Source organism: Castanea sativa, chromosome 8, assembly GCF_040712315.1.
Source record: "Castanea sativa cultivar Marrone di Chiusa Pesio chromosome 8, ASM4071231v1".
Classification (NCBI taxonomy): Eukaryota; Viridiplantae; Streptophyta; class Magnoliopsida; order Fagales; family Fagaceae; genus Castanea; species Castanea sativa.
The window spans coordinates 52,102,314-52,246,492 of record NC_134020.1 but is presented as its reverse complement, the minus strand read 5'-3'; the positions used below and the strand labels follow the sequence as shown (position 1 = coordinate 52,246,492).

The 144,179-nt window shown below is 33.8% G+C and overlaps 9 protein-coding genes and 1 pseudogene across 17 annotated transcripts; 5 read left to right on the top strand and 5 right to left on the bottom strand.

Moving 5' to 3' along the window:
* Nucleotides 1-3,511: 3,511 nt before the first annotated feature.
* Nucleotides 3,512-10,189, top strand: LOC142607878 (uncharacterized). The gene is made up of 5 exons (XM_075779537.1): nt 3,512-3,753; nt 5,580-5,894; nt 7,637-7,841; nt 9,447-9,675; nt 9,775-10,189. Exons 1-5 carry the CDS (start codon nt 3,655-3,657, stop codon nt 10,037-10,039), a joined length of 1,113 nt encoding a protein of 370 aa, XP_075635652.1. The 5' UTR covers nt 3,512-3,654; the 3' UTR covers nt 10,040-10,189.
* Nucleotides 10,190-12,298: 2,109 nt separating this feature from the next.
* LOC142607904 (nuclear transcription factor Y subunit A-1-like) lies at nt 12,299-19,054 on the bottom strand. Of its 2 annotated transcripts, XM_075779564.1 has the most exons (6): nt 18,795-19,054; nt 16,814-17,109; nt 16,551-16,666; nt 16,280-16,351; nt 13,620-13,784; nt 12,299-13,037 (listed from the first exon to the last, which is right to left on the bottom strand). In XM_075779564.1, exons 2-6 carry the CDS (start codon nt 17,058-17,060, stop codon nt 12,627-12,629), a joined length of 1,011 nt encoding a protein of 336 aa, XP_075635679.1. In that variant the 5' UTR covers nt 17,061-17,109; nt 18,795-19,054; the 3' UTR covers nt 12,299-12,626. The 2 variants fall into 2 exon arrangements, with proteins under 2 accessions (XP_075635679.1, XP_075635680.1); XM_075779565.1 differs by lacking the exons at nt 16,814-17,109; nt 18,795-19,054 and having other exon boundaries at nt 16,280-16,415; nt 16,551-16,659.
* Nucleotides 19,055-42,211: 23,157 nt separating this feature from the next.
* On the bottom strand, nt 42,212-47,708 carry LOC142607730 (uncharacterized). 2 transcript variants are annotated; one of them, XM_075779335.1, is made up of 2 exons: nt 47,487-47,708; nt 42,212-43,173 (listed from the first exon to the last, which is right to left on the bottom strand). In XM_075779335.1, exons 1-2 carry the CDS (start codon nt 47,498-47,500, stop codon nt 42,408-42,410), a joined length of 780 nt encoding a protein of 259 aa, XP_075635450.1. In that variant the 5' UTR covers nt 47,501-47,708; the 3' UTR covers nt 42,212-42,407. The 2 variants fall into 2 exon arrangements, with proteins under 2 accessions (XP_075635450.1, XP_075635448.1); XM_075779333.1 differs by having other exon boundaries at nt 42,212-43,176; nt 47,487-47,636.
* Nucleotides 47,709-50,898: 3,190 nt separating this feature from the next.
* On the top strand, nt 50,899-54,925 carry LOC142605681 (chaperonin-like RbcX protein 2, chloroplastic). Its single transcript, XM_075777111.1, has 5 exons — nt 50,899-51,668; nt 53,278-53,369; nt 53,981-54,038; nt 54,358-54,423; nt 54,540-54,925. Exons 1-5 carry the CDS (start codon nt 51,330-51,332, stop codon nt 54,660-54,662), a joined length of 678 nt encoding a protein of 225 aa, XP_075633226.1. The 5' UTR covers nt 50,899-51,329; the 3' UTR covers nt 54,663-54,925.
* Nucleotides 54,926-55,958: 1,033 nt separating this feature from the next.
* On the bottom strand, nt 55,959-66,243 carry LOC142607480 (uncharacterized). 5 transcript variants are annotated; one of them, XM_075778991.1, is made up of 10 exons: nt 65,767-66,243; nt 63,481-64,197; nt 62,193-62,288; nt 62,027-62,110; nt 59,916-60,150; nt 59,667-59,827; nt 57,737-58,015; nt 57,465-57,648; nt 56,896-56,999; nt 55,959-56,777 (listed from the first exon to the last, which is right to left on the bottom strand). In XM_075778991.1, exons 1-8 carry the CDS (start codon nt 66,136-66,138, stop codon nt 57,592-57,594), a joined length of 2,001 nt encoding a protein of 666 aa, XP_075635106.1. In that variant the 5' UTR covers nt 66,139-66,243; the 3' UTR covers nt 55,959-56,777; nt 56,896-56,999; nt 57,465-57,591. The 5 variants fall into 5 exon arrangements, with proteins under 5 accessions (XP_075635106.1, XP_075635107.1, XP_075635108.1 ...); XM_075778992.1 differs by having other exon boundaries at nt 55,959-56,645; XM_075778993.1 differs by having other exon boundaries at nt 56,937-56,999.
* A 5,143-nt stretch (nt 66,244-71,386) lies between these two features.
* Nucleotides 71,387-75,540, top strand: LOC142607664 (zinc finger CCCH domain-containing protein 56). Of its 2 annotated transcripts, none has more exons than XM_075779232.1 (2): nt 71,387-71,717; nt 72,726-75,540. In XM_075779232.1, exon 2 carries the CDS (start codon nt 72,750-72,752, stop codon nt 74,916-74,918), a length of 2,169 nt encoding a protein of 722 aa, XP_075635347.1. In that variant the 5' UTR covers nt 71,387-71,717; nt 72,726-72,749; the 3' UTR covers nt 74,919-75,540. The 2 variants fall into 2 exon arrangements, with proteins under 2 accessions (XP_075635347.1, XP_075635348.1); XM_075779233.1 differs by having other exon boundaries at nt 71,417-71,717; nt 72,710-75,540.
* A 12,762-nt stretch (nt 75,541-88,302) lies between these two features.
* On the top strand, nt 88,303-90,983 carry LOC142606938 (receptor-like protein 46). Its single transcript, XM_075778315.1, has one exon. It carries the CDS (start codon nt 88,342-88,344, stop codon nt 90,727-90,729), a length of 2,388 nt encoding a protein of 795 aa, XP_075634430.1. The 5' UTR covers nt 88,303-88,341; the 3' UTR covers nt 90,730-90,983.
* An 846-nt stretch (nt 90,984-91,829) lies between these two features.
* On the top strand, nt 91,830-97,194 carry LOC142605700 (uncharacterized; annotated as a pseudogene).
* A 1,707-nt stretch (nt 97,195-98,901) lies between these two features.
* LOC142607026 (pentatricopeptide repeat-containing protein At4g19191, mitochondrial-like) lies at nt 98,902-102,065 on the bottom strand. Its single transcript, XM_075778432.1, has 2 exons — nt 99,622-102,065; nt 98,902-99,488 (listed from the first exon to the last, which is right to left on the bottom strand). Exons 1-2 carry the CDS (start codon nt 102,052-102,054, stop codon nt 99,333-99,335), a joined length of 2,589 nt encoding a protein of 862 aa, XP_075634547.1. The 5' UTR covers nt 102,055-102,065; the 3' UTR covers nt 98,902-99,332.
* Nucleotides 102,066-115,581: 13,516 nt separating this feature from the next.
* Nucleotides 115,582-122,137, bottom strand: LOC142605697 (protein DETOXIFICATION 42). 2 transcript variants are annotated; one of them, XM_075777133.1, is made up of 14 exons: nt 121,934-122,137; nt 121,346-121,499; nt 120,598-120,719; nt 119,829-120,038; nt 119,481-119,671; nt 119,156-119,291; nt 118,938-119,034; nt 118,710-118,810; nt 117,636-117,799; nt 116,996-117,067; nt 116,763-116,879; nt 116,582-116,677; nt 116,260-116,381; nt 115,582-115,945 (listed from the first exon to the last, which is right to left on the bottom strand). In XM_075777133.1, the coding sequence occupies exons 2-14, from the start codon at nt 121,420-121,422 to the stop codon at nt 115,903-115,905; spliced, it is 1,548 nt and encodes a 515-aa protein (XP_075633248.1). In that variant the 5' UTR covers nt 121,423-121,499; nt 121,934-122,137; the 3' UTR covers nt 115,582-115,902. The 2 variants fall into 2 exon arrangements, with proteins under 2 accessions (XP_075633248.1, XP_075633249.1); XM_075777134.1 differs by lacking the exon at nt 121,934-122,137 and adding an exon at nt 121,626-121,758.
* Nucleotides 122,138-144,179: the final 22,042 nt, after the last annotated feature.

Here is a 144,179-nt window from a genome sequence, read left to right as displayed (position 1 = left end):
ATAGCAAGCCCACTCTAGGGGGAAAAAGCCCAACATCAATCCTAAACAAAACTAACCCAAACAGGTTCTCAAACAAATTTTAGTTAAATTTTTATTAACTAAATATGGCCCAACCCAAATGGATTCTCAAAAAAAAAAAAAAAAAAACAACCAAAACCCAAATTACCAATATGCATCCACTGATTGATCAAAATCATTAAATGGTATAGCAAATTAGCAAAACTGAAATCAGAACTGAACTCCTAACCTAAATGAAAAAAACCTCATCAACAATCAAGCTTTAAGCACATCAGCGGCGCCTTTACCTGGACCACCTCAAACTCGAGCAACAGCGACGGCGAGATCGGAGATCTAATCAAAGATTGCTTGGCTTGCCTCATTGCCTCGACCCTTGTCCCTCAAGTCCTCGCCTCGACGTGCTACCACGACACCACCCCTCAGGCCTCAAGGTATTTCAGTTCTTTACTTCTCTCTCTTTTACTCTATCAGTCTATCCCATCTAAATCTCACATCTTTGACTTTGCTAATTGCTATATTTAGATCTGAGAGTGACTTAGTGAGAGCGGAGCTCTCTCTTTCTTTCTCTTTGAACTGAAATGAGATTCTCTTTATCTCTATGTCTAAATGTCTAATTGCCTTTACTTTATAACTTTATTTGGGTAGAATATGTGGGTCATGGGGCTATAGGGTGGGATATTTGAATTGGGGAAGTGGACAGGTAGAGGCAGTAAAGGTTGAAGGCATGCAGATGCAGTATAAAAGACAAAAAATTAAATTATGTTAGGCACTAGGCAGTGGATTGAGCCGTAGATAATGCACATAGGGTGTGTGCTAGACTGCTAGTAATCAGTAAAAAAAAATAATGAAGCAACTAAACAATAATGATTAATAATTTAATTAGCTAATACATTATAAAAGACAAACAAATTAAATTATGTTAAACAGTAAGTTGAGCTGTGGATAATATACAGTAAATGATGTAATTTATCATTCTTAAAGAATACCTCTTAGAAAAATTCATGGAGTGCCCCCTGCCTACAAACTCAAGTGAAAAAGAGGTCATTTAGTTTAAACCTTCTCTGTCCTTTGGCTATGATGGAGCATTGATAAAAATCAGCTTATAAATTAAAAAAAAAAAAATGATAAATTTGGATCAATGAATAATTTCGTTCACATCAATGATCAATGTACTATTTTAGTCAAAGTTGATAGCACCGGAAAAACTTCAGAAAAGGCATTCTGAGAATGATGCAGAAAGCAGAAATTGTACTGTGACCCATCAAGACAAAGAGTAAAACGACAAGAAGAGAAATTTTACCTTGCTCTCAATCATGGACTATAAAGCCATAACATTTTAGTCGGCATTTCCTTAATGTTCATTCGTCACTCACCTCAACTGTTCCTTTCAACATATTTATGTTTTAGATTGTTAAAAATTAGAATGCCAACAACATAAGAAGGTACATTTTGCAACTTTAGTGGTTGGCATTGATGTATTCAGTATTTAGCAAGGAAAAAAACACACAATGAATGATTGAACCACCAAACCGATGAAATAGTTTAGCTTTATCATATCATAAATGGGATACAAGTGACTCCTTTTCACTATTAATTGCTTGAAGCTACAGTGTCCTTATCCCCAAGTCTAAATATGTCGACTTAACATATTTAAGAAAAAAAAATTGTAAAATAATATCATTTTATGATAATTGTTTAAATTATCACTATTTTGATATTATTTACGATTATTTTTTAATCGAATTTCCAAGGCACAATTTAAATGTTAAAATCATGTTTACAAATGAAGACACAATTTCTCTTAAAAACCTAGCATTTGAAGTAAAATCGTGTTTTGAAAGTACTATTCAAAGTGTTGAAATTGTGTTATTCGCATTACCCTAGTTCCTTAATCCAAATAGTCATAGGAGAAGTTCAACTAACTAACCTAAGTACATAGCTAAAGTCTTCAAACAAGAGTTTCATTCTCCTTACTCATACCATCTAAATTAAAGCATGAAGCACGAGAGAGTGGCCTACTTGTAGAGGTTTGAAAAAACGATTTTAAGGTGGGTGAGGGGGCGGGGGGATGTCCTACAAATAACCTCAAAACAATACTAATGTAAATAATTATTATTAGGAGAATATTATTTGCCAAATTACCCAATATAATTGAGTAACAGTGAGTATAATTGGATTAATCAAAATTCATGTTTATAATAGTTGCTAACTTATGCAATACATGACTAAGTTTAACGAAATATATATATACCACACACATGATACATGTTTAATTAATGAATATTAGTAAATAAAAAGTAAAACAAGAAATTTTGTAATGAAAGAATTTCATAATTTAATTACAATTTATTTAGAAAAATCGAACTTAAGTTAATCAACATTTGTTTAGTTTTTGATTAGAAAAGACGGTTAATTGTATTTAGCTTATACTAATATAGTTAAGAATTATTATACCTCCAAAATTCAAAAAAGAAAAAAGAAAAAAAGAACGATGAAGTGGAAACATATGGACTTTTGAAAGGTTAATTGTAACTCTTAAACCAAATTAAAAAATTATATTAGAATGGCGATGTTACAAAATATGGGCTTTTAAAGACTTATTGGACAATATTAAAATAAATTTACAAAAATTCAAAAGTTTCTATATATATATATATATATATATATATGTATGTATGTACATACATATATTTGCAAGAGATATTATTATTGAATGTTTTTAAAAAGGACCAAAATAGAGAATAAAGGACGAAATCTATAAACAAACTCTAATGCCCACCTTAAAAAAAATACTAATACTCAAAATATCTTAGACACTTTAAGTTATCATTGATCTCGAGGTTAAATTTCTCTTATTTCATTTATAAATTATTTGTATTAACCCTCTAAGAAGCCAAATGAAATGTTATAAGTTCATACTTTATCATTTGTCTCAAGCTGAAATCTTATTGATTATTACATTACATGTAAATTCATTATTATGACCCTTTAAAAAGCCAAAAGAAAATAAAGAAAATTTTATAATTTAGTGAATGTTGTACATGGCTAAATAAAAAAAGAAAAAAGAAAATTATGTTCCAAATTCTACAATTTAGGAAAGATTTCAAATCAAATCATGTAATTTTATAAATTGCAAATTAAATTAAATCTAAAACTAACCCTTTCAATGGGTATCAAAGAAAGTGAGAGAAGATGGTTTGAATCAATTTTTTTTTATAAAAATTTTAATGTTACCATAATGTTTAATTTGTAATATACTAAACTATAAAAATTTTATTTGAAATCCAATAACTATAAGTTATAAATTTTATAATACACCAAATATTTTTATTTTTTGATAATATATAATACAACAATATTACCCAAAACAAGAAACCTGTCTGTCTGTCATGAAATGTTAGGGCCCAACAACGTTATAAACTGACGTGTCAAGTGTTGATTGGTCCAAAAAGAAACTGTATTTAGTAAATAAGAGTTTTACCAGCATTAGACTTCATAAATGTTCTGTTCTCTAAAATCTAATTTTCAATATAGTACCTAAATTGTTCATAACACAAACACATACACAGAAAAAAAACACAGAGACACACACATACACAGAGACAGAGACAGAGAGAGAGAGAGAGAGAGTGAGATATGAAGAAATCTGGAGGTGCAGAGAAGAAAAGGGTCCGAAGATCTTCAGCTGCCATCCAAAACGGTTCCAGAGATCCCAACTCCGATACCCCACCTAGGGTTTTCCTTCTTTCTCTCTTGTCTCTGATCTAGGGTTTCATTCATGTATAATTTGTATGTGTTTATACTGTGTGTATGTGAAACAAGCAAAATGTGTAAATGGGTGTTTTTTATTTTTGTTTTTTGATAACTGCAAATGGGTGTTTTTTGTTTTTGCTTTTTGGTTAGTGTAAATGGGTGTTTTTTTTTAATTTATTGTGGCATATATTGTGAATGTAAGTGTTTTTGACACTTGGATTTTGTTTGTGCATACATTTATGTATGAGCAGACATTCGTGGATGTTAAAGTTCGTGTGTGTGTGTGTGTGTAAATGCGGTTTGGAATTGTCAATTGGTGTGCTTTACATGTAAAGGAGTTAAATTGTGTCTAAGGTTTGGTTTGGTGGCCGAGAAAGTAGAAATAGGATAGCAATTTAAGTGAATAGTCTTAAATATGAGAACTTGAGAATGAAAAACCCATATAAGGTGCCTAATACGATCGTTGGTCTCAAATGACGAAATAATGGGGTATGAGTAGGTAGTAATGGGGACCAGAATTTTAGTGTCTGTTGTTGAGTGTAAAAGCCAACCCATGTTTCCACTCTATTTTCATTCTGAAGATGTATCGCGTTCAGATCGCGGAATCACACCAACGATATGGAAGTTCTTGGATGGAGTGAAATAAGAGTAGTAGTAGTAGTAGTAGTAGTACCAAAGGCTCCGTGTGATTTGATAATAAAAAATGGAAAATTGGTATGGAGGTTCTGTGAAGTTAGAAATTCATATGGACGTGAAGGGGTTCATTAGGAAACTTGTTTAGATCCAATTTGTTCTTGGTATAGAGAACTGAAAGTACATAACTGATTTTTGAATTGAAGTGAATTGTAATGCGCATTATATTGTGCTGGAGTAAGAGTGAGAATGCTTAGGGTGCTGGGAAGCCTTATATTAATTGGTTTTCATATGTGGTTGTATTTTGTTTATCTTGTCCTAGGGTTCCCCCTCTCTATCTCTGATCTGGGGTTTCATTCACACACACACACACTCACACACACACACATGTATATGATGTGAATGAAAATGTTTGAGACTTGAGAGGATTTTGACACTTGAATGTTATTGTGCAATGATACATATGTGAATAGACATTCATGGATGTTTACGTTTATGTGTATGTGTACGAGTGGAAATCAGGGGTTGGAATTGTCAATTGGTGTGTACATTAAGTTTAAAGGTGTTAATTTGTCTCTAATGTTTGGTTTGGTGGCTGAAAAGGTAGGAATAGGGTAGGAATTGAATTGACCGGTTAAAAGATGATAACTTGAGATTGAAAAACCCATTGAACTGCCTAATACAATTGTCATTTTGAAACAATGAGATAATGGCAACTGAGTATGATGTAATGTGGCCAGAAATTTAGTGTTTATTGTTGTTGTTAGGTTCGTTAGCAGCCAAACAGCATAAATGATTACCCAATAGGAGAGAACTGTGAGTAAGTAATTGATTTCCAAATTTGTGAGAATGACTCAATGACCACATGTATTATAGTGTGATGGACTAAGAGTGAGGTTGCTTAGGGTGCAGGGATGCCTTGTGTTAATGGTTTTAATTTATGTTCATTTATCTGGTTTGTGAGGGGCTTTTGAAAGTGCATTCTCTGTTTATTGTTCTATTATGTTGTTGCAGTGTTTTTTATCTTGTAGGCTTGATGCTAGTTTCTATCCGGTGTATTTTGGTACCTATTTTTTCAGGAAGGATGTGCATTGCTGAGTATATCTGACTTCTGATAATAATATATAGGTTTGCATGTCATTTCATTTTTTCTGAGAGTATATTTTTCTTTTCAGAAACAAGCTGCTCAGAAGGATGTGTATCAGCTGTTTGCCGAGAAGGTTAGAGACCATAAGGATTTGGTGTCTAGATGGGCTGTTTTACAGGAGACTCGTGTTGAGTACTTTAGAGGGAAAGATTTTGTTAGCTTTTTGAGAAATCATCCAGAGGTCAAAGATATTCTAGAATCAGATAAGAATCTAGAAGCTGATGATATTGCTAATGCTTTGTTAAGAAAGAATCTTTTAGCCCGTTGTGATCGTGTGGTGAAAACTGTTCGTCCTGGGAAGAAAAAATTGTCTACATGGCCAGCACATTTAGAGATTTTCTCGGTATGTTATTTTGATTTACATGTAAGATTTAAATATTTTGATATGTATCTCTTTTTTCTTTTTTAGGGTGGGGGGGGGTGGGGTGGGGTGGGGGGGGGGGTGTTAATAAAATAGCTTCAATAAAATGTGATAGGAGCTACTTCTGAATAATTACAATCACAAATTCAAATGATATAAAATATAAAAAGACAAAATAGTCATCCATTCATAGATCTTGAAAAGACATAATTGCCCAAAGATTCTCAAGTCTCAACACCATCAAAAGTCCTAATCTTGAAATTGTCCACATTGTACATGGTAATGATATTCCAAATCTTTATACAATGAATAGATCATTGCTTTACAACTAGCCTATTGACTTAAGACAAATGGGGGAATTTGTCTGTGTGTGCTTGTGGTGTAGGTTTAAGAGGATTTGTGGATTTATGGTTTAGAGTTGTAGAAGAAAGGGTCAGGGCTTACAATTGTCCAGGGTTTAATGAGTTTTGATGGCAATTTGATAGAGAAAGTATGTGAAGTTTTTAGGTCTTTGATGGGTATGAGGAGGGGCTTGATTTGGGATTGTAAGGAAGAAGGAAAAGAGAGAAATATATGGTGTTAAGGTGCTGTATGAACAGTAGCACCAGGAAGAGGAGAGAGAACCGTAAGACCAATGCCTAGAGCCTTGTAGGTAAAGGAAGGACTTGATTTGGGATTATCGTAAGGAAGAAGAAAAGAGAGAAATCTATGGTGTTTAGGAACTGTATGAACAGTAAAACAAGAAAGAGAAGAGAAAGAGAACAATAAGACCAGCGCCAAGAGCCTTTAGCTCAACTAACAGTTCTTGGTGTTTCCAACAGAGAAATCCAGGTTTCAAATCCCCCCACCCCTGACCATTGAACATCGAAAAAGAAGAGAAAAATAAGACCAACATGCCTCAATACTGAAAAACACTCGATATATTATTAATCAGCTCAATCTCTTCTTTGAGTAAATTGAGCATATGCGTGTGTATATATATATATATATGTATATGGACTCTTTTTTGTACTTTATTAGGACTTCTAGTTTAAATAGTATACTAAAAACCTAATGATAGACTAACTTGGACTCAAAGAAAGTAAAACCTAAGAAATTTGGGAATTAGGATCTCCTAGAATATTCTAGATTAAACTAAACTACCAAAAATATCCTCATGTAGCAAGAATGGTAGTACAGTTTTTCCCTTGAATACAACTTGGCCATAACTTGTAAATAAAACCCAAATTAAAAAATATTTTAACCCTACTATGAATACACTACTACTATCAACATAGTTGGTTGATTCCTTAGAGCTCAGGCCTATTTTGTGCATCAAGTCTTAGTGGTTCTAATAGAATTTCTTTGAGACCATGTAAGGTGACTAGTTGAGTGTTCAGAATACAAGGCCTCTAGAATGTTGGTTGTGTCTATTTTTTTTATGTAAGGACTCTTTCTTCTGTTGTAATTTCTTATCTATTTAATCATCTTGCTTCGCATAGAGATGAAATGTTACACTTGTTGAAAGAAAAAGATTGGTAATTTGATGATAAGTTTGGGGAGAAAATGGGAGGATTACTTGAGCAGACCATCCAGAGTCTTGAATGCATACCTTTTGAATGATATCACCATCATTTTAAAGAGCATTTCATTATGGACTTTACCTTATCTAGGAAGTTAGAACTTAGAACATTTTCTGATTTTTTCTGTAAGTGAAGTTATCAATATTGGACTCTATTTTGCAGGATCATCAAGTATTTTCTGAAGTTGATGCCTTTTTTGCATGGACATTTGTAAAAAGGAGGCCCCTTTGGCAGACTCTTCTCTCATTTTTCTGGCCTGTGTTGACACTAGCAATTTGCTTGTTTCCTGTGTATCCCCATCGGTGCAAGATACTAATACTCTACTCTTGCGCAGGCGTTTTAGCACTTATCCTGTCACTACTTTTGGGTAAGTTCTTTTGCATTTATTTATATTATATTGTTCTCCATGTATTGCAGGTCATTTGTAGAAAGTTGTTACAGTGTTAGGTGCTAGTTTGAAGTAAACCATTATCCTTTTTTATATTTTTGGTGATAGGTAGCCATTACCAGTTTACTTTGCACCAATTTGTCATTATAACTGCTACAAATTGATGATTATGCATGTCTGTCATATTAGGCCACCAGCATACATTTGCAATTTAATTTGTTTTAGGAGGTAGTGTATTATACGTAATAATTATGTTAAATGTGGCCCTACATCAGTGCCATTGTTATGTTGGTAGTGTAACCTGTTGTTCTCCCTGCAAAATACGAAATTTTGAATACCTTGTGGTAGTTTTGGTTTTTATTTTCTTGTTAAATTTTGTTTGGTCATTGGCCCCACTTTCACTGTTGATTCAATTGCAAGAAGTATTTTTACACTTTTTTTTGATTAAAAATGAAAAGCAAAGGTGCAAGTAAGTAATATTTTGTAGCATTAATGCTTTAGTGGACAACTATTGTCAATACTTGGATTTCTTATTTGGCTGTCAAACCTTAAAGGCCAACCATTTAGCCAAGTCCAGTGAGATGCATTGACTTCAATTATTACACTAAATTGGGCATGCCTCCTTAGTGCTCACTCTGAATAATCTTCCTTCTTGACCAATATTTGTGTTTGCTGTATAAATAAAAGTACCACTTTTTGATGGCTTAGTATGAGTTACTGTTTCATCTGAAATAGTTACTTATTTGATAGAGGTCACTTTTAGCGCAAGGTGCTGCTCTAAAAGAAAGTTTTGACAGCATTATTTTGGATTTTTTTTGGTTCTCTAATTTTGTAATTTGAGACCAATTGATTAAGAGAGCCGTTTCTGAAGAAACGATGGTACATATTGTAGGGAGGCATTTAGCATCGATAGATTTGTGGGTCTGTTGGTGGTGGTTCTCTTTGAAATGCTTTGAATTGTGATTGGGAATTGCTGTACAGTGTAGATTTTGGGTTCCAATTCGTATAATTATCCTTTTCGTTGGTATTGATGCCACCCATTACTCCTATCTGGATTTGTGGATATCTTTTGACTTTGGCCCTCACCTTTTGGTTTTTCAATGGTTTATTTAAGAGGTTAATATGTACTTTCTTATCATTGATGAATTTTATTGTTGCCCCGCAGTGCAGTCACCTAAGTACAGATTTTATGACTATATATATATATATATGTATATATGCATCCCCTCTTGCAGCATGTTCTTTTTCCAGAAGTCATTAAATTTTTATCAATTCGTCTGATGTCTTAGGAAACCATTTCTCTATATGGTGTCATGAAATCTAAGAAAGCATTTTTGAAGTATTTATCATATCAGTATGCTGCGTATAAGAGGAAGATTGCAACTATTTGTGTCATCGTACTCTAAAGCTTCATGTTTTGTGGTTTATGTTTATCTTGTTCACTTGACTCTAAGGTTGGATAAAACCATTTATACACTTTTCTGTTTTCTTTACTTGATGTAAAATTATCATTCTGACAGTTTTCATCCATTTATTTATTTTTTTTCTACTGGGATTTTATTGTGATTTCTTTTTAACTTGCAGTGAGAGCTACTGTCTTTGGTGCTCTTTACATCGTTCTTGGAAAACGTGTTTGGTTTTTCCCTAACATCCTTGCTGAGGAAGCAACATTGCGAGAATTATTCCGTTTCTGGCCCAAGAAAGATGAGGAGGAGCGACCCAAGTGGACGACAAGGCTTTTCTATGCAGTAGTAGCTGTTCTGGTCATATTGCTACTGAGGCACCATGCTCCTGATGAGGCTGCTAGAGCAAGGTTAGTTCTTTATATATGAAAGTTTCTCTTAAAGGAACACTACTTTTCTGCCTTTCTTCTGTGAATGGACCTGAAGTGTCAATTTAATCAATTTTGCAGGTATCAAAAGCGGGTATCAAACATAATTGATGATGTTCTCGAGTGGTCTCCTAGATTGGCTCTGTCTGGGATGATGGAGAAGCAGCCAACTGTGATTAACGCCACAGAGCAAGATGACAGTTTTTCAGATGCTGGCAAAACGAGTCCAGAGGAAGGGGTTCCACCCAGCAGCAAAGTTGAAGAAACCGACACAGAACAGTATGAGGCAGACGTTATTGAAAATGTAGAAGATGCTGAACAACATAAACATGATGATCACATATGATATATAGACTATATGCTTTTTTTTCTTCCCTTTTGGTTTTTTGTTTTATGATTTTGAGTGTAAAACCTTGTATCAAACGGTTACAATAATGTAGTTGGTTTCAAATATGAGCCTTTTAATAGTGTTTATAGATACTGATTATACTTTTAATTTAGGTTGCTTTATATATCAGTACGCTATTATGTTCTTGCTTTATGCTCAGCGGACCCACTGAATTACTTTTTTGATGTGTAGAAGCCCTCCCATTTGCATTGGGAAACTCATTTTGTAGATTTAACTGTAAACAGTAGGAAATTCTAATACATTTGACAACTTTCTTTAGAGGACGAGAGAACAGGTTTAACAGTTTCCGGACTGCATCAGGATTATGGATTTTTGTTACGAACTTGAGAGTTGAGAGTGGAATCTCCAATTCTATGAATTCAGTGATTTAAATATACTCTGCTTAGGGAGATGAATTTAACCATTCTATTGACTGTTATGGCTGCTTTGAGACAGGATATATATGTTTCCAGATACCAATATGATTAAGATGGCTGCTTTGAGACAGGATACGTATATTTCCATAGACCAATATGATTAAAGACAAAACATTTGACTATTATGATGGCTTTGAGGCAGGATACGTATATTTCCAGAGACCAATATGATTAAGACAAAACTTAAGTACAATTCTTTAGGTTTAATTCCTTCAATTCATTTGATTAGATTTAACGATTTGATCGATGATGAATCACATGGTTGAACTTTATTATCCTTAGAGCATTCCCATTAAGGATGCTAAAAGTGGTATATGCTATTTTACCATCAAAACACAAAAAAACCACTCCATCAAAGATTTCAAATGGAAATTTTTTTGATACACACTACAGTGAACTTGTATCAATACAAGCTCATTGTAGAATAAATCTTAAATGAAAAATTATATTTTATTCCCGGTCACTTTTTCCTTTATTTTTTATTTCTCTTCTTTCTTCTCTTTCCTCTTCTCTCTTTCCCCGTAGCTTTTGTTTCTCTCAATTTCATAGTTTGAGCTCCTCCCCTCCAAGATTTATTGGTCAAAACTTCAAAGCCCAATCGTCACTGGACAATAAATGCTCTTCACATGGAGGTAGAGCTTGACGGCAGGGTGATTTGATTTTGTGGGTCTGGGTTCATAGATCTCTAACCGGCGTGGGCATCGACGTTGAGGGTAGATCGGTGTGGGTCATCAACTAAGAGTTCGGCGTGGGTCTCTATCGGTGATTGTTTTTCTTTTTCCTTTTCCGATTGTTGGTGGTGATGAGGTTGTGGGTTTGTAATTTGGTTGTGATTTTGAAGGGTTGTTTTTCTTTTTCTTTTTCCGGTTGTTGGTGGTGAATGGTGATGAGGTTGTGGGTTTGGGTTTGCGATTTGGTTATGATTTTGGTGGTTAGTGGTCATGGTTGTGGGTGGTAGTGACAGTTGTTGTAGCTGTGGTGGCGCTAGCGGGTGGTTTTATTTTTTATTTTTGTTTTCGATGGTGGTGGCTAGCAGCGGCTAGCTGTGGGTGTGGGTTTGCAAAGAAAGTGGTGGGTTTTCAGAGAAAAGGAGAGACAGAGAGAAAGAAACAGAATAAAAATAATAATATTTAAATGAAGTGGTAAAAAAAATAAAATTTTTGACGTATGATGTATTATAAAGTGAGATGTTAAAAGCTAAAAAGTAGTGTTTTGAGGTAGTATATGCTAAAAATTTTACTTCCCTTGATGGGAATGCTCTTAGAGAAGATAACACCTAATTTGATGTATTATTAATGCAACAGCATTATTGAATTCAATTAGAGAACCTAACACAGAATTGTGTACTAAGTTTAGCCCATATAATTAATATTTACCAAATTTGAGCTTTCACAACTTTGAGCTTTCACGCTATCAGTTCATCGGGTCTCTTATTGCTGTGAATCTGACTTGAGGATTCACTACCATAACACAAATTATTACTAGAATGCCAACAACCAAAGTTGTGGATCATTGAAGAATTTCACACAACAGATGTCAAACCCAGATCACCTTCCAATATGATTATATCACTTTTGTGACACATGCAAAGCTTTCCTATACACATTGCATGCATGCATATATGTGCATGCCAGAATGGCTACCAATTTGGCCCATGAGGGTCTTGAACCGCCTACGAGTCAAATGAAAAATCAAAGTTCCAACTCTTCATGTTGAACAATAAACCACAAATCAAATCCTATAAGCAACATAAAAACACAGACAACACAAAGGTCAAGACTACTATCAAACAAGTTGGTTTCTGCATTAACCGAGAGTTAAAGGCAAACTTTGAGTTATCTAATCTTTATCTGTACAAAGAGCAAAAATGGGAAGAAGGAAGGATTGAAGCATCTGGAGATTTTTCTTAGGAAGTCATATCGGCCCATTAACAATCTCCTCCACTATTCATCCATGCCACATGCATAATATAAAAGCCAAGAATGATTTGCCGCCTGACATATAAATTGCCAAGAATGTTTGTCATCAGATAAACAAGGAATACATCCTATTCAAACTGGGTTGGGTCCAATCCACCATCTTGGCACCCAAATCCCCAGAGCACAGGTTTACTGGATGGCAAGACGCCTCTGTGAAGCCTGGTTAGAGGAGATACTTCCCCACTGCTGGCCTGGACGGTCTCCTTCCTCACCTCTTTCGCTAGCATGTAGATATGATGAGGCCTGCAAGCTGTTATGATTCTGGTAGTGAACACTACCATTTACATAATTGTGAGCTTCAGGTGCGTTATGCCTTCCTTCTGGTTGCCCATGGGAGGAATTCCATGTTCCAGCAGAGTCAGTGAGCAAGGGTTCAGAACCAGATGAACTTGCAGACTGTGACGAGAGAGCTGGACCAGAACCTGTGCCCTTTTCTTTGGCTTCATTTGCAGCTTCAGCAGCAGTCTTCTTTGCAAAACGTCCTCCAGTACCCCTTTCCCTTCTCATAGCATGCTGATGCCTAGATTCGTGAAGATATGGCTGCAGAAGATGGGAAATAAACAAGATAACATAGAGATAAGCTCAAATTGCACACACACCTATACACTTAATGCCTAACCATGGAAGCTCATTGCATATATACTAAATAAGTAATTCACAAGACAATCACAACAGTACTTCAAAAAACCTTACACAACAATCCTAGCAGTTTAAGCTGAAAAGATCTCAATAAAGGATTATCACATCACACTGAAAATACCAATTTACATCATTAGGGACAACCAAAATATGCATCTTACATAAGAAAGGCAAAAGTTTAATATCTACACTTCCCCATTATCCCTCACAACAAAATCGGTGTCCCATGTGGAAAGTTAAAAGCTCCAATTATACAAGGATAATTTTGTGAGCACATTTGAAAAACTTGAGTTGCCAAAGAAAATGTTTCTCCTTGCAATGCATTTTCCCTTCTAAATAGAGAAAGTTATTGGAGGCGAAGTAATATCAAGTTATCAACTACAGAAGCAATAATAACCTCAACAAATCATATCAAGCTGCATTTATTAAGACAAATTCAGCACCAAAATTGAAAAACTAAGATAAGGCAATTATTCATCGTACCTTTCTAACTTTTATCAACTTCTTTTCAAGCTCGGCTTTAGCACGTGCCTGTCTCCGCCTCAGAATACCTTGGTACTGTTTAGCATTCACATAAACAGGCTCTTGTGCCATCTCGAGGGGCAAAGGCATTCTGGCATGAGGCATTCCGAGAAAAGGAGGATAACCCTGACCATTACAAAGATATGTTAGACCACTTCATGTTCAAGTAAATTGGTCAAGAGAAAAGATGCATATCATAGATAACAAGTCATGTTATCTACAGAGTACAAATTAATGTTACTATCATTATCAAGCTTATCATTGTTGTTGTCATTGTTGTTTGGTTGTAGCATAAGGGTAATGGCTAAACTGTCCTTGAATAACAGAAAGATTAAATCTACAAACATACTAAACTTCAGAAAACAAAAAAATTTAAGCAGATATATTCTCTTTGCTGCCAAGTCAAGCAAGATGACAGAATAACAAGTGAAAAAGTAAAAAGCCATCCATGAAGGGCGTTCTTGAGCTTCATTCTTCTTCTTTTTTTGGCTTAACTTCATGCATTTTAAGTACTTCAACTGGGGACATTCTTAAATGATGAACTTTATGCAGGCTGAGCACCTCAAAAAACCTATGGAAGAAGTTTCCTCTAACAAGGATGTTACAGGTCCCAAGATTCTTTCCCAACTAACCCAAACCATAAGGAGCAACAACACGAACATGCCACCTTTCCCTACCCAACCCAGTTTTTGGAAATAATATTTATGATAATGTTGATTCTGCATAACAGTTGAGTGCAAAAAAAAAAAATTAAAAAAAAAATAAATGAAGAGATTCCACACACTACTAAATATTTAAATCACATGAATATGAAAAAGGGGAAGGTCTTCGATCTCTTAGGGTCACAGTGGTGAATAAGAAGGTCATCTCCCAACCAAATGTAAGTTATTCCTCTCCCAAACAAATTTATAAAGGAAAAAAGAAGAAGGCAATGAAAGGAAAAGACAAGATACTTAGTATTGGTCAAAAAAGAATTTATCAGAACAAAGTGTTGGCAACTCCAGTAGCCCAGATGATTATTATTTATTAACAGATATGAGTCCTCTAAAAGATGTACCGAATTGAACTGGAAGGCCAAATATTTTATACCAGTGACTGATCTTAAAGTTTTAGATAAGCAAAATTCCAAATAAATGGGTAGCAGTTCAAATGATTTTACATTAACGTTTTGTAGTTTAAAAAGCATGTTGCATTGTTCATTGAAGTTCTCACAAGAGAATATAGTTGTAGACTTGTAGTTAAGTAACCGAGTGCATGATCCCCCCTTGCTCTCTCAAAATTTAATTCTGAAATAAGAGAAGGCAGTAAAATCATGGGGGCATGTTATGAGACCACTCATAATTAGCTAACCTGAGCGCTGCTTAGTGACTCATTATTTGCTTAGTTCGTTTCCCAACAAGAGTTAGAGGTTGCTAAGAACATCATCCATCCTCCATATCCATTGACTGGGAATCTTACCATACCAACAAGACCATATTGCTTCATAACTGAGTATCAAGGTCTATATTCTTATCTCTGAGTAACACCTATAACGATATTCCATAAAAACATTCAACCATGCCTTATGGTTCCTTTCTGCATATGATAAAACATGGTGTATATTGATTCTAATCCAAGATGTAATCAATCCCTCTAAAGTTCCACAAACCCATTAACTGAGAAAGATCCTACCCAGGCCCCAGTTCATGTCCTCCAAACAGCCAAAACACCATCTTACCATTTCACAACAATATATGTAATTGAATAATTGACCCAAAGCTTAAAACTGAAAATTAGCCAACAGAAAACGTATAAGAAAACAAAAAACCAAGGAACATGTTCCTCAAATGTTGCCGAAATAGAATATATATATATATATATATATATATATATATATATATATATATATATATATATATAGGACAGGGTTCATCTCTAAACCAATTTGGAAGAATCTACTCCAACCCACTATTCATGTGTATTGAACAAGTCACATGATTCATTAAAAAAGTCATCATGTGACAAAAACTACACACGGATGATCTTTTCAACTGCCTCATAGTGGGTTGGAGAAAGATTACCTCCAAACCGGTTTGTAGGTAATAATATTTGATTGGGTGTGTGTTTTGACAAATCTATTGTTGGATTACATTTTCTCTTTATACACTTTATGCTTGCAAAATTTTAAGAAAATCAGAAATCAATAACTATCTCCTATAAAATGTTTAAATTTCAAGAGTTCTGTATTTTAAAATCATACACAAAACATGATGGATCAACTAGTAAGTAGAGCCTTTGATTAATATGAAATTTGGTGTGCATGTTAAGAGGAATGAGAATGTGTAATCCTAGTCTAGTAAAAAGTTATTGATTGGCGTAACATTAACAAACAGTTACGCGGTGTAACTTGATATTGTCTCTCATATATCCTTAGTAAGAAAACTAAAGTACAAAATTTCATAAGTTGATACATTGGATGCAACATGTCATAATTGGAATCAACTTCCTAAGAATGTTGTAACCAGGTCACACAACATATACACCTCAGGAGCATTGTTTAATTATTTAGAGTGAAAAAGGGGAAAGACAATCAAGAAGACACTATTAGTCAATCATAAATGACAAAAATAAATGGATCTTACATAAGGCTGATGCCCATAAGCTGCTATCATTCCCCCATAATATTGATCCTGATATGGATTTGATGCGCATGCCTGCAAAAGAATTGCAACAAAGCTAGGAATCCCTTCTGCTCCAAAAGCATGTAAGTACGAGCTTCTAATTTTATACATTAAGCAGAATCTTCAGTCCAACAGTCTTGATCAATTATCATGATTGGACTTTGATGGGGCAAGATTCCTTTTTCGTTTTGGGGGGAGGGGGGAGGATGGTTCTAAAAGAAAACACACTTACAATTGAGTGACCAACAAGTTCAAGCTGGGGAGGTTGTGTGAGGCATTCATCACGCCTAGAAGGAGCATTGGATGCAACATGCTGCACATTCTGTTGTTCTTGTCCATTATTTCCAGCTGAATTAGAAATAAAGTCCTTTTTAGTACCACAAAAATTGCTAAATCTCATAGAAAGAAAGCTCACAGATCAATCAGAACCTCATAGCAAACAGTCTATTTGTAACACTCTTTTGTTAAAATTCTTAGCACAACCATTTTAAGCACCTGAACGTGAAGAAGCAGTATTCTGTGATTCTTTGGTGCCATCGTCATCTTCCCCATTCAGTCTACCGTTTGAATATGATTGACCATCGTTCGACTCTGAACCACCATTTGGGCATTCAAATGAAGACGAATTGGATATATTTCCCCTTGTCATAGCATGATACCAAGGTTCAGGATAGACACTTGTTGGTGGAATGGCATGTGAATCAGGTTCTAGTCGATTTCCATTTTCAGACTTTGACTGCATACCTTCCAAATTCCTTCAAAAAGTACAGGTCTCTGTATTCCTTCTATAACTGTAGAAAGAAAATAACCTGAAGTCAGCAAAATACAGCTCAAGAGTTTTCACATAAACAAGCATAAAGCAGATATACTGGTAACAGGACCTCAATTACTCTAAAATCATGGTCACCCAACTAACTGAAGAAATTAATCATAGATGAAAGTGACATAGATTGCAGCCACAATGTAATGGATAAATGAGACGAACTGGGGGGGAGCTCATTGAGCATGCAAGCAGTCGCAAGCTCACCAAACTCCCCAGCCTTTCAGATTTTTTTTATTGGCACAAGGTGGAGAACCCACACGCTATTTATGCACAGTGCACTCACTAAACATCCTATTCAAAACTCACAAGACTAAATTGGGAAATCCCCAGTATCCTTCCTGGTTTCAACCTCTAAGAAGAAGACTAACTCCTGCAACTCTCAAGACTTGAAACCCAAGTTAGATCTTCATACAACCATTGAGAAGAGGAGCTCCTCTTTCTCAAGGTTTCAATGCCAATCAGAAACTTGCACAATCATTGTGCAGATGGAAACCATTTGACTCAATAAGAAAACCAAATCCTAACCTTTTACTAAGCTGAGACCTAGCAAATCGCAAGTGGATCAGCTTAGTTACAGATGTAATTTGGATGGAAAGAGGAAAGGATGTTGCATAATGTGAGAGAAAACTTGACCAAATTAAGGCTAAAGGTATGCAAGCTGATAACTTACCCAAATTGACCAAATAGCAAAACGACTCACAATCAAAAGAATACATGGGAAACCATGATATATACTACACATAAAGCAAACACCTCTAATATCATACCATCAAGGCCCATCATTCACCAGAATTATCAGTATCTAGTTGTATCAAGCTCAATTAAGTAGATGTTTTTTTCTGGACACCAAACGAATAATTTAAAACAAAAAACTCATGATCTCGATTTCCAATCCATGAATTTCAAAAAACCAAGCCAAGCAGAACAAATAAACTTCACATACAAAGCTCATCTTGAAATCTATTTTCATGCTATCAAATTCAGATTCTTCAAGTCCAACCAAGTAATCCAGAAACCTGATGCATTGATTCCCAGCTATTTCCCAAGTAATTATTGTTATTTTTTCCTTAACTTCTTACACAATTTAACTAATTTAACCACTAAAGCAATTCAAAATCTTACTTACACATTAATTTACCATATTCTCAACAACCAAACAGAACATAACCCAAAACTCCCAACTCCCAATGAAATCAATTTCCACACTATCAAAGTCAAGATTCGTCAACTCCCCATGACAAAAAACTCAAATTTCACCCCCAACTAAAACAAATTTATCAAATTAATCATTTCAAGTCCACAATCACCCTTCTACACCTAGAATTCCCCCAATTCAACACACTTTCACAGCAACCAAACAGAACCCACAACCCCCCCCCTCCCCCCACCCCCCAATTCCCACATGCAAACAACCCAATCACCTAATCCATTCCCAAATCCCCCAAAACCCAAACCAAATCCAACAAAACAACACAGAATTCCCACCCAACACCCAATTTTTCAAAAAACCCAGAACAAAAAACCAAAAAAAAAAAAAAAAAAAAATTCAAACAAACAAACATACCCATAATCCAAAAACACAACCCCACATCAAAAAAATTCACAAAGTCACAATCTTTAACCAAATTAAGTGTAGAGAATCTGAGAACTTACTTTACTCTGTGCAAAAACCAACAGAGAGAGAGAGATAGAGAAGAGAAGCTAACCAAAAACAAAAAACAAAAAACAAAAAAAACCCTAAATTTTTGGTCCTCCTTTGAGAATCTAATAGAATCCAAAAGGGTCAATCTAATTTCTATGCACTTCTTTTTCTCTCTCTCTCTCACACTGTGTGAGAAAGAATTAGAACAGCACTATACTAGATTAAGGAGCTTCTTGTATTGTTTTTTAGAGAGAGAAAGAGAGAGAGACACAGAGAGACAGAGAGACAGAGTAAAAGGTTTTTTGTTTGCGTCACAACCATGCGTCACCAAAAGTGTGGGACCTACTTCGGTTAAACCTGTTTATACGTTCGACACGTGGAGGTTTGGTGACCGGGATCTCGGCTTGTCCGGTTGTTAGGGGGTTTTTTTTGTTTTTTTTTTCCTGTTTGTGATTGGGAATTCGGGAGGTGTGTGTTGGAAATTAGGGGGAAACGGTGATAGCAGGTTCCCGGTTGAAAACTTAGGAATTGAGAAACGTTCGCCTCGGTGAGGTTATCAAAAAATATATATAAAAAAATAAAAAAATGTGTGCCCCACGTGACACGCACTTGACTAGCAAAGTCCGGGAAACGCGTGGCGCGAGTGTGGGGCCCACACTAAGACAGAAATCACAGCATCGTAGGACACGTGTCTCATTTTTTTTAATTATAATTTATTTTAGGTAGAAAAAAATTTGGTTGATTAAATTTTTATTATTATTTTGGTTTAATGAAGTGAGAATGTTTGTGCTTACATGCCGGTGAGGAATGGGTGATTTATGATGATTTATAGTAGTGGTCATTATCTTATTATATATAGTATCATTAGTGATTATTTGTTTTAGTGTTTTTTTTTGCCAATATTCTTGGTGGTCATTATGACTTATTAGGAGAAATGTCAATTCCAAAAGTAATGTCACAATTCATAGGAAGCATGCAATTGTCTTGTGTAGTGGTAATACATCTTTCACGTATGTATGAGTGTAAGTAACTAAGATTTGTGATTAGTTACAAAGTAGAAGCATCTCATTTTGTGATTGAAAGTGATTCTAAAATATGTATAGTTACTATCTCAACTTGTGGGATCATGTTTCATGGTAGTTAATGGTCTATTTAGATACAGTTTATTTGCTGAAAAGTAAAAACTTATTATTGAAAACATTGTAACAGCAAAATAGTTTTTAATATTGAATAGTGTTGTGGGTCGTGAACAGTGTTGCTTATCAACGATTTTGTTGGGTTTTTGGCTGGGCCATAAACAGTGTCATGGGACCTAGCAAAAAACGCAAACGCATAATAATTTCTTACCAAACACAAACGCACAATAATTCCTTACCAAATGCACGCTAAGTAATTTGGTTGAGATTTTGGTTTAATGTATTTTAGATTGAGATGTGCTACGTCCACAATATTTTTACAATATTTTCGCAACAAATCATAGGTGGTTAGCTGTTATTGGTTATAATTTGAACTTACCGTTGAAATTAATCTTTTACCTCACCAATAACAACCCGTAACAACTTGCCACATATGATTTGAAGTAAAAATATTGTGAAAATATTATAGAGATAACATTTCTCTTTTAAATAGGTTTATAGGGAGACTAATTAGGCAATCCATGAATTAGCTATATGGTCTAAAAGTCATGGGTATTTGGTAGTTTTGCTGTGGGTCATTGTCCTCCTAGAGTTGTTAATGTAGTTAAGAAGGAGGCTATACTTGATCATGCTTTGTAATATTTTTTTTCTTCTTCTTTCCTTTGATAAAAGTTTTCAGTTTGTTAACAAAAAAAAAAAAAAAAAGATTTGTGCTTAGACGAATATTTGTCACTTTATAACGCCTGGTTTGTTTTCAGCGATAATGTATTCTAGAAAATGAGTCATTTTTCAAAAAATATTGTTTATAAAACTATCTCACTTTTCTATGTTTGGTAGTAACCTTAAATGAGTTAAAAAATAATCTTCTAACTCCCCTTATTTAGCTTTTTATGAGATAGAGTTGTTTTCCAAAAAAAAAAAATATAGTGGAAAACGATCTCTAAAAATAAGTCATAATTTTTATATTTCTTTGACTCATTTTAAGTGATAATATGCTCTTATCTTTAAAAAAGAAAAGAAAAAGGAAGTGATAAATACAGTATATACTCCATAGCTTTTATCACAAGTTTGTTCTAACTCCTAATCTTTCACTCTAAAATAAAAAAATTCTTTTTTCTCAGCAAAAAAATAATAATAAATAAAAAAGTCTTTGTGATAATAGTCGTTATTATATATATTTTTGAGAATCAGTAGTTGTTATATCTAATTAGCTTAATTTTTTTAGTAGAAATTAAAATCTTTCTAATTAGCTTAATTGATCATGTGGGGTTTAGAAAAATATAAATGTAGGATATAATTATGATACATAAAGATAGAAAAGATGATGTGATGGTATCGTATGAAATCTAATGGGGTTACATCTCTCTCTCTCTCTCTTCCCTTCTTTGGGGTATCTTGGTGATATCTTGTAGTAATTTAAACTATTCCATATATATATATCAAAATTTTCGTGTATGAAAAATAATAAATAAACAATGGGTGATGCATAATGAATTTTATATGCTCTCGTGTTTTATGATTATTTATATGTAATATACAAACTGATTTGGTTCCGCACTTCCATAAATTTTCATGAGGTTCCCTAATTGTTACTTTGTTATTAAAATAAGTTTACACATCACGCCTATCACAATTTATTTAACAACTAATAACTAGCTAGCTAGGTTATGTTCATACTTGATAGAATATTGGAGTGGGCTTCACGAAGTACCACTCACCTTTCATTTTTACATAAACTATTCTTGTATTATATGTTTTATGTTTATATAAGTTATTGTTCAAATTTCTCTCCCAAAAAAAAAATATATATATATATTCTTCAAATATTAGAAGAATATGTTGCTAAAGTCTTGACTGCCTAAAAGAATTACATACATTGCATTGACATCATTGTCGATTTTGTATGATATTTTTTGTGTTTACATAAGTTATTGTTCAAATTTTTCAAAAAAAAAAAGAAAGTATATTCTTCAAATGTTAGAAGAATATATTGCTAAAATTATGACTGCCTAAGATAATTACATACATTGCATTGGCATCATTGTCGATCTTGATCAAGATATCATGTATGATATGTTTTGTGTTTATATAAGTTATTGTTCAAATTTCTCTTTAAAAAAAAAAGAAAAAAAAAAGACACTTCAAATGCCAGAAGAATATATTGCTAAAGTCTTGACTGTCTAAAAGAATTACGTACATACATTGCACTGTCATCATTATCGATAGGCTAAAACTATTAGGTAAAAAAAAAAAAACCATGAATTTTTCACTAAATCGGCTGAAGATGCACCATTATTATTTTTATATAGATACGATATAGTTTTAAATATGTGGCATTCACTTCATAATAATTACTCTTTATTATTAGGTTAAGATACCGATTTTTTTTTTTTTTTTTTTTGTAAACAGGTATGAACGCCAAATCTCTAACATTTTTTGCTCATTATTTTGTTTTTACAAATATTTGTTTTATGGCTTCATTTGGAACTTGAGATTTTAATATAAAGAACTTGAGTTTTCGAAACAAGTTTCAATGGGAACTTAAAAAAAAAAATATCAAAGCAGATTTTTTTTCCATGGAACTTCCAAGTTAGGCTACATAACTAATATTTTTCGATTAAGTTTTTTTATTACACTAACACGCCACAACCAAAACTGCATGCAAAAAAAATGTTTAAATCTCTTATCCAACGAGAATAAACTTTATTAGTTAAGTTAACTGAAACTCCATAAAGATGGGGCAATTTAATTACACAAGTTTCAACTTTTAACATAGAATATAACCTTGTGGGTTATAGTTAGTTCAATTGGTAAAATCTCTGATAGTTGAATAAAAGATCTGGAGTCAATCCCTATGTCTACATCAAAAATTAATTGGTATCTTGATTTGATAAAAAAAGTTATCATTAGAAGCGAACGTCATAGGTTGAAACATTCTTTAAAAAAAACACAGAATATAACCTATCTTTAGATAAATCTCATTCTATGGATAATAAATGTGTAAAAGTCAAAATAGGTAAGTTATTATACTTATATTCACTCACATCATTTAATTAATCAAGTCATTTTTATTAATCAAGTCAATTACTTGTTAAATAGGAATCTTAGAACACTAAGAACGGGACAGCTCAATTTTCAACATAAAGACGTGTAGGGCTTGTATGCGCAACTGAGATTCGCTTGTACGTTTTATTAAAAATTTGCTATCGCCATTGTAGCAACTAATTGGTGACAAGAAAACTATATGGCAATTTAGTAAAGCAAAGGAAAAAAAGTAAATTTATAATAAAAAAAAACATTTTGATTCTTATCGGATAAAACCATGGTTGTTTTCATCCCAAAGAACCAAAAAAAAGAAAAGAAAAAAGAAAAAGTCAATTCACGTTAGTTTCATCAGGAAATTTCTTATATATCAAATATCGATTACATATATGTAAATTACTCTGTGTCAATTTAGTCAACAGAATTCCAAAAATGATTTAACTTTCCTAGACACTCATATGTTATCAAAGTTAATAGTCAAAAGACTCAAAAATCAAAATTTTATAAGGAACTATCAAAATTAATTGTGAATCAACTGTTCAATTTCTAAAATGAAAGAGATTACAATAGTAATTTTGAATCATTTTTAAAAATCTCTCTCACTCTCTCTGAGGGCCGACTCAACAACTTTGGGGACTTTAGGCAAAAATTTTAAGTGGGTTATATATATATATATATTAAAAATGATAATTTAACTAAAAATGAAATTTAAAATATAGAATAATAGAATTTAGTTATTGCAAATTTTCTAAAGTCGTGACCACTTTATACTTTAAAGTCCAAACCTCCAATAATAAAAATTAACTTATTACATGGTTCAATAAATTATTATTAATTAGTGTGATAATTTATAATAATTGATAAAGTAAAAGCTTACATAATATATATATATATATATATATATATATATATATATATATTAATTTGAGTGGGTATACATTGGGTGTGGGTGTGGCCCATGTGGGTGGGTTACTCGGTTAGTGAGTGTTTAGGTGGTGTAGCCGTGTGGGTGGGGGTTAGCTAATAGCTATATGCGGATCTCTTGCACCTACACAATAGCTGAAATTGTTTTCAACTTTTTTAGATTATAAAATATTATATACTTGACAGTAGAGTCATATCAGGTTATCATTCTATCAAGTATCAAGTTGTGTGCAATGTGCGTTATTATTGTGGAGTGTGACAGTGAGTAGACTGTGCAAGTGCAAGAGATGCAAGACCATCGTGTTGTCCTTGTTCTATCAATCAAGTAGATTAAAAAGTATAACTTAAAATATTTATGTTGAATAAAAAGCAAACACTCAATCTTAAATATCACAAAGACGGAGATGGAGAGAGGGGTTACCTCTGTTATGCAAGGCCAACTGAACAAAGAATGAAGCTTAGAGAAAAAGATCAAGAATCAAGATAAAGAAAAGAAAGGTAAAAATATAGATGGAGAGGTGTAGAGCGATAGAGAGATGAGAGATGAGAGATTTTTTTCTTTTATTTTAGAAATTTATAATCTTTATTTTAGCATATTTCAAGACAATTATGTTGTATTATTAATGAACTTGTCTGGTATTAATTTTGATTTTAACAAATTTCAAGAATGAATTAATGAATTTGTCTCCTAAAACTTAATTTTGTTAGCTGAAATTTGACTATTTTTGTTTTTTTTCCTTTTTAATTTTCTGCATTTTAGGATACAATAGAGCCTTTTTAATGCATTTTATTGACCAATAAAATGACTAAAAAACATTTTTTTTTTGTAATTAAAATATATAGATAAATATATATAATTTTTTTTTGCAATAAATATATATAGTATGGGGTAAGTTACAATAAACTTAAGAGGATCAAAACATAACAAAAAGTCTCCCACTAATAATCCGTGCTTTAGCCAACATATCAACATCGAAATTCCATTCCCAATGGGTATGTTGGAGTTGGGCCTCCTCAAAATGCTGGAATAGGAACATTTAGTCATAAAACAAGGGCATAACAAGGTTGGCAACCAAAGTGTGAGTTAGAACATTGCCTGAGTTGAGTGCTAAGATTAGACCAATTTTAGGAGTTCAAAGTTCTGTCATCAACGAGTTTTGTATGACCTATATTTCTAGAGAAGCTCCTAAACTACGATCCTTTTTACAAAATAACTCATCACACCGTGCAAAAGACAATCCAACAGGTTAAGATGTAGAGGAGAGTGGAGACAATAGGAAAAAGACTACACTGTTTTAGTTGAAGTTTGCAACTCTGCAAAGATTATAAAGGAAAATTCAAACGCATAATCTTTCTTGGAGGTTTTTGGATTGCTCTTTTGGGGGAAGCTAAAGCAAATCTTCTAATGGTCCGTTTGGGAATAGTTTATTTAGTTGAAACTGAAAACTTTAAACTGAAAATAATATATATAGATAAAGGTAAAAACTAGCTGAAATACAATGAGACCCATAAATAGTATCAAAAAGTGTAATGAGACCCATGAATAGTACTAATAGCAAAAATGAGCTAAATAGTAAAATAAGTTGAATTTAAACTCTAATCCCAAACGCAATCTATATATCCAAATAGCCTCTCTCTAACCTAGCTTTTTATATTCTCTTTGGGGCGATTGAACCATATTAGTAGATATTATAATTTGTTTGAGCATTCTTGTTGCAACGTTTCTTTTGATTTTATTTTGAATACGAGTAGAGTTTAAATTCATTATTAAATTAGATTACATATTTAGGTTTGATTAATTTTTTTTTTTATCAAACAAACTCGAGTTTGTTTATCAACTACTTAATTTTTACTTTCGATTTATATGCTTTCATCCACCTTCCTACCTCTATTGAACGGATTTTAGCATCTTACTACCTTTTCCCTTACTCAAATTTAGTCAGCTGCAAACTAAACACAAAATAATGTATACAATGTTGCCAAATGTCGAGACGAAGACAGGTGGATGCATGTGCAATAAATATGCATCTAACACGTACACTGTTACTGGACTCACAATTTATTCAACATATATATATTCTCGTATTTGTTTAAGCTCTAAAGAGAGCATAAACAATTAGTATTACACTCCTATACTTAATTAATTAATCACCCTTTAATTAAACTACAGTAATTTATTACCTTTTAAAACTTTATTTTAAAAAATTATTATAGGAGGAACACTTGGATTGTAGTAGAAAATTTTGTTTTGGCCACTAATAAATTAACAGGGTATTTGTTTACCAATGATATTGTTTGCATGTGACTATTACTGTCTCGTAAAGATAAAAAATTTAAGCGTGGGTATGGAAGAGAGTGGAAGGCCATGTTTGGCTTGTCCATATTTGACTCATCTTCTTGCCAACCAAAAATTATAAATTATAGCTGTATAAATAATGAGTTTTACTTGGTTATAGAAATGCCCTGGTATTTAGGTTTTAAGAATACTCCTCCCATTTTTTGGAACTATAAAATATAAAATGATTTTATAAACAAGGAGATTCTTAGGATGGGCTATATAATAATTAATATTGGTTGCTAGGAAAATGATAATATATATTTATTTTATTGTTTTGTTGTTACGATGAAATATTAGCTCTCCCAAAAGTTGAACAAAGTTTCTACCTTCAAACTTTTTGTATATTTTTATATTAAGTGTGAATTTTGAAAATTTAATCGTTGGAATATTGCATGCTCTTATTATATCATTTATGCTTGCAAAATTTTAAGAAAAATTAAAGATTAATTACTATGTCATCAAACAGATGTTAAAATTTCAAGTTTTATGATATAAAATTATATATAAAAAAATAAATTTATTGATCGAATAGTAAATAAAATTCAGTTTGAACGAGATATTCATGTTAAAAACATAAGGAATATAGAATTCAACGGTTGATATTTTCAAAATTCACAAAAAAAGAAGAAATATATGAGAAGTTTGAAAAGTTTCTTTCCAAACTAATTTGGAGAAAAATTTTGTTTCCAAAAGTTTAATTTTGATAAATTGAATTTGGTAAATGATTTTGTTTATTAAATCAGTTTTTTTTTTCTTGAAATTTTTTCTGAAAATAATATATATATATATATATATAGAGAGAGAGAGAGAGAGAGAGAGAAATGATATGTCTACAACATTTTCACAACAAATTCTAAGTGGCAGGTTATTACGGGTTGTTATTGTTGGGGCAAAAAAGTAATCTTCGTGTTAAGTTTAAATTTGAACCAATAACAACTAATCACCTGTGATTTGTTGTGAAAATATTGTAAAAATATTGTGGACGTAGCATCTCTCATATATATATATATATAGTTTTTTTCTTGTATATTGTATTTACCCAAGGTTTTTTTTTTTTTTTTTTTTGGTTAAGAATACTAAATATTTTTAACACACACACAAGGAGAGGGGAGAAGATTTTTAAATAAATTTACAGTGGTATATATTCAAAATGGTTTAACTCTTAAATATACAGCATAGACTTTAAACCTTTTTAACTCACACTCATTTTTCAATGTGAGATTAACTTACTGTTTTTTCTTTTAAAAATACTAAATATTTTTAACATACATGCACAAAGAGGGAGGAGAAGATTTTTAAAGAAACTTACATACACTGTAAGTATTTACCCAGGGTAAAATGTACTTAAGTACCCAATTTTATAGTTTGTAAATTTTGGATATATGATCACCATTGCTGTATTTGTGAATGTCATGTCTATATTCCCCGTCTACACTCCACCCTCCCTTATTGAAATTGTTGTCCCCTCTACCTCTCCAACAAATTAATTACTGACATCAACTCTGCTGGCAAGCAAAAGTTAAGTTTCCATGACGCGAGCTGCGCTTTAAAAGCTTTGTCTAAAGACAACATTAATGCCTTAATGGAGGCCTTTGGTGGTGGCCATCCCTGCAGGGTTTCAATCCTTTAGGGACTTACAGATTATAGAAAATAGAAATAAAAAAGCGATAAATTAAAGCGCTATACAAAAGTTGAATTTGATTCTTCTTTAAAAAAACAAAAGTGTGGTTCAAATTTAGATGGAATGATTCTTTGAATCAAAGATATTGGTCAAGACATCAAATTTGTATGTTGCAGTTTTTGATGAAAAGATAACTAAGAAATTAGAAAAATGAAAAAACAAGCATTGTTTTGTGCCATAAATAAAAAAGATCGATCATCTACAACAATCATGTAAGTACTTGAAGAATCAAATACCCTTCTAGCTAGTAACAAACCATTTTAATTGTAATTTCATAATTATTTACTCCTAATTCATGTCAAGTTTTATTGTTACTCTTGAGTGATTTCATCATAAATAGAGAGTAGTGCCATGTGTTGGGTTCTGACTAATTTATTTTTTTAAGAACTATACTCCTTAAATACTATTAAATAGTTTTTTAATATTAATACAATTGAAATAAAGTTGCAATTTAGGACATTAAACAAGAATAATGATGATCTCCTTGTAAAAATAACAATAAATATTTTTTTTTTTAGTTAAAATCCTTATAACAAGTAAGGCAGGGTCTATTTGGCTAAGATTATTTTTAAAACTACATTTTTTTTAATAAAGTTTTATTTTCATAGGTTGTTTTTTTTTTAAATTATAAAGAATACGTTGCCACAAACTACGACTAATTCTTTTTCTTTGTTCTTAAGTTACAAAAAAAAAAAAAAATCAAGGTGTAGGGAAGTATAACTAACTTGACCTGATTAGTGGTAGAATATTGACATTGATGTAGGTGTATCTAAAAAAAGGTTAGTTAAAAATTAAAATAGAAAAAAAGTTGAGTTTTTTGTGTTCATTTTAAAATTGTGTAAAGATATGAATACACTATAAGCCAAATTTTCTTTTGTAAAGGCTTTTCTTTCCTTGTATTTTTTTCCCTTTTATTGTTGATGGAAGTATAAGAAAGGTTTATATAAAATTAATAATTCTATTTAATAATTATTTTGAATATTTATATTAAATGATCTATTGCACATCCGAAGGCTAATAACTAAATATAATACATACATTTCTATAGGAATATTCAAATCTCTCTCTCTCTCTCTCATATTCATATATATATATATATATATATATATATATATATATATTGTTAGAATCCAAGACTTATCCCAAACCCAAAACCAACTGCACCTTTGCCGGCCGATCAATGCTAAAATAAAGTTATGCAATTTATGCGGATTTATTGACAAAGTAATACTTTTATATAAGCAACTACTATCTCTTGGTCACCGGATATACTAGTACTTTATTTATTAATTCAAAGGATATACTAGTACTTGTTGCTTTTCCTTGACCATTTGCCGTTTGCTTTCAACTATAGACCATTTATTCCGTTTGCTTTTCCTTACTATCAAAGAAACTAGCTAGCTAGATGGTGTTTATCAACAAAAAAAAAAAAACTAGATAATGAAGTTTTTCATGAAACTTCCATGGATATGTATGAAAGTTAAGCATGTTTATAAAAACAATAGTCCATACTCATGAGTCTTAACCACTCTTATTTAACCTAGTCATTGGACATGATCAATAACCCACAAATTAGTCAGTAATAATTAATGATGTTCATCACACTAGGGCATTATTGGTTGTGATAAGAGATTCTTTTATTTAGATAGCTACATAAAGAACTGTAAACCTTTAAAGTTAATCTGCAAGAACGATAGCTGTTTCAGTCTAAAGTGTCATTATTATTGCCAATTATTCTTTCACAAAATCAATCGTGACGTGCTAGAACACAAGACCCCTCCCAAAGCCAAAGCTACCTTCACCTTTGCATTGTCTCCTGATCATGCTAAGATTCCAATAAAGTTATGCAATTTATGCTGATTTATTGACAAAGTAATACTTTCATCTAATTAGCTACGGTCTCTTTGTCAAGGATATACTAGTACTTTTCTTGATCAAAGGATATACTAGTACAAGTACTTGTCTAGTGTTTGCTTCCTTGACTATATTCCATTTGGTTTCAACCATAGGTTACTCTTGATTTTCTTAAGGAACTACACGGTGATTTGTGAAGTTTTTTAAGGAACTTCCATGGAGAATATATCATAAACAATACTCCATATTCAGTCTTAACCACTCTTGTTTAACCTAATCATTGGACATTAATTATCAATGAGCCCCGAATGCAATTAGCTAGAAGTGATGTTCACATGCACATTGGTTGTGGTGAGAGTTCCTTTATTTAGATTGCAACATAAAGAACTAAACCTGTAAAGTTAAGTGCAAGAACGATAGCTATTTCAGTCTAAAGTGTTCATTAGCCAATTCTTTTATAAAATCAATCGTGACATGTTGGGGGGGTTGGTCACTGGTGTCTGGTCTATTAATATTCCTTCTTGCTTTGCTTTGTAGGTGTGGCCTAAGCAAAAGTTAAACAAAAGCTGGCACTGATTTTGTAAATGATCTGTGGGTCTTCTTCTGGGTACGTACACATATTCTTTTTAAAGGGAAGGAAGCCTTTCCACCAAATAAGAAGAAAATTTTGTTATTAACAAAGTAGTTTAAGTTTTATACAGTTGCAACTCAATTGAATTCAGAAAACAAAGTTAAATGTTAGTCTAAATGACTTTAACTTTAGTGATTTCAGATTAGTCTTAAGAGAAGACTATCCTTTGTATTGACATGGGATTTTTCCATGCAGGCATGCACGTGGATATATGTAATTTTGAACGAAAGAGCTTTAATTTGGTCCCAAAGGCAGATGAGAATGATTAGTAGAAACTATCAAAACTAGTGAGTAGGGACATAAATTAGAAGAAACAAAAAAAGAAAAGAAAAAAATGTCCTCATCTTATGTGAAAGAAGAAGATTTGCATGAAGATTTAGTTTCATAAACTTAAGGGTGTAAATAGTGTGATATCATTTCAAATTTAATTCAGCCAAATAAGAAATAATAACCAATTTTTGCCAAATAAGAAATAAGAACCAATTTTATTTTACATGACACTTTGTTTACTTTTATATTTTTTTGACTACTAGATCTTTAATGTGAAATTAGCTCATCTCTATCTCAAAGCAGATAGAGGAAATCCTTTTTGTGGCAATGTGCCCTCACCATTCTTTAAATGTATTGTCCTTGTTTTTCTTTTTAAATTCTAATGATTGTATATGAAAGATGAGACATGACATGGTTTTACCTTAATTTATTACAACATTATTATAATTCTTTATTTATAGATACCATATATTTAACATATAACACCTACACTATGATGATTGCATTTTATCTTAAGAGAAAACACAAATTAGTTATGTATTTATATGCAAGACTTGAACTTGAGTCAATCTTGTATTTAAGAATAAAATATTTTACCAATTGTGCTAAATCTACATACCTTTTTAATACTTGTGCTTTACTTTTAATTAGTCATCCATAAACTTAAAAGTTAAAATTCTAATGATACTCGTTTTGATTTGAAGATAGAAATTGTGCGAAAAAATTTGTAAAAATTAAAATTACAACCAAAAGTATGGAGGGAGGAAAAAAACAAATTAGACATCCAAAGTTCCAAACTGGTTAAAGGAAAGAGCTTACATATCTAGTACACTCTGATTATGAGAGTGGCTTTTTCCCCCTTTTATTCTTTCTTTGGGTCTCAAAGATGAAACTCATGAAGTTTTGAACTTGGGTTATGCATGCAAGAAGATGGAACTGCCTATTTTAATTTAAAGATATTCTATATCTCTTTTGATTCCATTGTTATCAAATACAAACAAAACAAAACAAAACTACAAATGATCAAATGGCTAAAAGTCATTCTTCCATATGTATCAATTGAAGATTTTAATATGTGGATTATATTCACTAAGGTTTATTATTAAGGGTATCAAAATTAGTTTACTTATTTTGGAAATTATTGTACAAGAGATTGGGATCAAACTCTATATCAAAAGAACGTGTAGTTAATTAATTATATCTTCTAAAAAAACAATTAATTAATTACTGCAGTGTCTTAATATTATATACTAATAAAGATTTCAAATCAAATATCGATCAGTTGGTTTTTAGTGATATAATAAAGATTAAGCGATAATTGAAGAAAATTATATCCTAGAGTGTGATTTTTGTAACCATTAAACTGGGCATAAGGAACCTTCAAAACACTAATTAAAAAAGAAAAAAATTTAAAAGTTGCAAGAAAAAGGAAAAGATAAAGAAAAGAAAAAGGTATAGGATCTTTTAGCATCAACAGCCCAATAATCAGTATGTTCCACAGCCCAGCCCACGAGGAGAATCTTTAGGGCTCACAACCACAATTGATCAGAAATAATAGGATAATTATGAACCTTTTTAAGTTTTAAGCATTAACGTACCCCTTTAAAGCAAAGCCTTGGATTCCTCTTTAGGCTTTAGTTAAAAACCTTTTAATATGCTACTCCCAGTTCTGTCGTTTTACTTAACAAAAATAAATAAATGCTACCCTCAGGCCACAAATAATAATAATAAATATATAAAAAATTATTATTATCTTTATTGTTATTATTTTTTTAGGCCAAAAATAATAGAGGAATCTTGTTATTTTGCTTTGGATGGACCCACATCATTGGTTGGATCTAATAGAGCTCCCATTAAATGTCAAGTGTAGGAGGCAACAATAAGGCAAATGTTATATTTTAATTAAAGATGAGTTTTTTTATTTAAATTATATATATATATATATATTTATATATAATAATTAAAGATGAGTTATGCATGAAAGTTTACACGTGGGATTCAAGATGGGTTCATGAATGATTTTATCGAAGAAAGAAGCAAATCATTATTATTATCATTCATCTTCTTCTTTTTTCTCTGGTGAACTAGGTGTCAAAGACTAACTAAGACCTTGTAAATTTCAAAATAATTCCCTAACACATAAAATAAAAAAAATTAGTACATCATATAAATCAAATAATCAAAATTAATGATAGAGCCAAGAGGGTAGTCCAAATTAATAACTGTGGTTAACTAGTTTGACCCAAAAGGTAATTAAAGAAGCTAAGCATCCTCTTGTGAAAGATGTGGGGCAACCTCGGATTCTAGAAAAGTTAGCCAATGTCTATGATCTTAATAAATTTACTTTAACAAATCAAAGTAAAGTCCGTGTTTGATAAGATATTGCATCATTGGAATTGAAAAAGAAGCTCTTTACTTTAGGGAAGAGACATCAATCCATATGCAATTAATTAATTTCTTATAGTAAAATATTAATTAATTTAAAGGGCCACTCAATTCATTTCTATTCTATATCATATTCATTCCTCATTCCAATGTTTCCTCCTCTCTCTCTCTCTGATCTCTCTTTCTCACACACATTTACACTCACGTATGACAGATACACCCTAAAATAGTAAAAAAGTTTTCATGAAGGTGAAGGTTTCCATGTTCTCTCTTAGCAAAAGAAGCTAAATATTAAATAAATGGGTTTGGTTAATGTATGCCCTTAGCCCTTAGAGCACAAATTAATTATCAATTTTAAGAAATTTTTATGAGAAATTGAAAAAACTATAAAAAAAATATAGTAATTTTTTCTTTTTTTTAATAAATTTTTTTTTTTTAAAATGGTTTATTAATATGTGCCCTAAAGGTATACTTTAGTAAAACCCTAAATAAATAAGTACCGCATTGTTTTAATTTTTGGTTAGAAAACAAAATATATTAATACTAAATAAGCTACACGGATTAACTCGAATCTTGTCAATCTCGAATATGCTGTAAAAGATAGACATGACATAGCTTAGTTCAGATACCGTTTTTTCAAATATCCTATAGAAAGAGTAAAAAACAAATTTAGAGAGAATAATTTGTTAGAAAATATTTTTTCACGAGAAAAAGGGTCCATGTGAAGATAACTTTCTCTAATATCATTATGTCTTTCTAAGTTACTGTATAACAATATTCTTTTCCCCCAAAAAAAGAGAGTCATATATAGCAATATTCTTTCTAAGTTACTGTATTATGATTGCATTTCTGTTTATATCTCATTTTATTTATAAGTTGTACAAAATTTTAGTATTATATATTTTTAAAATATGAGATTTCACGCATACACACAATTATAAATATTATTTAACCGATGAGCTAAATAAAATATTGATCCAATATAAGATTATTAAGTAGTTCAAGTTTTGTTAAAATTATTAAACTATGTGTAAAAATTAAAATCTTTGTATAAAGCTCTCTTAGGGATGATAATAAGGCGAAGTAAGACCGAATCATGAGTGTTTCTAAACTTCCAATTAAAATAAATTTTAAATTTTAAATTTTCTAATAGTCATAAACTCATAATGGTAAGTTAATGACCAAAATCCATTCCCATCCTACACTTCTTTGGGACCGTAAAAAAACTTGCTAGAATAGGATAGGTTTGGATGAAATTGCAATTCTAAGCTAGTGAGGTACTAATCATTTTTTTGACTGAAACTAAGCTAGTAATAATGTCAACTAGAAAATAGTAATAATGTCATATATAATAGATAGGGCTCCTTGGATGATTTCTCTCTTTATCTATTTTAATGAAAGCCAAATATCAGTGAACAAGATCTTGCATGGGAAACAGCCGACAGTGCTTAGTTGCTAAGGCCATAAATTGAGGTGTGGACAAAGATTTTGTAGATTTTGCAAAGTGGGTGTATATATAACATCACCATAGCTTTGTAATCAAATTAAATACAACTTCTTTTTGAATTTCAGTAAGCTCAACTGGTAAGATTTTTTATGGTTGAATAAAAGATCTAAGGTTTAATTCAATCAATTGGTGTTTAGGTCTGATGATAAAGAACACAATTATCAGAAGTAGATGCCATAAATTAAAACTCTATAAAATATATATATAAAATACTATTTCTCCTTTTATGTACATTTGTGCACATACACATATGGAGGCATGAACAAAACAAACACTTTGTGTTGCAAGATTATAAACATGTTCAAGAAGGACATGGCCATGAAAGTAACCTGGTTTTAAATATGCGCATGAAGATATAATCATGCCCAACAAAGAAGGGTCCACATTATTGTGAAAAAAAAAAGGTTCTCTTAAGTCTTAGGTGAAAGGGAAACCCATCATCTTAGAAGATAGGACTTCTAATGATGCAAACTGTCCTTCACATATTCTTTCCGCAAATTTATATTCCAAAAGCTCTTAACACATTGAGATATTCAAGCTATTTGCTTTACCCACCACTAATGTCCCTTTCTAAGTCAATTCATAATGTTAGGACTTGTGGATTATCGCACTCCTAATGTGAAAAACACATATAGTTTGGCCAAAAAAAAGGTTATTTTTGGCCGGGACCGAACGTTACAGACAAATTATATAGTGCCTTGTTTCCTAAAAGAACATAATTGAATGGATAAAAAGAAAGAATTAAGCATGAAAAATCCACTAATAACATGGAATCCGAGGAATTTATAAAAAAGTAGTATATTGTGTTCTAATTTCTAACTCATAATTGTAAAAGATTTTAAGAATGTCGGAATTGTAACTAGACCAACTACTGTAGACTTAAAGGTGTATATGTAAGTATGAGCTAATTCAGCTGATTGTGAATAGACTTAAGGGTATATAGAAGATTTTGTTAAAAATACTGGTTATGATTGTCAGTCGGCAGAAAATAAATTGAATCTCATGCTAGAATCCTTCAATCAATCTTGTCTGTGGCCAACCAGTATTAATAATATAAGACTCACAGACATGCATGTAACGATGAAATAAAGCTCATTCTCAAATGTCTTAACTTTTAGTTCAAGTTCAAGCTAACAACTGATAAGGACAAAACAAGGTTTGAATGGGTGTGTGAAAGTCCAGCTGATGTTATTTTCTTTTTCTTTTTTATTAAGTAATAAAAAAATCAAACTTAAAGAGGTCGGTAACAATTTTTAGATTCAAAACTATGTGGCAACTATGTTTGAAACTATTTTTCCTTTAATCAACTATGTGGCAATTAAATAGGCTATTTATGTGTAGTTTTAGTCATACGACATACGACTTAATTAAATAATACACATAGATAGTTTTATAAATTATCACGAAATGAGTTAGTAAAGATAGCTCTAAACTAGTTTAGAGACAAACTTTCTCATTCACAAAATATTTCACAATTATTAAAGTGATGAGTTGTGAATGATAAATAATAAAGTGATGTTAATAATAAATCTAAATTAACGCTAATAATATATCGTCAATTCAATTGTTATGAGAAATGAATTGGACCTTTGACATGACTAAGTCTAAAACTCATAACCATCATGTTGATGTCGCCTTTAAGAGATTTCTCCCTATAAACCTATAAAGGAGGTGGGAAATGGCAGATTACACTCATGTGGGTATGTATTTGATTCTGACCAAGAAAATACAAATGGTGAAAGAAATAATTGAGGATTATCTAATAGTCCATCCATAACACACGAGTGCCCCAATAAATTTCACAAAATTACTAGTATATTGAATGGGGTACAAAGTACCAAAGTCTTGAGAGGAAAAAAAAAATGATGAGAAATTTCTTGAGATTCTCTAATGTGACAATGATCGCAACCCGCACGAGAGTTTCTCATTGGATTCTCTTAAGATGCAGGGCTCTGCTCAGACACACAGACACTCGCAGATCTGACAACATGATCTCACCTCAAACAATACGCATAAAAAAACACAAAACACCCCAAGTCACTTTTGTGTTCCCACTCGGAAAGGAAAAGTTAAACAAAACTCTAATATTTACTACTAAAAAAGCTGTGTCTTTGCAAATTTACACTGAAAAGTTTGTCTTGTGGCCAAAATTCCAAGAGAATTTTAACTGCAAGTAGCATTCCATGTGGGGGAACCCTATAAGGAATTAAGAACTTTTCTGGAAGTCTTTTTTTGGGCAGGAGAAACTGTTTTTTCACATCAAAATTTGGAGTTGATTATCAACTGTTTAAGGGGGCCCTTGGTTTGACAAATATAAGGCACTAATTGAATTTAATTAATTATCTTAGACAAACATTAGTGCTGTCAATGCAATGATTAGGGGTGTTTTATAGGCTCCTCACATCATTAATGTGAAAAAAATAGAGCAAATTGCATTTGATTCAACTGTACAAAACTACATATGCCCAGAAAAAAGAAAAAAAAAAGTGTACAGAACTACACATATTAGAGAATATCTACTGGTAACTTTATCTATATTCTTAACCCCTGCAAGTACATGTTTAGGCTTTACAACATGCTTTAACCGATGGATTCGAATACATCAAACATAATGGATAAAAATTGAAACTACAAACTATTGGCCAACTTAAGAGCAGTCAATATTTGTTAATGTATATAAAGTATAAATTACTTCCAAAGGGATCAAACAGGTCATTGGGTAGACAAAGGATAACAGATATCACCTTAAATCCTCAAGAATATGTTAATTGTACAATTTTTTTTTGTGAAGGGTCGTAAACGAGTTTATTTTATCCACTTTTCGGTACTATCGATTACTCTTGAAAAGTAAGATCTTAAAAAATTATACATAAACAAATAAGTTAATAACCTCATACATGAAAATTAATCCAAAAATACTTCAGTGCGAATTGAAGAAGAGAATGATAATAAAGAAAGATTATGCCTTTACTCTCTCAGGTTGACTTGACAAACAAAAGTTGATATAATAGCAAGCTAAACACACTCACAAATTAACCTCAAATCCACCCATTACATTTCACTCACCAAACTATATAGAGTCAGCAATACATTATAAGATGAAAAAAACAAAAAAGAGAAAAAAAGTAAATATAAGGAAAGTAGACATAAAGGCTAAATTTAGTTGGACAACACCAGCTAAATTTAGTGATTAGTATACCCTACAATTTGAAAAAACAACTAAAACAGTAGCCAAGGGAAATTAAAGCTAACAACTGCTTCCTGAGATCACCCAATCAAAATCCCAAATTCTCACACTATACTTCAATGATCAAAAGGAGAAAAAAAAAAAAAAACACAGATCAAAACTAAAAGAACTTCACAGAGACCATCTCTTAAATTAGTGGAATGATCTTTATATTCTATAAACACACATGTCAAACCGAAATATCTCTTAGTGCAAAGAAGAAGAAGAGCTCTAAGTCTGGAGGAGCAAAGAATGCTATTGGAGACCTTTGCAGTGAGCAATTTGAAACTACCCTTTGCTTCTTGGGTGCTGGTGGGCATGTTAAAATCTCTGGTATTTTGAATCTCTGAGCTTTTGGTGTAGAGCAGCCACTTGAAGAAGTGAGTTCAACTTCAACACCCTCAGAAGTTAAGTCACCAATCTTTGAATTGAAGCTTGTGGTGGTGGAAGAGTTAGAAGGCAAACTCCTTGATGCTTTTTGATTCTTGGGCTGTACAAGCTTCTTCTTGAAATATTTTCTTCTTGGCTTTCTTGTTGGTCTTCTTGTTGTTGCTGTACTACCAGATGGAGCCATTTGAAACAAAATGATGAAGCTTCTGCTAAGTACAAACAAGAAGTGTCCTGAACCCGGAAATTAAGAGTAGTAAGCTAGCTAAAAACCTTTACCAAGTTTTCTAGGAATAAGATTGCTAATAAAACACAAAACTTGCACTAGAGAAAACCCTATTGGAGTACTATAAAGCCACTATTTTTGACTGAAAAGTAGTGGGAAAAAAAAAAAGTGAAGTAACCACCAACCACCCCTTTCGAACCAAACCTTTTCAAGCTCAAAACTACTTGAAAACAAAAACCCCACTATAGATGTTGCACTTTTGAATTTCCAAACCCAGAAGTTTTTATGAAGACACTCATAACAGATTCATGTACATGATGAATCTTGTACCTTGGAACCTACAAAAGATAGCACTACTAGGACTGGTTCTAATGTAAACTACTAAATAAGACCATCACAACTCCAGCTAAACCTTGATAAAGTCATGACTAACATCAATCTTTCAGGAATCCAACAAAAACCCTACTAGAGTTTAAGGAAAATAACAACTAAGAGGCAATGACCCACTTCAGTTTAAGCCCAGAGAAACCCTAATTAAACCCTAGAAGGGACATGGGAGTTAGAGAGAGAGAGAGAGAGAGAGAGAGAGAGAGATTTCATTTTCAGAGTTGATGAGTGCTTTGTTTAGGCCTTATATTAATGAGGGATAATCTGGGCAGGTCTGCCCGCTGCCCTAAGCAATACCTAGAGAGGCTAGAGAAAGAGAGAGAGGGAGAGAGACAGTTCAAATTTCTGTGCAATTCCTACTTCCTAGGGATTATAATTGATGGGAATAATTATGGGTTTTACTTGCCCTCTACCCTAGAGAGAGTTAAAAGTGACTAAGATATTTCCTATTGATTTCACCTCTCTTTTTTAACCCTAGATTTCACACTTTTATGTTAGGGTTTATAAATTGCTTAGTGTTAATAGTGATAATTTGGTCAGGTCTGCCCGCTGCCCTTAACAAAAAGCCAAAAAGAAGGAAGGAGAGAGAGAGTTCAAATTTTCTTGTTTATGATTAAAGTGATTAAGTTTATTGTTTTAAATTTTAAATATATATATATATCAATTTCAAATTTTTATGTGCATTCTAGGGATTATATAGATTAGGAATAATGAGGGCAGGACTGCCTGCTGCCGAGGAACAGATAATAAATTTAGTTAAGATTCTCATAAGTTTATTTACAATTCAATTTTTTTCCTATTCAATTTTTGTTGATTAAAAATTTTAAAAATGGATTTTTAACTAAAATCTAGATGAAAATTTTCTTATAAAAACATTTTTTTTATTCTATTCAATTTTTAACACTTGATAGAAATTTTAAAAATGGGTTTTATATAAAATTTAGATGAAAATTTCCTTATTTAAAAAAAAGAAGAAGAAAGAAGATGAAATTATAAAGATGCTGTTGAAGATGCTCTAGCAGGCTAAAAATAGTGAAGACAAGCAGAACTAAAAGACAGTGAAAGGACACAGTCACACAGGACACTCAAGTGTGCTATCTGCTAGAGTCCTATAGTCTTTTTTTTTTTTGTGTGGATGTTCTAGAGTCCTAGAGTCCTATAGTCTATTTATTAGTTTCGCCTGTTCAGATATATTTATTTAATTAATTCATTCATTTTATGGGTTTTGGTTCTGATATCCTTGTTTTTCTCTTCTTTTATTAACCTTTTGTTTTAAAAACTTTCAGACACTCTTCATGGGATTCCAAAGGGTTTCACTATTTTTGCACGTGGCTCAGTACTCCACAAGTTGACAAATTACATATGACTTTAAAGTCATAGTACTGTACTATTACTTATTTATTTTGATTTGGGTTTGGATAAACATAGGTCAATGGACCTAAAATCTCAGATTTTATTTTGTTTTTTTCTTGTCCTCTTTTTTTTTTATTCTTTTTTAATGTCAGGTGATAGTATAATCTTGCGCCATCAGCTTAATGGACCTAATCTGAGCTTTCTTTTTTTTAATAATTGGACCTAGTTGAACCGCCCATGTTTAAATTTGTCTTATATCTTTTAAAAAAATTATTATTATTTGCATGTTATATATGTGTGCAGTGAATCTTAAATCCACACAATTTATGATGCCACTTGAATTAAAATTCAATGTTGCTTCATTTCAGTTTGGCTGAGGAGTAAATAGTAATTGACTTTAAAGTTCGAAGACATAAAAACCTCTGAATCTTAGACCAGAAAAATAATGGTTGGTTAAAACTGAAAACCTGTATATATTACTTTCAAGCTTATCACTGAAGTTTTTTTTTTTTTGAGAATCACTTATCACTTAAGTTGTGTATATTGCCTTAAAAAAGAGTGTGTTTATATATATAACATGCATTTAAAATATTTTACTTACTACTTGAGTACCTCCCCTAGGCACTTAGGGAGGTGTTATTAGACCATTTAAATGAAAGATGCTTTCAAAAGATCCCACAAATATTAGAAAATAACAAAAACTACTAAAAATATGATCGTGAAACTAAAAGTAATTAGACTTTTTATAAAAAGAGAGTCGACTATATTATAAAATTCTACCCTAACAATTGCACAAAGGCACCCCATCTTCATTGAGCAATTTGAAGTTATCACATCACACATATTTAAAGGCACAATACAATACTTGCTCGCTTCTAACAGATTCTCATCAGGTATGGGATGGGGGCATATGGATTGGTTCCGATCAATATTGAACTATTGCCACTCATCTATATTTAGAGCCTGGTTGATGATAGAAGGCACAACATTATTTTATGCAACTTCAGCGTTCCCTAGCCAACCTAATTTAAATTAGCACTGAATTTAACATAGCTCACCTTTTCAGAATAATAAACAAGTTTGAAGGAGATGCTGAACAGCTGAGTTCAGCAAAATATACTTATATAATGGGAGGAATATAATAATTCCCAGCTATTAAATATTAAATATCCATAATTACTATTATGGATACCAATGTAAAATGAAATATATATTTATAGTCTTCCTCTTGTGAGCCATGAAATTAAGTTGGGATGAAACTATTATGAAGCCAATCAGGTTATGCATGACAGGAATGTATGAACTCTGACTGCAAAATGCATTTCCAGAAAAAAGTAACAGAGTTTGGCCCTGCAGTCTTAAGATGTCAAAAAAGAAGGGCTTACAGGTTGTTCCATAGACTTCAAATTGAAAGCATGGTAACAGATTCAGATTTCAGAACAAAAGACTTCCGCATTCTGCATTAGACAGTTTTTCTCCTAAGAATTTCTGTTGACCCATTACGTGGCAATTTATAAAATCATCTAGAGGTATATTATTTAAACAAATCACATGATGCATTAAATAGGTCATGTAACTAAAAGTATATTTGAATGGTTTTATCAATTACCACATAGTGGCGGGTTGAAGGAATTTTCCTTCAAACCGGTTTGGAGGTAAACTTTTCCCTTTCATATTTTCTCTAGCCAGGTTGAGCACAAAAGCACATAGTTAAAATCTGCTTTGTGCAAACAATAAAAGACAAATCAGCTTAACAATGTCATTGCATACAACAGAACCATTAGTTGAGGAAACAACCAGCCCCTTAAAACTCATTTTAAACATTCACATGATGTACAAATAAACAATGTCGAAGGGCCAAGGTTAGGAAGCGCTTCTTCCTAAATAAAAACTAAAAGAACCTGAACATAGATAGCAAATCCATCTCATGGCTAAACCAATTGGTAGATATATGCTTAGCAAGTCCTTGCAAAGCTCTCAGAAATTCAACAACAATTTGAGTATAGTGCATTTCAAGTCAATCCAAAAATTTGCCAGGCCATTGTCAAAAACTAGTCAACAAGCACAACTGAAATAGATGATACAATCTAAGTACGCATAACTTCTTATAATTAATTCCAAACATAATTTGAAAATACTTTTCTCAAACAACAATGGTAAGTTATGTTTTGACCTAAAAAAGTGAAAACTAGTAAAGCAAAATTCATACAAAGTAAGACAACCTTAAGATAATAAAAGTACAAAGTAGCAAATTAAAGAAAAAGGCACAATAAGAAGTCACCGCCCTCTAGAAACTGCTTCTTCCAACTCTTCGTTTGAGGATGGAAACAGTTCTATATATCGACTCCCAAGTGTCATCCTATCTTTAACCATTGCTGCTTTCGAATCTTCTGCACTTGCAAACTCCACAAATGCTTCCCCTGTAGGCCTCCCCTCCGAGTTCAATGTGATATTAATTGCATCTTCTGACAACACAAAATCTTTAAAGAACTCCATTATGTCATCCTTGCCAGCAGAAAATGGCAATCCCCTCAACCGCAATACCCCAGTGTGTTCAGCTGAGTCCTTTGCCTCGTCATAAGATTTAGCCCTTGGGGCCCTTCGGTGTGGTGAACCACCACGAGCATCTGAAACCTCCCTTGCTATCGCTTTATAGTACTCCTGCCTCTTACTTCTGAAAACCTCAATGTATCTCCTGCCCAAGTTCTGCCTATTCCTTTGAAGGGCAAAATCAACTTGGAGAGGATACCCCAAAACACAAAATGCTTCCCCAGAGAACTTGCCATTGTTATGGACAAAAAGAATATCAACTATGTCCAGACCATGGAAGAACTCAGCCACATCAGTTTCCGTGCAATCAAATGGAAGACCACGTACTCGGACAACAGGGAAAGGTGGAGGCTGGTTAACATAGGCCGTATAAGGAGCTGGATTGTACATAAAACTTGAAGCAGGGGAAGTCCCATAGAATGAGGGTCCCTGATCAACAACCCGTTGACGTTTCGCGCCCATTTCACGCCCATCACCACCATCAATAAATTTACTGCTGTTTCCAACATCCATGTAGACAACAGAAGTCAATGTTTCAAAAGTCCATGTAAAAACTTCAAACAAATCAACATTACTTTATTCAACTGTATCGCCAATGGGCTATAATGGAACTTGCAGTCCCATGAAAACAGGGTAATGGTAAGAGGCTGCAGGTTCTAATCCTAATGGGTGTGAGTTAAATAAACAAAAAATAATAATAAAAACCATTCAACTGCATTACTAACTGTTTCTAATTTTAGTTATTCTTTAGGCATCTATAAAAATAAAAATGAAAAAATGAAAAGGGTTGGATACTCGAAGACTCGTCTATTCTCATAAATAAAAATGCATCATCTGGAACGGGAACTTAGAAGAAAACTATATTAGACATCCGGACTGATAGTATATAAGTTCAAATTTAGGATTTATTAGAAGCCGCTATTTCAATTTTTCACAATCATTTGCATTAATAACTACACATATTCTATATTTGACCCAACGATGATGATGGCTTGGTGCATAAACTCAACAAGAAATCTTGAGGCAATCTTAATATCCCACAAGACATCCCACGTCCCCGGATAATTTGTTGGGGAGAGGTGGGGAATGCACATAGAAAATATTCAATTATTTAGGCTTCACCCAAGTAAGCATTTTCCTAATGCCTCATCTTCCTGAGAACCAGCTAAAGCCTACAGTTTGAACTTTATCTAAACCCATGACCACTCTTCACTAAAGATGGCCATTTTGAGTTTTCCCAGCCACCAACTAATTACTAGCTCACCCTACATATATTAAATATCTGGACAATGGAATTTCCAAGCGAGTGTGTATGTATCTCCATGCTAATTTAGTAGAGTTAAATTAACACCACTCTCTTCTATGCAAGTTGAGGTCTAAGCAACCATGGGACAGTGTAAGATGCTGCATTTTTAGTAGTTACTTCTAAACCTTAACTGCATGCATTCATAGTAGTTAGGTTTACCCTTTGCTCGTTATCTTCGCCCATACTCTAGATATTAGTCATCTATGCCATTACCATGAAAACCTGTTTCAACGTCTTTTTAAAGTCCACAAGGAAACTACAGATTCAAATCTCAATTTGTTGGGTGAATATTTTATTACTGTCTTTGGATGTGAGTAGACTTCCAACGAATTTATGATTTTTTTTTAAATTTGTTTGGATAATTTGATAATTTGGGGTGGGGGAATTTGAACTCTATTCATCTTGGTTGGGAACACCAAGAAGTGTTAGTTGAGCTACAAGGCTCCTGGCTGATTTATGATTTTATTGTCTCATTATATTTGTAATTTGTTTTAAGGAACATTTGGTTATACATCCAGTATGCAGTAAACTAGATTGGTTCCCTAAGCATAATTCTTTCTTGTTTAATACAACTGTTTATTATCTATGATTAGTGCACCAGAAAAATAAGTTATAGTAACTCTTCAGTAAGGATAGAATAGATGAATGTGAAGTTAGGTCTGTAATTAATATGTTATTAGACAACAGCTAGGAGAAAAGAAAAGATGAAAAACATGACCAAGATGGAGTACTTCTCAGGGTTAACCAACCACAGCATTCTCATAAATTAAGAAAAATTGAGACTTGAATTTTCAAAGGCCTATATGCAAAAACACCCCCTAGGGTTTCATTTTTTCCTTATGACTCCCTAAGGTTTCCATGTCAGCCAAATTGACCCTTGCGACTGACTTTTGTTAGCTCTTATGGACGAAAAAATCACATGACCATTCCTTGATCAATGACGTAAATCAGTTGGTGAATCTTCTTAATGTGACCATATGAAAGAACTAACAGGGGTCAATTTGGCAGAATGGAAACCTCAGGGAGTTAAAGAAGAATTGAAACCCTAGGGGGTGTTTTCGCATTTTGTCCATTTTCAAAACCTACCTAAAAATCACAGTTTACAGGATGAAACAGCTGAATATCATGGATATATTTGAAAACATAAGCTAAATCAAATCTGATTCAATCCCAATCTTCATAAATACTCATATGGAAGGATCTATCACAATACACCATATTGCACTCCTCCAAATCATATTTCCAATTTTAGCTTTTTTTCTGGCATGCCACAAAAACAGTTTAATACTCCCACAAAATATTGTGCTCCCTACTCACTTACATCTGGGTCATTGTGCATTCTTATCACCGCCGCCCTCCCTTCCCCAAAAATAGGCCATTTATAACAGATCTAATTTCATATTTGCAATATAGGATTACTACCTAAAGACTAGCCATATAGAGCACTGAAGTCAATTGTAAAATATGTCCTCACATCTTGTCATAGAAGGTAAAAAAATTTACTTATTGAAGATTTGGTTATTTGGGTTGCACAGGCTAAAAGGGTTTAATATCTAGCAGGCTCTTTGGGGGTATTAGTACTAGTATCTAATACTAATATAATCATGTCAATTAATATCTATTTAGATTCATCTGTCAAAGTTACATAAAAGCATATCATTTTTTGAGTACCAAAACCTATCCTTCAGTAGATTCCTAGTCTTTTTTCCATATTATGAAAGACTTCAAGAAAAGAGCTATTGTACAAATAGCAGCAATCCAACGTATGCCAACCTATCACCAAAGAAAATTGAAGAGGTGTGTAAGCATTGCTTTCCCCCAAAATTAACTTTTTTGGGGCAAACGAAACCCACAAACCTACATGGTATAGATATAGAACCCATGACCTCACCTTCCACATTTGTTGGGGGAAGATGCCATTTTGGTTTGTAAACCATTGGCTTCCTCCAAATATAACTGAATTTTTTAATCCTATGATAAGCAGAGATGAACATGATTTTCAGCTTTTGACACATACATGGTGTCAAAAACAGTAATTTCCAAAAATCTAGACATGAAGAATGACTCTGCAATATCTTAATGAACTTAAACTACTTAACAAATATGAATTCATCTACACTTTGTGGCATGCATAAGAACCACAATAATCACAAACATAATAAGTACGCGTACGTTTCAACAACATAATTCCGCACTATCCTAACGTAAATCAAACTGAAATTACTTCATAGAAACATAAAATAGTTATTATGCCAAGAGCCCTTTTAGCTCAACTGGCAGTTCATGGTGTTTCCAATGTAGAGGTCTAGGTTTCAAATCCCCCTCCCTCATTGTTATAACTATTGAATTATCCATAAAATAAAATAAAAGAACTAACATTTTTAACAATCAGAACACGTCACCTTCAGTATAATTTTATCAATTAAACCTTTTTTTTTTTTTTTTTAATCTTGAATACAAGAAAGCAAAACAAAAACAAACAAGACTTTGACACTAAAGCAGCCCTTTTGAAAGAAATTTTATTAAAGTACCTTTGCATTGTTTTAATTCCCATCCTAAGAAGAAAAAACTAGTTATCAATTCTGCTAGACATACCTGTTTTCATCTGAATCTATCGCCTCACCCAAAAAAAATTCTTGGTATTTATCTGGTTAATTATAACATTTTACACAGTCCATTTTCATTGTTACGAATTTAAGCATTTTTTCCCATGCTCTAAACAAGTCAAGTTGAATTATGCCTCAGGTTCTCATTCACGTCTAGAATTGAATTCGAGCAAAACTCTAACCTCAAGGGGGAACACAATCGGTGGCACCACGCCTCATAAAGCGGAGGCCACCAGTTTGAATCTCCCTTTCCCCCCTCTCCTTGGCGCTAAAAATCACTTATCAAAAAAAAATTACGTTCAAGCAAAACTCAAGCTTACCATTGAGCTCAAATATATGTGCTAAGCTTAGCATGTTCACCTTCACACAAGAGCTTATGAAGGTGCTTGAATAGTTGCTGTTTGGAACAGTTTGAATTGTTTTACAGCCTACTCTCCACCCCCACAATCCAATAACCCAAATAAAACAAAAGTAAAATAAACAAATAGACATTGTTTGAGGACACAAAACCAATCTTTGTCCCTAAATGGTTTATTTCTTTCTAATTAACCTTCCTCAAAACCCAAACAAAGCAACCCCAGAACCCAAAATAGAGAATTTCTCTCTGGGTATATCGCAGCAGTTAAAAACTTAATACCCCAGTTGTTCCTTTTACAAAATTGTCAGCACCAAACAGATACCCAGTTGAGAAAAACAAACATATAATTTCAGATACACATAAAATCAGAACTGATAACATAAATAGAAGCAAAAAAACATTGATTAAGGATGTTAATTAACAAACCCAGTTGTCAAAATATGAACTTGACAAATCTAAATCAAAGAAAAGTACAAGGGTATATGTAAAAAGACAAGAACTTTGAAGAAAAAAGCTAAAGTGAAGGTCTTTCTTACCCTCTGTAGAACATGTTTGTGATATATGTTGAGCTCAGTGACCCACTTGGATCTTATTTTCCTTATTGGCACTTTGAAAGTTTGGAACTTTGTGTGTTTAGCGGATGAATGAAGAAAATAGGGGATGCTTGCAGTTATAGATGGAGATTTTCTTCGACATGTACAGGGAGGCTTTCGGACAAGGTAAACGATGTCGTTTTTCATTGATGGCTTGTTCATTTTTCTTTTTGGGGGATGGGGGGTTGGATTTGGGTTTGGTTTTATATGTGGCCCAAAGAAATGCTCAAGCAACAGGCCTCAAAAGAGCCCAAACACACACATTCACACACAGGCTCTTTTTATTTTAAGACAGAAAGTTAAATTGCGTACAATACACTTAACAGGTAGGGTTTATGGTAATCCCAACTAGGTTCAAATCTGATCAACTTGATCTCTAATCACCATAAGAAAGTGGAAAACTTTGATTAACGATTTAGGATCCAAATTGAGTTTAGGAATCAAGTTGGTCAATTTTGAAAAATCATGAATCAATTTGGCCTTAACCCAAACCTTAAGGTGTTAACTGTATTTTACCTATTAAATTTAAAAGGGTGATGCAAGGTTTTGTACATATTTTTCCATCTTTTTTTTAGTACATATTTTACTATCATTCAACTTGCTGAAGTGGTTTTTATAGTGATGTTAAGACTTATTTGTGTATTTCTGATGTGACATGACATCTTAGCAACTATATTAATTTATAATTATAATTCTTTTGTAACAAAAACTATAGTACATTAAGTAATTTTCATAGGATTAATAGCATTTTTTTTTAATCTTTAACTATGCAGTTATTTTGTCAAGAGTCTTGTAACTCAACTAGTTGACATCTCTTGATCTTTCTAATAAATCTAGAGTTTAAGTGCCCTCTCATCCCCCAACTATCGTTGTACAATATATATATATATATATATATATATATATATATATATATATATATGAAGTTATTTCAAAGTCCCTCTTTATCTATGATATTGTTCACTTGGCAAATAACCTTTGTTACTCAAATAAGTCTAAATTTTTCACTCTCCCTATTTTTCACATAGAAATACCTTTTCCTATATGAATGATTAGGAAAAAGGTGCACTTAGCTCCACTCCTTGTCTAGTTTTTTTCCCCCTAATTAATTACTTGAAACAAATAGGGAGAGTGAATTTAAAAATAAATAAATAAGGCATAATTAATCATTTATGATAAATTAGATCTTGACTTTTTAAAAGTATGTTTAAGCCCTAAACTTTTAAGTCTTGACAATGTAATTATTTCATCCATATCTATTAAAAATCACTAACGCAATAACTATTACAACGGGAGGAAAATTTTCATTAGCACTCATTACATGCAAAATAGCATTGTTTTACTCTCTCTCTCTCTCTCTCTCTCTCTCTCTCTCTCTCTCATCCATATAGTCCTATCTATATACTACGTTTTACCCACTCTCAAAGTTCCATTAATTATGTTTTTAATGTGAAGAAAATAACAAACTATCAACAAAAAAATGGTGTTTTTTGTTGTTGGTAAAAATAGAATAGCATTAACAAAAACTAAGAAGAGAGGCTGCAACCTCTTATAATACAGTCCAGAGTTATCATAAAATAGCAACATATGTAAGTCTATATGCAAACTATCAAAAAGCATAAAAATCTTGGCTTGAATCTAAACCCCTTCTTGCCAAGGCATTAGCACATTTATTTGTTTCATAAAAGCAATGCTTGATTTTCATAGAAACAACAAAATAGTGTTGTTTGGATGTAATCGACGTCGACGAGAATTTTCATCTCGCTATATAGGTTATTTCATTAGTGGTTTTTTCAATATATATAGACGAAGGAATTAGATTGGAATGAGTCATGACTATAAAGTTTAGAATTTTTTTTTTTTTTTTTAGAGAGTTTCAACCTATAACGTCCGCTCTTGATAATAGCTCTTTATCATCAGACCAAAACACCAATCAGTTTTTGGTGTAGGCAGGGATTGAACTCCAGATCTCTTATACAACCATTAGAGACTTTACTAATTGAGCTAGCTGGAACCCACGTTTAGAATTAAAATGATCTCTTTTAGGATTTTATCCCAAACTATATTATTGCAAGCCTTAAGCCTAAAGAATGGCCTTGAGCCAAACAAGTTGAACCTTAGATTTTTTAACAATAAAATTTTTTATTAATTGAGCTAATTGAAACTCACTACACGTGTGTTGTATGATAATTTAGTTCATGTGTCATGATAGCCCAAAAGGGAGGTGGTGTGAAGCCTTATAATTCAATTCAATTCAATTGGTTCACTCCAAAGTTCATATTCTGCCAAAAAAGAGAAGAGGGGTCGGTGACGTTTGGTAGACTGTGGCTGTTCAAGTCACAGTTCAAAACTGCAGCGTGCAAATAAAGGCGGACTTCATGCCTTTATTAGCTGAAATTGGCTACTATTCTATTCATTCCTTGCAAGCAAGTAAAAGTCATACCCGCAATGATCTACACCAATTTAGAAACATATTCTCACGCAATTTTATGGAGCGTGTCATCAAATCCTAGAGTTTGCAACTTACAAGTCAATCGAGTCCCTACTTAAATATTTACTCAATAAAAAAAAAAGAAGTCCCGACTTAAATAAATAAATAATGAAATAAAATAAAATATAAAATACATGCATCCATGAACTTTTATGCCCAAAATATTTTTTTTAATTCTTTTTTGGATGAATTATAAATAGAATAGGTTTGATTTTTTAGAATTATCTTGTCTCATTTATTACGTGACAATTAAATATATCATAAATAAGATTAAGCTTGTGTCTGGTGTATGTGTTTTGAAAATGTGTCAAGTTTTGAACACATTCAAATCTTAACGTATTCACTGCATTACTTTTTTTTTATATATACAGCATAAAATTTCTACTCTAATTTAATCTAAGTATATGTATGCGTGAAATTTTTTCTTGGAAACTTGAACCACAGTCCTTGTCCTCACACTTCACATAAAATTTCTACTCTAATTTAATCTAAATATATGTATGTGTGAAATTTCTCCTTGGAAACTTGAACCCTAGTCCTTGTCCCCACACTTCACAAATATTTATATTTGTAGAATAACCATCACACCAAAAGTGCGCGGTGAAACTTCGTTACTATAAGAGGCACAAGGAATGTCCAAATAAACGTACCGTGGAGGCGTGGACATTCATGATTTCCTCCGAACCTAAACTTCTAGCACTAGCTAAACTCTACGTTTGCTCCAGCAAAGTAGGAAGTGTGTTCCAGGCGACAACATTGCGAGTGGGCACTGACAGGTAAAACCGTTCAAAGACGTTGTTAGAACTATTGAACTAATTTAACACGTTCCTATAACCCCGACAAGCTGATTCTCCCCACGTGGCAAGACGCACACCAAATTATAGAAACCGTCCAGATTCTTAGAGAAATCAAAATTTTTCACAAAAAAATTACTAAGGAGTTAAAGTTCGATTTGAGTCCTAAGCCTTTTGGGTGGAGTATTTAGGACCTCAAAATTTTGTCTGGTTAAGGTTGTTCACACTTTGCTTACACACAACTTGAAAAATCTACCATTTCCCCACACTTTTTTCCCTGCACACATTCTTTCTTTCTCCTATAACTTCCTGACCTTTCAGTTTATGAATCTTTGACTACAATTGCTGATCTCCGAATCTGTTGGATACCCACTAGCTCTTTCTTGGTATTCTCTAGTGGGTACCTCTTATTTTCTTGAATTACACCTTGCAAGACATAATTTTTTGATCTGGGAATTCTCATTTTAAGCTTAGATTGAGTGTTTAATTAAGAGAGAAAGGATGGTGGGAGCTTTATCTATCATGGGTTCATCGGTGGTGGACTCTCATACTAGTCCATGTTTGTGTTTGGATGCACTGCCTTCAACCAATATGAACCTCAAGAGTGGTGGAGATTTGGTTTTCCATAGGAATTCAATGAGCAGGAAGCGTTTGGGGAAGCTAGGATCCGTGGAGTTAAGAAGTTCTTTCATTGATTCCGGACGTGATTTGCGGCTCTCAAGGAAAGCACTTTCGGGTATTGTTAATAGGAATTCAAGGAAGCAGAGAAAGGATCGGAGATTTGTGATTGTCAACGAGCTTGGTGGGCAGTATGAAGACACTTTTGAGGATGTTAAAACGGTGAGAGAATTAACTCAAACTTAGAATGTTGCATTTACGTTTGTGAAGTTTGTGTAAGGGTGTTAATATGTTTGATAGTTGATACATCTTTTGCTTCCATGATATGATGAACCCTTTTTTCGTTGTTTTTGGTGTCTTGATCTTTTTTCAGTGTAGGATTGGATTCTCTTTATATGTATGGTTGAATATAGGATAGGTATCCAGAAGTATAGGAAGGATTGCATTCCCTTTGCATGCATGGTTGAATATAGGATAGGCAATGCTAGAAGTATAGGAAGGGCCAGATGTTTTAGTAAAGGATTGCATTCCCTTTTTAGGTAGTTTGAGTATAGGATAGGTAAATGCTAAAAGTATTTCAAATGAGGACTTTTCAAGATTTGTGAAGGTTTTGGTTATTCCGCATGGTTATTTGATTGATAAACTTCAGAGAATGCTTTACGTTTTGGTCATTTCTGTTGTTCCCTTCTTTGTATATAGAGTAGAGCTTGTGGCAGTTTCGAAGAGCCCTCTTGATGTGGGAAGACATCAATAATATTACAGCATTTATATGTGCACTAAAAATTGATGCCTCCAGTTGATCATCCAAAAATTGAAAAATTAAAATAAAATGATGCCTGTAGATATCCAAAAGATGAAATCTTCACTTTCTAGTTTGAATCTTTCCAACGATGATTAGAATGTTATTCATGTTTAATAAGAAGTCACGGAAGTTCCAACTTTACGGCAGCTCCATTAGTTAGAACTTGAGCTATGGAGCACAATAAGTATGTCATGGTTTTGCAATGAAGCATGTGCTGTTGGATTAACTAAATCAGAAGTTAAACAGTGAACAAATCATAATTCATACATGGAATTAGTAATCACCTCAAAGCTAACTTGTTCATAGGCACGATTCCAGTTCACAAATTTTTTATTTTTTAAAGCTCTCTTTTTTATTCTCTTTTTTAATCTGTTGGGTAGAGAAGCAGCTTCTGCTCTATTGTTTAACTAATCCAGATGCAATAAGCATGAATATATCATGCATGTCAAAATACTACTGCTTATTTGATATAACATTCTACACGATTCATGCCTTTAACCTTAGATTCTGATTTCTTAGATTAAACTTTCTTTTGTTATCCTTTGCCAATTTGCATATCACCACCTATCAGGCAAGGTGTTTTCAAAAAACTTTTTGCACTCTCTGCCCTAGTTTTTCCAATCATTAGTTTAAAATAATTTTTCTTGATGTAAGGGTTGTGGCCATGGCCATTTATGGAATATGAAGACAATAGTATGTGCTCCAAACCATTTGAACTCTGATTTGAATCTAAACTATTTATGTATTTTCAAATTTACATCATGAGCTTATTAAGGAAGTGCATAATATAGTAATAAATGCCATTGTGCGTGAGTAATCATGATGTCTTGATAGTTGTTATAACCTGTTGAAAGATATAGTAATCAAGCTATGTGATATATGGATGTGCCCCTATATTCATTCAAGAATACAAGTGTTAACCAATCCCTTCTAAGTATTGAAACATGTGAATTTGTGTATATCTTCCATTCATAATAAAAATTGTAACCTGTTATGGTGATATAACTGACAAAATGTCCCTATTTGCAGCAAATTCTCAACTATTTCACATACAAGGCTGTGAGGACTGTTCTTAACCAGCTTTATGAAATGAACCCAACGCAATATAGGTGGTTTTACGAGTAAGTGGGATATTCAACCTTGTTATAAACAATTATCTAACTTATTTATGCATTGTTTTTGGCTGTAACAAAATGCAGTGACATGTGATTTGCCTTCTATCTGATAGACTTAAGAGAATTATCCACCTTCTTGATTTATAATATACTTGTGGAACAACTTGAATTGACAGTTATAGTGAATCATCTGAAAGCGCCATATGGACCCAACCATATTCTTTGTGAATTAGATTAAAATGACAACTGTGAGATTTTGTATTTTACTAACCAGGGATTGATTAAAATGCTCTGGGCTGCATAAGCTGGCTCAATTTGAAATTTAACCTGTTAAAGAGTTCCATATCAGTTAGCTGTGGTGCTTGATAAGTGTTTATGTTACTAGTTGGCCTCTCCATCTTTTGGTTTGCTCGTAAAAAAAAAAAAAAAAACTTTTGGTTTTGATGCTTTAATACAGTATCAGAACCTTGTGTGTCTCTGAGTTTAAGGAATGCATTGCACACGAATCCAAGTCACAGATTCCACAACTTATATCTGAACAGACCTATGTTTAGACATGTCTATGTTATGGTAATTATTATTTTATCTAAATCTTGCTTCTTTGTTCATGTGGACAGTTTTGTTGCATCAAACAAGCCTAATGATGGAAAACGTTTCATCCGTTCCCTTGGAAAGGTAGTTTTTGCCTTTAATGCATTATATTGGATCTGCCAAAGTGATTCATCCATTTGACTGTACCTAATTAAAACTATTTCATATCATGAGGCCATTTCTTGGAAATCCACAACATGAAGTCTAATAACAAAATTTCTGATATATGTTTCTTCTGTCTTTTAGTCTTGGTGAATAGTAGGAATGTTCAGTTATTTATATATTGTGCAAAATCTCATGTTTGAACTTTGAATGCTGCTATAAATGATGCTGCATATTTTGGCTAAATTGAAGATATGTATGATATCATATGCAACTTTTTTTTTTTTTTTCCAAACAACAGGAGAAGCAAGACCTTGCTGAGAGGGTGATGATAACACGGCTTCACCTGTATGGTAAATGGGTTAAGGTGTGGAATTTGAACCTTTGCTCAATTTTAATTCCCCTTAAACTTGCAAATTACATACTGCTTACAACAAAGTTACAAAAAGTTGAAACCCCTTCTTTTCTGTCATTGTGATGTAGAAATGTAATCATGCTGAAATATATCAAGAGATTTCCGATCAAAACTTGGAGTTGATGCGTGAACGTCTCATGGAGACTGTGATATGGCCCTCAGATGACACAAACACGGAGAGGATTGGCTGACAACTTTCAAGTTCATAAATACTTCAGTTTTTCTTCTCCCCTCTGTTATTCCTAGTCTAGGTATATTTTAATTCATTATCATCAGGAGTGGACGCATAGGTTGAAACTCTTTCTCAAAAAAAAAAAAAAAAAAGTTCCACTGAATGTCATTTAAATCATCTTCTACAAAACTAATAGAATGTTGTATTCTGTAAATTGTATATATATGAATACCAACAACTTCGAGAGCCAGAATGAAAATGACAAACCGAGTTTTTTCTCAATTGAATGCAGTTCAACTTGACCTTTATACATCAAACTTTAATTGAATGATGTGTGCACAGCTCATGAATTTCATAACACTAGACTGCTGAAGATATTGCCCATATTTTTTTCAGCAGTTCTACGTGTCTGAAAATCAATGAAACCTGATGGTCCAGATCCAGTGTAACATTTAAGCAAGTCACTGACTCGCAATGTTTATATTGACCCTTTTTTCCCTCTACTTACAACGAGTAGTGGAATGGGGGGATTTGAATTCATGTTCTCTCTATGGAAAAATTAGACAATATCATTGAGTCACAAAGCTTTTAACCACGATAAACGCATAACTCTTTTAATAGATTGGAGTATGAATTCTGTGCATCTTTTAGTCTATACCAATTAAGAGTTGAATTCAGGCTCCTCAGAACTGAAAATCAATTTCAGATCCTGTGGACTTCTACTGAATTGTAAATCTACAGTACTAAATATGTTTTTGCACAACCAATTTCGTACATACGCCTAATGAATGGGAACATCTTGATAGATCCTAATCATCAGAGCCATTTTTATTTTGCTTATATGATTTGTTAAGCTCCAATTTTGGGCAAAGTGAAACCAAGATCTGTACAGTTATCAAAGATTTTTTTTTTTTTTTATCACAAAGTTTTTTTTTTTTTTCATTTTTTGAAAGTTCAAATAGAAAGAGGGAAATTAAAGTGTGATTACTTATTCCATTGCTTGAGGAAGTGGGCTACCATATATATACGTATAAAATTACGTTACACGTGTCATCCCAGTGACTGCTGGTTTTCAATGCCGCAAGATCGATGGTACAATAAACTTGTTGATCCACAAGGTGCACTCCAAATTGGACAGAGATGAGAAATAATACGCCCAGCGTCTTAACTGTTTACTCGGATGCATTATTGTTTTACATTCACTATTTAATTCATAAATATGCAAGTGCAACACACATTAAAAGGGTTAGGCTCCAGCACAAAAACAAAAGTTAAAACATAAATCAGCCACGTAAGTGTTCAAAATATCGCCAGATTGAAAAAGAAATACATAATCTTTTCATTTTAAAGAATAATGAATATTAATATCCAGCCTACCTGGGTGTGAAATATTCGCACATAGCCTACACATTAGGAGATGGATTCAGATTCAATAATGTTTCTTTACCTTCGTTTCTGTTGTGGACCTTTTTTTGGGGGGTCTAATGTTACACGACTAAGATACAGAGATAAGGATATTGTCCATTGTGAAGGCTATAAACCAAGATTGGCCTTAAAAAAATGAAAATGATGCAGAAAGTTTCCCCTGCTTGTCTTGTGACTCTCCATGCTTGAATTTCAACTTCGAATCCCCTAGCGCACCAGTTATGACACACTTGCACACCAATCTTACTAACCTTAATCTTTGCCAAAAATACAAAACGAAAAACTGAAAACATTGGTTTAACCAATATGATACCAAAAGCCTCATCAACCAAGGGAAAATATCTACCAAAGCTGCAGTGGTCTCACCAACCATCTCGAAGTAGTTGAATCAAGTCTAAATATTATGTATCAGCTACCAAATACCTTACTAAACCATTATCCCAAGTACATCAACAGAAAAAATCATTTCTGTTCCATGGCTGTTACAAGAACCTTCAATCAAGCATAGAGTGGCCAGCAAAGCAATGAGTCAGGCCGGCTTAGTGTGGAAAGGAAAACTTCAGTGGCATCAGTAACCCTGCTTTGCAGTAGCAAAACAGCATCCACATTCAGTGCCCATTATAATGCTTCTACAGAGCCATTAAATAGGAAATGTGCTGTCACACTAGCATATGCCAACAATGTTTGGAAATGATATCGTCTTCACAATCTGATTAATGGTGCAACATTTGACAGGCAATATGTAGGAGTCACATGGTACACTATCCAAGACTATTACTAATGAATCATTTGAAACATACAACAAAATGGATACAGAATGAATGTACCATGGGAATGAGATTCTTGAAGGTAATTTGATCAGGAGTACCTAAAAATTGTGAAAGCTCTCACACTGCTCCGACTGGAAAAAACTGAAAGCAATGTGTTACATCTGCAAAAGGGGAACATAACAACAAAAATTAACCCATCAGAACAGCAATTCCAATCTTTCGAAGCTACTTCAAGGCAAATAATACTAAGCATCACTCTGAAAGCTAAAACAATAACAAAGAAAATATAGTGACGGTGAGAGTACAACATAAAGTTACTAGAAATGGGGTGAAAAAGATCAAAGTTACATACATAACCTCCACCACACGCTGGAAGTAAAATTTCCAGGTATTGAAATTGCTTCAGATACACCCTTCACATCTTGACTTGAAGCCAAAATGTAAGATGGCTATTATTCCATCATCTTTACCATAATAAATCTACTGCTATCACCTTATGATCAATATTTTTTAAATTCATAATGAGCTTCAAACAATTCTCATTTTGACTGTCACAACAGTAAATTAGTCAAAACCCCGTTTCATGACCATAAAGAAAGTTATTATAGACTTCGAATGAAGCATACCATGTTTTGCAGGCTGCCGATGGAAGGCTGGATAATATCTAACAGAAGAGGTGAAAATACAAACTGCAACCATATTCTTTATCTTTGCTTGGGGTTCAAGTGACAGGGAAAAATGAGAAAAGAGTGATCATGTTGAGCTGTCACCAATAGTCATAAATTGCCCAAGTGCTGTTCTTACACGGAGCTACACCAAACAAGAATCAGGTATGGCTTAGCAAACAGATAAAAAATGACCAACAAATCCATCCAGTTTGAGATAAAAGATTAATAACCTTTACATCCACACAAGGATCATTGACCATTGTCTTTATTTGAGAAACTATGCCAGCATTGCGTAATTTTACAACCCGACTGGATGCACCAGGACTTGATGGAAAAGTGAGATTTATAATGGTCCAGATGGCTGCCGTACGTAACTGGCTGTCATTACTCTGCAAAAACTTGAGTATAAAAGCTTGGGTCCCATTGTTCACTTGTAAAAGGAGTTGGTGCATTACTGCTTCCTTATGAAACTCATTCCCACTGGCAATATTGCTGAGCACATACATTCCCTAGATGAAAAGAATTTCAGGGAGCTATAAATGATGATGATGCTAACATATATATATACACACCAAAACCTGCTATGAGTGTTAATATCAAACGTAGACCTTGTTCTATAAATTTTATCATGGAATTTATGTCAGTTGTGCCCTTAAATGTTGATACTATATTACATATGAAAAGGCATGAGTGCTATATTATGATATAAACTTATTATAACTATCGTAAGGGGTTAGTAACTCATCTTACCATTTCCCTATCCATTTTTTATATATTAAAAATTCTAAATAAAAAATTGGAAAGCATACTAATCACATATGATACAATGGATGTGTCCAGATTCTTTTTCCTGATGTGTAAACACTGACAGCAAATCCTTAAATTCTATAGTATAGAAGTTGAACATATCCAGATCCTGCAATATTCCACAGGAAGCACCTGCACTCTTTTTCTTCCCCATGACAAGAAAATTTTAAACCTAAGACCAATCCAACCCCCTCCGTAATTTATGTCAGCATCGTCATCAAGTGTCCATATGGATATTCTTTCATATCTAACACCTAACTTTACGGCTCAAATACTTTTTTTTTCTCTATAAGTACAAAAATTTCATCACTGCATGAATTACCAGTTACAGCCTAACACTACATGATATAATATTCATGAGCTCTCATATCATTCACTTCAGGGGCAAGAGACAATGAAACCAGGCATGTGGTTTCACAAGTACTAATACATAATTATGTATGTATCTCAAGATAATTGATTATATTGTATTCCATGTGCAGGTTCTTTAATAGTTTCCAACATCCAACTTGCAAAGATAAATTTGTAAAACTCCGCATTTAGTGAAAATTCTCCATATGCCTTCAAATATTAAACAACTACAATGATGAGGCTTCCTTTAATAAAGACAGCAGAATGAATGGTGCTAAACTCTGTCATAGAAGAAACCAAAATAGGCGCTTTAGGTCTCACTTTCAACTCAAAAAATAATTTTGTACAATCATACAAAACTTCATTAGGTAAAAATGAAATTGACTGTCCTTAATTATAAAAAGGGATTAAAATAATACCTCCCCCACCCCCGCCCCCCTTAAAAATAGGTTCAAGAACCACTAGATGCACGTGTAACTTACCAGTTTATTTATTTTTTTTTTTGATAAGTAAACTTACCAGTTTATTTATTATAAAAAAATAAATAAAAAGGATGCAGGGAGGATGAGATTCATATGATGTCTGCCAGGCACTGGTTATATGTATGTATTTAACATGATTACGCAAAAGATTTTAAATTCTGAGTCTCTTGAAACCATTGGCAATTTTACAAATTAATTGAAATTAGTGAGAAGTTTTTAGACTAACATTTTAACTTAGCATAGCATTCCGCCAACAAGCTTTAGCTCTAATGGAACTTCTTTCCCTTGTAAGAGCAAGGTAATGTAATAAATTTATAAGCAATTAGGAATTGCATCTCATAATGTCAAACGGTAGTGATGACAAGATGCAACATGCACTATCAAATCAATATGACACTCTAACGTCACACTCTTATGTAATAATTACTAGTTCAAATGTTATTTGTCAGACCTGTAATTGCACTCTATGTAATAATTACTAGTTCAAAATGTTACTTCTCAACTATAAAAGACTTCTAACCTGTATCCCGATTTCGGCCTTTGATGCACTCTGCAATTGCCTTCCTATAGCATCTAATATAATGCCATCTTCAGCAAACACATACTTGATAGAGTCTAAACATCCATCAACAAGATTGCGAACAAGAGCCAGAGCTTGCTCTTGGACAAAAGGCTCAGGGTCTGCAGCGTAAATGCAATAAGCAGTGGTTTATACCCCATCACTATAGCAAGAATTGAACTATTGCCACAAAGAGAGTTTGATCATTACCACAGATAAGGCTTGATAATGAGGGTGCCGTGAGCTCTAAAATAATTCCTTCTTTACAAGTGTTGTCTGCAAGGAACATCAAGTTCCTCAAACCCCACAAAGCATTTAACCTTAGAATTGGATCCATTGATTTTGATAATTGTACAAGAAGTTTTAGACCCCCACATTGTAAAAATGTAGACTTAGCAGTTGTAAAATCTACCACAATATTGCTAACAGCACCAAGAGCCGCAACCTGAAAAATAGAGCATTCAAGGGAGATTTTCTAAGCAACACTTGCTAAATTCATAGGCACTAATAAGGTTATATCTGCTCAAAAGCGATCACGCAAGTACTTTTTTTTTTTGATAAGTGGAATGGAGAAGCACAGTTAAAGACAATGCATGTTGAAAAAGGATTTTCCAATTCAGAGATGGATGGAAATTCCTCTATATGTGATTTCACAATGAATAATGGCATTTTTTTGCATCTAGCATCTAATGGCATTTTTTGCCTGCCTTTCAAACACCAGATTGAGGAAAAAGAAAACATGAGATAAATACTAAATAGCTGCAAAGCTTAATATTAGATAATCAAAATAATAATAAAACTGTTAAGGCTATGCAGATGCTACCAACACAGCATGGTTTTGGTTTTACAAAGCACAATTCCTCACAAAAACTTAGTTGTTTTGTTTACAAAATGTTCACACAATTTATTATTATACCATTCTGATGATGTGAGTACAGACAGATCAATTACACTCAACCTCCAGTCTAAGAAAACCCGTCTCTGAATCTATGAACCAGTTGACTCTCTCAGAGACTCGATACATTCCCTTTATTATAGGTATACAACTCACACTCAAACACAGTGGGAACTATATGAGAACACGGGATTGCAAAATTGTCTGAATACTAATGTTCTTTATGACTTGGATACAGAGCTTATGTCCACTTTCATTTCTTTGGTGAGGTACCATCTGAGATCACAGGAAAATCAGTTGCAAACTATCGTAAATTTTAAGCTAATCCTGATTTATGCAACAATTTGAATGATTATGCTATAGATAATTCAAGTTCTAAAATGGGGTGTCATTAACCATGAGAAAAGTCTGCACCAGAAACCTCCCTTCCCTTGTACCTAGAGCTAAGAGGTGGTTCGCTTTCTAAGGGTTTTAGTTGGGCCACATAATAGTATAGTACACATTACCAGTCTAAATAAATTGAGAAAACCACAATTCAACTCCAAACTATTTACTGAGGATCAACCTGAAATCAGCCCACCTACTGATATACACTTAAAAAAAAAAAAAAAAAAAAAAAAACAACATTGAGAAGGTTTGTCCAAATTTGATTAGATTTGAATATCTAAAATTTATACCCTTTACAAAATGATTAATTGATTGTGTTCAGGGTCTGATGTTGTCAGCTCCACTCATATTGAGTAAGCTCAATATCACTTTGCATGCATATGCAAACAATGAAGAATAATATGATGGATGGAGAAAAAAAGGGGGGGGGGGGGGGGGGAACCAAGAAGTATTGGTGTACTTCAGGAAACAAACAAAGTATGATGTATGGGGTGTAATATATACATTTATACCCTGATTTTATCAGCACAATCATATGCTACAATTTATATTATGAGGAGAATCTTTCACTCCTTCACATCTTTGAATTGAAGCAAGAAACCAGCTACATATAACCTAAATTAGGGTTATAGGCAGATAGAATAAGTTTTACACACAATTCCAAAAGCTATGAGCAAACTCTTCTACTTGATTGGGGCTCCCGAGGTGCTTACCCAAGAAACTCCACCTTCCAATTTATATGAAGGTTTGTAAGCAACTTAAAACAAGGTATAAATGTAATAACTTCAATTATAGTTATATATAAATAAATAGGCATACCACACACAATTTTTTTTAAGCTACGAGCAAAATCTTCCAAATGGCTTCCAAAGCACTTAACCAAGTATCTCCACATTCCCAAGTCCCAACTCTATAAGGTTCATACGGAACTTACAACAAGGTGTAAATATAATAGACTTCAATTATAGTAAAGAATAAATAATAAATAAAAACAAACTATGTGAAGAAAAATGATCATCAGTATGATAAGCTTGCATACCTGGACAGAAGTAGAAGGGTCATGTAAAAGCCGAACCAAGGGAATAACAATCATTTCTTTCATAAAATGACCTGCACTCAGACTCTGAATGATATTTTATCAGCAAAAGTCTATTCTGTAATCATCATAAATCAGTTATCATGAACTTAACATTCATAGCACAAACCTTGATTGACCGAGAGACACTTCTTAAGCAAATGCAAGCTGCAGTACGTACGTCAGCTACCTCATGAGTCAGTGCATCAGTTACCAAGTTCAATACCTGTATTCATGACAATATATTAGAAGTTGCAAATTGGTAAAATAAACATAAAAGTCTACAAAGTGCAGACTTTATATTATCTTTAATTTGGCTTATTTCCCATGTATTCATAAGTAGTTGAGGATGGGAAACAAAGAAAAAATAGATAGTATATCATTAGCATCAAGAAGAAATATATTTGAAAATAGAATCAAACACGTTGAATGTCCAGCAGTCATGCACCCAAAAAAAGGTGACCTTCCAATTCCTAACAATTAGATTAGTTGAGCAATTCAATTCTTAATCAATTCCTGCACTCCCATAGTAATTGGCTATTTAGAACTGATAAATGATGCACATAAAACATACTAGAGGAGAACAAAGATATAACCAGATATTATTGCTAAAGGATGATGGTGGGGCAAACACCAATTATGGAAGTCAACTATGGCTATCATGGGGTTGCAAAATCTTCTTTAAGATATCTAAAACCATTTGCATATATTTTGCATGCAAACTAAAGTCAAGTAAAATCTACAGAAGCCAAGAAAAAGATGGACAGCTAAATCCAGGAGTAACAATACTTAGGAAAGACAATGTTCCCTCATAAACAAAACTCATCTACAATGACATATAAAAGAATTCTACATGGATATTAAATACCAAGCAGTTCAACAATGATACTTAACAAGCTACAAAGTCCTAAATTGAACTACATAAGATCTCTCTTCAAGCACTTGGGATTGTAATTACTTTCGCCGGGCAAGGGAAAAAAAAAACATATTCCGTATGTGTGCACATGCACACAGAGGTAAAACATAATTTAGCAATGCAAACTTCAGCCAACTATTAATTCCCATAAACCAAATCTCTGTTGCCCATCCTCTTTAATATTACCCCCAATTCATAAATCTACTTCATTGCCATCATTAATGTGACACATACATATCTACATCCCTTACACTACAACAAGTCCTCAACAACAAAGCCTTAGTCCCAAATCTATATCCCTTATGAAAAGAAATTAATAAATAAAATAAAAAGTTTTACAATATAGGTCCATGTTCCTAATGACTCATTGCAAGGGATGAATGGACAGTGAGATTGAGAACAATTAATAAGCATACAAAAATTCAACAGATAATATAAATATTAAATGCAAACAATTAAAATTAACTGTGCAAGTTTATGCATCCATTATGAAACAACAGACCTCTAGTGAGAGGAACCTGGACCTGCAGCTCTCCAATTTTGAGCATAGCTCAGCCAATGCCAACAATATTCCTTGGTAACGTCTGGGCTGTAATAAATGTTTTTGCAAATGGTTATGAAGTTTATCAATAGCCTTTGCCTCAAAAGCCAGTTTCTGTAGATCCTCCTTTTGTGCAAGTAAACTAGAAAACACAAAGGAAGCTTCCTCTCCAACTTGTCCAGGATCATCAAGAAGTTCAAGTAAAAGGTAAACCAATTTGGTTTTAATGCCTATATCTTGCAGATAGCAAGGAGATGTGTTCCTTATAACAATTAAGCACATGCAGGCCAGTAACCTTGTCCGAGGATTCCTATCTTTAGATAAGTCAGTTACAGAGCTCAGAGCTCTTCTGCTTTCAGAGACAAACTTTGAAGCAGCTTCTGGATTCTTTTTTATTATAGTAGCAAGAGATTCTAAACTAGCATCTTTCTGGCTTGGGGAACCTTCAAGAAGGCTAGTAAGCTTCTTTAAAACCCCAGCATGGCATAATGCTTTTTGCTCCACAACAGTCTCACAAGAATGTATGATGATACTTGCACCAAGTCCCGTAACAGTTTCATTCTCACTATTCAATAATGAAAGAAGAAATTCCATGTTTTCCTCTTGTAGGAAATCATACTTTGGAGCCAGTTTCGATTGATAAATCATTCTAAGGGAACGTGCACCAGCATCCACAACCTGAAAACAAAGCAAAGTGTCCAAATGACATTTGAAATGAAGCAGGCAGAATCAGTCACTATTAGATACAGGGTACACTCAATTTTGTGAACAATCCAAGAATGGAAATATTAAGAACGGACTAGTCACTTATATGTGTGCAACATATTAAAATGATAAAAGTTACAACTAATAGACCTGAGAGTAGATAAAAGATTTTGAAGAATCAGAAACAAATATGAAGATTTCGTTAAAGAAAGGAAAGATAACAATTTCTATTCCCAAGCTTCTTCACCCATCCCTACTCTAAGAATTATATTGAAATAATCAAAGAAAAATGGGCATAAAATACAAAAAAATACTACAACCTTAAATGAAGCAAAATCCCCCAACATTGAGCTAACAACCACCACACACCAAGTTACCAGGAAAACACACACACACAAACACACTTATATACCCAATACACAAAACTAAGTCCATGAAACACTCCCTACACAAGTATGGCACCTTTTTCTTTTCTTTTAAAATTTTCTTTTATAAGCAAAATAATTCATCAAAGAGATGTCAAGGGGTGTCACCAAGGTAAACAAGAGAGAAGCACCAAAGACAAAGCAAAACAAGGGAAACAAAAATAGGAAACTAAGGATCCATGATAGAAGGATAAGAACGTTTTGGCACTAAGGGGAAGAGGCAAGAGGAGATTCAAACTAGTGACTCTGCTTCATGAGGCATTATCCTCAACATATCTGCTATCCCTTGGGGTTAATAAGAGGTCAAGCATTTGTCATCCAAAGCATAAAGTGTCAGTGAGAAACAATTTTCGATTCTTCCGATTTTGTGTGTCCCTTACCATAGAATATCTCACCAATCATATTCAACTCCATCTCAACTAGAACAGGAGTTCCAGCGTAAATTATCCACCATCCCCCAGCACAATCAATTACCACTGCATTCTTATCGCTGGCAATGGACACCAAAGCACAGAACACAGTCTTAAAGGACTTTCACCACACCAAAAGATTACATTAAACTACTTTAGAGTCCCAAAACGAAACGACAAGCTTCTGATTCATTATCAAACACAGACAGAATGGCTTGGAAAAAAACAGAAACCACCACTCAACTAGAAAAGCCTAATACAAGTGTAATTCACTTATCAAAAGCTGAAATACAAATTCTACTAGCATTTCATCTCTCTCTCTCTCTCTCTCTCTCTCTCTTCCAATAATTTACATAATTCACACATTACACAACACGTGCGCACACACACACATATATTCACTTCTCAAAAGCTGAAGTACAAAATTTACTAGCATAATAACTCTCTCTCTCTCTCTCTCACACACACACACACACACACACACACACACACATTTTATTAGAATCCAATAATTCACACAAACAGGAAATTCAAATTTTTTTTCGATATACACGAGTAATTCACTTCTCAAAAGCTGAAATACACAATCTACTAGCACAATCTCTCTCTTTCCTAGAAGCAAATAGTTTGATAAACAATATCAATTCAACAAAATTTCCAATCCACAAAACCAAACAGTGAATTCAATTATTACAAATCGGAATCACCTTATCGTCAGGAAAGGAGAGAAGAGCGACGAGATTAGCGAAAGCACCGGAATCAAGCACGGCTCGAACACCGGCGTCGAAGCCACAGGCGAAGCTACCGAGCGCCGCAGCCGACTGGACCAGAAGGTCAGCTTGCGCCTGAGCTTGAGCCTGAGCCTGGGCCTCCGCTAGGGCACAAGAGACAGCCGGCACAGCGCCGAGCTTGAGGAAGAAGAGCTTCTTGGTGCGGTTACCGATGATCTGGTTCTTGAGCTCCCTGAGAGCCCTCAGCTTGATTTCCGAGTCCGCGGAGCCTATTCGGACCATGAGGTCCGACGAGCCGCGGCGGTGGCTCGACGAGGCTGAGGCTGAGGGTGAAGCTGGGGTTGGCATGGTTTGCGAGCTTCGTTCGGAATTTCATGCGAGCTCAAGGAGAAAGCTTTGAGGTTTTCTCAGAGAGACAGAGACAGAGAGAGAGAGAGAGAAATAGAAAGAGAAATGGGAATTTTTTAGTTTTTAAATTTTTTTATTTTTTTGTTTGTTTGCTTAACAAGAAAAACTAACAAAATTTACTTCTTGGTTAAAATATTAAAGCTAAAATGCAAAAACAATCTTGAGATTTCAACTCATTCTCATATATATATATATATATATCTAAGACAAATTTTTCATTGGTTTTTATGGATTGAAAAATCATATACAAAGTGAAGTCTTTTCGAATTTGGTTTCGCGATAATCATGTAATTTTTCTGTTGATGTTAAACCTAAAAACCAATTTGAAATATATGAAAATGTCTTTTTACTCTCCAATGGGATGTTAATTTAAAATTTACTACCTTTGCAATTTGATTGATGATAATTGTTAGCATTGAGATCGAGTTTAGAGATTAAATTGAAAAAATAATATAAAAACTTGGCGACTGTAGATTTAGAAGGTGTAAATTATAATTTAGTCATAATTTAATTATGAGGTGATAAGTTGTATAACTTTAAAATATTTTAAGAAAACATATCATTTTTAGAAGGTTGTAGAAAATTAAAGTTGTAGCATGCAAAAATTGTACTTATAAAAATATATGCATGTTTTATATATTTAATGCATTATTTATTTCTAATAAGAGATGAATGAGATGTATACAAGAAATGAGAAACTACACACAATTGAATGAATAATTAGGCAGTTGAAAAGCTTTGCAAAATCTTGTTTGGAAAAACAAAATGAAATGTGTGTATGAGATTAAGTGTTGTTAGTCAAAATGAATTTATATCAATGAGGTATAAATGTGCCATTTTGATTAGGATAGACCCCCCAAAAAAAAATGTAACTAAAGGCTTTGTCAAGTGGTTTTGACATCCTAAAATCATCATAACATTCAAGACTCTGGTTTGAGATATTGTACTTATTTTTGTCAGTTTCCCTTGAGAGGATTTGCCAACGACTTTATTCTATGAAAAAAAAAAAAGTTGTGGATAATTCACGATCCATAAAATCACAAAAGAATGAAGGAAAAGGAAAAGGGGCCTAGGGTGACAAAATCTATCACTTGGTGATTCACTTGTCGACTTACTATTAGCAATCTTTCAAAATTTTAATGGACACTCACGTTCGAACAAAAGTATATTATATTTACGCATAGCCGCAATGTATGGCCTTATTCAATTGTGGGACATACATGTATAAGTGTGATGCGGAAATATCATATTCTTTCTCTACATTTGGAGACACATAATAGAAATGTTGAAAAAAAAAATCATATTTTTAAATCTATGGTACTTTTGGTCACATATCAACCACTTATATGTAATGTTTTATTTTTATTTTTATAATTCGATAGTTATAATGGGATGGAATATTTGAATTCGAAATGTCTCAATTGAAAGTATTAAGAAGTGTCAACTAGTTGAGCTATAACACTCTTGACTTCTGACTTCTGTGCGAAAATCATATTTTGAGGTGGATAAATTGAGATTGTATCTTCCTTGGCGTATCCATAACTTTAGTTTCCAAAGTAGTAGGATATAAGCAACATGACAAAACCACTTCTTCTGGTATGAAGTTATGTACTGAACTATCTCATGGGATCCTCATAAGCAAAGCTATGATAGGTTGGTGATGTATTTAATGTAACTATCATGATGAGTATATGAAAATAACTAACAAAGAAAGGTACTGTAACGGTCGGTGGAGAGTCACGGTTGTCCACAAAACAAAAGTTACAGGAGTATATAAGACCCTTTAATTTGTTTATGCATTTACCAACATGAACCATATGCTTGTTTGCATATTAACCAACAGAGCCTTTTTTTTTTTTAATTATGAAAATTATAATTTTTGACATTTAAAATATAGCTTATTAATGTGCAAGTCTCATTAGTCATGAAACTAATGAGGCTTGCATAGTAATATACTAATGTGTGAAATTACAAATAGGTGGTTTGATGGATGAAATTTGGATTTACCTCAATCAAGAGGTCTTTTAGTAGAAAATGCTAGTAGCACTAAAAAATGAAATGTTTGGTTCTCACATCACTTGAATCTCACTTCTCATACCTCAATTCTCATGATTCAAAGTTCAATTTCAAATCTCATATTTTATTCTTTACTTTTCTCTTAACTTACTCAACAATGTATTTCGCTCAGATGGTGGCTTTAGTGTTCAGCTTAAAAATCAAAGTTTAACTCAAAAAGGTGGAACCCACGAGTTTTTTTTTTCAAGAGGGTAACAATACTCTTCTTGTTGCCCATACTCGCGTGATATTTTCTCTCTTCCCACTCTTTCATTTTTCTCTCTAAAAATGTCAAGCAAACAGTAAAGGGGCATAGCAACAAAGAAAGGAAAGCAAATCAAACACAAGCAAATCATTCCTAGTGTGAGTTTGGATAGCGCGTTTGCGTGTTTAATTGTGCGTTTGCATTTTTTCTGTGGGTCCCGTGCACTGTTCACGGGACCCACAAATATGAAATTCAGCAAATTTTAAGTTAAAAATGGGTCCCACGACACTATTTATACATTTAAAAATTATTTTGGTACAATATTTTCAGTTTTTAGTTTTCAATTTTTAATGATTAGCAGTATCCAAACAGACCCCTAGTGCAAATTCATGTTCCACTACAAAGTTAGTTTGTATGCATACACGCATCACAGGACTACATTTTAAACTAATACACACAGATACCCATTTTGAAACCAACCCCAAAACCCAAAACAAAAATATTTTCTTTTGAAACCCCAAATCCAAATCAAAATTCTATTTTTCAAACCCTCAAACCTAAATCAACCACATCTTCAAACCCACAAACAATTACAAAGAAAGGAACTTTCAACCCAAAGAAAAAAAAAAGGAAAATTGAACAAATAAATATAAAGAAAATAAAACAAATCTTAAATTGCAAGCATATCAATTCAAAGCCTAAGTCATCTACATGATTAATGATTTGAAGGTTTGCGGTGAATAGATCAAAGCCTACACCATCATCATCAAATTGATTTGAAGTAAACATATTTAATGAGACTAACAATATAGATCTTGAATCAAACTTCAGTATAACTTATATATATACACGATTAATTCGAGTAACAATATTATTAAGAAACACATACAAGCATGAACACTTTCTAAAACTCTATAAACTACAAGAAATCCACTAAGGAACTAAATATATAAGCGAATAATTTATGCGTATTCAAGTTTGTTAGTAGTGATTGGCATTTTTCTCTTGAAAATGAGCATTTTATTTATACTTGAGGCTCATCAATTTTCATGGTTGATTTTTTTCACATATCTCTCTCTCCCTCTCCCTCTCTCTCTGTGTGGGGTTTCAACGATGCTTATCTCGATGCCAGATGACAATTTATAAATGTATCAAAAACGCTTCGAAGCTACATTCCTTATACATGCTCTTTTTATGGGCTAATAACTAGCTATAGGAACTACCATATATTCTCCCACATTACTTCACACACGGTACTTTGTAACTACAAATTTAGAGGTTACTTGGTACGTGCACTTAAATAATAGTTTTTAATTTTTAAATAACATTACACGTATTTCTACACACTTTTTCACCCACACACATTTTCAAAAAACACAAACAACGTTATTAGAATAATATTACCAAATGAGCCCTTAATTTCCCCATCATGCCACTCCTCATGTTTATTATGAATAAAAGAAATTTTAATTTAATTCCAACATGCCTGAGCTTTTTTCGAATTTGTTCTCTTTGAATAATAAGGAGGAAATGATCAACAAATAATAAAAGTGATGTGGGGGGTAAAAGGACCCAAGTGGGCATATGGGCCTTTGGACTGTAGCATGGAGGGCCGACCTGCTCCAAAATTAAACTCTACGAATTGACCCATACGCCGAGGATCTGAGGATACAACTGAGGGCGAGCTTCTCCTCGGACAGATCCAAGAGAACTTAAAACTTCATTATGAAGGTCAAGGCAACTCTGGAAAGACTAATGGTTAAAGGGGGACACCCTGAATCTTCTAGATGCACCAGTGTTGAAGAAAATATCAAGAGCAAAGGCTGCCACCTCCGCATTAAAGGCTCTGCACCTACCTCCCTAGCCGCATTAATGGGGAAGTGACCCCTGAACAGTAGGGCTGAAACTTCTAGTCACTTTTCAAAAAGTATCAGGGAATGAAGTATTTAAGGGGGGTGAAGGCCAAAGAGAAAGGGGGGAATCTGTAACAAAGAAAGAAACTAAGAATTGTAACTTTTAAGTAAGAAATAGAAATAATACAGAAGTAGTCCTCGGCTTATGTCCGAGGAGGCCTATTTACAATTATCTTTTGTTATTTACATGTGTTTTGTAATTTTTAGCCTGTTATCAAGTTCTCAGTACTTTTAACCTAGGTTTCAAGCCCACACTCTATAAATTTTATTGTTAAAGGCTCATTGGGCCTGAGCCCATAGTTGTCTTTGGGTCCAGGTGTAATTGTGCGCATACAAATGATATGAATGACAAATTTATATAAAAAATGACCGTTATTGAATCAATTTATAATTTAGCATTTCAACAAATAAAAAAAAAAGAAAAGAAGAAGAAGGTTTTTTTTTTATAATATTTAAAATGTTTGAAATTGATTTAGTATCCGTTTGTATAGTGCTAAAAAGTACTGCGTCTGTGTTTTATGCTTTTTTTTATTTTTTTTGAGAAAGGCCTTTCACAGTTTCACATTTTCAGACGTGAGATTATGTTTTTTAGTGAGTTTTGTGCACTGTTTATGAGACTCACAAGTATTGTATTCAAATTTTTTTTTTTAAGATTACGTCCTACAATAGCATTCACATATTTAAAAATTATTTTGTTACAGTGTTTTAAATTTTTAGCTTTTATCAAAATAAACTATATCTAAATAGACCCTGTTAAAGACTTGATTTGACAGTTGCCCATAACCCACATTGACCTCTCCTCCCACCTGAACCAACCAAAAGCTCCGCTCCCACCGCACCCACTACACTACACATCCTCCAATGAAACTCCACAGACCCCACCCACATGGTCCACCGCTTCATCCGGTCACCAACCTCGACTTCCTCTCACCTACTCTCACTCTCACTCCCACCCCTTCTTCCGGTTACCCCCCTCTCCCCAACAAAATTTCACGCCAAATTTCAACGCTCTTTCACTCTCTCTCACTCTCTCTCTCTCCTTTCATAAATTCAACTCAAATTCACTCTCATTCCGAATTTCATTTCACTGTAATTTCAAATCCCCATACACACACACACACACACTCTCTCTCTACCATGGCGATCGTGCTTTTAGGCTCTTTTTCTCTCTCTTCTTCTTCTTCGGGTTTTCGCTCGGTCTTGAAGGCCGTCTCTGCCTTTGTCTTCGCTTTCCGTTTCCTCTTCGCAGATCGATGAATGTGTGTGCATAACAGAGTTGCCGTACAGTCACTTAGGGTTTTCAATGGCGCTTCTGGGCGTATTCCATACTCACCATCTTCAAATCTGTAAGTTTCATTTCTTCTTAATTTTTTTTAAAAATTTTATGCAAATATATATGTTTTTGTCGTTTGGTTGCTGAGAAAGTGTGGGAAAAGAGAAGAAAAGTGAAAAAGTTTTGAATTTTTTTTTGTTTGACGTTTTTTTTTTTTTTTTTTTTCGCTTCTCTTTCGGATATATATGTAATTTTTTTTTTTATAAAAAAATTTATGTAAATTAACGTTTTTTGTCGTTTGGTTGCTGAGAAAGTGTGGGAAAAGAAAAGAAAACAAAAACAAAAGAAAGTTGAAAAAGTTTTGAATTTTGAGTCTTTTGCTGTTTGACTAACTGGAACCTACTTTACTGTTTTCTTATCAACCAAACGAAAGCGTACCTGGTTGCATTTCCTTTTGTTGCGTAGAGAAGAAGTAGTTAATTTCACACAAAAAGATTACATTTTAAAATTGTAATAAAATCATTTTCTTTTGAGAATATGAATATCGCAATGAGGGGGTTTTTCTCGAGATCCGATCCGAAAGATAAGGGTATTTGGGTAGAAATTCGGAGTTATCTCGAACTTTCCATCTTAGCACATCAAGATTATCATCATATATATATAATAAATATATCTTTACCATGTTTGTAATCTGCGCCTTTTTCTTTAATCTATGTAGTATATATACCCTATAAGCTTCTTGACCCTTGTCTTTCACTCAATCCCTTTTTTTTTTTTCAATGCTTTTCAATGTTCTGGTGAGTCTCTCTCTCTATCTCTCTTTATTCTCGTCCCTTGGATGGTCTTTGGGTTGCTTTATTGTTATTTAATTGATTTGCTATACTTGGTTCTGGCTTACACTGTTAGTTTTGTCAAGTGGGTATCTTTTTAGATTAATATATATATATTTTTTGCCTGGGGGGTATGGAGGATTGATGCTAGAGAATTGTGGTGTATATTAGTATATGATTCTAACTAGTTTTTATATGCGTTTATTCTCTTGAACTAGTATTTGATTCTTTGTAGATTGGGTGTCTTTCAGATTTTTTTCCCTCTTAGTTAAAGCATGTGCGGTGGCCCGGAGCATTTAAATCCTCAACTGGTTCTTTTATCTTCTTCAGAGAGTGAATCTTTAACTAAAGATATGAATAATTCTGCTGGAGCAGTTGAATCCGAGCTTTCTGTCTCTATTTTGCTTGAGCTTGCTGCAGGTAATGATGTGGAGGGTTTTAAGCAATCTATGTGTAAGTGTAATGCTTCTGTGATTGGGGAGATTGGATTATGGTATGGTCGGCAGAGGTTTTCGAAAAGGATGGTTCTTGAGCGTAGAACTCCACTAATGGTTGCTGCAAAATATGGTAGTATTGATGTTGTGAAACTGATTCTTTCTCAGTCTGAGGCGGATGTAAATTTCTCTTGTGGACTGGATAAGAGCACTGCCCTTCACTGTGCTGCTTCTGGTGGGTCTGTTGGGGCTGTTGATGTTGTTAAGTTGCTTTTACAAGCTGGTGCTGAGCCTAACACTACTGATGCATATGGAAATCGCCCATTTGATGTTATTGTGGCTCCTGCCAATCTACCCAATTTGAAGGTGGCCCTTGAAGAGCTTTTAAGAACTGATGCTTCTTCTTGTCAGCAGGATCCACAGGTTTCAAGCGTTGATTTGAGATCCAGTTCTCCATCCCTCCCATCATCCCCAGAAAATAGTTCGTTGTCCTCTCTCTCAAATTCAATATCGTCTCCTGTAAATTGTAAGCCTATGAATGTTTCGTCTGTACCAGAGAAGAAAGAATACCCAATTGACCCATCTCTTCCTGACCTCAAAAGTAGCATTTATGCAAGTGATGAGTTCCGAATGTTCTCATTCAAGATCCGACCTTGTTCCCGAGCTTATTCCCATGATTGGACTGAGTGTCCTTTTGTTCATCCAGGTGAGAATGCCAGGAGAAGAGACCCGAGGAAGTACCACTATAGTTGTGTGCCATGTCCAGAGTTTCGAAAGGGGACTTGTAGACGGGGAGATTTGTGTGAATATGCTCATGGGGTGTTTGAGTGTTGGCTGCACCCAGCACAATACAGGACTCGACTTTGCAAGGATGGGACGAGCTGCACACGACGGGTTTGCTTCTTTGCCCACACACATGAGGAACTGCGACCCCTTTATGTGTCTTCTGGATCTGCAATGCCTTCCCCTCGATCAGCTGCCTCTGCTGCTGCTGTCATGGATATGGCAGCAGCCTTGAGCATGTTTCCTGGCTCTCCCTCAGCGGCGTCTGCTGTGTCACCTTCTCCATTTTCTCCATCCATGTCTCCTTCTGGTAATGGTATTTCACATCCATCCATGGCTTGGCCTCAGCAGAATATCCCAACTTTGCATCTTCCAGGCAGCAATCTACAAACAAGTCGTCTGAGATCTTCTTTCAATGCAAGAGACATTTGCTCTGAGGAGTATAATATGTTGCAGGATTTTGAAATACAGCAACAACAGCTCCATAATGATTTGACTTGTCTCTCGCAGCCTCACATGGGTAATTCCGGTGCCAATCTTTCTGTCCGTTCAAGAACCCTGACACCCTCAAATCTAGATGAACTGTTCTCTTCTGAGCTCTCATCTCCTAGATATTCTGATCAACTTGCGGCTTCATCTGTTTTCTCTCCATCACACAAATCAGCGCTTCTTAATCAATTCCAGCAACAGCAAAACATGTTATCTCCAATTAAAACTAATGTGTTCTCTGCAAAGAATGCAGACCATCCTCTCTTGCAGGCTTCATTTGGTGTTTCCTCACCAGGGATGATGTCTCCTCGGAGCATTGAGCCTCTGTCCCCAATGGGTTCTCGGCTCTCTGCACTTTCTCATCGTGATAAGCAGCAGCTACAATTCCGCAGCTTCAGCTCAAGGGATCTTGGATCCAACCTCCCACGTGATCTTGGATCTAACAGTGTTGTTGGGTCCCCCATGAATTCTTGGTCAAATTGGGAGTCCCATAATGGGAAAGTAGATTGGTCTGTTCAAGGAGATGAATTAGGGGGGTTACGCAAATCATGTTCAACTGCACATAATGGAGAGGAGCCTGATGTTTCATGGGTTCAATCACTGGTGAAAGAATCACCATCTGAAAATGCAGCTGTTCCAGTGTCTGGCGTGGCACCTTCTGTTCAGGGTTCTGATTCTAAGCCCCAAAGTGAATCAGCGTGGCTTGAGCAATTGAAACTCGATCAGATTGTTGCTTAGTGAAAATGAAATCATTTTTACTGAGCATGAGGTAGTTAAAACTGAATTATTAATTCTTTTAGTTGTTAGGTAACTTGGGAGTTAAGAAGTTTACAGCAACAATTGAAGGAAAAGGAAGGACGAAAGTCTCTGATAAATATTGTTCAGTTCTCCATTTATTGTGTCATTACAGAAGTCAGGGATGAGAAACCTTATCTGGGTTATTTTGCAATGACCCTGCCCAGTTTAGGTAATTTTCTTTCCATATTTATCATAACCTAGGTCTATTTTTTCCTGAAATTATTTTGTTTTTATAATAGGTTACTTGTTTACTAGATGATAACTAAACCTTTGGGGTTGTTGTCCCCATTTCTTTTATTCCTTTTGTCTCTAATTATTGTAATTTGTAATGGAGTTGGGGGATTTTTTTTTTTTGTAATGCTTTAACTAGGTCCTTATTGGGAGACAAAGCACACATTTATTAAGAAATAAAAAAGAAAAGAAAATGGTGTTGCTGATGTGTTCCATATGTGGATGGAGTATTCTAAGAAGAAAAAATAGTGACAGGACAATAGGGCATTTGGTTCTTAGATGGTGATGATGATGTAACATTAAATTTTAAAGTTTTATTATTTTGTCAAAATTGTTGTCTCAAATACTTCATCTTTTTCCATATTTGATTCTCATCAGTCTCAGCATTTACTTTTCTTTTCTTTTTCTCTCCTTTTATATTTGTTTGCTTCTGTATCTGAAAGTATGGGAATCTGTGATGAGGTGGATTCCAATGGTGGGAATGGTGGGTTGGGATATTTGATTGGGGAGGTGGAAAAGTATTTAAATTTGGATTCTCTTTTTTCTATTTTTTTTGAAGAAGATCAGGTTGTGTGGGGATGGGGATTTTATAATCTCCTTGAAGATGAGATTGTGATGTGGAACCTACTTTTTTTTTTTTTTTTGTGAGAGATTATGCCTATGAGGTATCAGTACCCAGATATGATGCCACCCCACTAATTCATCTGGTTGTTGGGTCTTTATTGGCGTGGAGAATTTTTGTACGGTTCTAATGTTATGTGGGGGCATATATTGCTTGATTTATTTATTTATGGAATTTGGGTTTTCTGTTTCCTAAGGACTAAGGCAATTGATATTATTGGGGTAAGGTCTGGTCATCCATCAATGTGCTTTGATGGTGGGTTGTTGGTATTGCTGTTTATTGAGGGATTGTTTGAGTTATGGGCACTGTTAAATAGAATTTAAAACAGAAAACTTGTAGCATTTTGAGTGTTTTTGTTAAATTAAAGTGAACAACTCCCTCCTTGTCTGTGTCCAAAGCCCGAGAAAAGGAGGAAGGTTGCAGTAGGTTGACGGTGAACTTAATATTTACTCATTCTTTGTGAATAGATTCACTACAGTCAAGACATATGGCCGACCATAACTAAGCTATGGAGATCCATAGCAAATCCCAAAATTTTGGAACTAGTACTTTGTTTGTTGTTGTATAAAGGGAACAACTCTTGCCCAAAAGTTCAAATTATAGTCTTAAAACCGTTTTCAGCTTTGAGGATTCTATTTTTATTTTTATCTTTTGATAATTCAATAGTTGGAAACGAGGGATTTAAATCCTAAACATTTTAACGTTTGATTTGATACTTACGTGGGTGAACCACTCGAAGAACGAATTTGAAATATGATGAGGCAATTGAATTTTCTTTTTTGGCTGGCACCATGGTCATGGGGGGAGAGCTATGCACGGGCATTTTAAATTTAGTTGTGTAACATGGAGACATCCCAGCAATTTTAAAAGTAAATTAATTAACTAATTCAATCTAGATAGACATCTGCACCCCCTTGGGACAGGTTTTACTATAATTATTTTGAAAATTGTTTGTTACAGTTTATTTTTAGATTATATATCTTATTTTCAAGGCTAATAATCAATGAAAATAAGCTATTATTACCTTTATATTTCTATGAATTCCTTTTACGTATAACTTCAAACTTTGATTTTCTTTTTTAATTGTTAAATAACAAATGGGGAATAAAGGATTCGACCTTGAACCCTTATAAGAGAGATTAGGTAATATCATTAGTCTACAAGTCTAAAAGAAATAAATAAATCTAACAATCAATATATATATATATATATATATATATATATATATATATATATATATATATATATATATATATATAAACAGAGACCTCATGTGAGAGTGCATGAAGTCCTGCCACGTGGCATTCTAATATTACATTTAACATTTTTTACATTTTTTCATTAAGTTTTTTTAATTGTTACATAATAGACTATAGTAACTAATTTTTACTATTATATAAATTTAGTATTTTTTATCTCTTTTTATTATGTTTTTTTTACTGTTACCCAATAGATCATAGTAACTTCTTTTTTCTGTCCTGCCACGTGGCATTCTAATATTGCATTTAACATTTTTTACCTGTTTTCATTAAGTTTTTTTTAACCGTTACCCAATAGATCATAGTAATTTAGCATTTTTTTAACTCCTTTTATTAATTTTTTTTACTGTTACCTAATAGATTATTGTAAATTTTTTCTTACTATTATATAAAATATGGGTTGTTCTTGACAATTAGACCCATTAGGCCAAAATTAAATTAACTATAAAATAAACTACTTTTAAAAGTAGACCAAACCTTATGAAAAACTTAAGCCAATTCTTACCTTACATATTATGACTCAAGTTTGACCCTTCTCACGTGTAAATCAAAGCAAAAACTCTTACCCTCTTACAAACTCTCTTCTTACTCCCCACGTACAAGTGATACTTCTAGAAAATCTCATCCTCATAAAATCATGTCTTCATTTTTCCCCAATTTCAATTCAATATGCGTTTGTATATTAATAATGTTCTATGCAATTTATGCAGACAAATTCTTTGTCATCGACCAGTGCAACAAAAATATATATAAATCTTAAGATCCTTGAGGTTGCTGAAATAATTGAAAAGTGCATATTTCTAAAATTTATAATAACAAAAAAGTCTAATAAATATCATATACTATCTTACAAAATGCCATTAACTTAATATTTTCTTTAAAAAAATTTAATGATAGGAATGGTAAAAAACATGATCCTATACAAGAAATACCAAAAATACATGCAAAAAAAATTTCATATGAGGATTTATCTTTAAATGTTATGAAGACAATAGTAAAAATAAAATGCATTGAATGAGATCTTATAAAACAAGTTTGTTAATCATTTCAATTTATACTCATCATTTATGTAAAAAAATAATCATACATCATATTATTTACATTAAAAAAATAATATATATTAATTTCAATGTTCATTGCAAGATTTAAACTGCTAGGGTATTGCAATAATAAGTAATATTGATACAACAATAGGTTAGTATTACATTTTATGCGTACTTTGTGAAAGGAATGTCAAACCACAAGCAAAATCATCTTGGTATGCAAAATGTGAAACAAAAATAAATCTTTCTATCCCAAAGTTAGAGGCACTCACATTAACTATATACTCTCCAAATATTTATAATATATTTATCTCACTATAACTACTATATATATATATATATATATATATATATATATATATATATATATACACAATTGCAAACTATTCCAAATACGTGATTCAAATTGAAATTTTTGATGCAACTATCAAAATAAATTTTGTGATATTTGATTGAGATGTCGAGAAAATCCTAATTGAATCTACAAGATATTTTGTTGAAAAATAAACTGAGGTACAACTTATTTAAATTATTGTAAAAATATTGATATTGGAGAACGAATTCCACTTGATTTGAAAAAAAAAAAATTAGGAAAAAAATGGATTTCTCTACTTCATTTGAATGAATTCAATCTAAAGGGTGGTTTTGAAAATTACATAGTTGCTAAGATTTTTGAAGCACCTTCAAATGATAAAAAGGTATGGAAGAAAAAAAAAAAAAACCCAATTCAATATGCTATATTAATTCTTTTTGCTGCACTATTCCAAAATTAACAAAAATAAAAAATAAAAATATTTACAAAAAACTGTAACATCATTGAAATTTAATATAAATGCAAATATTATGAAAAATCTTAGCGACAAAGTCCAAACTTTGTAATATCCAATTAAGAATCTCTCGATGCCAATTCATTAGTGATTAACACAAATAATGCAACAAAAGGAAAAAAAATGATGAAAGCTAAAAAATTGAACAAATATGGACGGACTAAACTTCAAACGTTGAAGATAGAGAAACTAATGATAATAACAAGCATCACCATACCTTAATAACAAAGATTGAAGAAACAAAAAAAAAAAAGATTTTGTAATGAAGCTTTTTATTACATCATATAATCAAAATCAATAATATAGAATGAATTAATATGCTTTTATCAACTTTTATTATACAATATTACTTCAAGTGGTTTTAATTATCACTCATTACTTGAACAAAATAATTATAATAGATATATGTGAGCAATTTATAATTGTTACTTTTTATGATGAACTCATTACTAATAAAATTTTATAATAAATATGCTATAATATATGTCTAATATTTTCTAAAAACAAATTTATATAAAACATTACAATAGTATTTGTGCATTGCACGAGAAACTTACTAGTTAAGTTTTAATTGGTCAGATGATACTAGAGATTGGTAAATGACAAACAACTATGAAATGAATTGCTTTATAATTGAGATTCCTTTTCTCAGTAATCAAGTTAAAGATCAAACAACTTCGCTTTTACATCAAAAATCTCCTCTTAACTATTGCTTTCACATTCACCAATTGACCTTCGTAGAATCCAAGGTTTTGAAAACTTTAAGGTGCGAGTTTGGGGGAAGGTTAGGGGCACCAGTTCTTTGCTTATTAGTGATCCTAAGCTATGACCATAAGATAGAGACTTTTCCTACTTGAGATTGCAATGTAAACATATATTATTAGCATTAATACAAGTGGTACTAGCTTTTCATTGAAAACTTTACCTAATTAAAGCTTGTTATTCTACTAAATCCTAATATTGTCAAACCGACCAATGTCTTATCAAGTCATACCAAGATCTAATCAAGAAAATGACTCCATGATCATATATATTAAGATGTCATTTTCAAGAAGAAAAAAAAAATGTTGATTCCATTAATATTCTTGTCCCTCAAAACAAAATGACACATCTTGTTAAGGTTTTTCAGAGCTGACAACCAATATACTTGCCCACACTGTTTACAATGAAAAGAGCACTTATTAGCGTGCCTGTTATTATAAGGGAAAGCATGCAACAAAGCTCATAAGATATGAGCACTTCCACAGTAGCCTTGCAAAAATATGCCAAATTCTTATGTATGCAATATGCTTAAGATGAAATATGGACAAATCACAAGTGTGAGACAAATATATAGTCATGGAAGTAGTGAAAAATTTTAAAAAATAGAAGCAGAGAGAGAGAGAGAGAGAGAGAGAGAGAGAGAGAGAGAGAGAGAGCTATTTGGTGGATTTATAAATAGGGGGGAAAATGTCAGGCTGGGAAGCTTAAATGTACAGATTCAATTATTAGAAGTGGTCCTTTTCATACAAGTAGTGGCATTTTACCAAACACATAGAAATTGGACACTTTTTTTTCTTCCCTCTCCCAAAAGGAGTAATGCTAATATTTTATAATATGGAGAAATGTTAACGGGCACGATAAGTTGTCTTTTAAAGATAAGTTATTGTGGAGTATAGTCAATAAAAATGAATAAAAAATTAGCGTGAATTAAAGAAAGTGGCTAAAAATACCGCTGAAGTGATAAACGAAACTTAAAAAGTTAACTCAACTGGATTCATACCTTATAAAGCTGGTCAAAAATCTAACATAAAGCGATTCCTTAACGTGCCCGTTAACCCTACCCCAAAACTTAGTAATCTATCTTCATAATATCGATAACTTGGGTGACATGAATTTGCTTCACAATAATTGAAATAATCTTTTTTGATAATCATGGAAAATTTTATTGAAGCAAGCAACAAAAGCTTACTAGTAACAGATCAAATTAAGATCCTCAAAATACACATCAAGAAAGCCTTGAGGCCTAGCAACTAAATAATCAAAACAGCCCCATAACCTATTCTTTAAGAGACTAGCCTGCTAAAACATGAGGGGCTCTGTTTACCTCTCTATAAGTCCCCAATTAAGAGAACAAGAAGAGAAAGAAACAGAGAGGGCTAAAGGCTTATGCTATGTTGCTTGAAATTCTCTAAGGAGTTTCTGCAACTATCTTCTGAATGGTTTCAATACTTAATTTTGAATCACTTTCAATCATGACGTTTTCCTAATTGATAGACTTTGCGAGCTGAATTAACCAGAGGATGGCCTTCGCCTCAGCTTGAAGAGGGATGTTGGAATAAACCCTTTTGGAGATAGCTAATTAATCCGTTACAAAATAATCAAAGAGCTCCCACAGTATACTAGTCCCTTTTTAGCACAAAGGTTTGCAAAGAATGCCCGGCGTTATGAAAAACATTCTTGCCTAGACCCAAATGCAATAGAGAATGAGAAACAACATAGTGATTTTTAAACCACATTAATGTCAAATGTATAAAGACAATTGATAGTTTGATATCTATTTAGCTGAAATTGAAAACTTTTTGCTAAAAGTACAATAGATAAAACTAAAAGTTAGCTGAAATAGTATAGTGAGATCTATGAATAGTACCAAAAAATGTAAAGGGACCCATGAATAGTAGCAAACATAAGCCAAATAGTAAAAGAAGCTGCCCAATATAAGCTATCTCACATACAACCTAAGTCCTATTAATCTGTGGATAAACAAATTTCAAAGAAAAGACGTTACATGAAGATAACAGAAAATATATGTGCAAATCAATAGAAATTAAAAGAAAAGAAAAACATCATAAATACACAAATATTTACATACACAAAAGATATCATAGTTTCATATGTCTACCAGTGTTTATGATTACGTTCATTGCATGTATGTTCATCATCCCTACCGGTTTAAACATCAAATTACCAAAATAATAAATTTGAAACTTAGAAAATTTGTAGTCGTGCCAAAAAAATTTTAGGAAAACATAACCGGCTATGACATAAATTAAAAGAATATGGCCAATCTTAAAAAAGCTTCATAGAGTTTGTCCTTAATATAAACATACACACTCATTTGAATGAAAAAATCTTGTATGCACCAGGCGCATGAGATACCCTCTCCATTTGAACACATTCTACTGTTCAAGTGATTGGCTTTATTCAATGCAGTACCGGTTGTGTGGATGCCATTGCTATACTAACTACTAAGCCATTGGTTTAGTATATCATTCAAAACATTTATGATGTTCAATCTTCATAGAGTCCACTATGAACTTTTTTTTCCCATTTGTCATGTTTTCAAACATACTTGAAGATGAAACCTACAAATGACTTATGGTGTGGATATAGCGTATGCAATAATGATAGTTTGATTTTCCAATTCCTACCTTGATAAATATAATTATTTATAAGACTTAGGTTGACATAAACAACAACATACCTAAACCAACATAAATGATTTAGATTTACAGGTACAAAATTCAGTTCAATGTTGAAGATTTAACAGCAAGTTCTACATTTCCTTTTATATTAAAAAGGCTGAAAGTTTAGTCCAAACAACAAGAAGAGGCTGTCAAATGAATGCTCAAGTGTAAGATTACAGAATATATAGTGTTACTTAATTTTCAACATAATTTTACTAAATCATATTCATTGTATAATCAATTGAAATGAAAATTTTGTTTTGCCTATTGAGACAAAACACCTGATTGTTCTATACATTAGAAAATATATTTGATTAAGAAAACTTAGAGAAATCAATGGTACACTTTCAAATAATACATATGGCCTGTATAATCTACAAATCTAGGTTACCCTATTTCTTTTGTTGTTGTTGTTGTTTTTTTTTTTTTTTTTTTTAATTTATGTGAATTATACTATTTTGATTATAATTCCCCCCCCCCCCCCCAAAAAAAACCTACTACTTGACTAGCATTTGCAAAAGGATATTGTTATTATACACACCCCATTACATACACTTGAAATACACTGAAATTATGATTTGAAGTCACGATTTTCAAGATTTTAGTATATTTTAAGTGTGTGTAAAAATGTGTGCATGCAATAGAGTTAAGTCCTATATCTTCCTTCATGTTTTTCTTTTGCAAAAGGTTATAGAGGAAAACAAGAAGAAAGATATAGGACTTTCCTAACGGCCTTAAGAAGGAGGCTAAGCCAGGAAGAAAGGAATGCAACTGTGATTCCGTGAGGACTGAGGAGATACATCATACATCCAAACAACTGGAATTTTAAAGCCCATTAGGGAAGCTCCATCAGCACAGCAGACCCACAAAAATTTAAAACCATGTAGACCATCTCAAATTAATGTAAACCCACATCCATCTGTGAAATGATTTCCCTAAGGCCCGTTTAGTAGAATAATGCCTTGGTTTGGTTGGGAGAGGAGAAGGTATACCTTGTTATGGATATATAAGTGCTTTTTCTCACAACTAAGTGAAACCTATTAGCTATGAGAGAGAGGACTCATATACCCGTAATATGATATATTTTTCCATTGGGAGAGAGAAAATAAAGGGATTAAAAACAAAATACTTGGGTTCACCATTTTGGGGTGTTTTGTTTTTTCCCAAATTGGAGAAGAAAGTGGCTTAGATGATAATTTACTCATTTGCTCCTGCCCTCCCTCAACATTAATTTTTTTTTTCAACATTAAGTTCAGTTTTTTTCCCTAATAATTTTTTTTTTTATATATAGAAAAGGAATGAGAATAAATTTAAACAAGCATTAATTTTTGTTATCTCATTTTTCTTTTTATCCAAACAAGATAGTTTTTCATTTTTCCATTTTTCACCCCTAACCATTTTCCATTTTTTCTATTCCATACTTTTTCTTATTCACCCCCTCATTAAAAACAATACTCTTCCATCTACTTTCATGATTTAAAAATACATATCTTCCTTTTGTCTATTAAAATGTATCAATCTTATCAAGAAACTTCTACTAACCACTTTTCCTTCACATAATTTGCACTGGAAGACCATGGTTAGTAGTGCATAAGGTCTTCACTGTTTTTTATCCCACATCGGACTCCAGTTCCAAGTCCAACAAAGAACAAAGAAACCCAACAATGGTTTAATGATGAACGTCATATAATTCAGCCCTACAACTAATCAAGTTTGCTACTTTTAATCAATTGCAGTGACTTGCTTAAAGGGTTGACGACTTGTATAGTTGTATACGTATCAAGATCACTTTGAGATCATTAGTTAATTGGGATGAAAATGCTAGAATTACAACTTTTGCGATAACTTTTGTCACAATTTGTCCATGTGGCAAGTTATGAGTGGTGAAATAAAAGTGGTGAATTTATATGAGTCCACAAATCTACCACTTACAACTCTCTACGTAAATAAATTGTGACAAAATTGTGGTAAAAGTTGTGGTCCTAACATTCATAATTGGTATAGTATTTTTGGTTTGTCAAACATGCCTTCAGTGAAAAGAGATCACATCACAAACTAGAATCATAGTGCCTTCCAACCTAATCTTTAACTTGACTTAACTTAGGCCATGATTACCAGTATTATGTGGGCAAGTTGTGAGTGGTGAGATAAAAGAACAAAGAGGTCTTTTGCTCTTTCTATCCCTTATCGCACTCCACTTCCAAGTCCAACAAAGAACAAAGGAACCCAACAATGCTTGCTCTTTCTATCCCTTATTGCACTCTAGTTCCAAGTCCAACAAAGAACAAAGGAACCCAACAATGGGTTAATGATGAATGTCATACAATGCAGCCCTACAACTAATCATGTTTGCTACTTTTAATCAAATGCAGTGACTTGCTTAATGGGTTGATGACTTGTATACTTGTATAGTTGTATATGTATCAAGAGTACTTGAGATCATTAGTCAATTGTGAGGAAAATGTTAGGGTTACAACTTTTGTCACAACTTTTTTTACAATTTGTTTATGTGGCAAGTTATGAGTGGTGAAATAAAAGTGGTGGGTTTATATAGGTCCACAAATTTACTACTTACAACTTTCCACGTGAATAAATTATAACAAAATTATGGTAAAAATTGTAATCCTAATGTTCATAATTGGAATAGTATTTTTAGTTTGTGAAACATGCTTCTCGGTGGAAAGAGACCACATCACAAAACAAAATCACAGTGCCTTCCTCCCCAAAAAAAAAAAAAAAAAAAAAAAAATCATAGTGTCTTCCAGCTTTAACTTGACTTGACTTATGCCATGATTGCCAGTAACATGTGTGGGAACCAAAATCATATTGCCTTCTAGCCTAATCTTTAACTTGACTTGACTTAGGCCATGATTACCTGCACAACCGGCTCTTGGCAAGAGAAGCAAGAGAGGCAGTCGCCTAAGGCTATTAGTGAAAAGACTTCTTAATTTTAATCAATAGAGTTATTTCTTTCATCTTAATATTATTCAGTAAGCTCAAATATTAGCTAATATATAAAATAGTATTTTTTTACGAAAAAGAAATTTTACGTTCACAATATTTCTCATAATAAATTCTAAGTAGCAGGATGTTACTAGCTGTTATTGGTGGTTAAAAAAGTAATTTCAGTAGTGAGTTCAATTTAAAACTAGTAATAATTTAACGTCTAGGATTTGTTATGAAAATATTATGAATTTAGCACTTCTAAAAAAAAAAAGAGCAATAAACAAAAAATTTTACAAGATTTTTCACAACAATTGAGTTGGCAAACTTTCACTAGTTTTCTAGGTTCATCACTAACATCATTTTTTTACTTACCACTATTAATTTGCCACATCAATGAGTGTGAAATGTTTTGTCAATTTTTTTACGTCTATAGAAATTCTTTAAAAAAAAAATTCTAGATAATTCATATTAATTAGTAATTTTGCATATAACAAGAGAATATAGTTTAAGCAATATTTAAATTATTTTTTTTAAAGTTATTTTTAAATATATAAAAAGCCTCAATTCATTTTTCACCTTAGACCTCTTAATACATCAAACTACCCCTAATTGCTCATATTATGTGGACAAGTAATGAGTGGTAAAATAAAAATAATAAATCCATATGGCTATACAAATTTACTAGTTACAACACTCCACGTGCATAAGTTGTGTTTCCAACATTTGGTACAGTATTTTTAGTTGGTCAAAGACGCTTCACAGTGGAAAGAGACCACATTGCAAGCCAAAATCATAGTGCCTTCCAACCTAACTGTTGACTTGACTTAGGCCTTAATTGCCAGTACCATTTTTATCCCACAGGCACAGCTAAGCAATATACCCCACTCCTAGCCAAGTTGATCATTTATTAGCATCCAATTCCAAGTCCAGAATAAAGAAACACAAGAATGGCAAAACTCAGCCGACTACCGCTGCTTCTTATCTTATTTTACTATTTAATTTATTTTTGTTATTATTTATAATTCTTATTATATTTTTTAGTACTATTTATAAGTCTCACTATACTATTTCAACTAATTTTTACATTTATTTACAATACTTTCAACAAAAAGTTTTTAATTTCAGCAAAATATTAAGTGCGTGCTTAGCTCTAGCTTAAAAAATCAGCTTATTTTACTATTTAGCTTATTTTTGCTACTATTTATGGGCCCACTACACGTTTTGGTACTATGCATGGGTCTCACTATACTATTTCAGTTAACTTTTACATTTATCTACAGTACTTTCAACAAAAAGTTTTCAATTTTAGTAAAATAAGTGGATCCCAAACAGACCCTAAGTTCAGGATTTTTTCCCTAATAATTTAAAAAAATATATATATATTAAATTTATTAGAGTAAATTTAAATAAACATTATTTTTTATCATCTCATTTTTCTTTTTTTCCAAACAATATAGTTTTTCATTTTTCCATTTTTCACCCTAACCATTTTCCATTTTTTCTATTCCCTACTTTTTCCTTTTTCACCCCCTTAAAAACAATACTCTTCCATCTACTTTCATGTTTTAAATATATATATATATATATATATATATATATATATATATATATATATCTTCTTTTTGTCTTTTAAAATGTATTAATCTTATCAAGAAACTTCTACTAATTTTCCTATATGTAATTTGCACGGGAAGACCATGGTCAGTAGTGCATGAGGTCTTTGCTCTTTCTATCCCTTGTCACACTCCAATTCCAGGTCCAACAAAGAACAAAGAAAATCAACAATGAGTCAATGATGAATGTCATATAATTCCGCCAAAATCATAGTGCCTAGAGTGTTTCATAATTTTCATTCCTTTTAGAGTGTTTCGTGTCGAGCGGGTAGTGTGAAAACTAAAAAGCGGACATTGATTTTTGCGTGTGGACCGTTGTTTTGGACAAAACTGAGCTTGGATTTTAGGAGAAGAACAAAATTTTTCTCTAAACTAGTTTGAAAGAAACCCTACAAACTTATTATATATATTTCTCTTGAGCGTGAAATTTGAAAATCTAACCGTTGATATTTATGTTCCCTATGTTCTTAACATGCATATCAAATTTCGTTCAAATTGGATATTATTTACTATTTGATCAATTAACTTATTTTTCGTATACAACTTTAGATTACAAAAACTTGAAATTATAACGTTTATTTGATGACATAGCAATTGATTTTTGATTTTTTTGAAATTTTGTAAGCATTAAAAATGTAATAAGAACATGCAATCTAACCGTTAAATTTTCAAAATTTACACTTAATATAAATATATTTGATGAATTTGTAAAATTTTATTGCAAATTAGTTTGAAGAGAAATTTTATTGGTAATAGATCTGAATATTCACACGGTTTTATTTTTATTAAAAAAATTTCATTATTTATGTTTAACTTTTCTAGAGGATAACAGCTTTGTTGACTCTTTTCCTTTTAAAAAAACACGCTTTGTTGACTGGCTGGTCAAAGAAAGATTAGTTGCATATAAATTAAAAGAAAAGAGAAGGAAAAAAAAAAAAAAAAACTGGTTTCAAAAGGAAAGGGCCTGGAAAGAAAAGGCTATCTAAGTGAGATACGGTATCTTCATAGCCAGCATAACTTTTAACTTGACTTGACTTAAGTAATTATTACTGGTATTACGTGAGCAAATGAAATCAAAGTAGTGGGTTTGTATGTGTACATAAAACGTAAATAAATTGTGACAAAAATTGTGGTAAAAATGGTAATTTCAAGTTTCTAACATTCATAATTGGTTGAGAATTTTTGGTTGGTCAAACACGCTTCTCAGTGGAAAGAGATCACATCACAAACCAAACTGTTGACTTGACTTAGGCCTTAATTGCCTGTACCATTTTTATCCCACAGGCACAGCTAAGCGATATAGCCCAGTCCTGCCCAAGTTAAACGTTTATAAGGCATCCAATTCCAAGTCCAACAAAGAAGAAAGAAACATAAGAATGGCAAAACTCAGCCTACCGCTACTACTACTTGTACTTCTCATCGTCTTCACCACTTCTTTCTCTTGTCCTCAACATCAAAAAGAAGCCCTTCTCCACTTTAAAGCCTCTCTCTTCAATGTTACTTCTTCTTCTCCATCAGACAAAGAATACCTGCTTTCTATGTATGAATCATGGAATTCTAGTTCAGATTGTTGTGACTGGGACAGGGTAAATTGTGATAATCAATTTGGTTCAAGGAATGTGATTGCTCTAAATCTGCGGGGCTTCTGGACTCTTGAGCTCATTGCTTCCACCATCTTGACACCACTCTTTCACGTTAGAAGCTTGACGCACCTTGATGTGGCCTGGAGTCGAATGCAGGGGGAATTGCCTGGCGACGGCATTGCCAATCTGACCAAATTAATTCATCTTGATTTGAGTGGCAATCCCTTCAGCGGCTCCATTCCCTCTCAAATTTTTAACTTGAGGTATCTCCAAATTCTTTATGCAGAATATAATTCATTCAATGGAAATATCCCTAACGAGATAGGGAACAAAACAGGGTTGCAGACATTGTCTCTTAAACACAACAATTTCTATGGTAAAATTCCATCTTCAATTTTGAACTTGAAGAGATTGGAAACATTGGACTTGAGTTACAATTCATTGTCCATGGGAATTCCTATTGATATTGGCAATCTATCTAACATAATCAGTTTGAACTTTGAAGACAATGAGCTCACAGGCACAATCCCATCATCAATATTGAAGATGACGAAGTTGGAAGTACTTAAGTTGGAAAACAACTTGTTCATTGGGGAAATTCCATCCTGGTTGTTCAATATAACGGGGTTGCAGGGTCTTTACCTCGGAGGAAATAATCTCATTTGGAATACTAAAGCAAAGATTGTTCCAAAGTTTACGTTTTTTAAAAGCTTGTCTTTGAGGTCTTGTGGTCTTGCAAGAAGAATTCCATTCTGGATTTCTATGCTTAAGACACTTAATTTTTTGGACTTGAGTGACAACCAGTTAGAAGGAATGCTCCCACAATGGCTTGTTAAAATGAAAGTGCCAGGTATCATTTTATCAAATAACAATTTCACAGGTTCTCTCCCACCTGGTCTCTTTGACAATCCAGAATTATGGGTTCTTTCTCTGTCTCGGAACAATTTTTATGGGGAACTGCCAAGCAACATTGGTAATGCGACTTCAATCAAGTATCTTGCGTTGGATGGAAACAATTTTTCAGGAAAGGTTCCTGAATCCATCAACAACATAACTGAGCTCATCTTATTGGACTTGTCAAACAACAGATTTTCTGGCAACTTTTTTCCAGCTTTTTGGGGATTTTCTGGCGACTTTTTTCTAGATATTCGGCGTAGCCCTGAAATCATTGATTTGTCTTCAAACGAATTCTCAGGTGAAATTCAAGCTGACTCTCTTTTTGATACTCACGTTCTTGCATTAGGCAAAAATAAGTTTTCTGGCAGCTTGTCTAGAAGCTTAACTAGAATGAGCATACTTGAATACCTAGACATACATGACAACCAAATCACAAGTAAATTACCAGATTTTATTTGCCAAATTTCCACCCTTCAAATCCTAAATTTACGAAACAACTCCATCCAAGGTTCAGTCCCTGATTGTATGTCCAATCTTACTGACCTTCAAATTCTTGATCTCTCAAGCAACCATCTTGTTGGAGAAATCCCTCTAAATTTTGGAAAGCTTACTGGTATGATCGAAACAACCGATTTATTTTCGTTTGGTAGAATTATTGGAATAGATGATTTCAACTTGGAGATCAAGATTCAGGATTTGATTGTAAATTGGAAGAAGTCAAAACAAGGTCTATCAGCCAACAACCTCAAGCTCTATTCTTTGTTAGACTTGTCAAATAATCAACTTTCTGGTGAAATTCCAGCTTCATTGGGAAGTTTGAAGGCTCTAAAGCTTCTCAACGTCTCATTTAACAAACTTTATGGGAGAATACCCAAAAGTTTTGGAGATTTAAAGAATCTAGAGAGTTTGGACTTGTCACACAACAATTTATCGGGCTCAATTCCACAATCATTAGCAAAGCTACAACAACTGACTATTTTAGATGTCAGTAATAATAAGCTCATAGGTAAGATTCCAGTGGGTAACCAAATGAATACAATGAATGATCTAAACTTTTATGCCAACAATAGTGGGTTGTGTGGAATGCAAATTCGAGTGCTATGTCCAGAAGACGTGTCACCAACAAAACCACCAAGAGTCGAGAGTAAGGAAACATGGTTCTCGTGGGAAGGAGTAGGAATTGGATATGCACTTGGCTTCTCCATAGCAGTGGGAATCTTTTATCATACTGAGTATTTTGTCCTTGCAAAATATATCAATTACCGTTGCCAACAAAGAAGGTAAATGGTGTAAATTTCAAGGTTCTTGCAGGTTATGCATGCAATCTATGGTCAAATATCCCAGCATTGTAAGACTTTAGTCAAGCAAATAATGTTGACTAGTAGTCATTCATAAGTATCAATAAGTAACTTGCTTAGGAGTCTACTGTTTTGGACTGTTAGGGTGATGTTTCTGTTGTAATTTAGTAGTCAGTGAAGCTTATTTCTTATTGTCTTTGTGTTGATGCCTTTTTATTAAGTTGAGGTTTTTTATTTTAATTGTTTATTTGCAATTTTGCACATATAAAAAGCAAGCTCAGGTGTTATATTAAAATCCTGAATCATGGATTGAAAAAGCTCCAATCCCTTCTCTATTAAACCTGAATGGCTGCAGGCAGACATAACAGATAAAAAAGTTACTCCATTTGGTTGGTAACCATCTTCTAACATTTGTAAGAAGGCAAGTATAGCATCATATCCCCGACCATGCATACGATAGCTAGTAATCATGGCATTCCACGAGATAATATTTCTCCTAGGCAATGTGTCAAAGATCTTTTTAGCATTTTGCATACTACCGCATCTTGCATACATTGTTATAAAAGCGTTTGCAAGAGACAGATTGAAACCGGGATCGGAATGCCTTCTAATTGCATAAGCATGCAAGCATTGGCCTTGAGGAAGATTTGCAAGGTCTGTACACGATGAGAGAACATTTATAATCGTCACAGGGTTTGACTCCATTTCAGAAATCATGAGATTAAATAGTAATAAAGCTTCATGGACTTGGTTGTCATTGATATAGTTGGCAATCATAGAATTCCATGAGATCAAATCTCTATTTGTACAGGCCTCAAATAAAGTCCTAGCTGACGCTTCATCACCGCAGTTCATGTACATATCTGTAAGTATGGTGTTCAAAGATAAATTTACTTCAATACCATGTTTTACCACAAAGCCATGAATTGATCGCCCAACATTAAGACAAGTTTCATCTTCACAAGTGGCAAGAATAGATATTATTGTGTACGAGTTGGGTTTGAATTCTGCTACTTGTACTTCTCAGCTTTAAACGTTTATAAAGCATCCAATTTCAAGTCCAACAAAGAAGAAAGAAACACAAAAATGGCAAAACTCAGCCTACCGCTACTGCTACTTGTATTTCTCAACGTCTTCACCATTTCTTTCTCTTGTCCTCAACATCAAAAAGAAGCCCTTCTCCACTTTAAAGCCTCTCTCATCAATGCTACTTCTTCTTTTCCATCACACAAAGAATACCTGCTTCGTTGGTTTGTATCATGGAATTCCAGTTCAGATTGTTGTGACTGGAACTGGGACAATGTGATTCTCAATTTGGTTTGAGGAATGTGACTCAACTATATCTGGGGAGCTTGTTCGGGTTCGGGATACTTGAGCCCATAGTGTTGGCTTCCACCATCTTGACACCACTCTTTCACATTAGAAGCTTGACGCACCTTGATTTGTCCTCGAATCAAATACAGGGAGAATTGCCTGGTGACGGCATTGCCAATCTGACCAAATTAATTTATCTTAATTTGGGTTACAATCACCTCAGCGGCTCCATTCTCTCTCAAATTTTTAACTTGAGGTATCTCCAATATCTTGATGTAAGTAATAATTCATTCAGTGGAAATATCCCTAACGAGATAGGGGACAAAACAGAGTTGCGGACATTGTTTCTTCAACACAACAATTTCTTTGGTAAAATTCCATCTTCAATTTTGAACTTGAAGAGATTGGAAACATTGGACTTGAATTACAATTCATTGTCCATGGGAATTCCTATTGATATTGGAAATCTATCTAACATAATCATTTTGAACTTTAGAAACAATGAGCTCACAGGCACAATCCCGTCATCCATACGGAAATTGACCAAGTTGGAAACACTTGACTTGGAAAACAACTTGTTCATTGGGGAAATTCCATCCTGGTTGTTCAATTTAACGGGGTTGCAGAGTCTTTACCTCGGAGTAAATAATCTCATTTGGAATACTAAAGCAAAGATTGTTCCAAAGTTTACGTTTACGTCACTCAACTTGTCTATGAAGTCTTGTGGTCTAGCAAGAAGAATTCCATTCTGGATTTCTATGCTTAAGACACTTGTTTTTTTGGACTTGAGTGACAACCAGTTAGAAGGAATGCTCCCACAATGGCTTGTTAAAATGAAAGTGCCATGTATCATTCTATCAAATAACAATTTCACAGGTTCTCTCCCACCTAGTCTCTTTGACATTCCAAATTTAGAAGTTCTTTCTCTGTCTCGGAACAATTCTTATGGAGAACTGCCAAACAACATTGGTAATGCGACTTCAATGGTCTATCTTGAGTTGGGTGGAAACAATTTTTCAGGAAAGGTTCCTGAATCCATCAACAACATGGAATACCTCTCCTTATTGGACTTGTCAAACAACAGATTTTCTGGCAACTTTTTTCCAACTTTTTGGCATATAAGCCCGTCAATCATTGATTTGTCTTCAAACGAATTCTCAGGTGAAATTCAAGCTCACTTTGGTACTCACTTTCTTGCATTAGGCAAAAATAAGTTTTCTGGCAGCTTGTCTAGAAGCTTTACTAGAATGAGCAGTCTTAAATACCTAGACATACATGACAACCAAATCACAAGTAAATTACCAGATTTTATTTGCCAAATTTCCACCCTTTAAATCCTAAATTTACGAAACAACTCCATCCAAGGTTCAGTCCCTGATTGTATGTCCAATCTTACTGACCTTCAAATTCTTGATCTCTCAAGCAACCATCTTGTTGGAGAAATCCCTCTAAATTTTGGGAAGCTTACTGGTATGATCGAAACAATCGATTTATTTTCGTTTGTTAGAACTATTGAAATAGATGATTTCCGCTTGGAGACCAAGATTCGGGATTTGATTGTAAATTGGAAGAAGTCAAAACGAGGTCTATCACCCAACATCCTCAAGCTCTATTCTTTGTTAGACTTGTCAAGTAATCAACTTTCTGGTGAAATTCCAGCTTCATTGGGAAGTTTGAAGACTTTAAAGCTTCTCAACGTCTCATTTAACAAACTTTATGGGAGAATATCCAAAAGTCTTAGAGATTTAAAGAATTTAGAGAGTTTGGATTTGTCACACAATAATTTATCGGGCTCAATTCTACAATTACTAACAAAATTACAACAACTGACTATTTTGGATGTCAGTAATAACAAGCTCATAGGTAAGATTCCATTAGGTAACCAAATGGATACAATGAATAATCCAAACTTTTATGCCAACAATAGTGGGTTGTGTAGAATGTAAATTCGAGTGCTATGTCCAGAAGACGTGTCACCAACAAAACCACCAAGAGTTGAGAGCAAGGAAACATGGTTCTCGTGGGAAGGAGTAGGAATTAGATATGCACTTGGCTTCTCCATAGCAGTGGGAATCTTTTATCATACTGAGTATTTTGTCCTTGCAAAATATATCAATTACCATTGCCAACAAAGAAGGTAAATGGTGTAAATTTCAAGTTTCTTGCAGGTTATGCATGCAATCTATGGTCAAATATCCCAGCATTGTAAGACTTTAGTCAAGCAAATAATGTTGACTAGTAGTCATTCATAAGTATCAATAAGTAACTTGCTTAGGAGTCTACTGTTTTGGATTGTTAGGGGGATGTTTATGTTGTAATTTAGTAGTCAGTGAAGCTTATTTCTTATTGTCTTTGTGTTGATGTCTTTTTATTAAGTTGAGGTTTTTTTTTTTTTTTTTTGAGGAAAAAAAAAAAAGCAAGAAATTCAGTTAAAATGGTTTGAGGTTATGTAATGTGACATTTTTTATGTGATTCTTTTTAGGGTAAAATACTATTTTGGTCTCTAAATTTCATTAAAAATTTGTTTTTCATCCCTAAATTTTAAGAAGTTTTTTTTTTTCCCCCTTAAACTATTGAAATGTATATCTTTCGTCCCTAAACTATTGAAGATATTTTAGTTATGTTCTTAAACATTACCAAAAGTTTGGTTTGCATCCTTAAACTATTGAAAAAAAAAGTTCTATCTTCATCCCTATTTTTGTCTCTAAACTATTGAAAAAACTCTTTACAAAGTTTATGGATGAAAAAGAATTTTTTAAAGTTTAGGTACAAAAAACAAACTTTTGATAAAGTTTAGGGACTAAAATAGTATTTTACCTTTTTTTTTATTTGCCTCAACCTCATCAAAGTTTAGCATTTATGTTATTAATTATACTCTCTCTCTCTCTCTATATATATATATATTCAAAATCATACTGTTGGATTACACACTTTATTATGCTTAACACACATGCCAAAGTTTGTATTGATCAAATGTTATTTACTACCTAATCAATCAACTCTTCTTTTTTAATTTAAAATATAAAAACTTAATATTAAATTATTTTGCAAAAAAAAAAAAAACCATTGATCTATTATAATCTTAAGTTTTTGCAAGTATAAAGAACATAAAGAGGCAAGCTTATATATAATTTTCAAAACATAATTCCAATCAAATTGATTAGGTGGTTTTATTTTGTCAGGTTACATGTTTTCTGTTTAGTTAATTCACATACCAAATTTCATATCAATAAGATGTTATTTACTATTCGATCTATAAATTCAACTTTTATGCATAATTCTAAAAACTTGAAATTTAAGCATGTTAAAGATGATATATCTATTTATCTCTAATTGTCTTGAAATTTTGGATAATGTAATTTAACCGTGAATATGTTAAAATAAATATCCAATGAAAATTATATTAAGTTATTTAAGATTGTTAAAAGCTACACTAGCTTTAATTTTAATCAAAATTGTAATTGCCTACATCGGTTTTGTTTTTAGAAAGGGTTTAATGAACTAAATGCATTTATTTCCATTTATTAATTATATATAATGATTTTTGTAGTTATTTTTTCTAAAATTTGTATGAGAAACAATTGATTAGTATTATGGTATTCTTGCTCGAGTTTAGTTACTTTAGCAACAATAGAAATAAAATCAAACCAAAAGGAGAAAAACATAATACGACATATGCAATTAATACTTAAATTTTTTTTGTTAGAATGTCATTCTCTCTCCTTTGTGCATGCGTTTCGTTTCACTTAAGAAATACATTCATATTGCAAAATATTTTAGTCTTTAACAATTTACATTCTTCTATATTCACTAATGTGTAATATAATAGAAATTAATTCCCAAAATATTATAACATAACTTAAATAAATTTTTATTAAAATTTTCAAAATACTACACGTGCATCGCGCTGAATATTCGCTGGTTAATATTAATATCCAATGTATAAAGGTAATTGATACTTATGCAACTGGTATTACTAGACAAGCTCACTTTGGTACTCACTTTCTTGCATTAGGCAAAAATAAGTTTTCTGGCAGCTTGTCTAGAAGCTTTACTAGAATGACCAGTCTTAAATACCTAGACATACATGACAACCAAATCACAAGTAAATTACCAGATTTTATTTGCCAAATTTCCACCCTTTAAATCCTAAATTTACGAAACAACTCCATCCAAGGTTCAGTCCCTGATTGTATGTCCAATCTTACTGACCTTCAAATTCTTGATCTCTCAAGCAACCATCTTGTTGGAGAAATCCCTCTAAATTTTGGGAAGCTTACTGGTATGATCGAAACAATCGATTTATTTTCGTTTGTTAGAACTATTGAAATAGATGATTTCCGCTTGGAGACCAAGATTCGGGATTTGATTGTAAATTGGAAGAAGTCAAAACGAGGTCTATCACCCAACATCCTCAAGCTCTATTCTTTGTTAGACTTGTCAAGTAATCAACTTTCTGGTGAAATTCCAGCTTCATTGGGAAGTTTGAAGGCTTTAAAGCTTCTCAACGTCTCATTTAACAAACTTTATGGGAGAATATCCAAAAGTCTTAGAGATTTAAAGAATTTAGAGAGTTTGGATTTGTCACACAATAATTTATCGGGCTCAATTCCACAATTACTAACAAAATTACAACAACTGACTATTTTGGATGTCAGTAATAACAAGCTCATAGGTAAGATTCCATTAGGTAACCAAATGGATACAATGAATAATCCAAACTTTTATGCCAACAATAGTGGGTTGTGTGGAATGCAAATTTGAGTGCTATGTCCAGAAGACGTGTCACCAACAAAACCACCAAGAGTTGAGAGTAAGGAAACATGGTTCTCGTGGGAAGGAGTAGGAATTGGATATGCACTTGGCTTCTCCATAGCAGTGGGAATTTTTTATCATACTGAGTATTTTGTCCTTGCAAAATATATCAATTACCGTTGCCAACAAAGAAGGTAAATGGTGTAAATTTCAAGTTTCTTGCAGATTATACATGCAATCTATGGTCAAATATCCCAGCATTGTAAGACTTTAGTCAAGCAAATAATGTTGACTAGTAGTCATTCATAAGTATCAATAAGTAACTTGCTTAGGAGTCTACTGTTTTGGATTGTTAGGGGGATGTTTATGTTGTAATTTAGTAGTCAGTGAAGCTTATTTCTTATTGTCTTTGTGTTGATGTCTTTTTATTAAGTTGAGGTTTTTTTTTTTTTTTTTTTTTGAGGAAAAAAAAAAAGCAAGAAATTCAGTTAAAATGGTTTGAGGTTCGGTAATGTGACATTTTTTATGTGATTCTTTTTAGGGTAAAATACTATTTTGGTCTCTAAATTTTATTAAAAATTTGTTTTTCATCCCTAAATTTTAAGAATTTTTTTTTCCCTTAAACTATTGAAATGTATATCTTTCGTCCCTAAACTATTGAAGATATTTTAGTTATGTTCTTAAACATTACCAAAAGTTTGGTTTGCATCCTTAAACTATTGAAAAAAAAAGTTCTATCTTCATCCCTATTTTTGTCTCTAAACTATTGAAAAAACTCTTTACAAAGTTTATGGATGAAAAAGAATTTTTTAAAGTTTAGGTACAAAAAACAAACTTTTGATAAAGTTTAGGGACTAAAATAGTATTTTACCTTTTTTTTTTATTTGCCTCAACCTCATCAAAGTTTAGCATTTATGTTATTAATTATACTCTCTCTCTCTCTCTATATATATATATATTCAAAATCATACTGTTGGATTACACACTTTATTATGCTTAACACACATGCCAAAGTTTGTATTGATCAAATGTTATTTACTACCTAATCAATCAACTCTTCTTTTTTAATTTAAAATATAAAAACTTAATATTAAATTATTTTGCAAAAAAAAAAAAAACCATTGATCTATTATAATCTTAAGTTTTTGCAAGTACAAAGAACATAAAGAGGCAAGCTTATATATAATTTTCAAAACATAATTCCAATCAAATTGATTAGGTGGTTTTATTTTGTCAGGTTACATGTTTTCTGTTTAGTTAATTCACATACCAAATTTCATATCAATAAGATGTTATTTACTATTCGATCTATAAATTCAACTTTTATGCATAATTCTAAAAACTTGAAATTTAAGCATGTTAAAGATGATATATCTATTTATCTCTAATTGTCTTGAAATTTTGGATAATGTAATTTAACCGTGAATATGTTAAAATAAATATCCAATGAAAATTATATTAAGTTATTTAAGATTGTTAAAAGCTACACTAGCTTTAATTTTAATCAAAACTGTAATTGCCTACATCGGTTTTGTTTTTAGAAAGGGTTTAATGAACTAAATGCATTTATTTCCACTTATTAATTATATAGAATGATTTTTATAGTTATTTTTTCTAAAATTTGTATGAGAAACAATTGATTAGGATTATGGTATTCTTGCTCGAGTTTAGTTACTTTAACAACAATAGAAATAAAATCAAACCAAAAGGAGAAAAACATAATACGACATATGCAATTAATACTTAAATTTTTTTTGTTAGAATGTCATTCTCTCTCCTTTGTGCATGTGTTTCGTTTCACTTAAGAAATACATTCATATTGCAAAATATTTTAGTCTTTAACAATTTACATTCTTCTATATTCACTAATGTGTAATATAAAAGAAATTAATTCCCAAAATATTATAACATAACTTAAATAAATTTTTATTAAAATTTTCAAAATACTACACGTGCATCGCGCTGAATATTCGCTAGTTAATATTAATATCCAATGTATAAAGGTAATTGATACTTATGCAACTGGTATTACTAGACAATTATATATGTAAAACGAATGAATATTTGAGAGTTGGAACCAATGAGGTAGTTTTGATGTAACATTTAAGTCTTTTATTAGTCCGTGGATAAACAAATTTCAAAGAAAAGAGGTTACATAAAGATTACAGAAAATATACGTGCAAATCAAAAAAAAACAAGGCAAGATTTTCATACACTACCATCATAAATACACAACTATACAGTTCCATTTGTCTACCACTACCAGTGTTCATATAGTATCAAGTCAGGGGCTCTGGCTAGTCACTCCTCCACGTCCCAAGTTGGCGCTTAACATCAATCCAAGCTCATAAGAACTTAAAAGTCTTGCAAGATTACCTTTTACTTAACAGCTTCTCAGTAGATATCAAATTTCCTTTATTAGAAAATTGTTCATTGAATATCAAGTTCCAGTGGTATTCCTTGCATGAGCAGGGACCCTCAACAAATGAAAATGTTCTATGTTCTAAGTTCCCAACAGTATCAAGCTCCACATTCACTCAATTTGTGGCAATCAACAAAAAGCCTTGAGGTCTTAGTAACCATAATATGGGGCAGAACGCTCAAACTGATCAGTCCAAATGCAAAACCAAGCTTCTCACTATGGCTGAACTGCCTACAGCTTTCAACCATATTCACCTTCATCATGTGAAATCCAACAAAGATCAGGAACATATCCATTTTCTTTGATTGTGGACAACAAAGAATTTAAATTTGCATAAATTTTGTTTGATTGAAGGTGTGACATGTCTCCAGCAGTAAAATAGTGTACCTGACTTCTAACAACAATCCAACTAATTCCGGGAGGCTTATTTAAACCCTTCTCTTTGAGCCATGTTCTTATTTGTCTAACTTCCAACCAATGTCCTGCCGCAGCATAGATGTTAGATAGCAAAACATAATTCCCTGGATTCATAGGTTCTAATTCAACAAGTTTTTCAAAAATGTTTTCAGCTAGCTTAGTGTTGTAATTAACTCGACAAGCACTGAGCAAAGCTCTCCAAACTGATGCATCTGGTTCGATTGGCATTGATTTGATAAACTCTCTAGCTTCATCTAAACGTCCTCCACGACCAAGCAGATCAACCACACAACCATAGTGAGCAAGCTCAGGTGTTATATTGAAATCCTGAATCATGGATTGAAAAAGCTCCAATCCCTTCTCTATCAAACCTGAATGGCTGCAGGCAGACATAACAGATAAAAAAGTCACTCCATTTGGTTGGTAACCATCTTCTAACATTTGTAAGAAGGCAAGTATAGCATCATATCCCCGACCATGCATACGATAGCCAGTAATCATGGCATTCCACGAGATAATATTTCTCCTAGGCAAAGTGTCAAAGATCTTTTTAGCATTTTGCATACTACCGCATCTTGCATACATTGTTACAAAAGCGTTTGCAAGAGACAGATTGAAACCGAGATAGGAATGCCTTCTAATTACATAAGCATGCAAGCATTGGCCTTGAGGAAGATTTGCAAGGTCTGTACATGATGAGAGAACATTTATAATTGTCACAGGGTTTGGCTCCACTTCAGAAATCATGCGATTAAATAGTAACAAAGCTTCATGGACTTGGTTGTCATTGATATAGTTGGCAATCATAGAATTCCATGAGATCAAATCTCTATTTGTACAGAACTCAAATAAAGTCCTAGCTGATGCTTCATCACCGCAGTTCATGTACATATCTGTAAGTTTGGTGTTCAAAGATAAGTTTACTTCAATACCATGTTTTACCACATAGCCATGAATTGATTGCCCAACATTAAGACAAGTTTCACCTTCACAAGTGGCAAGAATAGATATCATTGTGTATGAGTTGGGTTTGAATTCTGACTTTCGCATGACCCCAAAGAGTTGCCATGCTTCACTGCTCATTTTGCTATGAGCCAATGCCAAGATCGTAGTGTTCCACGAGATTACATTTAAACTTCTCAACTCCGCAAAAACCTTTTGAACAGCTTCAACACAATTTATCTCTGCATACATGCTCAGCAATGCATTTCCCAGAGAAACATCCATCTTCATCCTGCACTTGATTGCATGAGCATGTAAACTTTTACCCTTTCTCAAGCCATCAGCAAACTTGGCACATGTGGACAGCATGATAGAAATAGTTCTTTCATCTTCCTTGATGCCTTCGTTTTTCATACTAATAAACAAACTTAGGGCTTCCTCATAACAGCCAAAGTCAATATATGCAGATATCATAGAATTCCACAAAGCAACATCACATGTAGGGACGGTATCAAACAACGCACAGGATGACGCTAGGCTACCATTTTCACTGTACATATTAAGCAATGCATTTACAATGAACAAATCACCAACATATTTCAACTTGATAGCCATTTGATGGATTTGCATACCCAATTGGAGAGACTCAAATTCCGCACAGGCTTGGATAACAACCAACATTGTAACAGAATCAAAATGAACCCCATTCTCAAGCATTGACAGAAAAAGATTTAAAGCTTCCAAGTAATTCCCAACATCAACATAACCATTAATCATTGCATTCCAGCTCACTATGCTCCTCACAATCATCAAATCAAACACAAGACGAGAAATTCTCACATCAAATTTCAAATAAAACCCAATCAAAGCAGTACCCACATGGGGATCCAAATCAAACAATCCATTCCTCAAACAATACCCATGTATCTCCTTCCCTAGTCTAATTTCCAAACCATCCTCGCAAGCCAAAAGCAACGCTACCACAGTACGCGAATTAGCCTTAAAATTCTCACTTTCCATCTCCCTAAACAACAAAACCGCCTCCTCATAATAACAACACCCCACATACCCTGAAATCAACGCGTTCAACGAAACCACATCTCTCACAGGCATTTCATCAAACACTTGACGCGCTTCTTCAATTAACCCGCATTTACAGTAGAAATCAACCAGAGCCGTCCCGACTCGAACATCTCCGATCAAACCCGTACCCAGAATGCTAGAATGTATGTTCTTGCCACTCTCGACGGCGCTCAACCTCGCACACGCCTTGAGAACAAGAGGCAAAGTGGCATTATCAGGAGCTATACCGAGAGATGTCATTTGGGTATAAGTAGTGAGAATTGCATGGTCATCTTTGAGCTTAGTGTGGTGCTTTATGATTGAATTCCAACGTTCCCTTGAATGGTTTTGGTTTTTGAGGCTTAGAAGAGTTGCACTCACAGTCACAGGTACTTCCATTGAAGCTGGGTCCTTCACAATATTTGGCAGGAAAGCGACTTATAAAAAAGCAGAAGATAATGAAGCTGTGTACTTCCATTCAAGTTTATGTTGTTTTCATTTTGGTACCTTTTAAAATATTCAGTTTAGATTATCATAGTGATATATATATATATATATATATATATATATATATATTGTGGGGGGTAAAAAGACCTTGATGGGAATATGGGCTGTTGGGTCATGCTAAGGAAGGCCGACTTGCTCTTGGGTTTAGGACTTGATAGTACTACGGGTCGGCCCATACGCCGAGGGTCCGAGGGTCCAGCCGAGGATGATTTTTACCTTCGGACTGATACCGGAGAACCCGGGACTTCATGGTAAAGGTTAGGGAAGGACACGAACAAAACCAATGGTTAAAGGGGGTGAACCCTTGAATGTCCTAGAAGCACCGATGTTGGAAAAATGTCAAAGATAAAGGCTGCCACCTCCACATTAAAGACCCTGCACCTACCACCCTGGCCGCATTAATGGGGAAGTGACACCTGAACAGTGGAAGGGAAACTTCTGGTTACTATTCAAAGGCACTGAGAAAAGAAATATCTAGGCTAAGGGGGAGTTGGGGCAATACGTGTACAAAGTATTGAAAAGAGAAGTATTTAAGGAAGGATCTAGAACAGGAATGGGGGGGACTCTTTTGTATTCTAAAAAAGGGAAAAGAAAAAGAAAGAAAGAAATAATATAAGAACTACTCTCGGCTCACGTCCGAGGAGGCTGATTTTCAATATTCCCTATTGTTTCCGAGTGCTTGCAGTCTTAGTTTGTCATTTAATCCTCACACACTTCTAACCTGGGTTTCAAGCCCATACTCTACAAATTCATATTGTTTAAAGCTCATTGGGCCTGAGCCCATAAACGTTTTTGGGGCCAGGTGCAATTGTGCACTTACAATTGGCGCCGTCTGTGGGAATCTAGTCTAGAAGAGGTAGGAATATTATGGCAGGCTTAGGCTCTCACCATGCAGAGTCACAGGGATCACAACCGGAAAATCATTTCAAACGTCTTGAACGTCGAAGGGATCGTGAAGGGAGTGTCCATACAAAATACCCAGATGCTAGCCATACTCATGGCGGGGGTAGCACTACCCACGAGGAGGGTTCTAAATCCATGCAGAAGGAAATCAATCGTTTGAAGAGGAAGTTACGCCGTGCTAAACGTAAGTTTTCCCCGTCCTCGTCTAGTTCTTCCCCGGAGAAGGGTAGGGAAAGTGGCTACAGTTCAAGGTCGCGCTCCCCCACCAGTGCAACATCCTCCGATGAGGAGGACGACCAGCCAACCCGTAGACGTAAGAAGCTTCGTTCTAGGGGCTTAGGCAACGATACCATGAGTAGGGCGTTGCACCAACTCTCTAAGTCTCCGTTTTCACGGAGGATTGAGAGGGGAAGGCTTCCCAGGAGGTTCACCCAGCCCACCTTTACCATTTATAATGGCCGGACTGATCCGGTGGAGCACGTGAGTCACTTCAACCAGAGGATGGCAGTGCACTCTCACAATGAGACTCTGATGTGCAAAGTTTTCCCCTCCAGTTTGGGACCTGTGGCTATGAGATGGTTTAACGGTCTCAAATCGGGGTCTGTAGGCTCGTTTGGGGAGCTAACTAGGGCATTTGCTTCGCGGTTCATTACTTGTAGCAGAGTTCCTCGGCCATTGGACTCGTTGCTATCCATGGCCATGAAGGAAGGGGAGACACTAAAAGCATACTCCGACCGATACTGGGAGATGTTTAACGAGATAGATGGTGACTTTGATGAGGTGGCGCTTAATACCTTTAAGGTAGGTCTTCCTACTGACCACGACCTAAGAAAGTCTTTGACGAAAAAGCCCGTCCGCAGCGTACGCCGCCTTATGGATCGTATTGATGAGTACAAGAGGGTAGAAGAAGACCAGCAGCAAGGGAAGGGAAAGGAGAAGGTTATCCCGCAGGAGAGAAGGGATTTCAGGTCGGACAGATATCATAACAACAAGCCGAGGAGAGATTACTTCGGGCAATCTGGCTCGGCAGCACCTCAGGCTGTAAGTACTGTTTTCCGAGAACCAGTGCATCAGTTACTGGAGAAAGTTCGTAAAGAGCCCTTCTTCAAATGACCCAGTAAGATGGCAGGGGACCCTGCGAGAAGAAATCAAAATCTCTTTTGTCAGTACCATCAGGATGTGGGACACACTACCGAGAACTGTCGGATCCTATGGAACCATCTGGAGCAACTCGTCAGTGAGGGAAAGTTGAAGCAGCACCTGTGTCAGCCCACTGGGCAGGTCAGTCAAGTTGGCTCAAACAATCAGAGGAACAATTCATCTCGGCCATCATTGGGAACAATTAATGTTATCTTCGCTGCACCTGGTAGGACCGGCTCAGGTCCCACTAGGGTGATGGCGGTTTCCCATCCTCAGGCCGAGGATGTGGGTAGCAGGCCGAAGAGATTGAAGGGCATTTTACCCGTCTTGGGTTTCTCCGAGGAGGATAAAGTAAGAACTATCCAGCCCCATGACGATGCTCTTGTGGTTACCCTCAGGATAGGGAACTATGATGTAAGAAGGGTGATGATAGATCAGGGCAGCGGTGCAGATATCATGTACCCTGATCTATTTAAGGGGCTAGGGTTGGAGTTAGAAGATCTAACTCCTTATGACTCCCCACTCATAAGCTTCGAAGGGAGAGCCGTTGTGCCGAAGGGACAGATCCGTCTACCCGTTCAATCCGGTACAGAAACGGTTGAGGTGGACTTCATCGTGGTTGACGCATACTCTCCATATACAGCCATCCTCGCCAGGCCATGGCTGCACGCTTTGGGAGCTGTCTCCTCTACCTTGCACGTTAAGGTTAAATTCCCCTCGGGGGAGCATGTTGAAGAAATCCTTGGCAGCCAGGTAGTGGCCAGACAATGCATATCGGCTGCGGTGCTTCGTCAGTCAAAAATTGAGTCATCAACTTTGCCCATCCAGGAGTCATAGCAATTAACAGTTCCGGAGGCACCTGGAGCGATGACAGGAGATGAGGCTGTTTGTGAGGAGTTAGAGAAGTTTGTAATAGCAGATGATCCAGAGAGGTTCTTCCAGGTTGGCATACGTTTGCCACACCCAGAGAAGATGGAGTTGTTGAAATTTCTGAAGGATAATATAGATGTCTTTGCGTGGGACCCCTATGAGGCTCCAGGCGTAGATCCGAGCTTCATTTGTCATCGTTTAAACGTGAATCCTGCCATTGTTCCGAGGAGGCAGCCACCTCGGCGATCTTCCCGAGAACATTCTGAGGTTGTGAAGGAAGAGGTTCTTAAACTCAAAAGGGCGAGGGCTATCAAAGAAGTTTTTTACCCTGAATGGTTGGCTCACACTGTTGTTGTTAAAAAGAAGAACGGCAAGTGGAGAGTATGTGTGGACTTTACTGATCTAAACAAGGCCTGTCCTAAAGATTCATTCCCAATGCCACGGATTGATCAATTGGTAGATGCTACTGTCGGACATCCTCGGATGAGTTTCTTGGACGCCTTCCAGGGTTACCACCAAATTCCCTTGGCGTTAGAAGATCAGGAGAAGACTGCTTTCATTACTCCCACTGGGAACTATCATTATAAGGTCATGCCATTTGGGTTAAAAAATGCTGGGGCTACTTACCAAAGAATGATGACCCGAATGTTTGAACAGCAGTTGGGAAAAACCATTGAAGTATACGTGGATGATATGGTGGTGAAGAGTAAGACAGTACCATCACATATGACAGATCTGGCCGACACCTTCCAGGTGCTAAGGAAGTATAAGTTGCGCCTTAACGCCTCCAAGTGTTCTTTTGGCGTGGGGTCTGGAAAGTTCTTGGGATCCAGTGTGCTAAGGAAGTAAACCCAATGCAGGTAAAGGCTATTCAGAATTTGCAGCCGCCTCGGAACCCAAAAGAGATCCAGAGATTGACCGGAATGATTGCTGCATTGAATAGATTTATCTCTCGGTCAGCTGATCGGTGCCGTCCTTTCTTTCAATTGTTGAACAAATGGAAAGGGTTTTAATGGACCGAGGACTGCGAGTTAGCTTTTCAACAGCTTAAACAATATCTTTCTCGGCCACCCATTTTGTCTCGCCCTGAGGTGGACGAGGTTTTGTTCGCTTATTTGGCAGTGGCTGTTCACGCGGTGAGCCTAGTCCTTATTAGGAATGAAAGCGGGGTGCAAAGGCCAGTCTACTACGTTAGTAAGTCTTTGAATGAAGCCGAGGTGCGCTATTTGCCCCTGGAAAAAGCACTTTTGGCCGTAGTCCATGCCACGTGCAAACTTCCTCATTATTTCCAGTCTCACACTGTGGTGGTTCTGACCCAATTACCCCTCAAGGCAGTGCTGCGTAGCGCCGACTACTCAGGGAGGATAGCCAAGTGGGGAACCATCCTGGGGGCTTTTGATGTTAAATACAATCCTCGCACCTCGGTGAAGGGTCAGGTCCTCGCTGACTTGGTGGCAGAGTTTACTGAACCATTGCCAGAAGAAACTTTAAAAGAAGCACACATGGATGGAAAATCAGTTGGAGTGATCACGGCTGCAGTGCCCTCGCCTTGGAAAGTGTATGTGGATGGGGCCGCCAATCAGAGAGGGTCTGGCGTTGGACTTGTTCTAGTGTCCCCTGAAGGAATTGTATTCGAAAAATCTTTGAGATTGGCATTCTCGGCTACTAATAATAAGGCCGAATATGAAGCAGTCTTGGTAGGTATGCAGATGGTATGTAAGATGGGTGGGAAGGAAATTCATGTCTTCTCAGACTCTCAACTGGTGGTCGGCCAGGTCACGGGGACCATGGAGGCTAGAGATCCAAGGATGCAGGAATATTTGGCCCAGATCAAGCGCCAGCAACCTGAATTCGACTCCTTCGCATTAACTCATATTTCTCGGAGCGGGAACACTCATGCGGACTCCTTAGCTATGCTGGCAACGTCCTCGGCCCAAGGTTTACCTCGGGTTATCCTCGTTGAGGATTTACTAGAACCCTCTCTTGTCATAACTAACGCACCTCGCATTCACCTGATAAGGCCTGGGCCTAGTTGGATTGACCCAGTCACAGCTTTTCTTAAAAATGATATCCTTCCTGAGGACAAATCTGAAGCAGAAAAGATGCGTCGAAAGGCGCCACGTTTCTGGTTGTCTGAGGACCAGAAGCTATATAAACGATCCTTTTCAGGACCGTACTTATTGTGTGTGCACCCCGAATCAACAGAAGCATTACTGGAAGAATTGCATGAAGGAATTTGTGGGAGCCATACTGGGGGAAGGTCCTTAGCCCATAGAGCCCTAACTCAGGGTTATTGGTGGCCCAATATGCAAAGGGAGGCTCAAGACTATGCCAGGAAATGTGATCAGTGTCAGAGGTTTGCTCCTAATATTCATCAACCTGGAGGGGTTCTCAACCCTCTCTCCAGTCCTTGGCTTTTCGCACAATGGGGCTTGGACATTGTAGGGCCATTTCCGAGAGCCGCTGGAAACAAAAGATGGCTGCTCGTAGGGACAGACTACTTCACTAAATGGGTTGAAGCTGAGCCCTTAGCCAATATCCGAGATGTTGATTCCAAGAAATTTATATGGAAAAATATTTTCACTAGATTCGGTATACCACATACACTTGTCTCCGACAATGGCGTTCAATTTGACAGCAACGCCTTTAGGCAATATTGTGGTGACATGGGTATCACAAATAGATACTCTACCCCAGCTTATCCTCGGGGAAATGGGCAAGCCGAGGCCGTTAACAAGGTCATAGTCAACGGGCTCAAGAAAAGGTTGGACGATGCGAAAGGCAGATGGGTAGAAGAGCTCCCTCATGTTCTGTGGACGTATCGGACCACACCGCGCAGGTCCACGGGAGAAACGCCATTCTCTATGACTTATGGAGCCGAGGCGGTAATACCTCTGGAATCTGGTTTTCCCACCCTAAAGACGAGCTCTTTTAATCCAGAGAATAACAATGGACTCCTGGAGAGAGATCTTGATTTACTTGAGGAGCGGCGTGAGGCAGCTATGGTCCAAATGACTTATTATCAGCAGAAGCTAAAACGATGATATGATGCCCACGTGAAGCTAAGGCCACTTGCGCCTGGTGATCTTGTATTAAGGAAAGTTGTAGGCACTTCTAAGAACCCAGCTTGGGGTAAGCTAGGACCTAACTGGGAAGGCCCCTATCGCATTGTTTCAATAGCAGGCATAGGGTCGTATAGGCTAGCCGACTTAGATGAACGAATTGTACCACGTCCATGGAATGTAAATAATCTTAGAAGGTATTATTATTAATGAAATGTGCTTTTGTCAGTTAATATTTCAAAGTTATGAGTAGCTCTGATGCTCGCAGCTGTTATTTTTAAAGAGTCAAACAGAAACTTGGTTAAGTGCCGTCCTCGGACCACAAACCTTGTGGAAATTGATGTCTTATCATTTGTTAAACAGAACCTTAGTTATGCTGTGTCCTCGGACCTCCTACTTTGGGAAAATTAACATTTGAAGTTACAGTTTTTAAGAGTCAAACAGAAACTTGGTTAAGTGCAGTCCTCGGACCACAAACCTTGTGGAAATTGATATCTTGTCATTTGTTAAACAGAACCTTAGTTATGCCAGGTCTTCGGACCTCCTACTTTGGGAAAATTAACATTTGAAGTTACAGTTTTTAAGAGTCAAACAGAAACTTGGTTAAGTGCAGTCCTCGGACCACAAACCTTGTGAAAATTGATATCTTGTCATTTGTTAAACAGAACCTTAGTTATGCCAGGTCTTCGGACCTCCTACTTTGGGAAAATTAACATTTGAAGTTACAGTTTTTAAGAGTCAAACAGAAACTTGGTTAAGTGGAGTCCTCGGACCACAAACCTTGTGGAAATTGATGTCTTATCATTTGTTAAACAGAACCTTAGTTATGCTGTGTCCTCGGACCCCCTACTTTTGGAAAATTAACATTTGAAGTTACAGTTTTTAAGAGTCAAACAGAAACTTGGTTAAGTGCAGTCCTCGGACCACAAACCTTGTGGAAATTGATATCTTGTCATTTGTTAAACAGAACCTTAGTTATGTCAGGTCTTCGGACCTCCTACTTTGGGAAAATTAACATTTGAAGTTACAATTTTAAAGAGTCAAACAGAAACTTGGTTAAGTGTAGTCCTCGGACCACAAACCTTGTGGAAATTGATGTCTTATCATTTGTTAAACAGAACCTTAGTTATTCTGTGTCCTCGGACCTCCTACTTTGGGAAAATTAACATTTGAAGTTACAGTTTTTAATAGTCAAACAGAAACTTGGTTAAGTGCAGTCCTCGGACCACAAACCTTGTGGAAATTGATATCTTGTCATTTGTTAAACAGAACCTTAGTTATGCCAGGTCTTCGGACCTCCTACTTTGGGAAAATTAACATTTGAAGTTACAATTTTAAAGAGTCAAACAGAAACTTGGTTAAGTGTAGTCCTCGGACCACAAACCTTGTGGAAATTGATGTCTTATCATTTGTTAAACAGAACCTTAGTTATGCTGTGTCCTCGGACCTCCTACTTTGGGAAAATTAACGTTTGAAGTTATAGTTTTTAAGAATCAAACGGAAAATTGGTTAAGTCTTATCTTTGGACCACGATTTTGATCAAAGTTAACTTCATATTATGTCTGGGTGTTAATGCGTTACTATTAATTAACTTGGCTCTTAAGTTTTATATCTTTAAGTGTCAAGCAAATTTGTGTTAGGAATGGTCCTCGGACCTATGCATTACAAGGGTTTAATCGTTATATGAGGTCACCTTTTGTTAAATTTTTAATAATATGCACATGATTATGTGGAAGTTATGATTGTGCAATCCTTGGAGTTAGATTTGTTTACTCTGAGAAACTTTTGTTATGTAATAATGGGAAACTTCTGTCATAAGTACAAAAAGAGTAAAGTAAAAACAGATACAACCCAAGTGAAAAGCAAATGAAATTGTTCTTCATTAATCATTCAAATATAAATTACATATAATTCAAATATGGAAAAAGAGAAGCCCTAAGCTAAGTCCTAAGCTTTTGGAGGAGGATCTTGTTGAGAGGTACTGGTGCCCTCGGTCTTTCTCAACTCCAGCTCAAAGGGAGTCAAGACTTGCTTGCCCTTATCTGCTGTCTTCGTTGGAAGGACGTTGGGTTCCACTGTCTGGCTCAAGTCCTTCTCTGCATCCCCTCCTCCTTCATTCTCTTTGTTGGAACTAGAAGGTTCTGTAGGATTAGGAATTTGCTGTGGGACCACCGGAGGTAAAGCAAGAAGAGTTGTCTCGGGGGTAGGAGTAGCAGCAGGAGCCTCTTCAATCTCCTGTATTTCCAGGGGAAGCCAAACGTTCTCGGACTTCCTCAGATCCGAAGATAGAGGAACTCCTGCTACATTTAAAGCTTCCCCCCATACTTTTTGACAGTATTCCCGGCATAAAGCTGCGAACTCCTCTGTCAGCTGCTCCTCTGTAGTTGCTACCCCTTCTTCGAAACTCGCCTGCTTGGCAGCTTGAAGAGAGAGTTGGAAGGAGCTGGCTTCTTCCTTCATCAGCGCTAGTTCCTTCTTCAGATCCGAGCACTCCCTTTGAGCTTGGGAGAGCTCTTCATCTCTTTCGCGAAGGAGCTTGCGCTGTCCTTCTATCTGGGTCTTCATGGTCTTCAAGTTTGACTCGACCCCATTTTTCTCTCTCCTCAAATCAGCCACCTCCGAGGTCAGCTTCTCGTTCTCAACAAGGGCTGTACCCAAGGATTTCTCAGTCTCCAGCCTGATTTCGAGCTCAGTTCTGGCCTTCTTCCGAGTGTCTTCTATGAACTTCTCGGCTACGAAGACCTCCTGAATGGCCTGCAACAAAGTATGATAGAGTTAGGAATAGTAAAAAAACTAACGAACATTGTTAAAAGTGGAATCTTCCTAACAAGGGTTAAACTTACCAGCACTAAGTCTCTTTTTAAAGAGAGGAATAGTTGTGGCTGGCTCATTTTCTCCAAGGTCTCCATATCCTTGGGCAGTAGAAGAGGGCGTTCCAACACTTCGGCCAAGTGATGGGCATGGCCTTGTTGAACCGCCCTTATACTGGACTGGCAGGAGATGGGTGCGCCGTCCAGTCTTAGATCGGGGTACCAGGGGATTGGTGCTCGGCGCACTTCTGCCTCGTCCCTGATTTCCCCGCTTTCAACTGAGCGGGCCCTACCCTTGCCTTTGTCCAGCTTCTGCTGCTGGACTGGTGGGAGTTGTTGTTGTGGTTTCTTGGGGTCCTTATTGGTTGTCCCCTCGGTATCCCCCTTCCTCTTCTTCTTGGGATCCTCGGCTGGAAGTTTTGGCTCAGCTGGAGGAGGGGGAGGTGGTAAAGATGGGGGAACTTGGGATGTCCCCGTCTTTTTCTCTACAACCTTAGCAGCTCTATTGGTGAGGAGACCCTGCATTCTTCCCATATCTTCTTCAGATTCGTCCTCAGGTAGGGCAACCACAAACCCTGCGATTCCAAAGGCCTCGGTGGCTTCTTCCTCCTCGTCGGAAAGAACAACAAACTGATTCCCGCGAGGTCTCTCGGTGTCTTCGAAATGGAATTTATCTATCTCGTCGTCAAGTGTATGCGAAGAAGACACCTGCTCTTCTGGAACAACAGTTGCTTGTGAGTGCACGGCGAGGGGAATTGCTGCTATAAGCTGGTTGTACGAAACGGTGTTAGGAGCGTCCGGGAGGTCGCGGTCGTCCAGAAAGTGGGGCCGAGCTACGTTTATCCTCTTTCGCCTTCGGTCACCCGCAACTATGGCGTTTTCTATCTCCTGGAAGTCCGAGGAAATGGGAGTGTACCCCAGGATGAGATGAGCAGCCCGGAGTTGTAAGTCTTCGCTAACGAACACCTCGGAGCGAAGTACTCGGTTTAGATCTGCGACGTTACAGTGACTCAGACGAGGACGCACGTGTTGCTTATCTGCAAAAAAGACATCAAAACAAACAAACCTGGTCAGATTCACACAGATATTTAACAAGTTTAAGTAAGTATGAATACGCATTTCTGTGTGTGTTAGAAGAAGTTGTGTTGTGGGGAGATTAATCCTACGGCATCGCACCTGGATCCCCCCACTCAACTGGGCAGTGGAGGCCGTCGTGCCAGTTCCCAAAGACGATCAGGTGGTCGTCCTTCATGCCTTTGTTGGATTTGGGCAGACAGGAGATTAACCTAACAACACTAGAACGGGACTTAATGTAGTAACCTACGTTGGAAAGTTTATGGGACTCATATAGAAACACGACATCGTGCCATGTAAGGTTTAAACCCATCTGCTCGTTTAGAGCATCTACACTACCCAAAACTCTAAAAACGTTTGGGAGGCACTGGTCAGGGCACAACCGGTGGTTGCGAAGATACTCCCTAGTTACCGGTTTCATTGGGAGGGTCATCCCACCTTCTATGAAGGCTATCATTGGGATGATAACCTCTCCCTCTTTCCTAGAACCGGCCACGGCTTCTGCCGGGCAATATTTTAACCCTACGTCGCTGGGAATACGGTACTTGGCCCTAAAGCCTTCCATCCCAGCGGCGGTATCAACTAGACACTTGAATCTTCCCATTACAGAGGAACGAAAGGTTAAACTCTAAGAGGGAGAATGTTTGTAGTGACAGCCGAGGACAAAGACCGAGGAGAAAAGGTTAAGAATAGAAGGAGCAAGAACTTACAAGGTTGAAAGTGTGCAAGTTTCCACGGTTTTCTGCAAGTAAGGTACGATAGTTGATGTTTTGATGGGATTAGTCCCTGAGGAATTAAATGAAGGCGCAGGTTCCCGAAGCGTCACGACGTGCGAAAAGGCGGCCTCGAAATTATATTTGTCCCGCCTAAAATTTCGTGGAGTAACGAGAACCGTTGGATGCCCATCTCACCGTTGAACATGGGAGACAAAGAGTAACTTACAGTAATAAATGCGCGCGTTTTTGAAAAGGAAACCGCCAAGTGGCATCTTCTGGGATGCGAAACGATTTCCACACGTGCCATCACTTACAAAATGTGTGAAGTGGATCCTCGTCAGATCAAAACCCTATTTTTCTCCTCGGATGTCGAAAATTAGAGTTTTGAGGGGCTATTGTGGGGGGTAAAAAGACCTTGATGGGAATATGGGCTATTGGGTCATGCTAAGGAAGGCCGACTTGCTCTTGGGTTTAGGACTTAATAGTACTACGGGTCGGCCCATACGCCGAGGGTCCGAGGGTCCGAGGGTCCAGCCGAGGATGATTTTTACCTTCGGACTGATACCGGAGAACCCGAGACTTCATGGTAAAGGTTAGGGAAGGACACGAACAAAACCAATGGTTAAAGGGGGTGAACCCTTGAATGTCCTAGAAGCACCGATGTTGGAAAAATGTCAAAGATAAAGGCTGCCACCTCCACATTAAAGACCCTGCACCTACCACCCTGGCCGCATTAATGGGGAAGTGACACCTGAACAGTGGAAGGGAAACTTCTGGTTACTATTCAAAGGCACTGAGAAAAGAAATATCTAGGCTAAGGGGGAGTTGGGGCAACACGTGTACAAAGTATTGAAAAGAGAAGTATTTAAGGAAGGATCTAGAACAGGAATGGGGGGGACTCTTTTGTATTCTAAAAAAGGGAAAAGAAAAAGAAAGAAAGAAATAATATAAGAACTACTCTCGGCTCACGTCCGAGGAGACTGATTTTCAATATTCCCTATTGTTTCCGAGTGCTTGCAGTCTTAGTTTGTCATTTAATCCTCACACACTTCTAACCTGGGTTTCAAGCCCACACTCTACAAATTCATATTGTTTAAGGCTCATTGGGCCTGAGCCCATAAACGTTCTTGGGGCCAGGTGCAATTGTGCACTTACATATATATACACACATATACGGTCACTAATTTTGAACATTTTTAATAATATTATATTATATAAAAAAATACACTCCTTATTCCATGAAACACATCTGTATATATTAAGAAGATTCAGAAAGTTAGTTATTACTTTTTTTCTTGTCAAAAATTTCCTTAAATTAATTAACCAACAACTTAAAAGTGGGATTAAAATAGTAAATTGACAAAAGAAATTTAGTTATTGCTTTTTTTACTGTAAAAAATACCCTTACCTAAAACTTAAAATTGGGGTTAAAATAGTAAATTAACAAAAATAATAAATTTCTACTTGTACGTTGAAATGTCTTCTTACTTCTAATGAACTTCTACTTTTATGTTGATTTAAATTCCTACATCTACTCACTAACTCTCTATAAAATAGGATCACTCTTTTGTTAGTTTTAAAACTTCTCCAATCTATAAAACTCACCCCACGTATTCATCACACCCTTAGATTTTTTTTTTTTTTTTTTTTTTGTAATTGAAAAAAGTAAAAATCTCAAATTATAATAAGTGTAAATTATTAATCTTTACTCAAAAAATAGAAGAGCCTCTGAGCATGCGCTCACGCACGTGCTCAGAGGCTAGTTATTATTATAAGAGGATTCAGAAAGTTAGTTATTACTTTTTTCTCCTGTCAAAAATACTCCTAAATTAATTAGCCAACAATTTAAAAATGAGGTTAAAATAGTAAATTGACAAAATAAAGTTAGTTATTGATTTTTTTATTGTCAAAAATACCCTTACCTAAAACTTAAAAATGAGGTTAAAATAGTAAATTGACAAAAATAATAATTTCCTACATTTACGTTAAAATGTCTTCCTGCTTCTAATAAACTTCTACTTTTACGTTGATTTAAATTCCAACATCTACTCACTAACTCCATACAAAATAAGATCACTCTTTTGTTATTTTAAAACTCTTCCAATCTACAAAATTCACCCCACGTATTCATCACACCTTTAGATTTTTTTTTTTTTTTGGTGAATGGAAAAAGTAGAAATTCCAAATTATAATAAATACAAATTATTAATTTTTACCCAAAAAATAGAAGAAAAAATTTGAGATATGAGGCTGAAAAATTTGACCTCAAAAGGAATCAATTTAAAGTACAATTAGTTCGAAATGGACCGAAATTAGACTGAAGTGAACCGAAAAGATTAAAGTGGACCAAATAGACTGATGTATGTCAAAGTGGACCGAGATGAACTGAAATAGACTGAAAGGGAATAGACTGAAATGCTGTGTTAATGTGAAAAATAAAATACATATAACTGACCTAGAGGATCCATAACCAACCCAAAATTTTAGAATTTTCTTTTGGGTTGAATTTTTAAATACCACATACATTGAGAAAATTAAGTATTTCTTCTCTCTTTTGATATTACTAAAGCTTTACAAAGCAAAATCCTTGGTACTAATAATAGTAACTCTAAAAAGGTTCTATTCATGGGATACTATTTGTCTATACCAAGAAAATTGGATTGGATTTCTATTAGGGGGAAAAAAAAAAAACAATGTCTCTTTTTCAAGGAAACAAAAGCATCACTTTCAATTATAGAGACTGGCTCTTCTATGCAAGCTAGAGCTAATTATTTCCAGAATTTTGAGCACCTTCTGTAGTCATCTAAAGAGTTCAGATTGTTGTGGGAAGATATGCATATCATTGATATTTTCTAAAGTAGGTAACTCTTAAGGGAATATAATATGACAAATTTTTAAAGGGAATTATTACAGTCTGAAAGAATATCATTACAATAATCCCTAATTATAATAGGTTAATATATAACTTGCTCTAAATATTTCATTTCTCTATTTTCTTGTTATGAATATATTCCATTTTTCTGTACAAAGAAGTATATGGAGGAGAAATGTCCCGGGCTGGACTTCACGCATGCCACAGGAAAGGCTAAGAAAAGATGCTTTAACTGCAAATAGTTTCCCTGAGAATAAAACTATGGAGAAACTACGGAACCATAACCAATGTCATTAGCTGCGGAGAAAGTTCCAAGGACCTGTTCCTGTCCCTATCCTGTAAATCATGGGCATAAGTTTAGCAAGGATACCTAGAAAAAGGGTGAGCTTGAATTTAAATGTTTTTACAAGAACCATAATTAAACATCGTGACCATTTCGCGCATAAGGTCTGGATTTCAATCCAGGTTTCAAATGCAAAACAGAGGCACCTGGTGCTGGTTTTTCTTTTCTTCTTTTTTAGATTATCATGGTATCAGAGTAGGTGGTCTTGAATTCAAACTCTGTCTCTACTCTATCTCCCATTAAAAAATTAAAAATCCAAACATGTTGGACCCTATTTATTAAGAGGAATTCTGATGAGGAAAATTACCTCCAAAAGCCAGCAAATGTACGAAGACTCATGTAGATGGTCAGGGCAACCCAGATTCCAATGAACCCATGACCGGCGGAGAGAAGAAATAGACATAGAATGCTGATAATAGCCACCATAATCTGGAGAAAAAAGAATGTCAAACTGTTGAAATCTTTTTTTCTTCCTTTTTTCTCCCCCACTATTTGAATGGGCAGAATATGTTCTTAACATTTCAGCGGTGGCAAACAACATAAGATATACCACTTCACCATACTTGTTCATTTTCATAACAATCATATATAATATCTTCGTAGTATGGAAAAGGGACTTATAGACTTGCCATGGAATAAGCTGAATATGCAAAATCAGATGCTCCAAAGTTGATGCCATCGAAAACAAAGGCCAAGGCATTGATAGGTTGAGTAGCTGCAACAAACTGATATGGACAAAAAGAAATATTAGATCCTGCATCGTATGGGACCAAACAATGTGGTATTACTATTTTCTAATGCAAGGACTACCGGAAGGCCTCTACTAATAAGTTGGAGGACAAGAACATCCTTTGTAAATAATCGTGCTCCAAAATGTAGCCCCACTCCAACGATGGTTGCAAGTATCAAACCAAGAACCAATCCCAACTGCAGTACAAAAACATCACAGACTCTTAGTACTAGTAAGACATATATGATCTTTCTGTCATATAAAATGATACAGTACAAACATGAATAAGAAGAAGAAAGACATGACACAAAACCTGAAATACTCGGGATGCGGCTGCTTCAGCCTTCTTGTAATCCTTCTTTGCAAATGCACTTGCAAGTATTGCCTGAGATTGAATTTGAAAGGCAACTAAAGTTTAGTACATGCATTAATACAAAACGAGGGAATGATATTACCAAGTCAATGCAGGATACAAACACTATACATTATCATAGGTAGTTAAAAAATAATATTCTTTACTTAATTTTGATCAAAATTTCTGCCAAGATCTATAAAAGGTTTTGCTCACTTTATAAAAAACAAATTCCTTTACTTTCTAAGGTGAAGCTGATGTTAATTTCTTATTCAAAAAAGCTGGGCAAGTAACAATCTGGGATTAGATTGTCTTCAGAAAGCTGGCAAGAAAGCGAATCTGACAATCATGAATTCAGGTCCAGGAGATTTGGGAAAAGCAATCTCACAAAATTGCAGAACTACTACAATCTTGATTAGATTTATGTAAGTACTTTGCTGCGGAACACAAGAAAAAGTATATGTTGGAGATGGTAATCTAAATTGCTTCCGTTATCTTTATCTCTTTAGGCCTTTATTGGCACAATACTTCATCCAGTCTTTGAGAATATATACATATATAAAGTAATGTTCCAGCGGTCAACAAAGAAATCGTTTCTAACCTGCCCAGCAACAGCCAACCCATCAGCAAGAAGTGATGTTGTCAACCAAACCTGCAAGCAAACTTGAAATGCAGCCATGGGTGTTGACCCCAAGCGTGCAGCCATTGATGCAGCCAGAGTCACACAGAATGTCGCAGCAATGACCCTCATTAATAGTAGAAAACCTGGAGTTCAGGCACAAAAGAAGAAAAGACTAGTGGGGTATCAACTTTAAAATGTCCGGTATTATTTTCTAATGCAATGGTGAAATCTATAAAACAATTACCATTTTTAATGATACGCTAAAAGAAATAGGTGGAAAACTTTCATGTAAAGGCCAAAAACATTTTAGAGACAATTCCATTTTGTTTCAGCTTTATTTTAAAAAAAATTAATAAAAAAAAAAAAAAAAAAACCAGAACTGGCCTTTTCAAAAAATTAGCTTACATGTATCTTTTTGTTACGCATTTATAAAAGCTTACAAAAACTATATATTTTGTCTCATATTTAGCAAATAAGCTACCAGAAACTACAAATTACCAAATGTTATAGTTATTGAGTTTCTTGATTAAAGTATGTTGGCAGTATCATTTTCAATCATTTATGTTTTTTCTATGTTAGTTACTAATTGCAATGCTAATTGAAATTTGGGGACTAACAAAATGGAGATGGCGAAATGACACTGTGCCAGATAAGCTATAAGTAAATAGGATATGAATAAACATAAAAATAATTTATACATATATTAAACCAAACTCAAGGGACAGGGCGGTCAAAACCCATCCTCTCTTCTGGGCAGAGAAATCCTGGGTAGAGTGGGGTAGGGAGGGTCAAGTAGGTCGGGACATTTTTGCCATCCTTATCCCAATGAAATCGATATTGACTTTATTTCCTACAGATACTGCTCCATCTAACAAGTTACTTTTCTACATTTAAGTGGATACACCACAACACCCGTCATGTTACATCCAAAGCTCTCTAGCCAAGAAGTAGAGATATGAGAGTGAGCAAACTCAAGTTAAAAAAATTTTAGATTGTAAACAATATGTATTAGTTTTTGGTAAAGCATTTCTTAAAGCAAAGTTATACCCTTACCATTTTTAAGAAATCGACCAAATTGCATATGCTTGATACTTGGAGGTAAGAGATCAACTTTTTTTATCAATTTCCACAAGAGTATAACTGAAATTAGGTACCTATACAACAACAACAACAATAGCCATGCCTTAGTCCCAACCATGAACATGTTAAAACCATAAAAAGCAAGTCCCCAGTCACAATACATGCAAAATACTCTGTGGAGAAAGATTAGATTACACTTACTGAGATATAACATGTGCAATGGCTGCCCCACTGATACCCATACGGAAAACAAACATAAATAGTGGATCGAGTATAATGTTTGTTACATCTCCTGCCACTGCAATTGATAAGATTAAAAAAATAATCAAAATGGAGTGCTGGCAGAAATTGTTTTTTATTTATTATAAGCTGAAAAAGATAAATCATAAGTTGAACTGTTCCCATCTGCTAAGGTATACCAGTGGCGTATAAAGGTGTTGTTGTGTCCTTAAATCCACGAAACACCCCTTGCATGGCCAATGAAAGAAGAACCGCAGGAGCACCAAGTGACCTCAATGTCAAGTACTGTTGTGCAGGAGTTAGCATTGGAGAATCCTATATATAATTGATAGCGCAATGCTGTTAAAACATTGACATAGTAATAAATCAAGGGACTTGAAATTAGAGTAAACACAGAGTAAATCATATATATATATATATATATATATATATATATATAAAACAATAAAAAAATTGAGCACAATAAGTGCTGGATTTACTTATTACTTTAACTTAAGAACTTACAGAATTAACTCCCATGAAGCCTAATAGAGGTTTTGCTCCAAATATGAGGAATATGGCTTGAATGAGGCCAAGTATGCTCCCAATAACTAATGCTGATGAGGCTGACGGAATATGCCTTCTTTCATTGTCAATCTTAACTATTTCAAAGCTCCCACCATTTGATTGTGACTTGTTTGCATTCTCACATGTACCTGATAGAGAAAATTTGAAGGGACCAATATAACTTACTACATCAACTTAGGTAGTGTATGAACAGTAAAAAGTATCTGATATTTAAAAAGATAAAAACCAATGTTTTATCATTAAAAATGCTTAAAGAGTGAAATAAGAGAAAAAAGGAGAGTATACCATTTTTTGGAATCAACTCTTTGTCTTCCCCATTCGTAGTTGAACCTGTTTCCAAGTGTTCACAATCCTGTGCTTCATGGCTCACACTTCCAATAGCATCTTCCTCTGCAACAAAAGATGTAGTGACACTGACAAGTGGGAATATTGCAATCCTTGATACTTGATTGAATAGAGCAATCGAAACTCCTACAGCTGCAAGTTCCACTGGACCTGTATGGATCAAGGCAACTCCATTAATCGGTTTCTGCAATAACAAACATTCTATCCAAAACAAAAGTATGATTACATCTAGAATCATATTTGACTTTTTAGTTCATGCGTATAACTTAAAAAAAGTCCATGATTGTGACAACAAAACCTAATCTTTTGATAATATCATTCATTTATAGTCTACTACTGTCATCTTAGCAAACGAATGTAGAAACATCAGAAAGCTAAGGCACTTTTGACACGAGAATCTACTGAATCAATAATAAATTTTATGAGCAGCTCTGTCAAACTTTTACAGCATCTACTAATGGGGCAATATTACTGCCATGTAACACCTTGGGCTGTCCTTAACATTATTAAATTACATAAAATAAAAGATAAGGGGCAGCTGCAGAAACAAATGACCAACCAAAATTTCAGAGTAAACAACGTATAAACCCAAGTGTGAACCTCATTTTATACTTGGAATAGAAAGCATGGAATGGTGAAGGAAGATGATTTCTCATTCAAGACCATGCCTCATAAGCCAAGCAAAACAGTAAAGAGAAATGGAAAATACCTATTTGGCCAATGAAAGCTGTGTCAATAAGAGAAGCAATAGGGTCAGCTGCCATAGCCAGTGCAGCTGGCACAGCAATCTGTGCTATTTCTGAACCAAGTTCGTCCAGTTTAAAAATTTGTCTGCTCATAAAGTAGAGGAACCAATCATTAGATCTTACATACAAAGAAAAAAAAAGAAAAAAACCCAAATGATATTTTATAAAAACAAGTCAACCCATTATCCCCCATGTGAACAAATACCCAACAAAACAAAAATTGCTTAGCATCAATTAGAGCTTGCTTTATCCTAAAGTGTAAGCTCCTACTTGCAGTGGTGGGGCATGATTAATCATGTCACATTGAGTTCATTTTAGAAAAGTAATTGAACCATATATCTGTTCAGTTGTTACTCTTCATTGAGAAATCATTTAATCATTATAATAATAGTTTCCAGACAACATATTAAATTATTTGTAGGGAAACGCCTAAGAGCATGACAAAGCAAAACTAGTGCAACTTACAGAATACATAAAGCTTACAAATTTGTTAATTATTTAATGGGGAAATTTAAATAACATAAAATCTCCCTCATCTCTTTATACATGTGTATCAAAAATATAATTTTGTGAAAAAATACAGATGATTAGCTTAAATCGCACAAAAATAATAGTCTACCTACCAATTTTTAAACCAGAAGCTAACCAAAGAATCAATAACCTCCTTTGTAGGAGGTGCATAAGGGTAAATGCAAATTAAAAAAGTAATACCTTGCGTGATTAAAGAAAATGCATATTGGAATTCTCCTCTTATCCTTGGATGGATATTGATAATCTCCTTCAGACATAGTTGAGTACGCCAGTTCACCAAATTGCCTTTATAGCCGGCTTCCAAGTTCCTTGGAGTAACCGGACTTATACAAGCCTATGTTGCCACGGAGGAAAGAACAATTATAATTAATAACAATAATAAATTTAGCTCCGCAGTACTAATTCATAAAATTGCTATTGAATTCAAAATATTATATTGAAAATTTGAAAAACCAATAACCTTTGTTTAAAAGCTCCCAAACATTATGAAAGTTCCCCAGAAAACTCAAAGCAGAACCAAATATAGTGGAGAATCAAAACCAATGACAAAAAAAAAAAAAAAAAAAAGAATACCAAGAACCAATCAAAAATCTAGTTACTTAACATATTAACGACTTTGAATTTTTGAAATTCTAAGCTTGACCTGCTACATCAGAAAAACGATATCAGATTTGGAAATTCAAACCCCATCAAAATAGAAGACTCATTTGTCTCTGCTTGCGTTTTGGTCAAGGTTATAAATTCAGAGTCCCAGAGAAAAAGAGATACCTTTCACTTGCACAGAAAAACCGAGGAAGTTTCCCACTCAGAAACTTGTATCAGTTTTCAAAACCACATAACCATCATCCAGAAGAAAAGAAAGTGCCTTTAACTGCCCAGCTTGGAAGCCACAAGAAATTTTCACTCTTTAGCTTTGAAACCTCAACTCCTAATAAAGGCAACACCTTCCCAGTTCAAACCACACAAACGTGTCTCTTACTTTCCCAAGAATCCCCACAAGTCTTTAAAGCATGAAAACCTTTATTTAAGACTAAAAAACAAAACAAAACAAAACAAAAAATTTATAACTAGACAAGAACCAACAAACTAAAATTACCCAGATGACAAAAGAACTAAAGAACTGTCCCTCACTCTCACACAAACAAAAATCTCAACAAAATTGGAAACAGGGGTACATGAGTAACATGCCAACAACAACAACAACAATGTGGCTTGTGTGTCCTTTGTGTGTGAGCGTGTGCAAAAGAGTCAGAAAGAGACAAGGGGTTGTGTGTAAGAACTCTCTAGATTCTGGGACCAATATGCATAGATTTCTGCCCACAATGTGTGTGTGTAATAATTATGAGCAGTAACATTTGTGGGCCAAAAAAGATGCTTTGTTCTTAGCACTTTTGTCAGAGAAGGCAAAGGGTCATATGTGGCAGCATTAGATGCAGCACAAGTTGCGACTGTGCACCGAAAGCATCAACAGTGCCACTGCATGTTGCCAAGTGTCCCTGCGTCCCCAATTCCACGCACAAGCTTCAATCTTGACGTGTGCGAGTTGTTACAACGTTGTGGAAATTGTAACGTCAGTACACATTCATTGGCGGAGAAAAAAAGAAAAAAAGTCATTGTAAGTTAAAACAGACTACCAGAAATAGACAATAAGTTATTTTAGGAAATTTGTAATGCTATTTTTATAAGGAATATAAAAAAAATTATTTTTAATAAAAAATATATAAAATTATCAAAATAATTAATTTTAAAAAAAATTCTAAAAATATATTTTAAACTCACAAAAATAAATAAAAATTTTAGAAAAATTTTACAACAATTGTTAATAAATAATTTTAGAAAAGTTTTTTCATTACCTTTATGAGAAATATAAAAGTAGTAAAAAATATTAATTACTTTTAAAAAAAAATTAGAAATATATCTTATAAATATTTATTTTAAAATTATAAAATTAATTGTTTAATTTTCCTTTCTTTAACTTGTAATCCTTAATGTATGCAATTATTAAGAAAATCACAGATTTTTATTAATAATTTTTTCTCACCCCAAAAAACACTCAACAATATTTCTTTCTAGGTCTGATGGGTCATGGAACGAAAAGTCTATGGCGTAGAATGGTGTGTAATTGATAAAGAATAATACTTCATAGTTCATATGCAGAGAATTTAATTTCCATATGGTATATAACACATGTTAAATTTACAATTCCACATTACAGAAAGATCTCTGCAAGATAAAATGGCAATTGGCATGCCGTACGAGTTTTGATAAAGATTAAGACTGGTTGGTCATGGAGCATGATCATATAATTAGAAACAAATTAAGAGTCATATTCTAGTCGCTAATGAGTGCTGCTTCACTTTTCCTCTTTCTTTTTCTTTTTCTTTTTTGTTTTTTTTTTTTCCTTAGGTGGTGTGACTGTGGGTTTAAACTTAGGTTTTACCATGGAAAGAATCAAACATTATCATTGAGTAACAAATCTTTTGACCACGTTTAGGATTTCATCTTCCAAATCAATATGAGCATAATGTGACTTAAATGGAAAGCTGAGGGAAGTTTACAATCCTAAATGGTTAGCAAATATCATTATAATCAAAAAATCAAACAGGAAATGAAAAATGTGTAAATTTTACGGACCTAAAAAAATATAGGTTAAATCATTAATTTAGCTTGTCAACTACGTACTATTGGATGAAGTTCACTTTTTTTTTCTTTTCTTTTTTTAGAAGAAATACGGTCAACTTTTATTATGAAAACCCAACAACATCAGCTAGTACAAGAGAAACAAATGGTGGTAGAACAGTCTCCATCCACACCGAAAAATTAGAAATACTAATGGAATGTTTTGCTAAGTTATGCTCTACCCTATTACCCTCTCTCTTTACATGAGAGTAGAGTACTTGATTAAACAAGCTAGCATTACATTTGATATCCTCAATTAATAAACCAAAGGAAGACAAATAAGTGCTATTATTTTTCAAGACATTTGACAACACCTGAGAATCTGTTTCCAAAACTGCTCGACTAAAACCCAACTCAGCTGCAAACTCAAGAGCTGATGAGGATGAAGTTCAATTTAATATATTTTATACTCTTTAAAAATAATTATTCCATATATAATTATTTTTATAGAAGAAGTCCGTAGATGATCATATATATATATATATATATATATATATATATATATATATATATATGTCAAACAATATAAAACGAACTATTTACAACTGAATTGATATGGTCATGTCACGGATTGTATAATCAAGGATAAACTATATTAGTTGTCCTTGAATTTAATATCTCAATTTCATTCTTATCCACACAAAAAAAGACTCAATTTCATTAATCTTCAAGTATCATTTTTGTCTTCACCCTTAAAAGTTACTATGAAGTTTTAGTAGAGTTTGCGGTGTGATTTGGTATTAGAACTCCATTCTCTCTCATCTATGTACATGTTTGTCAATTTCTTTAAAAAACAAATAATAAATAATATAAAAGATACAATCAATTTTTTCAATTTATTCCTTACAAATTATAAAATGATTCAATGTTACATTTTCTCTTCTACTATAAAACGAAGTATATACAATTGAATTGATATGCTAATGGCTCGGATTGTATAATCAAGGATAAACTATATTAGTTTTCCTTGAATTTTATATCTCAATTTCATTCTTATCCCAAAAAAAAAAAAAATACTCAATTTCATTAATCTTCACCTATCATTTTTGTCTTTGTTGATGCCCATTTTGGCAAGGAGGCTTAATAGCAAGAAGAAGCCCAACAATATGGGAGGAAAAGAGTTAATAAATTGAGAAGAAAAACTATTACGCCTGAATGGCAGGAATCATGGATCATAGGCCTAAGATATAGCAAAAGGGCCTCAAAGAAAGCAAAGCGGACCCAGAAGAGCCCAGAGAAAGAAGTAGTAAACCCATGGGCATTATGAGAAATAGAAGGCAAGTAAGAATGGGCCATAGAAGCCCAAAGCGATGAATTAAGTAAGTAAGGGGTTGGTGGAAAAGCCCATAAACCCCAAAAAGTAAAGGATGTGGTAATTTGGGCCGAAAAAACCCAAAAAACTTAGCAAAAGCCCATGGGAATGAATAATTGGAATAGGTCGAGGATGCCCAAGGAAATGAAATGGGCCGAAGATGCTCAAAAGAATGAAAAGGGCCAAGGAAGCCCAAAAGCGATGGAATGGGCCAAGGAAGCCCAAAACAGCATAGATACTGGCCTGATGCTAATACGGGGCCACTAGAATTAAGCAAAGGGAAGGCATAAAGCAGGCCCAAAAGAGGCCCAGCAAGTATGAGTCAAATAATAGCATGGCAGGAATGACCGAATGTCATAGTAGAAGTGCTACTCGACTCACAAAAGGGGTAAAGGATGGATTAGAGAAAGAAAAGCACGCAATCAAGCAAGGCCAAGCTTGGGAAAGAAGAAAGACATAAAGAATGAAAGCTCAAAGACTCATTCACGCCACAAGAGGTCAAGAACGAGCAACAAAATGTGCAGACAAGCTTTCAGGCCATGACAAACACATAAGTAGCAAACAAACCATGGACACACATGGAAGTGGAGCACGCACAAGACTCAGGCACCACCAACTTGTACTCAGCCAATACAGGAGTGGTGGGTCATGGGTCAGAGGTAAGAGAGGGTATGGTCTGGCGATGGGGAGAAGGAGAAAGCTTATTCTGGGGTTCCCGCTTAAACTCTTTTGGGAGAAATGTCCTGCTTGAATGACATACCACCCAAAAGAGGGAAAGATGAATTAGAATCACTAAGTGTATGTCATAAGGGATAGTAAGAGAGAATGTCCACCCTTATCCGGATGGGAATGCCATGGTGAGTAAGCAAACAAAATAAGACTCTTTATTTAGTAATAGGATGTGGCACGACCAGCATAAGTAAGCGATGGTGGCTGGGCAACTAACAGACCAGTGGGTGGTCTGGAAAGAATACCCACACCAAAACAAAAGCGGTTAAGGGGTAAAATAGTAAAATTCTAGTCACGACAAGCAGTATAAAAGAGGCCTCAGCCGTGCACAATGAACAACAAGGGGGGGAAGGAAGAAGAGAGTGCAACATAACAACACCACAACGGAACTAGAGAGTGAAAAATAGAGCAAAAAACTCAGAATGGAAAAAGAATTAAAAAGAAAGACTAAGAATAGGCAAGAGTGAGATAGGAGGCATGCACCAATAGGCTAATCCATTCTCTCCCTCTAAAAGCCTACCCTCTAGTAAGGATTAAGAAAGTTGAGGATAAGTCATTTAGGTCCATTCTCTCAAAGTGAGTAATTTCTGTAGCAGGATCTCCCTGTGAGGTTGCCCACATTAAAAAGTGGTTCCCTTCGTGGACTTAACTCCATAGAGAAATCAAGCATAGCAGACTGATCATTATTCCTTTGTTTCACTAATCGAGCGTTACTGTGATTTTCTTTGTTTCTCATTGTTATCATCTTATTTATATTGCATTTATATTGTTGCATTACTTCTTCCTTTATTAAAATTATGATTTAGTATTTTCTGTTCTCTAACTAACAGTAAACATATTCCTTTTATTGCTGCTATACTACACCTGTCTGCCATAACATTTTTGTAACAGTTTCCCCTGTCATGAGCATTTGACCAAGGTTTCAGTAAAGGGACTCTAGTTTGTGCACAAGCTGGCTTGGGGTGTGTTGCAGTCAAGCCGGTTCTAACTCTCCTACTCAAAACTATTGGGCCATAGCGTGGCAAGAGGCAACCCAACCTACGGTTGCCAAAAAGGCCCACCACAGTCTTCACCCTCACTTAAAAGTTATTATGACGTTTGAATAGAGTTTGTGGTGTTCTTTAGTGTTAAAATCTTATTTTCTATCATCTATGTGCGTGTTTGTTTCTTAAATAATATAAATAAAAAATACTATAAATTTTTTCAATTTATTAATATTCCTTACAAATTTTAGAATAATTCAATGTTACATTTGTCTCTTCTACTATATAAAACAAACTATATACAATTGAATTAATATGCTAATGTCACAGATTGTATAATCAAGGATAAACTATATTAGTTGTTTTATATCTCAATTTCATTCTTATAAAAAAAAAAAGACTCAATTTCATAATCTTCTGCTATCATTTTTGTCTTCACTCTTGCTTAAAGTTACTATGACATTTTGAGTAGAGTTTGTGGTGTGTTAAAAAACCTCATTTTCTCTCCTTTATGTGCGAGTTTGTATGTTAAAAAAAAAAATACTATCAATTTTTTCAATATATTCCTTAAAAAATTTTAAATGATTCGATGTTACATTTGTCTCTTCTTTTTAACTTTTTATTTTTTTATTTTTTTATAGAGATCCAGTGATTGTCATGAAATTAATTGTCAAATTAAGTGATTTAATTTAACATATTTTTTTGAGGAAAATTAATTAATTTAACATGTTTTAATTTTAATATTTACTAATATACCAGACCTACGAGGCCATATCATGCTCAAATTTTATGATTTGAGAAATTAAATTTGATTTGATGGAGGAGAAATTAAATTTGATTTGATGGAGGCGTGAGTGTAAAAGTGACATTGAACCGTTTTAAAACTTTGGTAACAAAATTGACACATGCAATCATCTAGGAATAAACTTGAATTTCAACACATATTTCAGCCTTTTTACATAGAAATTGCATGGTTTAGAAATTAAAAAAATAATAATAAACTAAGGAAAGGGTTGGTTTGACACTCTGAGCAATTGATGATCGGCTTGAAAAAACCTAGGACTACAACTTTTTTTTTTCCACAATTTTAACATAGTAAATTATGAGTGGTGGAATAAATATAATAGCTCCATATAAAAGTGATACGTAACTACTCACAATTTACTATATCAGAATTGTAACAAAAATTAAAAGTTTTGATTATAGAACAATTCAAATGATATTCCTTTCTTTGGAAAAGAATGATATATATGAAACATATGTAATTTCTCTGTCACATGGAGTGAGCCTACAAACAATTGTACATTTGCACCAGATACCTTTTCCTTTCCTGGTTTTTTTTTTTTTTTTCTTTAAATTTTTATAATTGATTTATTCAGCTAAAAATAGTAAAAGGTAAATAAGGGAGTAATTGTTGATTTATTTCCTTATTACAAAAAGCCGTAACTCTTACGCTCAAGGAATACAAGTTCAAACTAGTCACTTGCCTTTTTAACACTCAAAAAGAGTAAAAGCCTTTTTTTCTTTTTTCTTTTTTCAAACTTCTTTATCCCCTTAAATGAATTTACTCAATTTAGATTATCTAATATTCATCTTTATATTAATTGAAACTAGAACTGTGCTACTTTGTATATAGCATCACTATGAAAAAAAATATAAGTAGAGATATATAGGATTCAAATTCTATTCCCACATATTCTCAAAAAAAAAAAAAAAAAATCCTATTCCTAGATGTCTAAAAAATACAAAGTTTCTATAAAAAAAAAAGGATACAAATTATATTCCTCCATGATAATTATTTAATTATCCAATAAAAAAACTTTCTGAAAAAAATTATCCAATAAAAAAACTATTATTATGATAAATGGAGATTAATGCATAGAAAACTTAATCCAATTTTTAGAAAACACTATTATAGAGTATCTATAGTGTCGTTTTTTACGACCACTACTAAAAAAAAGTCACTTTAGGCTTTTTTTTTTTTTTTTGGGTAATGAATTGACAAATTCTGATGAAATTGTGTATTGAAAATTGGTTTCAAATACAATTTTCAAAGTTTAGAAAAAATAAAAACAAAAATCGGATTACCAAACACACCTATATGCGTAAAACCAGTGCACGAGAGTTGGAAATTCATGCATGAAAAAGTTATAACTATTTGAAGAAAAACTCAAAAGGAAAAAAAGGTTGCCTTCCTTGGAGAACTTTGACTCAATTACTAGTAGTACTTCCCTATACCGTTTTCCACCATATTAATTAAAGTCGAAGGAAATTGTTTTACCTGAGTACGGATTTGACTATGCAATTCTCTGAGAGGTGTGCCGGATTTTTTTTTTTTTTTTTATTCATAGGATTTTAATTTATAATATAAATTATAATAATTACTCTTTATTATCAAGTTAAAACACTAATAAAGTCTCTTTCTAACTTTTTCTAGTGTAGATCAGAAATTCACTGTCTGATTTGTTACTAACAATGACCAAATTTCTGGTGTAATTTTCCTTGCATATATTAAGTTGAAATTCTTATCCCTTTTACATAGACAATGATGAGTGAAAAGATATTCTCAATTGAAAATTTAAATCACTTGCACATAACAGAGTTCTCACGAAGTGACTTTGATATGATAAATATATACTCATAATAATTGAATAATGGCTTGTTACTGATAATGGCGTGAATCATTTACCCAAAAAAAAAAAAAGATAATGGAGTGAATCCAAAAAGAGTAGAAGATATGGCTTGTTACTGATAAAGAGCAAAATCTAAAGCATAAGAAAGTGATGTTATTTATACCATATATACAATATCTTTGTTCATAATCAGATACTTTTGATGTTGAAAGTATAGTGAGCACCATGCATGCATGGAGTAAATAATTGTGGGTCCAGTGTTTGCTTTGTTTAATTAAAGTGTGTCATACATGCAGCCATATATATATAATGAAATAAATCTACTGCCTTAACTGGAAATAGATCAAGAATAAAGTTTAGTTACAAAATTAGTTGTAGCCTAAAATTATAACCTTACTTAATATATTTTTATTAGATATAAATTTTGATAAATCTACCGTTGGATTACTTATTCTTCTTATTTCTCTTATAAAGGCGACATGTATAGATAGGGGGGCGGGGGGTACTTGGAACTGAAATTGTGTTCATGTGTTGTCAACATTTTAAGTAAATCCTATAAAAAAAAATTAAGTAAAAAAAAAAGAAGAAGATGATATGAAATTATGAATTCTTCATTGACGTCAAAGACCCCTATAGGTAGTAAGTGCAAGAAAGGCATAACCTGTGCTTTTCATGTTTTGAAGCTTATAAACCCTTTGGTCTTTATTAATTATTAGTGGTTCCTTGGTTAATTTTAAGCTTTAATCTTGCATTATTTCACATAATCTAACTCTTTTTTTTTTTTTTTTTGAGTAAGTCAGACATATCTAACTTTAAGGGCCTATAAGCAATTATCAGCTTTTTAAGTACATTACTAGCAAAACCAAATACAAGCATGATATCAAAGAAAAAAAAAAAGGAAGCAAAAGAGAGAAAGATGACTGCAAAACCTAGAAAATGAAGCATAATAGGATATTCCCTTCGTTTAATATGCCTCACCAATTTCTACTTCGTCCTCTCCTATAATTTTTGGTCTCCCATCAAAGTCTTTCTAAAAGCTTCAGCCTCAAATTTTCTATCTTTCCTTCTCTTCCCACTTCCTTAAGATATCATAAAAAAAAGAAAAAAGAAATAGTGACATTCCACTACCACATATGAGTAGTCTAAATCTTTCACTATAACATATATTTGTCACCATTTATTAAGATCATAAATATTACGGTTGGAAATAACATCATTTTTTTCACGTAAAATCAAAACAGAACACATTAAATCAATTTTAATAAACAAAGGCCACATGCAGAGATTCGAAAATTCATGGTTTATAGCTGTCAGAGAAGGCAAAGGGACATATGTGGCAGCATCAGATGCAGCACAATTTGCCACTGTGCATCGAAAGCATCAACAGTGCCACTGCATGTTGCCAAATGTCCCTGACACCCCAATTCCACGCACAAGCTTCAATCTTGACGTGTGCGAGTTGGTACAACGTTAGTGGCAATTAAATTATAGCGTCAGTACACATTCATTGGCGGAGGAAAAAAAAAAAAAGTCATTGTAAGTTGAAAAAGACTTCCAAAAATAGACAACAAAAAAGTCATTGCCAATAAATAATTTTAGAAAAGTTTTGAAATTATTTTTATGAGATCAAAAATATATCTTATAAATATTTAATTTAGAATTATAAAATTAATTGTTTAATTTTCATTTCTTTAACTTGTAACTTTAAAGTGGGTTCTAGTTAGCTCAACTGGTAAAATCTCTGGTGGTTGAATAAGAGATCTGGGGTTCAATTTTCGCCTACACCAAAAACTGATTGGTGTCTTTGTCTGATGACAAAGAGTGTTCATCAGGAGTGGACGTCATAGGTTGAAACTCTCTAAAAAAAAAATTTTTTGTAACTTTAAGATACTTTAATGTGTGCAATTATTAAGAAAATCACAGATTTTTATTAATAATTTTTTCTCCCCCAAAATACACTTAACAATATTTCTTTCTAGGTCTGATGGGTCATGGAACAAAAAGTCTATGGCGTAGAATGGGGTGTAATTGATAAAGATGCAGAGAATTTTCATTGTCATATGGGAAATAACACATATTAAATTTACAATTTCACATTACAAAAAGATGCAAGATAAAATGGAAATTGGCATGCCGTATGAACTTTGATAAAAATTAAGACTGGTTGGTCATGGAGCGTAATCATATAATTAATTTAGAAACAAAGAGTCATATTCTAGTCACTAATGGGTGGTGCTTCACATTTCCTCTTTCTTTTTCTGTTTTGTTTTTTGTTTTTTCCTTAACAAGTGGTGTGACTGTGGGTTTAAACTTAGGTTTTACCATGGAAAGAATCAAACATTATTATTGAGTAACAAATCTTTTGACCACATTTAGGATTTCATCTTCCAAATCAATATGCACATAAAGTGACTTAAACTGGAAGGTGAGGGAAGTTTACTATCTTAAATGGTTAGCAAATATCGTTATAATCAAAAAATCAAACAGAAAATGAAAAATGAGTGTAGATTTTACGGACCTAAAAAAATATAGGTTAAATCATTATTTTAGTCTATCAACTTCTAGAAGTTCAATTTGATTATTTGATTATTAGTTGCGTCTTGACTCATGTGTGTATGTTAAAAAAAATAAAACTATTGATTGTGTAATTTATTTTCTTCAACCTTTTAAGATCAAGTCAAGAGTATCATTTTTTCTCCCCCCCCCCCCCCAAAAAAGTCAATAGTATCATTATATATGCAACCTGAGTTAATAAATAAAAGATAAATATCATTCACTTAACATGAAATTTGACATGAGTTATATATATATATATATATATATATATATATATATATATATATAGAGAGAGAGAGAGAGAGAGAGAGAGAGAGAGAGAGAGAGAGAGAGATTAAAATTTTGAAATATTAATCTATTAAAAATAATATATAGTGTGAGGATAAACAGGCCAAGTAAGTGTGTTGCGCCATGGACCGTGCCTAAGGATATATAGAAGCCCGAGGATGGTCAAAAGGTTTGTTAAGTTTTGGGGTCAATAGGCCGAGGATAAGGGAAGATAATAACAGATTGGCGATAGTTCCCAAGGAGGAGATTGGCGGTAGTTCCCAAGGAGCTGAGCCTCCTTGGGCAAGCATTGTGGAAGGTTGGAACCCAGCCATCCTGAGTATGCTTTACGAAAGGTAATCATTCTTCTAAGGATAAGCATTAGGAAATGTAACAAAACTAAGCCAACAAGGGAAGAAATATCTAGGGAGAAGGTTGTCACCACCACATTAGATACTTTGCACCAAAACAACTGGCCGCATTTATGGAGAAATGACGCTTGAACGGTGCTATCTCAATTTACAGCTATTCAGAAAGCTTTCAGGAGGTTTTGATGTGACAAGCATCTAAGAGATTAGCTATGAGATCAACAGGTGGAAGGCTGGGATGGAGGATTGAAGGACTATATAAGGGAAAGACCCCCATAAAAAATGGGCATGTAATCTGAGAAGGAAGAAAAAAAGAGGAACACACTATATTCAAATAAGCCTGAGTTAATATAAGAACATTTCACCTCGGACTTGACCAATGAGCGTTATTTCTCTCAATTTGTGTTTTTAGTCTTATTGGCATGAATCCTATTTGCCATGGCCCATACTTAATCCGCTGAAATGTTTTCTTGTAAAATTCATTCTCTAACAAATATATTGTTTTAGGCTTATTAGACTATCATCCATTGTTCTTGGTGGGCTGAGGTTCACCGCCAGTCCTTACAAATAGCATAACATAAAAAATAGTTAGAATGAAATTTGAGAAACAGTTAGGCTTATATTTAATTTAATTTTTTTTTTTTAGAGAGAATTTCAACTTATGACATTCACTCCTGATGATAGCTCTGACCAAGACACCAATTAGGTTTTGGTGTAGGCGGAGATTAAACTCAGATCTCTTATTCAACCATTAAAATCTTTATCAATTGAATTAACTGGAACCAACACTTATATTTAAATTGAGATCTATAGTCAAAAGGTTTTAATATATTTTATACTCTTTAAAATTATTATTCCATATATAATTTTTTTTATAGAAGAATTCCATAAATGATCATATATATATGCCAAGCAATATAAAATAAACTATATACAATTGAATTGATATGGTAATATCACGGATGGTATAATCAAGGATAAACTATATTAGTTGCCCTTGAATTTTATATCTCAATTTCATTCTTATCTACACACAAAAAAAAAAAAAAGACTCAACTTCATTAATCTTCAACTATCATTTTTGTCTTCACCCTCGCATAAAAGTTACTATGAAGTTTGAGTAGAGTTTGTGGTGTACTTTGGTGTTGAAACTTGAAACCCCGTTCTCTCTCATTTGTGTGCGTGTTTGTTTCTTTAAAAAAAACAAATAATAAATAATATAAAAAAAATGCTATCAATCTTTTCAATTTATTAAGTGTGTGTTTGGCTTCAAATTAAAAAGCCAACTTATTTTACTATTGAACTTATTTTTGCTACTATTCATGGGTCTTACTGTACCATTTCAACTAACTTTTACTTTTATCTACAGTACTTTCAGCAATAAGTTTTTAGTTTAAGCAAAATAAGGGTCTGTTTGGGATCCACTTATTATGCTGAGACAAAAAAGTTTCTACTGAAAGTAATGTAAATAAAGGTAAAATTTAGTTGAAATAATAAAGTGTGATCCATGAATAGTACCAAAAATAAGCTGAATAGTAAAATAAGTTAGCAAAATTAATCATGCCAAACAGACACTAAATGGATCCCAAACAGACCATATGATTCAATGTTACATTTTTTCTCTTCTACTATATAAAACGAACTATATACAATTAAATGGATATGCTAAAACTAGTCACTTGCCTTTTTTTCAAACTTATTTATCCCCTTAAATAAATTTACTCAATTTAGATTATCTAATATTCATCTTTATATTATTTGAAACTAGAAATGTGCTACTCTGTCTATAGCATCACTATGAAAAAAAATAGGGACATTTAGGATTTAAATTCTATTCTTACATATCCTCAAAAAAAAAAAAAAAAATCTATTCCTAGATGTCTAAAAAAAAAAAAGGATTCAAATTATATTCCTCCATGATAATTATTTAATTATGCAATAAAAAACTTTCTAAAAAAATTATTAAATAAAAAAACCATTATTGTGATAAATGGAGATTAATGCTTAGAAAACTTAATCCAATTTTCACTCTACAAAAAAAAAAGAGTGGAAACAGGTAATCCAATGGCAATCTTGTAAAAAATAAATCGAAATGTTGTTGTCTCAATCAAACTAAGTAAAAAAAAAAAAAATCAAAATTAATTTTCAAAAACACATTTGTTTCAAATAGGAGTCAAACACAAATAGGAAAATTCTGATGAAATTGTGTATTGAAAATTGGTTTCAAATACTATTTTCAAAGTTTAGAAGAAAAAAAAGAAAAAAAGAAACAAAAATCGGATTACCAAACACTCCTATATGCGTAAAACCAGTGCACGAGAGTTGGAAATTCATGCATGAAAAAGTTATAACTATTTGAAGGAAAAAAAAGGTTGCCTTCCTTGGAGAACTTTGACTCAAATTCCGTTTTCCACCGTATTAATTAAAGTTGAAGGAAATTCTTTTACCTGAGTACGGATTTGACTATGCAATTCTTTGAGAGGTGTGCCAGATTTTTGTTTTTTGTTTTTCATTTATTCATAGGTTTTTAATTTATAATATAAATTATGATAATTACTTTTTATTATCAAGTTAAAACACTAATAAAGTCTTTTTCTAACTTGTTAGGTTTTATGATCTTTGGGACTAATATATTAGAATTTCAATATGTAATGTGTTAGCAAATCATGATCAAAACATAGAATCTAGCTTTAGACTTGCTTAAAGTATGTTTATTTGTAAAATTAGAATCAAGTGATTGCAGAAATTATTGGACAAATTCTGCAAGACTCACTCGGTCGAAAATTAAATTTGATCGATTGAGAATCGTGCAGAATTAATTTTTTGCAGAATTTCAAATTCAGCCTAAGCCCATTTGACATGTAGGATTTTATGTTTTACTTCACATATAGGAAAAAAAAAAAAAAAAAAAAAAAAAACCTAGCTACGTTTTAGAGGTGTTTACCTTCATACACACTTAGAATTATCAAGATCAAGATTCATGTCAAGAACTTAGTAATCACTTTAGTTGCTGCATAAAGAACTTAAAGAATATCTGAAATCTTTGAGTGGAGCCTCAATGTTACAAGTAGGAGAACTTGTTGTTACAGTGGATCAAAGGAAAGAAGTAGATCGTGGACTTGGAGTTGTCACATGGTCGTGGTAGTAAGTTTTCTACTCGAGGTTGCAATAGGATGTTAATAGTCTAAGTTCTATTGTACAAACTTCAATTATTTTATAGTGGATCTGTTTTACCTTGAATATAACTAGGTTAAATCCTTCCTAAGTTTTTTATTGGTTTGGTTTTCTTGGGTCATCAGATTTTTGTGTTCTTTACTTTCCGCATTATATTTGTTTAACCTAGTTTTAATTAACAAATTTGTTAATCAACTTGGTTTAATATTAGCTTAAATATATTGTGTTAAGGAGTCTAAAACTTTACATAACTTTTTCTAGTATAGATCAGAAATTTACTGCCTGATTTGTTCCTAACAATGATCAAATTTCTGGTGTAATTTTCCTTGCATATATTAAGCTAAAATTCTTATTCCTTTCACATAGACAATGATGAGTGAAAAGATATTCTCAATTGAAAATTTAAATCACTTGCACATAACAGAGTTCTCACGAAGTGATTTGATATGATAAATATAATCATAATAATTTAATAATGGCTTGTTACTGATAATGGCGTGAATCATTTACCCAAAAAAGAAGAGATAATGGAGTGAATCCAAAAAGAGTAGAAGATATGGCTTGTTACTGATAAAGAGCAAAATCTAAAGCATAAGAAAGTGATGTTATTTATACTATCTTTGTTCATAATCATAGACTTTTGATGTTGAAAGTATAGTCTACGGAGTAAATAATTGTGGGTCCAGTCTTTGCTTTGTTTAATTAAAATGTGTCATTTTCATATGACATGCAGAGCCATATATATAATGAAATAAATCTACTGCCTTAACTGGAAATAGCTCAATGAGGTCTAGATTTTTATTATTTTTCTATTGTATATTGTCATTTTTAAAGTTTGGTAGATTATTCCTATAAAAATTTGTACATGCTTCTTTGTTTGTTTAGCCTTTCATGTGAATATAATAAAGGGTCTGTTTGGATACAATTGAAAATTGAAAAACACTGTAGTAAAATAATTTTTAATGTATGAAAAATACTGTTCATACCTAAAATTACTGTTCATGGCCAATAAACAGTAACAAGTACGCGTCCAGGAAAAAAAAAAAAGTAAAAGAGGCTGTGTTTCAGCCCAATCCAAACGTTACCAAAGTAAGTCCAGGAAAGATGACTACAAAACCTAGAAAATAAAGCATAATAGGATAATACCTTTGTTTAATATGCCTCATCAATTTCTACTTTGTCCTCTCCTATAATTTTTGGTCTCCCATCAAAGTCGTTCTAAAAGCTTCAGCTTCGAAAAAGTGACATTCCACTACCACATATGAGTAGTCTAAATCTTTCACTATAACATATTGGAAACAACATCCTTTTTCACGTAAAATCAAAACATAACACATCACAATATCACATCAATTTTAATAACAAAGGTGACATGGAGAGATTCGAAAATTCATGGTTTATAGTTGTCCATGAGTGTATAGTAACTCTCATAGAGTTGGTGGATCCCAGTTCTCACCAACAGAGGTCACAATCTGGGGGTTGAAAATTCCATATTGGTGGCTTTTTTTTTTTTTTGTTTCTATAGTAGTTTCTAGTGGAGCATCTGACTCAATATGCCCTTAATTTATCTTATTATTCTCACATAAAATAACATTCTGAACTATATCCTTCGATTAGTGTTAATTAATTTGTACCTAAATATGTTGGGAATTCTTGTCTGCTAGAACCTCATCATGTTGGGCTTTTTTGTTGGGCTTGTTCTGTTACCAATTTTTATTTTTTTGCGGATTCTTTGTTACAATTTTTTTTTTTTTTTTTATAGATTTTAGTTCAAAATTTGTTTGGCATAAAAATTTTGAGGGTATTCCTGATATTGTTTGAGGGTGTTCCTATTCTTTTTTTTTAAGGGTAAACAAATAAAAAAAAATTAAATTATTATATATATAAAAAAAAAAAAATTCAAGTCAAGGTGTTCCTAGGAACACCCTGGACTCTGAGTGGCGTCGCCACTGATCTCATGTAGTTACTGTTATAGCCTACCTTTTGAAGTGGTAAACTCACTTTATAAGAGGCTTTTAACTTTTAAGTTGAACCAAAAGACCAATGGAGTTTTAAAATTAGAGAGACTAGCTCTTGTTGTATTTACATATATGATATATCAATACAAAATGGCAAAATTATGCACTGTTTCTATGTATCTTAAATTCAATAATTAGTTACACAAAGAGAAAGAGTCGCTAATTTGGCTATATGAAATAAGACTTTTATTGCACTCATTTGGTTCCTTACAAAAAGAATACTCTTCAAATATAGCTAAAGAGAAGTGGCACATATATAGTTGTCCACAGTGTGGCAATGGACAATATAAATATAAGAAGATAAAAATATGGGTTAGTCCATTAGGTTTGTTGACAAAATATTTTTTATTTTCTACATTTGACTTAAGATAGAATAGAATAAAAGAAGAAAAAAAAATATGACTGGCCTTTACTAATGTTGAAGATTTATAATTGATCTCAAAATTTGGGACTAAAACTTTGTTGTTGTTATTATGATAATATGAACTACTCATTTACTGTTTGCAAAGGTATTGAGTTGTTCCTTTACGTTTTTGCAAGATCCACCAAGGAATCCTAGTTGAATCTAATTATCTTCAAAAGGAATAACCCTATAATTATATTTAGTTAAAAATCATAAAATACAACTCTCTTTTTTTTTTTTTTTTTTGTGGGTTGAAATAAGATACAATTACAAATTTACAACACTTAAATTAGTTATCTCTACATTCTCAAAAAAAAAAAAAAAATAGTTATCACTAAATTTTTTCTATTAATAAAAAAATGCTAAAATGCAAATTGCATCCTCTAAGTTTGACTAAAATTCGTTTCAATTATTTAACTTTATTCTCATTCAATTGAATCATCTAACTTTCAAATTTATTCAATTCAAGCATTCCATCTAATTTCATTAAAAATTTGCCATTAAAAAAAACTATTTTTCTCACATGAAAAAAAAATAAAAATTAATAAAAACATTTTATAGGTTTTTTATGTGAATTTTTTTCATTAGTTAATTACATACTTGACATAAAAATTTTAACGTAATTGGACGAAATGTAATTTTCCAAGGTAGATGCCAACTAAACGTCTTAAAGCTTCAACCTTCAACTATACGGTCACAGCTTTAACGGACATTTCCAAGCAATACAGTCACAATCATCTTCCAAGGTAGTTGAAAGAGCAATGGCAATTATTGCCTTCGATTTTCTAAGTCACATTTTCATATTTTGGTTTCAAACTTTTCTTTCACTTATTTTTCAATTAAAATAATAGAAGCTGTTTGGTAGCCTTTCATCTTCATCTTCTTCATCTTCTTCTTCTTCTTCTTCTTCAATATTTTTTGTTTATGACGTAGTAGAACTTTATTCAGATTAGTTATACATCGCAAAACATATTATACAATAACCTAGTGATGATATGGCTAAATCAACAATGCTGAATCCAATCTTTGTCAAGAACAATGATCATAAAGTGGTGAAATTTGATCTATGTTCAATTGTATATTAAATAATCTCTAAATTAATTAGATGGCTTTAAATTAATTTCAATGGAGCCTTACATCACTTTGATGGTAAAAAAATGTTCTTAACATCTACATAATATAACAGGCAACTGAACATAAAATCAAAAGCTCGATTCATTCATATATAATCAATTGATTATGCCAATTGTTGTGGAGCGTTCTAATAGATTACGCAAATTAAATTGCATAGCATAAAAACAATAGTTGATTTTGTCATTCAAAGGCTCTTAACATTAAATCTTGTTTTATTTTCTCTAAAAGAAACTTTATTGGAAAATATTTCTCTTCAAACTAGTTTGGAGAAAAATTCTTCAAACTCTTATATTTCTTTATTAGTTGTGATTTTTCAAAATCTAACCAATGGATTGTATGTTCTTATTATATTCTTCATGCTTGTAAAATTTCAACAAGATCAAAGATCAATAGTTAAGTCATCAATCAAATTTTTTAAATTTCAAGTTTTTGTAGTCTAAAATTATATAAAAAACAATACTATTAATTGAATAGTTAAAAACATTCGATTTAAATAAAATTTGACATATATGTTAAAAACATGAAATTCAACAATTCAATCTTAAAAATTCACATCCAATAAAGATATATGAGGAATTTGAAATTTTTCTTTCTAAACTAGTTTAAAAAGAAACTTTATTCAACTTTTTTTATTAGAGAGAAAAGAGATGCTAACAAATCTTCAAGTTACAATCATCCATGTTAATACTTACTTCAACCTTAAAAAAACCACACTCCAATAAAAACAACTTTACCAAGTCATATCCACTTTTTAAAAGTTTTGGTCCGTATTTTGAATTAGACAGTTAATTGTGTCATCTAATAAGTATAGTTTTTTTTTCTTTTTGAAGTATGTAAAAAGTTTGTGAATATGATTTTTATTACTAAATAAGTAACTAGGTAAACTCAATAACATCGTTTATAAAATAAATAAATAAAAGATAAATTCAATAACATCTATCAAATCAAAAAAAAAATTATAATATCCCACAATACAAAAGTAATTAACCACACTACTGTTATATGTCTAAAAAATAAGCATGATTCATGCCTACATCATCAAGTCTAGTGCTAATAGAGCAACACCGCCGCACTAAAGATTTGAGAATTTTCAATATATGACCTTTAGTTTGGTTTCGATAGCGACATAGTGAATGATAATCAATAGCTTAGCACAACCCATATGGCAAAAGTAGTTGATGATGAACATAGCACTTAAACTTATATTGACTAATCTTTATATATTTACAGTAATTAATTGATTAAAATTTGAACTAAAACTAGCAATTAATCATAAAGCATAATGACTGATCTTTATATACTCTCAGTCCACCACGTTTAGTACTTTTATCTATATCTATATTATTTATAAGAGAATTCTTCTCTTTGGATTGGACTCTTATACGATTCAAAAATACTCATAAATCTTACGTTTAATAGGGAAAAAACTTGTAGACAAATCAGTAGAAATATATCTCCAACTCCACTTAAAATGCCTATAAAATAGGACACTTTTCAAAACAAACTTATCCAATTTTTTTTTTTTTAAAAGAAAATTATGACACTAGACAACTAAAAAAAAAACTCATCACATGCGCAAAGCACGTGTGATGGGGCTAATTATTTATAAAAGAATCCACAACACTTCACGCAAAGTTTATCTTTATCATATTGACTAATCTTTATATACTTACAGTAATTAATTGATTAAAATTTGAACTTAAATTAGCAATTAATCATAAGGCATTGCGACTAATCTTTATATACTCCCAATCCACCATGCACAGTACCTTTATTATTTATATAAACTATATTGGAATTGTGTTTTTGTTTGCTTTGAAAGAGAAATTTGTCTTAATTATCCATAATCCCAATATTACTTTATCATATTGACTAATCTTTATATAGATACAGTAATTAATTGATTAAATTTGAACTAAAATTAGCAATTAATCATAAGGCATTATGACTAATCTTTACAGGGCCATGCAAACAAGTGTCCTTAAGGTATTTGTTAACAATCCATTTTCGGAAAGTTTTGACACTACTTTTATGTGAAATGAAAAAAACTATCAAAATATTAATTGCGTTTTTTTTTCTTTTCCCATAAAAACTCTTTAAATGAATTGTTAACCAATACTCTAAGGGCATTCGTTAGCATTTCTCATCTTTATATACTCCCAATCCACCATGCACAGCACCCTTATTATTTATATAAACTAGACTGGAATTGTGTTTTTGTTTGTTTGTTTTGAAAGATAAATTTGTCTTAATGGTCCATAATCCCAATATACATGCCTCAGTTTTAAATTTTACACTTTTCACAAAAACCCAGATAATATAACAAAAGAATTGAACATTCACACAGCAAAACCGGCCCAGATCAAATAAGAAATGTCTAGACAGCAAAACAAAAGAATTAATTGAATATTCACCGCATAAGCCAGATCAAATAAGAAAAACCCATAACCAAAAAAAAGAAAAAAAGTGGTGGTTCATTAGGAAGAACTCAACGGGTCTTGATGGGCACAGGTAAGCATCGACCTGTAATCCTTCCACTGCCAGGGGCGGGAGGTAGTCGCTGCTCTGTGAAACCAGCCTCACGCAGTTCCCTCCACTTTAGAAACCATGAGACCCAGAGCCTTCGCTCAAGTCACATGGCTCAACCCTTGGCTTGGAATGGGCAGGCCAACTAGTAGCCACCTCGCACCCGACCAGTTAAGTTGTACCACAGTCCCACCACTTCAGTGCCCCTGCACAGGTTACAAGCTCACGCTACTGAGCTCGGCGATCAAGAACTGATTTATGCCTATTATAAAGTATAGTTTTTTCTTCTACTTGAGCGGTGTGGGACTGATGTTTGTTTTCATTTTGGGTGCAAACTTCTCATTTTAAACCCTCCTCCATATAAGTGATTAGTTCTGAGAAGTTATAGTCCTTGATAGGTGGAGATACACATCAATTACTTGTTTGATATCACTTTAATCTAACAAAGTTTTGCATCATTTAGGTGGCTCAAATTGGATCATGCATACCATCCATTAGTTCAGTGATAAAAAAAATCGGAGACATGGAAGAATTGGGAGCTGGGAGCATTATCTCTTATTGTGTAACTAGCATCTAATCCATGTAAACGCATAGAAGCATTTAAAATTAAACACAATTTTTATTATAAAAATATAAATAATCAGTCAAATTATTAATAATAATAAAAAAAGCATATAACACATGTCTATGTATAGATACATTTAAAGATAAATACAATTTTTATCATAAAAATATAAATAATTAGTCAAATTAATTTTTTGAAGAGAAGAGAGGGGATGAGAGAGAAGAGAGAGGCTTGGTGTGAAAGAGTTTTGGAGATGGGTGGGGTGAATCAGCATGGCAAGAGAGAGGGGATGACAGAGAAGCAAGAGGCTTGGCGTGATTAGCTTTAGCGATGGAGTGAGAGATGAGAGACAATGGAGAGAGAAAGGACTGATATTTACAATAAAATATTAATATAACGTTTACTATTGAGCTACAGTGCGAGAAAGGACTGTATTTTTTTTTTTTTGCAATTGTTACAAAACCCAACATCTAATGGAGCTCTATTTTGGGCCTCAATTGTAAACTATATTGGGATTTGGCTTACATGTGGGATTTAGCCCATTCAATGCTGATACTCTTAGACTTATATTGACTAATCTTTATATATTTATAGTAATTAATTGATTAAAATTTGAACTAAAATTAGCAATTAATCATAAAGCATAATGACTGATCTTTATATACTCTCAGTCCACCACGCGCAGTACTTTTATCTATATCTATATTATTTATAAGAGAATTTTTCTCTTTGGACTAGACTCTTATGTGATTTAAAAATATTCATAAATCTTATGTTTAATCGGGAAAAAACTTGAAGACAAATCAGTAGAAATATATCTTCAACTTCACTTAAAATGCCTACAAAATAAGACACTTTTCAAAACAAACTTACCCAAAAAAAATTTTTAAAGGAAAATTATGACACTAGACAAAAAAAGAAAAGAAAAAAGAAGGACTCATCACACGCTAATTATTTATAAAAGAATCCACAACACTTCACGCAAAGTTTATCTTTATCATATTGACTAGTCTTTATATATTTACAGTAATTAATTGATTAAAATTTGAACTAAAATTAGCAATTAATCATAAGGCATTGTGACTAATCTTTATATACTCCCAATCCACCATGCATAGTACCTTTATTATTTATATAAACTAGATTGGAATTATGTTTTTGTTTGCTTTGAAAGAGAAATTTGTCTTAATTATCCATAATTCCAATATTACTTTATCATTTTGACTAATCTTTATATACTTACAGTAATTAACTGATTAAAATTTGAACTAAAATTAGCAATTAATCATAAGGCATTATGACTAATCTTTATATACTCCCAATCCACCATGCACAGCACCTTTGTTATTTATATAAACTAAGATTGGAATTGTGTTTTTGTTTGTTTGTTTTGAAAGATAATACAACACTTAAATGGAGGCATCTTAAATATTCACAGAAACCCAGATAATATAACAAATGAATGGAACATTCACACAGCAAAACCCAGATCAAATATGAAATGATCTAGCCAGCAAAACCCAGCACAAAAAAGAAAAAGTGGTGGTTCATTTAGGATGACCTCAACCTGTCTTGATGGGCACAGGCAAGCATTGACCTGTAATCCTTCCACTGCCAGGGGCGGGTGGTAGTCGCTGCTCTGTGAAACCAGCCTCACGCAGTTTCCT

Excerpts from the sequence above, each read along its gene's own strand:
- LOC142607904 (XM_075779564.1), bottom strand. The coding sequence starts at position 17,060 with ATGCAGTCAAAGTCTGAAAATGGAAATCGACTAGAACCTGATTCACAT. Across the intron at positions 16,352-16,550 it reads AACTTGTTGGTCACTCAATT|GCATGCGCATCAAATCCATA; the intron begins GTAAGTGTGTTT and ends ATTCTTTTGCAG. Across the intron at positions 13,038-13,619 it reads AGTTGATAAAAGTTAGAAAG|CCATATCTTCACGAATCTAG; the intron begins GTACGATGAATA and ends CATCTTCTGCAG.
- LOC142606938 (XM_075778315.1), top strand. The coding sequence starts at position 88,342 with ATGGCAAAACTCAGCCTACCGCTACTACTACTTGTACTTCTCATCGTC.
- LOC142607026 (XM_075778432.1), bottom strand. The coding sequence starts at position 102,054 with ATGGAAGTACCTGTGACTGTGAGTGCAACTCTTCTAAGCCTCAAAAAC. Across the intron at positions 99,489-99,621 it reads GGATTGTTGTTAGAAGTCAG|GTGAATATGGTTGAAAGCTG; the intron begins GTACACTATTTT and ends CACATGATGAAG.
- LOC142605697 (XM_075777133.1), bottom strand. The coding sequence starts at position 121,422 with ATGTCTGAAGGAGATTATCAATATCCATCCAAGGATAAGAGGAGAATT. Across the intron at positions 119,672-119,828 it reads AGAGTTGATTCCAAAAAATG|GTACATGTGAGAATGCAAAC; the intron begins GTATACTCTCCT and ends TTTCTCTATCAG. Across the intron at positions 116,382-116,581 it reads CATATTCAGCTTATTCCATG|ATTATGGTGGCTATTATCAG; the intron begins GCAAGTCTATAA and ends TTTTTTCTCCAG.
- LOC142607878 (XM_075779537.1), top strand. The coding sequence starts at position 3,655 with ATGAAGAAATCTGGAGGTGCAGAGAAGAAAAGGGTCCGAAGATCTTCA. Across the intron at positions 7,842-9,446 it reads TATCCTGTCACTACTTTTGG|TGAGAGCTACTGTCTTTGGT; the intron begins GTAAGTTCTTTT and ends TTTAACTTGCAG. Across the intron at positions 9,676-9,774 it reads GATGAGGCTGCTAGAGCAAG|GTATCAAAAGCGGGTATCAA; the intron begins GTTAGTTCTTTA and ends TCAATTTTGCAG.
- LOC142607664 (XM_075779232.1), top strand. The coding sequence starts at position 72,750 with ATGTGCGGTGGCCCGGAGCATTTAAATCCTCAACTGGTTCTTTTATCT.
- LOC142605681 (XM_075777111.1), top strand. The coding sequence starts at position 51,330 with ATGGTGGGAGCTTTATCTATCATGGGTTCATCGGTGGTGGACTCTCAT. Across the intron at positions 53,370-53,980 it reads CAATATAGGTGGTTTTACGA|TTTTGTTGCATCAAACAAGC; the intron begins GTAAGTGGGATA and ends TCATGTGGACAG. Across the intron at positions 54,039-54,357 it reads TCATCCGTTCCCTTGGAAAG|GAGAAGCAAGACCTTGCTGA; the intron begins GTAGTTTTTGCC and ends TCCAAACAACAG.
- LOC142607480 (XM_075778990.1), bottom strand. The coding sequence starts at position 66,138 with ATGCCAACCCCAGCTTCACCCTCAGCCTCAGCCTCGTCGAGCCACCGC. Across the intron at positions 62,111-62,192 it reads GTGTCTCTCGGTCAATCAAG|AGTCTGAGTGCAGGTCATTT; the intron begins GTTTGTGCTATG and ends AATATCATTCAG. Across the intron at positions 59,828-59,915 it reads ATTATCAAGCCTTATCTGTG|ACCCTGAGCCTTTTGTCCAA; the intron begins GTAATGATCAAA and ends TTTACGCTGCAG.